Source organism: Staurois parvus, unplaced genomic scaffold, assembly GCF_062004578.1.
Source record: "Staurois parvus isolate SC_StPar_1 unplaced genomic scaffold, SC_StPar_1.0 ptg001349l, whole genome shotgun sequence".
Lineage (NCBI taxonomy): Eukaryota > Metazoa > Chordata > Amphibia > Anura > Ranidae > Staurois > Staurois parvus.
In genome coordinates, this window is record NW_028319145.1 from 3970494 (window position 1) to 4075379 (window position 104886).

Below are 104886 nucleotides of genomic sequence, written 5' to 3' on the forward strand. Positions count from 1 at the left end.
CGACCCCTGCTCTTGAAATACAGATCAAAATATTAGAACATTATTGGCCATCTGACTTATAAAACTCAGACACAGAGAACTGTGGCAGAAGGATCTCTCTGTTAGAACATTGTGGCCCGCATGCTCCACCAATAGCCAAAAGGTCCTATAAATGATGTTACATTTAATTGGAGTGGAAATAATAGGCTACTTCTGTATCATTCTCAGGTTGTTTCATTAAAGATCTGCTTGCTGAATGGAAAGATAATTATGAGATGCTAGAGCACAACCATAACTACATCCAATGGTAAGTGCCCAAACGTTTCTGATCTATCCCTATCTAATCCTCCTGGAGTTCAAACTCTTCTGTTTTTTGGGTCTTAAAGGAGAAGCTTCTCAATGGGAAGATTTCCCACCAGTTCCTGTCCGGATGACACCACAGGAAGTGATGGTAAACTTTCCTAGTGGGGACACAGAAAGCAATCAAAATCTCAGAGTAGCTCTAATCCGTCCTCACTTTACTCGGGAATTTAAAAAAAATTAAATTAAGTTTTTCTAGACATCTGATTTAACCTCTAACACGTCACTCTGTGTTTCAGGCTCTTTCCACTTCGAGAACATGGTTTTAATCGACATGCCACTCCTCTACACAAAAAGGAGATTGAGGTATTAGAAAACCCATGAATTAAAGAGGAACTCTACCTAACTGTCTTTAGCAGAGCAGTGAGATAACTTGAATGTATTCACTTCTTATTTTGCTGGAATATTGGCTATATTTGTATCTGTAATATAATATCCTATGTTGGGGCTTGACAGATTTGCTTTGAATCCAAGAGCCAACTAAAAACGTTAGGGACAGTGTTTTCTTTAGCGTAGTGTGGGTTGTCAGGTCCCGGGGCACGACAACTATTGGGCAACAAGCTTCACACAATGCGATTTGCTGCGTGACAATCATGGCAAAACCACACCATGTTTGAAAATAATGGCACATGAGCCTGTGTTTTGCGATCACAGTGATTCTGCTACAATCCCATAATACCCAGGTGTGAATGGAGCCACCCTGCGAATCTGGCAGCATTTTCAAGCTCACAGATTCGCATGACAGGCTAGATATTATGTGCCCCTATTCAGGTAGTTCACGCAAATGCGATCCACACGCATTGTGTTTTGAGTGCAATTACGAAAAGGGTCCTGTCAGAGATGTGGGTGTGACCAGAAGTGTGTGGACTGACACAGAGAAACGTAGGCTTCAGCTTTAGTAAATAATATAATGTATTGAGACTAACAATACAAATATAAACGCAGTGCACCAAACCCCAAGCTAACACAAATACATACAACAAGGTGAAACAAACCCAAACCTAAACTGTTATAGATATACAGGTACATACACATATAGAGCACAACGTAGTCAGGTAGGCTGGGTCGATAACTATCGGGCAGGTAGGTACAGGAGGAGCAGGCGGAGAGAATGGTCAGGGTCACAAGCCAGGGATCAAACAGGAGAAGTCAGCAGAGGTCAGGATCAGGCAGGGTCGGCAACAAGTCAGGCAGAAACAGGAACAGGAATGCAGGTTACAAGATACAGGGGCCCATGGAAAAACACACACCAAGGCCCTGACTTTGAGTCTGGCCATTACTTAAATACAACCCCTGCAATCAGCTTCAGGTGTTTTGGCTGACTGCAGGGGTGAGTCTCTGATTGCTGAGAGCACCCGCTGGCCAGCCCTGGTACTGCAGCCCACAAGGCAGGTGAGTCCCACCGTTATTGGCAAGTCCATTCCTGACAGGTCCTTTGTGAGTTGTAGCGGTGCATTCCAGACTCACAAGTGATATAGTAAAGTAACATGCGTAGATAAGTGTTCACATAGGATTGCTATTGACAGGAGTTTTTGCATTGAAATCAATGGGAGGCGTTTTTGCATTGAAGTCAATGGGAGGCGTTTTTGCATTGAAGTCAATGGGAGGCGTTTTTGCATTGAAGTCAATAGAATGTGATTTTGCATTGAAGTCAATGGGAGGCAGTGTGTGAATCCAGGCGCCAGGACGCAATTTCTTGCTGCCATTGTGACTTGGCGTCTGGGATTTGTCGAGCCTTGTCCTACGCAGTCATCAACTTCACTGCAACATCTTTTTGATCAGTGAGGCCAAAAATCACATAGAGGGGCCAAAACTAAGGATGTGGACAGATGGGGCTCGAACTCTGATTATAGATTTGCCAGCAGACTTTTATGGGTTTCTGGGTTTCCTGAAAAATTAATAAATGTACTCTCAGGCACCTCTAGGCAAATGTATTTAAGTGGAACTTTACCCAAAAGGGGGAGTTCTGCTTGTTTCATCCTCCCCTCCACTGCCACATTTGGGGTGGAGGGGGGAGCAGGTACTTGGTTTTGATAGGTACCCGCTCCCACTTCTGGTCAGATCCCTGCATTCGGCCCCTCCTCTTCCCCTCCCTTCTAGGACACATCACAGGTCCCAGAAGACTGCAGGACCATTCACAAAGAGCAGCATGGCAGAAAACAAGCTGTGAAGCCAGAAGGCTTCATTGCCAGTTTCCCTTACTAAAGATGCCGGCGCCTGAATCCAAAGCTGATTGAAGAATCAGCTCTGGTGAGGACATTGCTGGATCCCTGGACAGTGTGGAGTCTTTTTATCCCTGGAGTGTCCTTTTATTAAAATTCAGCAAATACAGTATTTGTAGCTGTTGACTTTTAATTTTTTGGGGGGGAGACAGGAACTCCTCTTTAACTTTTAGTTCAACAGGTTTTAGTGTATGTTTGGGCAAAGTAAGAAACAATATTCAGTTCATCCTTGCCATATATGCACATTTACCCATTTTGTTTTATCCCAGTACAAACACAGCAGGTAAGAAAAATGTCTGTTGATCCAGTCAGAAACCCACTGGGCACCTAACTTTATGTTGTGAGCTGACAACGTTGCCTCTGCTTCACTGAAATCCCAAGCAGTGTTGTCAGCCCCCCCATAAGTTCACAAGGTACCCAGAAGGTGGCTGGAGAGGTGATAAATGTGCAGGAGGCCTGAATAGAGGATTTTTTCCCTCAAGGGAGTGTTCCAAGGACTAGATGGCTTCTCTACTTTCTCCCCCCCCCCCCTTTTTTTTTGTATTTTTATATATCCAGTGGCACCGTCCATTATATATAATAATATCAAGAATTTTACAAGCCCAACAAGGATGTCACAGGGAGTGAGAAAAGCTGTTAATCATTACAGGGATTGGGTAAAAGTAAAAAAGAACGCTAGGACATACTCCACGGAGAGTTCTGGGGTAGAACCAAGATTGCTGTAGTTCCTCTTTGTCCTGCTTCTGCTTTTTTTTTAACATGACATTTATACTGTTCATTGTAACAAATGATGGTCCCCTAGGAAATGAAGAAAAAGATAGTCACGAGGAATCTCCTTGAGGCGTACAAGCTCATGCTGGGATTCTACGGCCTGCATCTAAAAAACGAGGATACCGGAGAAGTCTGCAGAGCTGAGAATTGGAAAGAAAGATATGCAAATTTGAACAAGTGAGCACTTTTCATGATGATTTGACGTCACGATGAGCGGTAGTAGATTTCTAGTCCTAGATTGGACCCAAGAAATTCGCACCTCATTGGGTCATAGTGAGAGAAGAATTTTTGGGTTTGACCCTTAACAATTTAGGCAACTTAGGCTACCCATAAGTTAGCTGTTTTACATTAAGCCCTGGTTCACACTGAATGCAACTTTGAAATCGCGCTACTTCACTTGAAGTAGCGCAGTTACAAAGCTGCAGATCAGTGCGATTTCTACCTCTGATTTCACTGTGGCTTGCAACTTCATTTAATCAATGCAAGTTGCAATGAAATCAGAAAAGAGTAGCGCAGGAGCTATTTTTGAAATCGTGCTACTTCAAATCGCACTGATTAAGACAGGGCTATAGAAATACATTAGATGCAACTTCAGTTGTGATTTGTAAATTGCACGTCACACCTGTGTGAACCCGGGCTTAAACTCAGACAGTGGAAAACTGGAAATACATATAACCCTCCATTCACATCAATCCCGACTGTGAAATCGTGAGACTTACAGTGAAGTTGCACGATTTCAAAGTTGGGGGACCCGCTGATTTCAGGTGCAATTTGCAAGACATCTGATACAGATGTCTATGTAAATCGCACCAAAAGTAGCGCATGCAGTGGCATCCCGAGGCAGGTGCAGGGGGTGTGCTCCGCACCGGGTGACACCGAACGCACGGGGTGACACCGGACCCGCTCCACGAAAAGGTAAGTTGTAAAGCAAGCTGACGATCACCGCAGGATGGATCCGATCCATACTGCGGGGATCGTCGGCTTTCTTCACAATTTACCTTTCGTGGCGCGGGTCCAGTGTCACCCCATATAGGTTGCATGCTGACAATTCCCTCATGATGGATCGGATCTGCGGATTGGGGTGCATAATGGATCGGACTCCAATCCATCATGCTCAATCCGCTTATCCGAACCATTCTGAGGGGATCGTCGGAGGGGGTGTCACCAAGTGTTATCGCACCGGGTGACACCATTTCTAGGGCATGTGCTACTTTTGAAATCGGTGCGGCTCCGACCAAGTTTGAACTGTACCAATATGATTGCTCCAATTGTGGACAATAAGTAGCGACTTGGCATGGGATTTGGAAGTCGCAGGGCATGCAAATCTCATGCCAAGTCGATCCAGTGTGAACCAGGGCTTAGTGAGCTGCTTTTCTTGCCATCTATTGAGTTCTGTGGTTTACAAAGCAAATCCAGCTTGATCTCCAATTATCTCATCTCTCCACTTATTCTTCTCTCTCCTTCTTCTCCTCCTATTCCCTATCAATACATGTGCACTGAATCACACCTGATTGGTTTCTAGTGCTGTCTTTTCCTTTCTCAGCCTGTGTTCCACAGTACAGGAGAATTCAGGAGAATAAAATCAAGTCAAACGATCATATAATAAATAGAATATAATAATTTTCCTACATTGAAGCTGATAGTAATGACCACTGGACTGTGAGTAACGGATATGCCTCTATAGTGTGTACTTGTCTCAGTCCAGAGTACTAAGTGTCATTTCTGTCCTCTGCCTTGTTCCTCTGCTATTAACATTTCTGATGCATTTTCCTGACACCAAGAGAAAAAAAGGAGACAGAGGAGAGAGATCCAACACACAGCATGTGATTGAAAGCCTCAGCTCTTTCTGTGTGCTTTATGAAAGGGGGTGTGTTTCTTCCCTCCAATCAGCTCTCAGAGCCCTCCTCACTTGGTGTACCTGCTTTTCACAGCGGAGAGATCCTGTGTGAATTCTGCACTTTGAATGAATGTAGGGGACAGGTGGCTTTAGATAAACGGGTACAACTTATGAGGATGATTTGTTTCAACTCCGTGTATCACCTGAGGCAAGTCACTGTACGGGTATATGTAAGGGTTTTCAACTACTTTAAAGCCAGCCTTCTCTGCTTTGATGATGAGCATTGACTTTATGCTTTTTAATGTACTGCGAAGGTGATCAATAGTGATCGCTGGAACATGCCGTGCATCACTGTACTTGGTGGAACACTGGCTGCAACAGAGGTCTAGACACCCAAGTGCATAGATGTGTGCTTTTCAGCTTGTATTTCATGACATGCATATTTCTTATGGGATTCTTCAAGGGGTAAGCATGTAACATATTTCATATATTTGTTTTCTGCTTTTGTTTTTTTATTCACAGTCACACTCATAATAATCTGCGGATCACCCGAATTTTGAAGTGTTTGGGGGAACTGGGGTTTGAGCGCTTCCAAGCTCCTCTGGTCCAGTTTTTCTTGAAGGAAACCCTGTGTTACGGCCAATTAGAGAGCGTAAAAAGGAGCGTATTAGATTATTTCATGTTCTCCGTAAAGGACAAAAGAAAACGTCAAGCTTTGGTGCGCTTTGCCTGGAAACACTACGACCAGCGCAGCAGGTTTGTCTGGGGGCCGGTAGACTTGCTAAGAAATGATCAAGAATCTCTGAAGAGACACAAAGGAGGAAACTGTGAAAGTATCAGGGAAGAATGTGAAGACAATAAAGAAGAGAAGAGAACCCTAGAAATCAAGAGGAAAAGTGATCAAGATGAAGTGAAGGAATCCAGGAATGAGAAGACAATAAGATGTGTAACGCGTGGAATATTCCGAACATGTTTTGGAAAAAAAAGTCGAAATGTCAAAAAGAAACATAAGGAGATAAAACCCGAGAAAAAAATGCCTGTTAACAGAAAGAAAAAAGCAATGTCGCGGGGTAAAACTAGAAAGTCTACGGGATGTTTCAATTTCCTCTCATTACAAAAAAAATAATGAATACATTGTGGTGTTGTTGCCTCACTTATTGGCTTTTCCAGGCTGTTTTTGTACTTGTAGATGTTTCCTTTGTTGTGTGTGATTTTTTTTTTTTTTTTTCTCACATTGCGGTCCATAAGTGTCCAAATGTACCCTCAATAAAGACAGCTTATCTGCTGCAGTTAAAAGCACAGAAAAAGTAAAACACTTGTGAAGTGGGTTGTAATTATTCTTAACTGTCTAATACTAGAGGCAAAAGCGGCAAACAAAACCTCGTGTAGGAAAGTGGCATCAGCCAGTAACAACACATAGGAGGAGTTAAAATGTTACCAAACCCCGGACCCTGCATTCACTATATCTGGTCTCCCCGGACCCTGCATTCACTATGTCCGCTCTCCCCGGACCCTGCATTCACTATATCTGCTCTCCCCGGACCCTGCATTCACTATATCTGGTCTCCCCGGACCCTGCATTCACTATATCTGCTCTCCCCGGACCCTGCATTCACTATGTCCGCTCTCCCCGGACCCTGCATTCACTATGTCCGCTCTCCCCGGACCCTGCATTCACTATATCTGCTCTCCCCGGACCCTGCATTCACTATATCCGCTCTCCCCGGACCCTGCATTCACTATATCCGGTCTCCCCGGACCCTGCATTCACTATATCCGGTCTCCCCGGACCCTGCATTCACTATATCTGGTCTCCCCGGACCCTGCATTCACTATATCTGGTCTCCCCGGACCCTGCATTCACTATGTCCGCTCTCCCCGGACCCTGCATTCACTATATCTGGTCTCCCCGGACCCTGCATGCACTATATCCGGTCTCCCCCGACCCTGCATTCACTATATCTGGTCTCCCCGGACCCTGCATTCACTATATCTGGTCTCCCCGGACCCTGCATTCACTATGTCCGCTCTCCCCGGACCCTGCATTCACTATGTCCGCTCTCCCCGGACCCTGCATTCACTATGTCCGCTCTCCCCGGACCCTGCATTCACTATATCCGCTCTCCCCGGACCCTGCATTCACTATATCCGCTCTCCCCGGACCCTGCATTCACTATATCCGCTCTCCCCGGACCCTGCATTCACTATATCCGCTCTCCCCGGACCCTGCATTCACTATATCCGCTCTCCCCGGACCCTGCATTCACTATATCCGCTCTCCCCGGACCATGCATTCACCATATCCGCTCTCCCCGGAGCCCGCATTCACTATATCCGGTCTCCCCGGAGCCCGCATTCACTATATCCGGTCTCCCCGGACCCTGCATTCACTATATCTACTCTCCCCTGACCCTGCATTCACTATATCTACTCTCCCCTGACCCTGCATTCACTATATCTACTCTCCCAGGACCCTGCATTCACTATATCTACTCTCCCCTGACCCTGCATTCACTATATCTACTCTCCCCTGACCCTGCATTCACTATATCTGGTCTCCCCAGACCCTGCATTCACTATATCTGGTCTCCCCGGACCCTGCATTCAGTATGTCCGCTCTCCCCGGACCCTGCATTCGTTATATCTGGTCTCCCCGGACCCTGCATTCACTATATCCGGTCTCCCCCGACCCTGCATTCACTATATCCGCTCTCCCCGGACCCTGCATTCACTATATCCGCTCTCCCCGGACCATGCATTCACTATATCCGCTCTCCCCGGAGCCCGCATTCACTATATCCGCTCTCCCCGGAGCCCGCATTCACTATATCTGGTCTCCCCGGACCCTGCATTCACTATATCTGGTCTCCCCCCGGACCCTGCATTCACTATATCCGCTCTCCCCGGACCATGCATTCACTATATCCGCTCTCCCTGGAGCCCGCATTCACTATATCCGCTCTCCCCGGAGCCCGCATTCACTATATCTGGTCTCCCCGGACCCTGCATTCACTATATCTACTCTCCCCTGACCCTGCATTCACTATATCTACTCTCCCCTGACCCTGCATTCACTATATCTACTCTCCCAGGACCCTGCATTCACTATATCTGGTCTCCCTGGACCCTGCATTCACTATATCTGATCTCCCCGGACCCTGCATTCACTATATCTGCTCTCCCCGGACCCTACATTCACTATATCCGGTCTCCCCGGACCCTGCATTCACTATACCTGCTCTCCCCGAACCCCGCATTCACTTTATCTGCTCTCCCCGGACCCTCCATTTACTATATCTGCTCTCCCCGGACCCTCCATTCACTATATCTGGTCTCCCCCCGGACCATGCATTCATGATATCCGCTCTCCCCGGACCATGCATTCACTATATCCGCTCTCCCCGGACCCTGCATTCACTATATTTGGTCTCTTTCTATCAGTGTCCAGCAGAGCACTGGTTAAAGCTTGTAGGAGTCTTCATTATTATGCCCTGATTGTCCTATGAGGCTGCAGGGCCCCTGAGCCTCTGTCTGGACAGTGCTGATTGGCCCTGTGCTGATCACATGCACTCTCCCAAATAAAAAAATAAAACACTCTGACAATACACACCAAACTGAGCATGTGCAGCTTGCTCCCAAGGCTCTGTTATATCAGCAGATGGATTGGGGACAGTAGAAAAAGGGGTATATATATATATAAAGTGCAGCGCTATCTCTAAATAAACTAAATAATTTATAAATATAAAGTGCAACACTAATTATACAAGTGCTCCAAAAAATAATACCACAAGGTACTAAATAAATGTACAAAATAGTGCATACAAAAGTGCAAAACGTGTATTGCAATTCATATAAAGTGCAAATTAGTGCTACTATTAATCACTCCAACCATCTGTTGATACATAAATCCACAGAAAATAAATAAATAAATAAATTGTCCAAATGCAGAAAAAAACTATTTTTCTTTTTAAATCTTCATGCATGTGTCACACGTGAACACACTGTGTAGCTCCAAACTTTACCCGTGATGGCCTCTCACCTCCTTACCCCGACCCCACAGGGTCAGCTTGCTTTAAACAGGGCACTTCTTTTGATAGCTCACCAGGGCCTCGCCTCTAATACTCTATCTGCGGTCAGCTCCTCGGTTCATGAATAAACAAAAGAGAATTTAAATTCGTCTTCTCACAGCCTTCAATACCCCATGCTATAAATCTCCTGCATGGGTATTTTAATACAGGGATTTCAAATATGGCCGCCACGCCGGAAATGACGTCACCGCGCTCCCAGAATCCTCCTTGCGTACCGACGCGTTGCGTCACGGTAGCACGTGACTTCCTCAGGGTTAACCTGAGTAGAAAAAGGGGAGCATCAGAGATGTCAGGATCAAACATCCTTTTTACACAATGCAGAGGATTAACCCCTTAGGTTCCACAGTGCGTATAACAAGCATGCTGTACTGCATATACAGACTGATGTTACTGTTGTGGGTTTAGTCATACTTTAGGTCCCTATACAGCACAGCTCATATCGGGAGGACAAGGAGATGGTGCACTAGCTGCCCATCACTTATGCTGCAGTGCTCATGTGCTGACAAGGAACATGCTGATAGAAGGAGAGGGCTAAGAGATAGATGAGATGAGCTCATAAGGCTGCTGCTTTTCTTTTCACTGTCCAGTCATGGGCTGGGGGAGAGACAAGACCTGTAAGTATTACATGACCGCAGCACAGAGAAATCCGGCTTCCTGCGTAGCCAGGCTTGTCCATTCCACACATTGTGGGTGTGGCCTGCATTGGGTACTGCCCCAGTATGATAGGGAGAGTGGCAGTGCTGTGCCGGTTAACGGAATGCTCCCTGGGTATAGCACCTGGCATTGGTGGAAGACTTTATCCAGCCTCCAATGGCAGAGAGAGGCGGGTGCAGGCCTCACAACTAAATCATCAGAACTGCTGCAGCCTTCCTCTGAGGCTCCATTCACATCTGAGCGTAGCTTTTTTCAGCTCTTTTGGCGTGTTTGATCTTGCCCTTTTCTTGCGGGTTTTTACAAGTATTTTACTTATTATTTTCTCATTATATATTCATTTATTTTTTGTTAGGGTAATAATAATAAAATTAATAAATAAATGTAAAATAAATACACAAATAAATGAAAATAATCATAAATACTTGTAATAGTAAATTAGTATATTAATAATAATTAACCCATAACCTTAACCCCGAAACCTAAAAAAGTAATAAAATAACAATAATGTAAGCACTTACCTTCTAACTATGGGGGCCCTACTGAAAGGGAATGGGCTCTAGGGACCCTGATGTAGGAGGGCTCTGGGGACTGTAATGTAAGATGACTCTGGGAACCCTGATGTAAGAGAGCTCTGGGAACTCTGATGTAAGAGGGCTCTGGGGACCATGATGTAAGGGGGGCTCTGGGGACCTTGATGTAAGGGGGTAACTTTAGGGACCCTAATGAAAGTGGGTGGGCTCTGTGGACACTGATGTAAGGGGGGCTCTGGGAAGCCTGATGTAAAGGGGCTCTTGGAACCATGATTAAGGGGGTCTCTGGGGATCCTGATGTAAGGGGGGGCTCTGGGGACCCTGATGTAAGGAGGTTTAGGGGATCATGATGTATGGGGGGTTCTAGAGACCCTTATGTAAGGAGAAGACTTTGGAGACCCTAATGAAAGTGAGTGGGCTCTTGAGACCATGATGTAAGGGGGGCTCCGGGGACCCTGATGTAAGGGGGGTAACTTTGGGGACCCTAATGAAAGTGGGTAGGCTCTGGGGACACTAATATAAGGGGGGCTCTGGGAACCCTGATGTAAAGGGGGCTCTTGGAACCATGATTAAGGGGGTCTCTAGGAATCCTGATTAGAGATGAGCGAATCGAACCTGGCGAAGTGGAATTCGTTTCGAATATCAGGAAAAATTCGATTCGCATCGAATCCGAATTTTAGCAAACTTCGGGTGCACGAATCGAATTTTTCCCGATCAGCCGGCAAAAGTGTCACTGCAGAGAGCTCCGCTATTTCTGACAGTTCTGACAGTTCATTTACAGCGGTTGAAACATTGTATCTATTTGTTTCCATTTAGGATACAGATGTTTTTATTCGGAAATAAATAGATACAATGTTTCAACCGCTGTAAATGTGAAGGAACTGTCAGAGAACTGTCAGAAATAGCGGAGCTCTCTGCAGATACACTTTTTGCTGTACTGGAATTCTTCTTCTTTTCATTCTTCTTCTTCTTTTCATTCTTCTTCTTTTCATTCTTCTTTTCATTCTTCTTTTCATTCTTCTTCTTCTTCTTTTCATTCTTCTTCTTCTTCTTTTCATTCTTCTTTTCATTCTTCTTCTTCTTTTCATTCTTCTTCTTCTTTTCATTCTTCTTTTCATTCTTCTTCTTCTTCTTTTCATTCTTCTTCGTTTCATTCTTCTTCTTCTTCTTTTCATTCTTCTTTTCATTCTTCTTCTTCTTCTTTTCATTCTTCTTCTTCTTCTTTTCATTCTTCTTTTCATTCTTCTTCTTCTTCTTTTCATTCTTCTTCTTCTTCTTTTCATTCTTCTTCCTCTTTTCATTCTTCTTTTCATTCTTCTTCTTCTTCTTTTCATTCTTCTTCTTCTTCTTTTCATTCTTCTTTTCATTCTTCTTCTTCTTTTCATTCTTCTTCTTCTTCATTTCATTCTTCTTTTCATTCTTCTTCTTCTTCTTTTCATTCTTCTTCTTCTTCTTCTTTTCATTCTTCTTCTTCTTCTTTTCATTCTTCTTTTCATTCTTCTTCTTCTTCTTTTCATTCTTCTTCTTCTTCTTTTCATTCTTCTTTTCATTCTTCTTCCTCTTCTTTTCATTCTTCTTCTTCTTCTTTTCATTCTTCTTTTCATTCTTCTCATTCTTCTTTTCATTCTTCTTCTCATTCTTCTTTTCATTCTTCTTCTTCTTCTTCTTTTCATTCTTCTTTTCATTCTTCTTCTCATTCTTCTTTTCATTCTTCTTCTTCTTCTTTTCATTCTTCTTCTTCTTCTTTTCATTCTTCTTTTCATTCTTCTTCTTCTTCTTCTTTTCATTCTTCTTCTTCTTCTTTTCATTCTTCTTTTCATTCTTCTTCTTTTCATTCTTCTTCTTTTCATTCTTCTTTTCATTCTTCTCATTCTTCTTTTCAGTCTTCTTCATTCTTCTTTTCATTCTTCTTCTTCTTTTCATTCTTCTCATTCTTCTTTTCATTCTTCTTTTCATTCTTCTTCTCATTCTTCTTCTCATTCTTCTTCTTCTTCTTCTTTTCATTCTTCTTCTTCTTCTTTTCATTCTTCTTCTTCTTCTTTTCATTCTTCTTTTCATTCTTCTTCTTCTTTTCATTCTTCTTTTCATTCTTCTTCTTCTTCTTCTTTTCATTCTTCTTCTTCTTTTCATTCTTCTTCTTCTTCTTTTCATTCTTCTTTTCATTCTTCTTCTTCTTCTTTTCATTCTTCTTCTTTTCATTCTTCTTTTCATTCTTCTCATTCTTCTTTTCATTCTTCTCATTCTTCTTTTCATTCTTCTTTTCATTCTTCTTCTCATTCTTCTTTTCATTCTTCTTCTTCTTCTTTTCATGCTTCTTTTCATTCTTCTCATTCTTCTTTTCATTCTTCTTTTCATTCTTCTTTTCATTCTTCTTCTCATTCTTCTTTTCATTCTTCTTCTTCTTCTTTTCATTCTTCTTTTCATTCTTCTTCTTTTCATTCTTCTTTTCATTCTTCTTCTTCTTCTTTTCATTCTTCTTCTTCTTCTTTTCATTCTTCTTTTCATTCTTCTTCTTCTTCTTCTTCTTCTTCTTCTTCTTCTTCGTCGTGCCCCGTGACTGCCCAAATGAGTGAAGTGTGCGGTGATTCTAAGATCGACGGCACTCATCTGCATGTCATACTGACTGACAGTATTATTTCTCTTCCCCAGCAGACTCCAAGGGCATTTAAATTAAAGGTACAGTGTTCTGCACTAATATAAAGACTCTCTGAAGCCTAGAAACCCTTTTAAGAAGTTAAATTTGCGGCGAATAAATTCGCATCGAATCGAATTTCTCCCGCAAATTTGGCGAATCAGCCGAATCGAATTTTTGAATAATTCGCTCATCTCTAATCCTGATGTAAGGGGGGGCTCTGGGGACCCTGATGTAAGAAGGTTCAGGGGATCATGATGTATGGGGGGTTCTAGAGACCCTTATGTAAGGAGAAGACTTTGGAGACCCTAATGAAAGTGAGTGGGCTCTTGGGACCATGATGTAAGGGGGGCTCCGGGGACCCTGATGTAAGGGGGGTAACTTTGGGGACCCTAATGAAAGTGGGTAAGCTCTGGGGACACTGATATAAGGGGGGCTCTGGGAACCCTGACGTAAAGGGGGCTCTTGGAACCATGATTAAGGGGGTCTCTGGGGATCCTGATGTAAGGAGGGGCTCTGGGGACCCTGATGTAAGGAGGTTCAGGGGATCATGATGTATGGGGGGTTCTAGGGACCCTTATGTAAGGAGAAGACTTTGGAGACCCTAATGAAAGGGAGTGGGCTCTTCAGACCATGATGTAAGGGGGGCTTCGGGGACCCTGATGTAAGGGGGGTAACATTAAGGACCCTAATGAAAGTGGGTAGGCTCTGGGGACACTGATGTAAGGGGGGCTCTGGGAACCCTGATGTAAATGGGGCTTTTGGAACCATGATTAAGGTTGTCTCTTGGGATCCTGATGTAAGGGGGGGGCTCTGGGGACCCTGATGTAAGGTGGTTCAGGGGATCATGATGTATGGGGGGTTCTAGGGACCCTTATGTAAGGAGAAGACTTTGGAGATCCTAATGAAAGTGAGTGGGCTCTTGGGACCATGATGTAAGGGGGGGGACTCATAGTGTAGGCAGTCGGCCTGGCTGACAGATCACTCTACCCATGGGGTCGGGGCAGCCCTTAAATGTGAGAGAGCTCTGCCTAGCAGCAGGAGAGTTTGGGTGGAAGATGGAGAGTGAAGCAGCAGCCGCCGCCTGGGAGGGGGGCCGGTTGGGAAGGGGCTCACCTACAGGCAGTGGAACTGGAGAGAAGGAAAGCTTAGGACGTCATCAGCCCCCAGAGAGAGGACTACCTGTGCAGCAGGGAAGGAGTTGCCCAACAGAAGGCCTTAAAGCAGAGACCGAACCATCAGCTCACAGAAGACTGAGTAGACCTGCACCCCCTGGGCCAGTATAGGGAAGGAGCACTCTGATGGGAAACTAGATTAGCTTTCTACCCGGGACTGTCCTCCATTTAAAGTGGTGGGCACTGGATCCCCTGCCCAGTGATTTCTTCAGACAACTGGATGGAGGAGCATCTGCGGTGGTACATTAGGAGAGGTTGGCTAGCTCTCCAAGAAGAGAGTTTTGCTGTTTAAAGAGACTTGTTCATAGTTCCAGGAAGATTGTCCTCGGTTGCCGTTCCCTTGGGCATCCCATACACCCCTTAACCCATCCAAGTTCCAATCCCCCTAATAAAACTTTAAAAAAAAACAAGCACAAGGACTGGTTACTGTCTCCTGGATGCAAGTCTGTGTGGAAAATGTGTGTTGCCTGACTGTGCAGGACTATAGGGGGACTCAAATTTTTAGTGACTCCTAAGAGGGTAGTGCTACACCTGTTGTAACACCTACAAATCTGCACCACCGCACTGCGACTGTGTGGTCAATGGGTCACGTTTGGTGGGCGCTACTGCCTGCTGAGTGTGGGTACCCCCATCTGCTAAAGGGATAACAGGCACATGGTGTGGCAGTCCATGTATGTACGATGAGTTCCAAATGGGAAGGGGTGAAGGTAGTCCAGCAGGCAGTGGTGTATTTAGGTTTTGTGCTGCCCTAGGCAACACAAATATTGGACCCCCCCACACAGAGAGAGCCTGACACCAACCAACACCACCCCCCACCCAAGAGAGCCTTCCTCTACCACCACCCTCCATATATCAGCCAATCCAACCCCCATCCCACCCCCCAGTGAGAGAGAGACAGACACTCGCCTTCACAGCTCTAGACATCCCCTGGAATGAGAGTCAGGCTCTGCATACACTGTCAAGGAGCCCACAGCCTCTCTTGGATCCCACCAGGTCCCCATGCTGCATGTGTCTCTTCTTCTGTCTCTTCTTCCAGGGGACAGTGCTGCCCCCCCTGAAAAGTGCTGCCCTAGGCAAATGCCTTGTTGGCCTTGGTGTAAATACATCCCTGCCAGTAGGCACTAAGGGCAAGCTGCGTAGGAGCGAAGCATAACTCTGCAGAAGGGCACTGTGTTTCTTTGTACCCCCATCTGCTACCTTTGCAGTTTAAGGCGGAGTGATTGGGGGGGGTGATAAAAACACAGCTCACCCTCGAGGTGAACCTAGGGTTGCCACCTCGTCCCTTTAAAACCGAACACATATTAATGACACAGGTTCTGAGGCAGATTTAAGACAGATAAGGAGCTAGGTGAGTTTAATTACCTCCTTATTCAGCCACAGAACCTGGGTAATCAATATGACTTCGATTTTAAAGGGATGAGGTGGCAACCCTAGGTGACCCCCCCACCCAGAAAAAAAAATCACCTACCGCCCATTATAACGTATCTTTAGCTCATCACAAGAGTCATGATAAGTACTCCTAGCCCATGAAGAAATCTCTAACATCTACAGTTCTTACAAAACCAAAAAAAAAAGACGAGAAACGGTCTGGTAGAAAAGAAGACAACCGATTTGTTGATGCCCCCCTACACTCTATGAAGGTTGAACGTCAAACTCCCCAATGAAGCCTTTATACCCCTAGATCTGGGCAACAAATGGACTGCCAAGTCTGCCAGTAGTCAGTACATAACCCCCAGCCTGCTGCCTCAGTGGGAGGGTCCTTTAAGTTACAAATCTAGGAATAGAAAGTGAAACTTGAAGAGGGCCGATACATTGCGGTGGAACTGGTTTCCTGGTTGAAGTTTGTCTCGTTTTCTCCTGAACATCGACGGACGAAACTTAATATCGCCGGAGATTTCCAGTTCAGAAGTCAAATTCTGCGTTGGGTGTCACCAAACCACAGGTGAGTAATAGCAGAGAGTGCTGTGAGCCTAGGCATAGGGGACTACTAATGTCCGACTTCCAGGAGGAGGAAATGTGTCTGACATCAGAACACAGCAAACACAAATATTCAAACAGACATACACTTGAATTGGATCTCAATTGTCCTTGTATTCACGGCAGATAAAATGTATCCCATTGGTGGGCACAGAAAGGTGTATGCAAAGACGGCATGCAAATCTGAAGTGCTGTCTGACCATTTGGAAACTCGGGCACTGCCCGAGGGCCCGGGGTCAGTAGGGGGCCCCATGAGATGCCCCTGGTACCTTTTTCATAGGCTTTTTTGAGTTTGGGCAAGGACACAGGGGCCCCATTATCCCCTATTCCCCGGGGGCCCCATGAGTTGTCAGTCTGCCCCTGGCTGTCTGTGTGTCTTGAGCCTTTGACATGCGTTTTTTTTGTTTTGTTTTTTAGAAAATATTTTTTTTTTCATCTTTTGTTGCATTTCATTGCTGCTGAACTTTACACTTGCATTTTGACATTTTTTTTGTTTTTTGTTTTGTTAGAAAAATATTTTTTTTCATCTTTTGTTGCATTTCAGTGTTGCTGAACTTTACACTTGCATTTTGACATGTTTTTTTGTTTTTGTTTTGTTAGAAAAATTTATTTTTTTTTCATTTTTTGTTGCATTTCAGTGCTGCTGAACTTTACACTTGCATTTTGATGTTTTTTTTTTGTTTTGTGTTTTTTTTTAGAAAATATTTTTTTTTTCATCTTTTGTTGCATTTCAGTGCTGCTGAACTTTACACTTGCATTTTGATGTTTTTTTTTTTGTTTTGTGTTTTTTTTTAGAAAATATTTTTTTTTCATCTTTTGTTGAATTTCAGTGCTGCTGATCTTTTGTAGGCTCTTTGCAGTCACTTCCTGTCTACATGCACTCCATTGATGGCTGCATGGCATTTCTCAGGGCGGATTTCCTGATGGTGACAACAGTGGGCAATGCTAGTGACATTTACATTGGCACAGGTGTTTTTAGTTTTCTGTGGGAGAGCATGTGACAGGGTGACAATGCAGGAGAGCAATTTGGAGACAGAGACAGAGTGGCATCATAGCTCCTGCCTGAGGCCTCTACTGTCAATTTTATAATAGAACTTGTTATTATTATTATACAGGATTTATGGCGCCAACAGTTTGCTCAGCGCTTTACAATATAACAGGAGACAATACAGCAACAATACAGTTCAATACAAGAGGGATAGGAGGGTCCTGATCCTGGGAGCTTACAATCTAGGAATATATATATATAACACCCAGGGGCGGACTGACCATTTGGAAACTCGGGCACTGCCCGAGGGCCCGGGGTCAGTAGGGGGCCCCATGAGATGCCCTTGGTACCTTTTTCATAGGCTTTTTTGAGTTTGGGCAAGGACACAGGGGCCCCATGATCCCCTATTGCCCGGGGGCCCCATGAGTTGTCAGTCCGCCCCTGATAACACCTATAGGATTATAGGAATGATTAGCTGACCCACCATACGTGTTAAAAGCTTAACTGATTTGGACCTATTCATAGTCTGTGTCCAGATTCTATTGTGTCTTTATCTGACAGTCAGTGGACCCTAAGAACTGGATCATGCGCCAAAAGGGGTTTCTAAAAGGGTTTTTTGCCTTCCTCTGGATCAACTGCAGGTTTAGAGCTCAAATTTAATATTTCTGAGCTTTTCAACCTAACTATGTAACTTTAAGAACAACAAAAATATGCAAATTGATACTGATTGGACTCTATTACAGTTCAATATTGAGTTGGCCCCGCCCTTTGCAGCTATAACAGCTTCACCTCTTCTGGGAAGGCCGTCCACAAGGTTTAGGAGGGTGTCTATGGGAAGGTTGGACCATTCTTCCAGAAGCACATTTGTCAGGTCAGGCACTGATGTCGGGGGAGGAGGCCTGGCTCGCAGTCTCCGCTCTAATTCATCCCAAAGGTGTTCTATGGGGTTGAGGTCAGGACTCTGTGCAGGACAGTCAAGTTCCTCCACCCCAAACATGGCTCCTCCATGTCTTTATGGACCTTGCTTTGTGCACTGGTGCGCAGTCATGTTGGAACAGGAAGGGGCTGTCCCCAAACTCTTCCCACAAAGTTGGGAGCATGAAATTGTCCAAAATGTCTTGGTATGCTGACACCTTAAGAGTTCCCTTCACTGGAACTAGAGAGCCAAGCCCAACCCCTGAAAAACAACCCCACACCATAATCCCCCCTCCACCAAACTTTACATTTGGCACAATGCAGTCGGGCAAGTACCTTTCTCCTAGCAACTGCCAAACCCAGACACATCCATCGGATTGCCAGACAGAGAAGCGTGATTGGTCACTCCAGAGAACATGTCTCTACTGCTCTAGAGTTCAGTGGCGGCGTGCTTTACACCACTGCATACAACGCTTTGCATTGCACTTGGTGATGTAAGGCTTGGATGCAGCTGCTCGGCCATGGAAACCCATTCCATGAAGCTCTCTATGCACTGTTGTTGGGCTCATCTGAAGGCCACACCAAGTTTGGAGGTCTTTAGCTATTGACTCTGCAGACAGTTGGTGACTTCTGCGCACTGTGCGCTTCAGCATGCACTGACCCCGCTCTGTCATGTGACGTGGCCTACCACTTGGTGGCTGAGTTGCTGTTGTTCCCAGTTGCTTCCACTTTGTTATAATCCCACTAACAGTTGAGCGTGGAATATTTAGTAGCCAGGAAATGTCACGGATGGACTTATTGCACAGGTGGCCACCTATCACGGGACCACGCTTGGAGTCACTGAGCTCCTGAGATTGACCCATTCTTTCACAAATGTTTGTAGAAGCCGTCTGCATGCCTAGGGGCTTGATTGTATACACCTGTGGCCATGGAGGTGATTGGAACACCTGAATCACATGATATGGAGGGGATTGGGACACCTGAATCCAATGATTTGGAGGGGTGTCCCAATACTTTTGGCAATATAATGCACATCATGGACTTGAAATAACTTCAGCACTGGAAGTACGGAGTCATTAATGGTCATCTCCATTCCATGCTGCCTTTGATGGCCTGAAAATAAAAGTAGGAAATGTGGAATCTTTTGGGTTTCTTCTATTTGGGAGGCTGAGTGTTTCCTGGACGCAGGTTATACAATGAGTGTTTCCTATAAACCACGCCCAGTAGATTGGAACAGAAAGTGAAAGCTGAATTTAGTATGACTGTGCTGAGTCGGGGTCACAGGACAAAAGTTTCTTTTCTCCAACTTACAAGGACGGCAAAGAATCCACATTGTGGGAAAAGCATTGGGCTCTCTCCCGGAGGGGTTTTGGTGTCGCCGGATAACAGGTAGGACTGCTGCTGAGGATAATTAAACAAGAATTTGATCTGTTCACAATTACAAGATGAGGAAACAGTATCTGTTGTCACTTGCACAGTTGTCAGTGTTAGAAAATAATATCCAGGGACACCTATTCTCAGGGGAATTCCCTTTTAGAAAGTTGTCCCCAATAAAAGATGTCCCCATTGGAACATTTCTTTATACTTTTTATTCTAGGGACAGCCCTAAATTTCTGAATTTCCCCATACTCACTTTCTTGGTGAAAGTGGTCACCAATTCAAATAGAGGGGTGAATCTCCCTAATGGGGACACAGGCAGCAATAAAAAATGACAGGGAGTCTAACCTTTCCATACTCTATCCAGAACTAAAAAAAAAAGTTTGTGATTAACCCCTTGGGTTCCACAGTGAGTATAACAAGCATGCTTTACTGCATCTACAGACTGATTGTACTGTTGTGGGTTTAGTAACACTTTCACGTCTACCAAGTAAAAAGTTATATTAATGTTTGTAACAAACCAAAAAACTTCTATCAGTGTCCAGCAGAGCACTGATTAAAGATTGTAAGTGGAGTTTCATTGTGCTCTAGGAGGATGCAGAAGCCCTGACCTCTGCCTGGACAGTGCAGATTGGCCCTGTGCTAATCACATGCACCCTCCCAAAGGAAAAAAAAACCTCTCTAGCAATACACACCAAACTGAGCGTGCAGAGTGACTCCTAGAGCTCTGTTCTATCACAAGATGGATTTAGGACAGTAGAAGAAGGGGAGGCTCAGAGAAGACAGGATCAAACAGCCTTTTTACACAATACAGGGGATTAACCCCTTAGATTCCACAGTGAGTATAACAAGCATGCTTTACTGCATTTACAGACTGATTGTACTGTTGTGGGTTTAGCAACACTTTAAAAAATGTTTTAAAGCACCTGAAATGAGAAGTTAACACTTTAAAGTTGAATTCCAGTTATGGTTTTTTTTTTATTTACATTGGGCCAACGTATATTTAGATATTTCATTCCTAGCCAATCCCTGAGGAAGAGGGGAAATCACTGTAGCAGGTGGTGACATTACAATCTCTACCTCATCCATTATTTAAATCCTGTATTATAATAATAATAAATAAATCTAAATTTTAACCATTTCCTACTTGAATGATCTATTTCTACTGAGAAAAAAAAAAAATAATGAATAGGAAGTCAGGGGGAATGATTCACTTTTTGCATACCTACATCCCCAGTGGGGGGTGATTAGCTCCGGGAGGAAGCTGGGAGGCTGCTGTTGCTGCTAATTGCACTCACTTACATGTAATCGCTCATGCAGCGATCACATGCGAGTGATGGTCCCTGGACGCGGGCAGTCTGAGGAGGAGTGGTGCCTAATTTGTGATTTCCATTTCTATCTCTTACAGTCTCTGATTATTCTGGGACATTGGCATCATGTCTAACTGTGGTTCCTGGGGTTATATTGAACAGTGGGACTCAGAATATGACTCTACCTGGGAGGACGATGAGGACCCTAAGCTCCTAAAGCAGAAAAAACCTAAGCAGAGAAATCGGCAGGTAAGAACGTTTACATACGCACCAAACGGTGGGTCTTGGACATTTTTGATTAACAGCTTTTGTTGTTCAAAGACCAATCAGCTTCTTCCTCTTATAGTACCATACAGAACTGGGACCATAACAGGAAGAAATTGATTGGTTGCTTGATCAAATACTGCTGCTTTTCTTTTTCAGGGCTAGTTCACACTGTAGAAACGCAGTCCAGATCCATGCACGTTATTTATGCGTTTTTGGCAAGTTTTGGTGCGTTTTTGATGCTTTACAGTTCATTTCTTTCCCCACTTTTTCTGCAATTTAAATAGGGACATGTCCGTTCCAGTACTTTTTTGGTGTGTTTTTGATGCTATCCGATTCATTTCTTCCCCCACTTTTTCTTCAATTTTTAAAATATTTTGACAAAAATGACCTTTAACCATCAGTCTGCAGGGATTGGATCCCTGTTTACTGAGAAGTTTTTCACTTATTGTAAGACTGGGACTGATCATGTGACTAAAGCTGGCTGACCCCCCTCCACCGAGTTCCCAGGACACAGCCAATGACAGGTGTGAATGTTTCAATTAGAGAGAGGAAGGATTCTGCAATAAAATCCCTTGCAATCTATACAGCTAACACCCCCCATACAGATTACAATCTGACTATACAACTGTTGTACAATCATTTGCCAAAACTATGTAATAGGAGGACCTACCTAAACTATCCAACCAATTCATATCCAGTCAGACAGGCCCTGCATTCAGTATATCTGGTCTCCCCGGACCCTGCATTCACCATATCTGCTCTCCCCGAACCCCGCATTCACCATATCTGGTCTCCCCGGACCCTGCATTCACTATATCTGCTCTCCCCGAACCCCGCATTCACCATATCTGGTCTCCCCGGACCCTGCATTCACCATATCTGCTCTCCCCGAACCCCGCATTCACCATATCTGGTCTCCCCGGACCCTGCATTCACCATATCCGCTCTCCCCGGACCCCGCATTCACTATATCTGCTCTCCCCGGACCCTGCATTCACTATATCTGCTCTCCCTGGACCCTGCATTCACCATATCCGGTCTCCCCGGACCCCGCATTCACTATATCTGCTCTCCCCCGGACCCTGCATTCACTATATCTGCTCTCCCCCGGACCCTGCATTCACTATATCTGCTCTCCCCCGGACCCTGCATTCACTATATCTGGTCTCAACGGACCCTGCATTCACTATATCTGGTCTCCCCGGACCCTGCATTCACCATATCTGGTCTCCCCGGACCCCGCATTCACCATATCCGCTCTCCCCGGACCCCGCATTCACTATATCCGCTCTCCCCGGACCCCGCATTCACTATATCCGCTCTCCCCGGACCCTGTATTCACTATATCCGTTCTCCCTGGACCCTGCATTCACTATATCCGGTCTCCCCAGACCCCACATTCACTATAGCTGCTCTCCCCGGACCCTGTATTCACTATATCTGGTCTCCCCGGACCCTGCATTCACTATATCTGGTCTCCCTGGATGCTGCATTCACCATATCTCGTTTCACACAGTACACAAAACATGGAAATGCAAATTTTTTTTTTAGTAAATATAAACTGCTAAATATTTTTTCTCATCGGTAGTATATAGCAGTCTTATGACTTCTATCAGTTTCTAGGAGAGCATTAGCTAAAGCTTGTAGGAGGAGTTTTCATTCTCCCCTGACTGTCCTTTGAGGCTGCATGGCCCCTGACCCTCTGTCTGGACAGTGCCGATTGGCCCTGTTCTTATCAGATGCCAAAAAAAAGCAAAAAAACTCTCCAGCAATACACGCAAGCTTGCCCCCAAGGCTTTGTACTATTAGCAGATGGACTGGGGACAGTAGAAGAAGGGGAGGATCAGAGAAGAAAGGATCAAACATCATTTTTACACAATGCAAAGAATTTACTGCATATACAGACTTTACTGTATACAGATTTTACTGTTGTGGGTTTAGTAACACTTTAAAAGCATATGCTGCCCATCTTTCTTGTTACACCCATATTTGGGGTGTAACATGAAACTTGGTCGCATTCCCCCTCAAAATGCCCCCCTCTTATCTGAATGGGATTGTTGTCCCTGCAGCGTCCTGCTTTTTACCTTAGCATGGCTCCACCTGCACAGCCACATTGGTCATTCACAGAGTTCTGTGAATGGGAAGACTACAAATTCCATCTGCCACCATGGCGGAGGAAATCCCGAATCTCAATGGAGCACAAGTGTGTTGACATCAGCCAACTTGTAGTCCATTGTTTACTTCCTCCAGACTCATACCAGAAGGTCCAAACCTCCATACCTGGGGCAGAAGTCTGTGCACTGCCCCTGAGATACACTGACTGGCATCATATTGATGTGTGCCCAGCATAAGGAAAGGATTGGAAGTGATTTGGGGGGGGGGAAATATATTGCAGTTCTGATATTGTGTAGGTTAGAGATTGGTAGATTGCAAGAGTATGTACTAGTATGATACTGAGATAGATAGATAGATAGATAGATAGATAGATAGATATGGGAGGGATAGATAGATAGATAGATAGATAGATAGATATGGGAGGGATAGATAGATAGATAGATAGATAGATAGATATGGGAGGGATAGATAGATAGATAGATAGATAGATAGATATGGGAGGGATAGATAGATAGATAGATAGATAGATAGATATGGGAGGGATAGATAGATAGATAGATAGATAGATAGATATGGGACAGACAGACAGACAGACAGACAGACATGGGAGGGATAGACAGACAGACATGGGAGGGATAGACAGACAGACATGGGAGGGATAGACAGACAGACATGGGAGGGATAGACAGACAGACATGGGAGGGATAGATAGACAGACAGACAGATAGATATGGGAGGGATAGACAGATAGATAGACAGATAGATATGGGAGGGATAGACAGATAGATATGGGAGGGATAGACAGATAGATAGACAGATAGATATGGGAGGGATAGACAGATAGATATGGGAGGGATAGACAGATAGATAGACAGATAGATATGGGAGGGATAGACAGATAGATATGGGAGGGATAGATAGATAGATAGACAGATAGATATGGGAGGGATAGACAGATAGATATGGGAGGGATAGATAGATAGATAGACAGATAGATATGGGAGGGATAGACAGATAGATATGGGAGGGATAGATAGATAGATAGACAGATAGATATGGGAGGGATAGACAGATAGATATGGGAGGGATAGATAGATAGATAGACAGATAGATATGGGAGGGATAGACAGATAGATATGGGAGGGATAGATAGATAGATAGACAGATAGATATGGGAGGGATAGACAGATAGATATGGGAGGGATAGATAGATAGATATGGGAGGGATAGATAGATAGATAGACAGATAGATATGGGAGGGATAGATAGATAGATATGGGAGGGATAGATAGATAGATAGATAGATAGATATGGGAGGGATAGATAGATAGATATGGGAGGGATAGATAGATAGATATGGGAGGGATAGATAGATAGATAGATAGATATGGGAGGGATAGATAGATAGATATGGGAGGGATAGATAGATAGATATGGGAGGGATAGATAGATAGATAGATAGACAGATAGATATGGGAGGGATAGATAGATAGATAGATAGACAGATAGATATGGGAGGGATAGATAGATAGATAGATAGATAGATAGATAGATATGGGAGGGATAGATAGATAGATAGATAGATAGATAGATAGATAATTGGTTGATAGAAGTATGATTTGTTGATCTGGTTTTTCTTGCTGTTTCAGTATTCTCGGGGCAGGGGAGCAGCTAAAGACTTACAGCGATACAGACATGGCTACCCGGTAAGTCCTTCTTCCAAGGTCCACAAACACACGGTATTATGGGCTTGTTCTTCTAGGGCCAATACATCTGACCTCCGCACAGATAAAAAAAAAAGACACAAATTAATGCAATTAATGGACACATGTATGAATACATCTATTAATGTTATGGTTTGTTTTTTTGTTTTTTTTTAATTGAAACTGGTGTATGTACCTAGATTTGGCTTGGTAGCCTCTTGCAATCCACGTACATCAGATGTTTTAGTCCATGTCCACAGAGGCTAAGTGGTTAGCACTTCCACCTGGCAGTACTAGGGTCGTTGGTTCAAATCCCAACCACGGCACCACCTGCCTGGAGTTTGCATGTCCTCCCTGCGCTTGCATGGGTTTCCTTCGGGTACTCCGGTTTCCTCCCACACTCCAAAGTCATGCTGGTAGGTTAGTTTTAGTTAGTTAGTTAGTTAGTTTTTTCTTTACTTTAATCAAAGATTGGGTACATGTGCGTCTGCATGAATATACTGAGATATCTGATTTACAGCTTTCCTGCTTAACCACTATTTGCTTTACACAAGGAAATATACTGCAGAAAATTCTAAACTTTACTCGGTCAAAGTGGATGAAAGTTGATCATGTACACTGCAGGTCTATAAAGATTACACATTTGCAGAAGTTTGCTCTGGTCTCACGGTGGATAATGAAGAAGTTGTATAGTTTTTGAAACGGCACAATGGCTTCATATTCTACCATATATAACTGCTGTGGAATTGAAGTGAAATATATGAATTCTTACAGCCCAACTGCCAGAAACTTTACAAGATCCCTTGCAGTGGGGCTGGATCCACACTTTTTTTTTTCATGCATGCAAAATAGGGAAAAAAATAGGAAAATATGGTGAAAAAGGAAAATATGGTGAAAATCAGACTGTAGATGCAGATTGTTCATGTTTTGGTTTATGCGGCTAAACGCTATGAACCAAAAGAGTCCTGTGAATGGGCCATAGAATACTATACCGCTACAATCAGATCCATATAAATGAAAGATATGATGGCCACATATTGTACACTTGTGTGCACTAACCCTAATTATTGGAAATCTATCAGCCCCATGGGCCGTATGGATTGACATGTAGTTGGGCTCCCATGAGGCAGAGAGAGCTGGGGCTGGGCCACGGCAGTGAGTTGATGATCACCAGTAGTGGTCAGTTCATGGAGTCTGCAGAGCTGCAGGTCTGTAAAGTGTCATCACCCAGCTAGACGTCCTTGGCAGAGACGTTGTACGGGGCTTACTGGTCAATGTGCATTCATTTTAAAAGGTTTTTTGGCAGTAACACTGACAATAACTACTAAAAGGCCAGCTCTGTCCTGGGAATGTTTATTTTGTTATTTTTATCAAAAAACAATGTGTCAAATCTATCAAGCGTTAAGACTTAACTTGTTACGATTGTAAACAGGGGCGGACTGAAAACTCATGGGGCCCCTGTGTCCTTGCCCAAACTCAAAAAAGCCTATGAAAAAGGTACCAGGGGCATCTCATGGGGCCCCCTACAGACCCCGGGCCCTCGGGCAGTGCCCGAGTTTCCAAATGGTCAGTCCACCCCTGATTGTAAATGAAACAGAGAGCTCATTCTTATAGTGTAGGATCCCCAAAAAAATCTCATCACATCCGTCCATTGGTGCTTCATTCAAGGACCAGTCTCTAATATCCTTTCTAACAGATTTCACAGCAGCACCTCTTCACCAGAGCTAACTCACTTGGTGGACGGATGAGATGTTCCTTATGGAAACTATTTGAAAAGTGTGTCTTTATACCACTTTTGTTTATTTTAGCCTATGAAAGATTTTTTTTTTTTTGAGGATCTTACACTCTATGCCAGTGTGCTCCCTGTTTCATTTACAGTTTTTCTGAGGATTTCCAAGTCTGGAGAGAGCTGCAAGGAGGTGGATGTTTTTTCTACTACAGTTTGATGAAGAAAGAGACTCCGTGTCAATATTAGAACTTTGGCAAACATAGGCTTGTAGATTCCGTCCATGTTGAGTGCTGACATTAGTGTATTATTTTTGGTTGCTGGTACATATGATTGTGGGTGAGCTTTTGAAGTGAAACTAGTTAATTAATATCTTTTTTTTTTCCAATAGACACTCAACCTGAAATTCTACCGAAATGAGATCCCCTTTATACCTAATGGTTAGTACTGAAAACACTATCAATTGTCAAGTTTCTTGCACCTGTCTTAAAAATATTTGTCCTCTTGTAGCAATAGAGTCATCAGATACAGACCAGAGGTGACACTTTATTTCCGGACAGTGCTATGTTCTTCATAGCCCTCTACAATGGCCCCACATATGCAAAGCTTGCCTGTCTAAAGCTTGAGTTGTGTTTCCAGGCAGCCATTATTGTTCCCAAGTGGCCATTCTTATTATGCATAAGTCCAACTTATATGTCCAGTATTATTATTACAAAATCCAATCCAGAGTGGGAAACACTGTGCTGGAAGTTCTTTGGTTGGCATCTGAGGTCTACATTGCTACTGGAGAAATGTGTGGGAATTGTTGGAGAGGGAGGTTGGGTAGATTATATATATATGGTATTACAGATGTTCCCATTGCTGTCACAGAGCCCACAGCAAAAACAAAGTTTCATTATTGGGCCTTTTGTACCAGTGCAGCAAAGTCAGAATAATTACATGTTACTTAGTAAACACAAAATGCTTTCAGGACAAGTGAAATGATTGTGATGTCCAATTTCCATTAATGGGAGTGTCGGTTATTACTGGGGCCCATGTGCACGAGTAACCCGTCTACTATAAGAGAAGAACTGTACTCCATGCTGCCCCTCTCTCCCCTATATTTTTCATCTTAGATTGAGAAAACCTGATGGAAGAGGAACATAACAGAATATAGTGTAGTGCCCTCCTAGTTAGGTTGATAGTTACATTTAGTTTGGCTCCACAGTCACGAGTGGAGTGATGGTCAACTGTTTTGGTCTGATCAGGATTCCTGATCTGAGAGTTTGATTGCTTCCCCCTGCCTCTGGAAGAAGCTAGAAAGGGAGAGTCAAATGGTCAGCTGAATATTTATCATACTACAGGCAATCCCTGGAAGAGGGCACCCAGAATGTGTCTGGGGAGGTGATAAATATGCAGGAACCTTAAGAAGACCTTTCTTTCCTCACCGGGGAGGGTTCCAGTACTCCTGGGGCTGCTGCCTATTGGTGAAGGATCACTGAGACAAGAGACTGCTGTTTGGGTTTCAGCGGTTGCTTGTCCGAGAGCCCAATGAGGACTTCTGAAGTATGATGCCTACTGAAAGACATTGTTTCAGAATCCAGGTATTCAGGAGGCTTTTGTCCTTTCCCCTCTTTAAGGATTGCGAAGGTTGTGTAGCAGTGTGAATAGAGATCCCTTTTGGGGACTGATAACTACGCAAAAGAGAGAGGATTCCAATTGTCAGAGATTGTCCTATAGTCTACAGCTGTGGGGTCTTAGATCGACTGACTATTCCTTACTAGCTCCAGAAAAGCTGCTATTGAATGAGACCAGTGAGAATTTTATCCTTTTTGCTGCAGTTGCTGATTGTTTTGAAGTATCCCATGACCCTAAACCCTCTCCTCCTGCTAGTTTATCTGCAATAAATCCTAAAGAGACATCCCCTAGACTAAGTTTTAATTGTTTTTGTGCTTGGTTGACTGGTGGACTTTGTACTACTTAGGGTGCCCCTTTGTTCGGGGGTAAGCGCTCTAATTGTGTGCTTGTGCATGAATACACAGGATGGGCATTTCCTACAAGAATATAACAGGAAAGTTTTATAAACCTAAAGTATGTGAAGTATGCTGTATAAAACATAGGTCACTGTTAGGCTTATTATATGAGGGTTCTTCAAAACGTTTCCGCTTTTTTTTTAACTCTGTTCAATATAAAAATGTGCAGAAACCTTTTGAAGAGTCCTCGTGTATTTGGTCCATCTTGGCATCAACAGTTGAAAGTATGACCTGTTCTCTTTATCCAATACAGGAGTATTTATAGACGACCTCCATCAGAACTGGAAATTTGATTACTATGAACTAGAATTGAATCATAACTTCATTCAATGGTGAGGTGACAAAAAGTGTCAAAAATAGTGTGGGAGCTTTGCTCCACCTTTACTGAAAATTCCTGAACGTAACTCTATGTGAATTTTTTTTTAAATAAGGCCAGTCTGTAAGGACAAGGGTTATTGCCTACCTTTCATGCTGCCAGTGTTGTGGAACGTTATTCACTTTAAGAGCTACGCAGGGCGAAACAGTCTTCTGCGTCTGACACTCCTGGAAGTGTCAAGTTTATGTCTCCCCCTTTACCCCAGAGTACACTGTGGTCCCTTCCACTGGCTGCTATGTCACTAGAAGGCAAAGTTGTATCCAGTGGAAGAAACCACAGTGTTTAGTGGTGGATAAGGCATCAGGCAGACCAGAACAGAGTGATGATCACCAGTGTGGGCAGTGCAACAGGTAATTATTAACCTTAGTCTATCCATGAAGGCTTTTATGAAGAAAAGCAGACTGCCAACTAAGGAGGCCCTCCAGGTGGTAGAATAGGGGCATACTACCCAATGTGAAGTTGTTTAAAGTGCTAGGCAAACTAATCCAAAAAGTGCAAATTGATCCCTCATAGCAGTGGACTCCAAACTGTGGGCCATGGGCCGGATGTAGCCCTTTGCTTGCCTTTTCCAGCCCTTGGTGCATTATTTCTTTCACTGATATGAGGCACTATTCTTCCTACTAATACCAGTGACCAAGGCATTTTCTACTCCCTCTGACCACACTCGGGCCTTGCTAAAGTGTGAAGGACAGTAAACTGGCCCTTTGTTTAGAAAGTTTGGGGGCCTTTGCCTTAAAGAATAATTGTGTATTTAGTTGTGCCTCAATACTAGATTTTGCCCATAGGTTGTGATGCAAGTGAAATCACATTACACAACTTCATCACGTTTCACTGCTAAAACTGCCTAAACAGCCAGAAAACTGAAAAGAACTTGAGCTCTAATAACAGGCATCCCCAGCATTGCCCTACACCTCAAGCGGAACTACACTGTATCTGAGCACCACAAACCAAAAACGCTATTTAATCCATTTTTAATAATAAAAAGAAACTCATCCATGCATGTCTCCATGATTTATTTCACTTTGAAAAACACCCACCTAGCATTTCTAGCTGTGTCCATCTTGAGTAAGGGCAGATGATTGATTTAGCATTTACGTCCTGGAATCCATCTGCCCTTAACTCAGGCATGCAGTAGAAGGGTGTGCTTCGCTAAGCAAACCCCTCCTCCCCTCATGAAAGACTGCTGGGATATATGACATCATTTTGGCCTAGGCCAGAAACCAGGAAGTAACTGAAGAATTTTTTAAAAAAAAATGGTTGAAACAAGTAAATATAATATACCTTCCTATCTATTTGCTAATGCTAGCAGCAGAAGGATTAAATATAGTGCATGTTGATTTAGAAAGTAAAGTTCCACTTTAAACTGGCCATACGCTAATTTTCTTCCAGGCTGAACTAAATAAATCTAACAGATGCCTCCATCCACATTATACAGCATGGATGAATCTCTTGTGCAACCTATTGTATTATTTATAATACTGAACAGCAGTTGCATTATTTAATGCAGCCGCTGTTCAGCCAACAATTTTCCGCCCAGCTTCTTCAATTGAAAATTTGGCCTCAGTGTTGCTGACAAGGTCACCCACTAAACGTATTCTGCCCTGTTCAATAGGAGCCAGCTAAAATTTCCTCAGTGTATGGCCAAGTCAAGTGACAATAAAGGATATTTTTTGTGTTGAAACAAAAAAGATGTTCTACTTGCCTGCTCTGTGCAATGATATTGCACAGAGCATTCCTTTACCTCTTCTTTGGTGGTCCCCTTGATTTACATTTTTTATTTTATTTTTATTTTTACATTTTCCCAGTTGCGTCCTGGTTTCCAGGCATAGGTAAATGATGTCATACATTCCAAAAGTCTTCAGGAGGGGAGCACACCCTGTTTGCCTGAGCTAAGGGCAGATACATTCCTGGAAGTAAATGCTACATGAATCATTTGCTCTTGCTCAAGGTGGCCACAGCCAGAAATGGGGGTGTTTTTCAAAGTGATTTTTTTTTTTCAGCAAGCATGCAGACATAGATCAGGGAGATGGCTTTGAATATTACAAATAAATAGCGTTTTTGGTTTGTGGTGCTCAGGTGCAGTGTAGTTCCGCTCTAAGGTGACCTTTGACCCCCAGACACAAGCTGAAGTGTCAAATCAGACAAAGTGCATAAATCTAAATAAGAGGGATATAAAAATCTTTTATAAGTAAGGATGCCTGGTTAGAATGTTGAAATTCAGGTTTATGCCCAAGCTCGGATATTCCTTAAAAAAGCACAGGCAGCTACTTATATTTATTTTCTATATATTTACCTCTTTTGCTGTAATTGCTGATAAATCTTTGTTTCTTTGGGTTTTTTTTGTAGGCTGTTTCCACTGCGGGAACCTGGAATGAACAGATCTGCTGAGCCACTTACGGAAAAGGAGATTGAGGTACCAGACTGGTGAATAAAGTCATCTTGTGATCCATCCTTATTTATGTTGCTGCATTGGTGAATCAAATGCTAAGAATGGACCTAACATACTAGCTGATAGATATACCCCTTAACACAGGTTGTGAGAGATGGAAATATTAAGACGATAGATGACAAGCTGCACTAAAATGATCGTTCTGGTGCAAAATTATTTACAAATTTAAATATTTATTTTATTTTGCTTTTCAATTTTCTGATTTTTTTTTTTTTTTTTTTTTAGTTATGTTACCCTTTATTAACCCTTCACCCCTAAGTGTAAAAATAATCCTAATGCCTAAGCACAATTTTGCAACGTTGACATGTGTTAGTAAAACCGTACATATCATCACAACTACTTTGTACATCGAGGTGAATTATACCGCGTTTTTTTCAGGACAAATTGGGCTTTCATTTGGTGGTAAATTATAATGGATATCTCCTGATTTTTTTATTATTATTATCAAAATTGCACAAAAAAATCATTTTTGTTTTTAATTTAACTGTGTTTCTTGTGACTACGTACTACCAAAGAATAACCCCAAATAAATTTTCCAGCTCTTGATAATTGCAGAGATACCATATATGTGTATGTTATTTTGTTGTTTGTACCTGTAGTACAGCCCAGAAACAATAATGCACATTTTGTTTTTTGTTTTTTTTTACCTAAAACACACTGACACTGATACCAATTTTGAAAAAAAAAAAAAATCCTGACCTTTGACCCTGATCTTGACCCAAACACTTACCCTGGCACTGATCTAGATCAAACCTTGATCTAGGTATTTTTTTCTTTTTAAATATTTATTTATTTTTAATTTTTTTTTTTTTTTACCAAACAATTTTTTCCCCTCTATGCCAGGACAATGTATCTCTCTCCTTCATTCATAGAGAGACAAAAAAAAACAAAAAACAATCAGAGGCTATCACAGCGATCATGTGACCCGAAATCAGGAGTCCGATCGTTAGAACGTGGACCCGGGGCTCTCAGTGACACCCCGGTCTTTGTGCTGGGAGCGCACTGTGCGGCACGCTCCCAGTACAGAGACAGGTACACAAGTATGCGGTCCCACAGAAAAAAGCCCAATTCTGTCAGGCCGCATATTTGTGCGACGTCGGCGCGAAGGGGTTAAGGATCTGGCTCACTTCACTTTCTGTTGTATCTGTTTCAGGAAATGAAGAGAGATGACGGGGTAATGAAGAGGCTCATGGAGTCCTATAAGCTCATGCTGGGATTTTATGGCATCCAACTAGTGGACTCAGAGACTGGAGAAGTGGCCCGGGCATGGAACTGGAGGGAAAGATTTTCAAACCTTAATAGGTGAGTTGTACATTTTCATACATAAAGGACATCAGGCTCTTGATGACTGACCAGGAATCCATTAACTACCTCCCGCCCGCCATATAGTAATATGACGGATGCAAGGTGGTTCTCTCGTTCTGGGAGGACGTCATATGACGTCCTCCCATTCTCACCGCGCATGCGTGGCTCAGGGAGCGCGCAGCGCGGCGATCGGTGGTGTGCTGTGTCCCTCGGACACTGATCACGGAAAGAGCCGAAGATGTCGGCTCGGTCATGTGATCAGCTGTGTCCAATCACAGCTGATCACATGTAAACAGGGAAATGCCTGCTATCAGCATTCCTCTCCTCTTGAGCTGTCACGCTGACAGAGGATAGGAGAGCCAGTAATCAGCTTTCCGCGGAGGGGACATGTACACTGATCATCAGGGCACTGATGATCAGTATGCCCTGATGATCAGTGTAGCCCCAGCAGTGCCACCTGTCAGTGCTCATCAGTGCCTCGTGTCAGTGCTCATCAGTGCCTCGTGCCAGTGCCCATCAGTGCCACATCAATGCCACATATCAGTGCCTACCAGTGGGCATCAATGCCACATATCAGTGCCATCTGAGCTGCCTTTCAGTGTCACCCATCAGTGCCAGTCAGTGCTGTCTAACAGTGCCAGTCAGTGCCGCCTATCCGTGCCATGTATCAGTGCTGCCTTTCAGTGCCCATCAGTGATGCCTGTCAATGCCCATCAGTGCCACCTACCAGTGCCTCCTCATCAGTGCCCATCAGTGCCACCTATCAGTGCCCATCACTGCAGCCTCATTAGCGCACATCAGTGAAGGAGAAAAATGACTTACCGTATATACTCGAGTATAAGCCGACCCGAATATAAGCCGAGGTACCTAATTTTACCACAAAAAACTGGGAAAAACTATTGACTCGAATATAAGCCGAGGGTGGGAACACCAGTGGGAAGAATCGTGCCTCATCATTGGTGTCAGTGGGAGGAATAGTGCCCCATCATTGGTGTCAGTGGGAGGAATAGTGCCCCATCGTTGGTATCAGTGGGAGGAATAGTGCCCCATCGTTGGTGTCAGTGGGAGGAATAGTGCCCCATCATTGGTATCAGTGGGAGGAATAGTGCCCCATCATTGGTATCAGTGGGAGGAATAGTGCCCCATCATTGGTATCAGTGGGAGGAATAGTGCCCCATCATTGGTATCAGTGGGAGGAATAGTGCCCCATCATTGGTGTCAGTGGGAGGAATAGTGCCCCATCATTGGTGTCAGTGGGAGGAATAGTGCCCCATCATTGGTATCAGTGGGGGGAATAGCACCCCATTATTGGTGTCAGTGGAATAGTGCCCCATCTTTGGTGTCAGTGGGAGGAATAGTGTCCCAACATTGGTGTCAGTGGGAGGAATAGTATCCCATCATTGGTGTCAGTGGGGGGGTAGAGGAATAGTGCCCCATCGTTGGTGTCAGTGGGGGGGGAAGAAAAGTGCCCCATCGTTGGTGTCAGTGGGGGGGAGGAATAGTATCCCATGATTGGTGTCAGTGGGGGGTGGAATAGTGCCCCATCATTGGTGTCAGTGGGGGGGGGGGAGGAATAGTGCCCAATCGTTGGTGTCGGTGGGGGGGAGGAAAAGTGCCCCATCGTTGGTGTCAGTGGAAGGAATAATGCCCCATCATTGGTATCAGTGACACCAATGATGGGGCACTATTCCTCCCACTGAGACTTGCTGACCCCTGTTCCAGTACGGTGCTGCTGCAGCCAGCATATGTGGTTGCAGCAGCACCTAAGCACGGCACACTTACCTGCATCTCCTTCACTCGATTTTCGCGGGGCTGCTCAGCTCCGCCTCCTCGACGGTGATTGGCCACCTGTGTGCCTTTCCTGAGCTACAGTTCTGGCGGCCAATCACCGGTGAGAAGGCGGAGCCGAGCAGCCGCGCGAACATCCAGTGGACGAACCGAATGAAGGAGCAGCCGCGCTTCCTGGACCGGATCGTCGTGGGACCGGAGCCAGGTAAGAGACAGCAGCCCCCTGCCCACCCCTGTACTTACCGTAGTTTCCCTTCTGTTGGAAGGGGGGGGGAGCCATCTGCAGACGTTGACTCGAGTATAAGCCGAGGGGGCCGTTTTTCAGCACAAAAAATGTGCTGAAAAATTCGGCTTATACTCGAGTATATACGGTATTTACAAAATTTTATAACAAAAACTAAGAAAAAACTTTTTTTTTTTCAAAATTTTCAGTGGTTTTTGGTTTGTTTAAGAAAAAATAAAAAACCCAGAGGTGATTAAATACCACCAAAATAAAGCTCTATCTATCACAAAAAAATGATAGAAATTTCATATGGGTACAGTGTTGCATGACCGTGCAATTGTCACTCAAAGTGTGACAGTGCTGAAAGCTGGAAATTGGCCTGGACAGGAAGGGGGTATAAGTGCCCTGTAGGCTTCTGGTTAAAGATATTTCATTCACTTTACATGCAATAACTCCCTTTGCAAACCCAGATATTCCCTTGTAGAAGCAGTGCTGATATAACCACTGTGCTACACATAGCCTGGGCAAGAGCAGAACTGTGAATGGGACCCATTAGGGTCCCCCCTCTACAGCAGCCTTTCTCAACCTTTTCAACATGGAGGAACCCTTGAAATAACTTTCTGGTCTCACGGACCCCTATTAATAATTACTATGGCTATAACTCATGATACATTAGTTTGATGGTCAGTGGGAAGAATACTCCTTACACTTGTGGTCATTGAGAAGAATGACCCCCTTACTGATAGCTAAAAAGATCAATGGTGTCAGTGGGAGCTCTTCTGAGAGGTGGAAATTGGTCATTGCTGAAAGAACCTCTGGCTGACTGCAGAAAACTACAGGAGGGGGTGGGGACAAGACCAGTCACCCTGCACAAGGAGAGAGAGCAGCAGTGGCTGGTCTTTATTACAGGAAACGGGAAGGTACAGAAGTTGCTTCATGTTGGATTACTGCTCAGATCTGAAAGAAATACTTAAAAGCCACCAAAAGTTAAATACAAATACACATGGCTCTTGTAAGCAGACAATATTTGTTCAGCTTTAAGCTACAGAGTAAATGGGAATAGGATAGCGGTGTGTCTGTAATTGTTCCTGTACTGTAAAGGGTAGATGAAGACTGATACATAAAGGAAACTTTTCCTAACAAATTACGGGGGATGCCATGGCTGATTCACTTCTTTAATATGCAATACTTTGATAACCCATAACAAGTATGGGGATTGAATTTATGACTACACTTATATAGAAAGGATGGAAGCTAGCAGATCATATCTTTGGAATGGTTTACTTTAACCACTTTATGTCCGGACACTTCCCCCCCCCTTCCTGTCCAGGCCAATTTTCAGCTTTCAGCACTATCACACTTTGAATGACAATTGCACGGTCATGCAACACTGTACCCTTATGATTTTTTTTTGCATTTTTTTGAGACAGATACAACTTTATTTTGGTGGTATTTATTCACCACTGGGATTTTTTTATTTTTTATTTTGCTATATAAATGAAAATGTCCAAAAATTATGAAGTGTTTTTTTTTCTAAAATTTTGCAAATAAATCATCTTTCTTCATAAATCTTGGCCAAAATGTATTCCGTTATCTTTTTAGTAAAAAAACAAATAATCCAAATTAGTTTATAACCAAAAATTATAATTTTTCAAAGACTTTTTTTTTTTTAATTTTAATTTTATTTTTTTAAATTATTATTTGTTTTTTGTTTTTTTAACATACTGTCACCCTAGCAGTACAGTGTCACCATGGTACTACTTGTGGGGGGTGATGAAGATTTTTATTTTTTTTTTACACTGATTGCTTTTACACCCATAAAGGCTGTAAAAGCAATCTTTTCTCCTTCTCTCTTGAGAAATACTGTGTTAGCTGTGATTGGTCACAGCTTGTCACATGGTACAGGGCTGTTGTGAATACCCTTGTACCATGTGATCTCTGTGATCATTCACAGATTTCACACGTAGTAAGCAATGATGTACTACTTGTGGGGGGTGATGAAGATTTTTTTTTTTTTTACACTGATTGCTTTTACACCCATAAAGGCTGTAAAAGCAATCTTTTCTCCTTCTCTCTTGAGAAATACTGTGTTAGCTTTGATTGGTCACAGCTTGTCACATGGTACAGGGCTGTTGTAGTGACATCTTGCTTACTCCTATTCATGTGACCACTGATTGGCCAATCAGTGATCACATGATCGAGACTTCACACAGAGGTCCCGTACAGCGATCGGTGTTCAGCTGTTTCCACCGGATCGCCATGCAGCGAGCTCCCAGGGAGTGCGCACAGTCCAAAATGGCGGGCGCCATTTATGAATGGCAACCCACCCCTGCACTGCCACCATCCGGCCGTTTTTATATACATGGGCCGGATGGGAAGTGGTTAAAACAATATTCCAGGAAAACACCCGAATACTTACATGAAATACATACCCAATTACTGTTTTAGCTGTCTTTGTTATTCTTTACAGCCAGTCCTGGTTTACACATTTTCCATATTGCACAGGCATAGTTTTACAATTATGGGCAAAATAAAAAAAATGACACACATAGCACTACCCACTTGGGGATTGCTGATGAATTTGGGTCCCCCTCTAGTCCTGCACAGCCAGTCACTCAACTTTTTCCACACAAGCACTCATCCGTAGGCAGAAATCAGTCCTTGAGCATTGGTTATGTTATTTTATTGAGGGGATTAGAACTTGGATAGGGTAAAGGGTGCATAGGATGCCCAAGGGAACTGACAACTGAGGACAACCTCTTGAACTATTCACAAGCTTCTCTTCTTGTACAGTCTATGTTTGAGTGTTAGCCAGAAGTTCCAGGTTGTACCACCCCAGACCCGAGATAAACTCCTCTTCACCCAGCAATCTGGAGACTTTCTTTCTGAGCAGGATCTGGCTCCTGTTCAAAGGAACAGGACTGGGACTCCTTTAAAAGTGGAAGAGCCTGCTCAGTAGCAGCAGGGTGGAACAGGTACACAGGCACTAGCAGAGGGCTAATCTGGTTTCCCACCAGAGTGCTCCTTCCCCTATCCTCCTAGGGGATGCAGGAGTACTCACTTAGATCCTCTCCTGAACCCCTCTATCAGGGGGCCAGAGAGTCCTGATTTTTCTTCCTTTCCACCTCCAGGTTCGCAGGCAGGCCTCATCCCACTAGGCTTCCTGGCAGCCTTCCTCCTCCAGCCTTACATCTTCCTACTCCACCCTCCTGCTACTGAGCAGGCTCTTCCACTTTTAAGGGAGTCCCAGCCCCCTGCCAAGCCTTCTGTTGAGGAATGGCTGAGGTCCCTTAAGAGTGCAACCAACCACTCCTCAGATCCACTCACTGCCTCCACGGCTCTCCTCTGAAAGCCTCAGAGCAGGGGAAAATTCCATAGGGCTGGCCTGCAGAGTCTCTCAGGCCTTACCAGAATTTAACCCCTCTGGCTATCTCACCTGAGCTGCTAATCAGCTCCTAACTAACCATTAGGGTCTAGCTCCCCCAAGCTAAACTAGGAGGGTGCTACACACATATAATGCGGACTACCAGAACGATTAACACAGTAGTTACTTCCCCCTGTAAAGTAGTTGTATTACTTGTTGGTCCCACTAGTAGATCTGTCATTATAACTTCCCTCAACAAAGTTACAATGCTCACCGTCTTATGTTCCTCATTGCTGACCCTGCCATGTGGTGATGTCCTTTAATTGTATGCCAGTCCTGACTAATGCTTGTTCCTGACTCCACTGCACAACCCCTGGCTTTCCTCTGTCCTTCACTCTCCCTGTGCTTTGTTGGACACTTCTGCTGCTCACCTGTTATGCTGGTGGCTACATGATGCTTTCAACCTCACCTTGCCCTGAGACTGGTCTATAGTTCTGGCATGCTGGTAGTCTGGTGCTATGTCCAAGGGTGCAACTGAGCAATGAGAGGGCAGGCTATAAGTGGAGTGCATATTATGTGGCTCAGACGGGGTCTTTTTAGATTTTATAGCCATGTGCTTAATTGTACTCCAGTTTCATTTATAACTACTAAAGGTGCTTGTGACATTATGCTGACACCTATCCAGGAGCAAGATTTTTGGCTTTTAACACTTTCACTGTGAAAATGGTTATTAATAACAGTTTCTAAAGAACAATGTGTCTCAATTGATTTTTTTTTGTCCACAGTCACCCACACAACAACCTCCGAATCACACGCATCCTTAAGTGTTTGGGGGAATTTGGCTACGAACATTACCAGGTCCCGCTGGTCAGGTTCTTTCTGGAGGAGACCTTGTGTCATGGTAATTTACAGAAAGTAAAAGAAAGTGCTCTGAGCTATTTCATGTTTACTGTAAAGAACAAAAGTGAGCGCAAGGAACTGGTGCTGTTTGCCTGGGAGAACTATGAACCAAAAGACCAGTTTATCTGGGGACCTGTGAAGACACTCCGAAAACTCCGACCTCCAGCACCTTCTCCTGTGGAAAAGTCTGATGATGGGTCAAAAGATGTGCAAGCACAGGATGAAATTCTAAGCGTCCAGAATAATGGTAGCTCAAAAGATGACAGTGGATTTCCAAATGAAGCCAGAGAATGTGAGCAAGAAAGTAAGGATGACAAGAAATCCCATTGGCTAATAAGATTATTATATTCATTAAATGTTTTACGTCTAGTAAATATCATATATCTGATTTTAGATTTTTACTGCTTCACAGACCATAGCCGCATTACCAGCAGTCCTGCAAATCGAAAAAAAAATAAAGAGCATAAAAGGACAGAAAAAACAGAGTCTGATAGCCAGCTGCCAGCGCATGACTCAGTAGAAAAAGAAAGTACATCACAAAGGACTGAAAACAAAAATGAGTATAAGGAGAACGAAGAGTCACCAGGAGTGCTTGTGTTAGAAGATGACAAGAAGAAAGGCGAGTCTAGCTCAGAAGAAAAGGATAAGAGGGAGCTACCAACAAAGGCTGGGCCAGAAGAAGGCAAGGATAATGGAAAGCAGTCAGCGCAGTGTGGAGCAGCAAATGAAGAGCCTATTAAAAAGCCACCACCAGATTGTGATTCAGGAGATAACGCTAAGAAAGAAGTGCCGCAAATGGAACTTCAGTCAGAAGATAAGAAGAATGAAGGGCCACGTACAGGTTCTAGGTCAAAAGATAAGGGGAATGGAAAACAACCAATGCAGCCTGGGGTAGCAGATGAAAATCATAAAAGAGGCCAACAAAGAAATTGTGAAAAAAAGGAGAAAGCAGGGTCACCAAAAAAGTCTGGCTCAGATGAAGACATGTTAAATGTCGAGCATCTAAAGCAACCTGGGTCAGCAAATGATATGGATAATAAAGGTCCAACAGCAGAATGTAACTTAGAAAATAGTGGAGAGAAAGAAGGGCCACAAATAAATGATAAGTCAGAAGAAGATAAGGATAAGAGGGAGCTACCAACAAAGGCTGGGCCAGAAGAAGGCAAGGATAATGGAGAGCAGTCAGCGCAATCTGGAGCAGCAAATGAACAGCCTAATAAAAAGCCACCACCAAAATATGATTCAAGCAATAACGCTAAGAAAGAAGTGCCGCCAATGAAACTTCAGTCAGAAGATAAGAAGAATGGAGGACCACTTACAGGTTCTGGGTCAAAAGACGACAAGGGGAATGGAAAACAACCAATGCAGCCTGGGGACATTGAGAAGGAGCTAACTGAGTCAGAGTCAAGAAAAGTCAGTGAAAATAGACAGTTAGAAGATGTCAAGAAGAAAGGCGAGTCTAGCTCAGAAGAAGATAAGGATAAGAGGGAGCTACCAACAAAGGCTGGGCCAGAAGAAGGCAAGGATAATGGAGAGCAGTCAGCGCAATCTGGAGCAGCAAATGAAGAGCCTAATAAAAAGCCATCACCAGAATGTGATTCAGGGGATAACACTAACAAAGAAGTGCCATCAATGGAATTTAATTCAGAAGATAAGAAGAATGGAGAGCCACTTACAGGTTCTGGGTCAAAAGACGACAAGGGGAATGGAAAACAACCAATGCAGCCTGGGGTAGCAGATGAAAATGATAAGAGAGGCCAACAAACAGATTGTGAAATGGGAGAAAACAAGGAGAAAGGAGGGCCATCAAAAAAGTCTGGCTCAGATGAAGACATATTAAAGTTTGAGCATCTAAAGCAACCTGGGTCAGCAGATGATATGGATAATAAAGATCCAACAGCAGAATATGACTTAGAAAAAAGCAGTGAGAAAGAAGGGCCACAAACAGAGTATAAGTCAGAAGATGGCAGGGAGAAAAGAGATCCAGAAATAGAGTCTAGGCCAGAAACTGACAGGGAGAATGGAGACCCACCGATGCAGCCTAGGCAAGAAGATGACGGGGAGAATGGAGACCCACTGATGCAGTCTAGGCCAGAAGATGACACGGAAAATAAAGAGCTACAAGGAGAATGTGAACTGGGAAATAACAAGAAGGGAGGGCCATCAGCAGAGTTTGGCTTAGGAGAAGACAAACAAAAAGAAGAGCATCTAATGCAATCTGGGTTGTCAAATGACAAGAATAATAAAGGTTCAACAGCAGAACGTGACTTAGAAAGTGTCAAGGAGAAAAGAGAACCAGAAATAGAGTCTAGGACAGAAACTGACAGGGAGAATGGAGACCCACCGATGCAGCCTAGGCAAGAAGATGACGGGGTGACTGGAGAGCAACCAATGCAGTCTAGGCCAGAAGATGACAAGGAAAATAAAGAGCAACAAGGAGAATGTGAATTGGGAAATAACAAGGAGAAGGCAGGGCCATCAACAGAGTCTGGCTCAGAAGAAGACAAACAAAAGAAGAGCATCTAATGCAATCTGGGTTGTCAAATGACAAGAATAATAAAGGTCCAACAGCAGAATGTGACTTAGAAACTGACAGGGAGCAAAGAGCCAGAAATACACAAATAGGCCCTGATTTAGTAAAGTGCATAAATGGCGTCTAGGCGCACTTCCGTAGGCTAAAGTCTACTTTTCATTGGAATCCGTCTACTTTAAGACAGCAAAGACATTTACTAAAGAAGAGTCTAACAAATAGATGTGAAAGTGAATTTACTAATGGACATAATAAGGGGGGGAGTGCCCTTCGGGCTAAGTCACACAATGGGCACAATTCACTACGCGGTATCTTACTGCATCTAAGTATGCGGTAGGATCCCGCACAGCATTTTTTCTAAGTTATTTTATCAAGTCATGTGGCCTTTTAGTAGTGAAAACCATGCAGCGTTCATGTTGCGGCCATCAGCGGAGTTCCCCACTGACAGCTGAATATAAAAGAAAGAATTGGTGGCAATTAAAAGAAAAAAAAACGTTCTGGGGTCCCCCCTCCCATCCATACCAAGCCCTTCGGGTCTGGTATGGATTTAGTGGGGAAGCCCCACACCAAATTTAAAAAAAAAAAGGCATGGGGCCCCCCCAAAAATCCATACCAGACCCATACTCATTCAACTACGGGGGGCTTACTAAAGGGGGCTTCCAGATTCCTATAAGCCCCCCGCCCGCTGACCCCCACAGGCCAGGATTGTGGGGAAGAGGCCCTTGACCCCATCAACATGAGGACAAGGTGCTTTGGGGAGGGGAGCCCCCCCTGCTGCAAAGCACCCCCTCATGTTGATGGCATGTGGCTTGGTATGGTTCAAGAGGGGGGGGGACGCTCGCTTGTCCCCCCCCCCCCCCTTTCCTGACCTGCCGGGCTGCATGCTTGGATAAGGGTCTGGTATGGATTTTGGGGGGGGACCCCACGCCATTTTTAAAAAAAAATGTTGGCATGGGGCTTCCCCTCAAAATCCAAACCAGACCTGAAGGGCTTGCTATGGATGGGAGGGGGGACCCCACGCATTTTTTTTTTTTTGTTGACCTTTTTGTTTCTTTTTAGATTCAGCTGTCAGTGGGGAACCCCCGCTGACAGCTAATGTCTCATAGTTTTTGGGGGACTCCGCGGCCCCCATTCCTTAACTATGACAGTACTGACAGATCCCAGTACATACTGCATGCCTGGACCACTACATACAGTAAATACCGCATGCCTTTAAAGATTTATTTCCTTTGTTGAATTGACTTTAGCCCCCGGTCACATCGGATGCGATTTGCATGCCAGGCAACTTGCAATTCGTTGGCCAAGTCGCACCCTATTGTCCACTATTAGGCTCCATTCACATCAAATCCGATTTTGAAATCGTGCAACTTACAGTGAAGTTGATTAGGTGAGATGCCAATTTCCTTGCGATTTGCAAGACATCTGACACAGACATGTACCACTTTTGAAATCGGTGTGGCTCCGACCAAGTCAGAACCGCACTGATATGACCGCTCTGATAGCGGACAATAGGTTGCGACTTGGCATGCGATTTGCAGGTCGCAGGACATGCAAATTGCATGCCAAGTTGCATCCAGTGTGAACCAGCCCTAATACCCCGGTCACATCAAATCCGATTTTGAAATCGTGCGACTTACACCCCGGTCACATCAAGCCTGACTGTGAAATCGTGCGACTTACAGTGAAGTCACATGATTTCAAGGTCAGGGGACATGCCGATTTCAAGTGCGATTTGCAAGACATCTGACACAGATGTCTATGCAAATCACACGAAAAGTAGTGCACGTACAACTTTAGAAATCGGTGCAGCTCCAACTTGATTTGACCGCTGTAATTGTGGACAATAGGGTGTGACTTGCCACGCGATTTGTAAGTCGCCTGTCATGCAAATCGCATGCCAAATCACACCCGATGTGCATGCACTACTTTTGTTGCGATTTGCATAGACATCTGTGTCAGATGTCTTGCAAATCGCAATGAAATCGACAAGTCACCCAATTTGAAATTGTGCGACTTTACTATAAGTCGCACAATTCTAAAATCAGCTTTGATGTGACCGGGGTGTAAGGTCTTTTTTATATTTGATTTCCCAAGTGTTTTTCTGATTTTCGGGAAATACCGCATACTAGCAATAGTGAATTGACATTTTCAGTGTCGCATGCGAGATGTGGTCATGTGACTGACTTAACTGATGCGATAAGCTTTAGTGAATTGTGCCCATAGTGCCAATAAATGTTGCCATGGGGTTCCCCTTCACATCCCTGTTCAATCTTCTGTTGTATGCCGCACAGGTACACTTGCTTTATTTCTGGCCATGCTAATGGACTCTGATTTGTGGGGCCTGTAGACCAGAACTGATACACATAGACGCACAACCAAGGGGGAACGCAGGTGGAAAGAGGATTGATGTCGGCTAATCAGGTGCAATCACTTTCTCAGATTAAATGAATGACAGTGGTGGGTGTGGACATTATTGGGCGTGGGGCCTTGTTTGGGCCGAGCCAAATCCAACCTATGTTATATAAAGGGCTGCGGTAGCCAGGGTGGCTTCTGCTATTAGGCCAGGTTATTTTCAGCAAGTCCTTGCCTGTGGTGGGGTTTTTTTTGGGGGGGGAAGAGATATTGTGCCGAATTGCCCCAGACCCCACTCATTCTGTGTTTTGATGTGAGCTGTAAATGTTTTGCATTTTGTCCTTCTATAGTGTGTTTTGGTGTGTATTATCCTGCAATGATCGTGCTTATGATTTGTGAGCATCAGCTGATACCAGGGGCGGACTGACAACTCATGGGGCCCCACGGGCAATAGAGGATCATGGGGCCCCTGTGTCCTTCCCCAAACTCAAAAAAGCTTATGAAAAAGGTACCAGGGGCATCTTATGGGGCCCCCTAATGACCCCGGGCCCTCAGGCAGTGCCCGAGTTTGCAAATGGTCAGTCCGCCCCTGGCTGATACTTGCCTTGTTCGTAATCCTAACAAATGTCAATTGCTCTGCTCTTACAGCTCCTAACGTGGATAGAATTTGCTTGCTTCTTTAGACCGAAATGCAGCTTTTTGCCAAACCTAATCAGAAATGTATGTGTGGGGGACTTGGGGAGGTGGGAGGTGTTGGTTGTGATATTTGCGCTTTATTATGCTGTTTTATTTAGATTTTTTTGATCTTGGGACTTTTTAGTGGATAGATAATCTTGAATCTACCCAACTGATGGTGTGTGCTAAGTTTATTGCCCTGAAAATGTCATATCAACAGTTTGCTGCTGTACCCTGTTAAAGCACTGTTTATTAGAAGGTGTGATCTTTTCGACTGTAAGCTCTTGTGAGCAAGGCCATTCTATTTTAGCAACATCAATCCTACTGGTTTCTTTTCCCCAAAAAATTGAATGTACTTACTGGTTGCTGCTGTCAAAATAAAGGTTGACTATGTACTGCATCAATTAAATCTTTGCTCTATGTATTGCTTGAATTTTTTGTTGATTGCATATTCTAGTTGAATGTATTCAAACCCACACCACTTTTTTGACCTATATAATAGTATGCACAAATATTTAGATTGCAGATATGCAAGTATTTGCAGCATGCCCAACCAAAAGCACCCTATTGCACCACCAGACTGAATGTTATGTACCAATGAATGCAGCCAATGGATAAGTAGTGTTCCTGTCAGGATCCTGTCCATGGCAGAAGTTCTGGAAGATCTGGCTTTTCTGCCAGTACTCTGCATGGCTGCAGAAGCACACATCAGCCTCAGTTTGGTGCCAGACGGCCTTTATAAGGAGGTACATCACTTTCTCAAATTGCTGGATGATCTCTAGCTCCCTGTGCCCTGTTCCTGTTTCCTGTGATTCTGACCCGTGATTTCCTGTTACCGAGACGGCTTGCTCCTGGACCTGTCGACTCTGCTTTACCCCTGATCTGACCTCGGCTTGGCTTACGGATATTCTCTCTCTCTCTCCCGCTCCTCTGTGTATGACCTCGGCTATCCCATCTGACTACGTCCGCTCTGATTCTCACCTGGTACCTGACCTTGGCTTGAACCGACTACCTAGTAAACATCTGAATCCCGGAAGGGCTTGCATACCATGCAAAGGCGCCTCCTGTCTGCAGACCTATCTCCGTGAACCAGCTGCACTTCTGAGTGGACCACCAACCAGCACTCCTACATGTGACCTGTGCAACTTTGGTCCTGACTCCCGCTGTCCCACTCTAAGGGGAGTCCGGAACATAGCCGCAAGGGCAGCCCTCTCTCCATTAGCCTCCATCACCAGGTACGTAATAGTTCCATGTGTAGCTAGCCATCATTTTGAAACAATCTTCCTAACAGTAATAATTTGGGACTTCAATGTGTTTTGCCTTTGGCCCTGTACCGCAAAAGAACATATATTCGCCAATGTCACATCGGCAATCAGGCATACAGGGAAAACCGCTATGCTGATATGAAAAAGGAGGTTAAGGAAATGCTGCAGCTGGGGGTGATTCAGAAGTCCCACAGTGCCTGGGCATCCCTCGTAGTCCTGGTCCCCAAAAAGGATCAGACGACCAGGTTCTGTGTGGACTATCAGAAGTTGAATGCCATCACCACTGCAGATGTCTACCCCATGCCCCGGATCGATGAACTGTTGGATAGGCTGGCGGCTGCCTGCTATATCACAATCATGGATCTGAGCAGGGGGTACTGGCAAATTCCTCTGGCACCTGAGGCTCTGGAAAAGTCTACCTTCATCACCCCATTCAGCTTGTTCAAATTTACTGTTATGCCATTTGGGATGAAGAGTGCCCCAGCTACCTTCCAGAGAGTCATAAATGATTTACTGGAGAGGCTGGAACCCTTTGTAGTAGCCTACCCGGACGACATCGTCGTGTTCAGCCCTACCTGGAAGAACATCTGGTGCATCTGTCACAGGTTCTGGAAAAAGTGACAGCCGCCAATCTGACTGTGAAACCCAGTAAGTGTCAGATAGGCATGACAGATGTCCAGTATTTGGGACACCAGGTAGGAAGAGGACCCCTGAGACCTGAGAGAGGGAAGGTTGAGGCCAGCCTGGCCTGGCCTGTCCTACCCCTAAAACCAAAAAGCAGGTTATGTCATTCCTGGGGATGGCTGGTTACTATAAGAAGTTTGTATGTAACTATAGTAGCCTGGCAAAACCTTTGACTGACTTGGCCAAAAAGAAACTACCCAAGGTAGACACCAGATTGTGAGAAGGCATTTCAGACCTTGAAGGAGGTGCTGGCTAGCGCCCTTGTGCTACAGGCTCCAGACTTCACCCGCCATTTCCTAGTGGAGACGGATGCCTCTGCATATGGATTGGGTGCAGTCCTGAGCCAGGTGGGTGGTGCAGGAGAGGAACACCCCATCTTCTACCTGAGCCGGAAGCTGCTTCCCCGGGAGTGTCTTGCGATCATGTGGTTTCTCCAGAAGTTTGAAATGTACCTTTTATGGGCAGCACTTCATGGTGATCACAATCCTCTGAGCTGGTTAAATCGTGTTGCTGGGAAGAATGGCAAATTACTTCTGTGGAGCCTAATTCTTCAGCAATACAATTTCACCATACAGCATAAGAAGGGCAGCAACCATGGCAACGCTGATCGGTTATCAAGACAAGTCGAGCCAACAGGAGTCAGTTGCGTCAAGAGGGAAATTGCAGTTCCCTCCCATGCAACCACCTGAGGGGGGAGGTGTAAAGATTATGCACAGTAGAGACATGGAAGCTGTACGCGACAGCCATCTTGTTAAGGTCTCAGCCATTTTGTTTTTCATGAACAATCACCTTTCTCCCCTCCTCTTGCAAATGTTATTTGTAGCTGTAAGTTGTAACAAAACTTCAAAAGAGCCTCTTATCTTAAATAAAACACAAATAGAGGCAGTTCCAGAGCTGTAAACCGCTAATTAGGCTTGGCAGGATGTCTATATTGCAAAGATACTTTCCTCTGCCCTATCGTAAAACAATAACTCAGTCAGTTGTCACACATGACCCGTTAGGCCATTAGAGCTCTAGGAATGCAGAATGTGCCATAAAACGTCTATTCCACATGTAACAATTCATAAAATTCAACAGGAACTAGGGCACATTAATATTAGGTATATATTTGGAGAGATCATTTATTTCTGAGCCAAACAAGGTCATACGTGACTATGTTAGTACATAGAAGAGAGGAGAACAGTCTCTTCCCTCCTGAGTGACAAAGGTGCTCTGTGTTTGGTATCCCTGGGTTTGAAATATAATTCTGAATATTAATCTGCCAGTTGCTAGAATGCCACCTGAACATATTGGAGGTTATTAATATTAGTGTGAAATTGTAGTTACGACTTGGTCATAAACTTGGTGACCTCCTAGAACCCATCCCCAAATTGGATGATTGGTCAGTTGTCAGGCGACACCCCTTTAATATCATAGAAAAGGACTGACAGACCTGGAGAAGGGAGCTTTCGTTTAACATCAATCAAGAAACATCTAACGGACTTGAGAGCCAAGGCAACATTTTTTTCTTGGACAATTGGACTCGGCTAAACGAGGACTTTGCAAGTATTCTGCCTTCTTAACTCCTTTCTTTTATTTCTCTGTTGCATTATTGTTCTCTTTATGTCTTTGTAACCTCTTTTTCTGTAAATATTTTAATCACACCATTTTGACCTTTTTAGTAATAAACCCACTTTTATGAAAAGTGTTGAAACTGTCTCTAAAGCTTTTAATGCAAACTAAAGAATCCCTGTCTCTTGAAGAGCGCTACTGTGTGTGATAATCCTCTGAACATACCTGTCTGTGGTAACAGTGTGTGTTACAGACGCTTATCCTAATATCATAGTGTTATTGCTAGGATTTGTGAGTTCTTCTTTCTCTGTAAAAAGGTGGTGGTGGCAGTGTGAAGGGTTAATTGCGCAATTAACCTAACCCAGTGACAATCGCTCTCAGGCTGCTGGCACACAGGTTGTGGTCTTGCGAGCTGGAAAATCTTTGTGCAGGGTGCAGCTGAGAGTGGCATTGTTACGCAAGTGACAGCTCGGTGTGAGATTGGCTGCTCCTTTGTCACGAGTTGGTGAGAAGAGCAGGGGTTGGGCGTCGCGTTCCATCACAGTATGCTAACACCTTAAAAGTTCCCTTCACTGGAACTAAGGGGCTAAGCCCAACCCCTGAAAAATAACCCCACACCATAATCCCCCCTCCACCAACCTTTACAATTGGTACAATGCAGTCAGGCAAATACCATTCTCCTGGCAACCGCCAAACCCAGACACGTCCATGGGATTGCCAGACAGAGAAGCATGATTCGTCACTCCAGAGAATACGTCTCCACTGCTCTAGAGTCCAGTGGCGGCGTGCTTTGCACCACGGAATCCGCCGCTTTGCATTGCACTTGGTGATGTAAGGCTTGGATGCAGCTGAAGCTCTCTCTTTGCACTGTTGTTGTGCTAAGCTGAAGGCCACACCAAGTTTGGAGGTCTTTAGCTACTGACTCTGCAGACAGTTGACCGTGGAATATTTAGTAGCCAGGAAATGTCATGGATGGACTTATTGCACAGGTGACAACCTATCACGGGACCACGCTTGGAGTCACTGAGTTCCTGAGAGCGACCCGTTGTAAATGTTTGTAGAAGCCGTCTGCGTGCCAAGGGACTTGATTTAATACACCTGTGGCCATGGAGGTGATTGGAACACCTGAATCCAATGATTCTTCTATTTGGGAGGCTGAGTGTTTCCTGGACCCTGGTTATACAATGAGTGTTTCGTATAAACCACGCCCAGTAGATTGGAACAGAAAGTGAAAGCTGAATTTAGTATGACTGTGCTGAGTCGGGGTCACGGACAAAAGTTTCTTTTCTCCAACGTACAAGGACAGCAAAGAATCCACATTGTTGGAAACGCATTGGGCTCTCTCCCGGAGGGGTTTTGGTGTCGCCGGATAACAGGTAGGACTGCTGCTGAGGATAATTAAACAAGAATTTGATCTGTTCACAATTACAAGATGAGGAAACAGTATCTGTTGTCACTTGCACAGTTGTCAGTGTTAGAAAATAATATCCAGGGAAATCTATTCTCAGGGGAATTCCCTTTTAGAAAGATGTCCCCAATAAAAGATGTCCCCATTGGAACATTTCTTTATACTTTTTATTCTAGGGACAGCTCTAAAATTCTGAATTTCCCCATACTCACTTTCTTGGTGAAAGTGGTCACCAGTTCAAATAGCGGGGCGAATCTCCCTAATGGGGACACAGGCAGCAATAAAAAATGACAGGGAGTCTAACCTTTCCTTACTCTATCCAGAACTAAAAAAAGGTTTTATCTAGAGATACACTTTAACTTTCTTATACTTTCACTGCATTGATATACCACCACAGTCTGAGTGTACATCCCATGTGACAAGAACCAAGCATGCTGATTGGCTGTTCGGGGACTGCACTGTGAGAAAGCTGGGGTGGGGTTCTTTTACATGTTCCATCATGTCCAGAAATAATGTATATTTGATCATTAAAGTGTATGGAAACCCAATCACTAAAATCTCTTATAAGCATCACAGTTTTACTAAATCTTGGACCCTGCATTCACTATATCTGGTTTCCCCGGACCCCGCATTCACCATATCTGGTCTCCCTGGACCCTGCATTCACTATATCTGGTTTCCCCGGACCCCGCATTCACCATATCTGGTCTCCCTGGACCCTGCATTCACTATATCTGGTCTCCTCGGACCCTGCATTCACTATATCTGGTCTCCCTGGACCCTGCATTCACTATATCTGGTCTCCTCGGACTCTGCATTCACTATATCCGGTCTCCCTGGACCCTGCATTCACTATATCCGGTCTCCCCGGACCCTGCATTCACTATATCCGCTCTCCCCGGACCCTGCATTCACTATATCCGGTCTCCCCGGACCCTGCATTCACTATATCCGGTCTCCCCGGACCCTGCATTCACTATATCTGGTCTCCCCGGACCCTGCATTCACTATATCCGCTCTCCCCAGACCCTGCATTCACTATATCCGCTCTCCCTGGACCCTGCATTCACTATATCCGGTCTCCCCGGACCCTGCATTCACTATATCCGGTCTCCCCGGACCCTGCATTCACTATATCTGGTCTCCCCGGACCCTGCATTCACTATATCTGGTCTCCCCAGACCCTGCATTCACTATATCCGGTCTCCCCGGACCCTGCATTCACTATATCCGCTCTCCCCAGACCCTGCATTTACTATATCCGGTCTCCCCGGACCCTGCATTCACTATATCCGGTCTCCCCGGACCCTGCATTCACTATATCCGGTCTCCCCGGACCCTGCATTCACAATATCCGCTCTCCCTGGACCCCGCATTCACTATATCCGCTCTCCCCGGACCCTGCATTCACTATATCTGGTCTCCCCGGACCCTGCATTCACTATATCCGCTCTCCCTGGACCCTGCATTCACTATATCCGCTCTCCCTGGACCCTGCATTCACTATATCCGATCTGCCACACTACATAGAACATGGAAATGCAATTATTTTAGTAAATATAAACTGCTAAATACCTTTTCTCATCAGCAGTATATAGCAGTCTTGTCACTTCCATCAGTGTCCAGCAGAGTATTGGTTAATCTTGTAAGAGGAGTTTTCATTCTCCCCTGACTGTCCTATGAGGCTGCATAAACCCTGACCCTCTGTCTGGACAGTGCCAGCTGGCCCTGTGCTGATCACATGCACTCTCCCAAGAATAGAAATACACACCAAACTGAACATGTGCAGCTTGCCTCCAAGGCTCTGTTCTATCAGAAGATGGATTAGGGACAGTAGAAGAAGGCGAAGCTCAGAGAAGACAGGATCAAACAGTCCTTTTACACAACGCGGAGGATTAACCCCTTAGGTTTCACAGTGAGTATAACAAGCATGCTTTACTGCATATACAGACTGATTGTACTGTTGTGGGTTTAGTAACACTTTCACTTTCATGGCTGCCAAGCAAACGTGTATTTTAATGTTTGTAACACACCAAAACACTTCTATCAGTGTTTAAAGATTGTAAGAGGAGTTTCATTCTGCTCTAGGAGGATGCAGAACCCCTGACCTTTGTCTGGACAGTGCTGATTGGCCCTGTGCTAATCACATGCATCCTCCCAAAGGGAAAAATAACTCTCTAGCAATACACACCAAACTGAGCGTGTGCAGAGTGACTCCTAGAGCTCTGTTCTATCACAAGATGGATTGGGAACAGTAGAAGAAGGGGAGACTCAGAGAAGACAGGATCAAACAGCCTTTTTACACAATACAGGGGATTAACCCGTTAGGTTCCTCAGTGAGTGTAACAAGCATGCTTTACTACATATACAGACTGATTGTACTGTTGTGGATTTAGTAACACTTTTAACATTTTTTTTTAAAGCACCTGGAATGAGAAGTTAACACTTTAAAGTTGAATTCCAGTTATGTTTTTTTTTCTGATTTGCATTGGACCAACATATGTTTAGATATTTCATTCCTAGCCAATCCCTGAGGAAGAGGGGAAATCACTGTAGCAGGTGGTGACATCACAATTTCTACCTCATCCATTATATAAATCCTGTATTACAAAAATAATTATTATTAATAATAAATACTACAATCACATTTTAACCATTTCCTACTTGAATTACCTATTTCTACTGAGAAAAAAAATGAATAATAATGAAAAGGAAGTCAGGGGAAATGATTCACTTTTTGCATACCTACATCCCCTGCCTCGGATTAGATGGCAGTACCCCAGCGGGGGGGTGATTAGTTCCGGGAGGAAGCTGGGAGGCTGCTGGCCGTCAGAGCTAATTGCGCCAACTCAGGGCTGCTGTTTGAAATCATGGGGCCCCATACAGTCAACCTGATGGGGTCCCCCCCATTTTCAAAAAAGCACAGTTTGCTATGCTTCAGTTATGAATGAAAACGGTGAGCTATCAGTTCCGGTCACTCATTGTTTTCATTCAGGAAAGGAATGGGCTGGTAAATGTGACATATTTACTGGACCCTTCCACCATTCTCCATCCTGAAGGATCCTATTGTGTGTTTGCAGCTGCCGGAGGGAAGCCGGCAGGGATAGTCATGTGCACAGCAGGGGGGCAATTAATGGAACTGATCCCCTGTATGGAGAGGAGAAGCAGCCAGCTTTCAGCTGCTGTGTAGAGAGCCATACAGGGGATCGGTTCCAGTAATTGGCCCCCACACTGTGCTGAGCACCCTCCCTGTCCACATCCGATGCACCTAGTTGCCTGGGCCCCCCTGCTGGCCTGAGCCCCGTACAGCAGGGCTGGTGGTACCCCCTTATCCACAGCCCTGCGCCCACTTACATGTAATCGCTCATGCAGCGATCACATGCGAGTGATGGGCCCTGGACGCGAGCAGTCTGAAGAGGAGTGGTGCCTAATTTGTGATTTTTGTTTCCATCTCTTACAGTGTCTGATTATTCTGGGACATTGGCATCATGTTTAGGTGGATGTCTAAGGTTTCCTGGGGTAATGATGAAGAGTGGGACTCAGAATTTGATTCTACCTGGGAGGACGATGAGGACCATAAGCTTCTAAGGCAGGCAAAACCTAAGCAGATTAATCAGCAGGTAAGAACGTTTACATACGCACCAAACAGTGGGTTTTGGACATTTTTGATTAACAGCTTTTGTTGTTCAAAGACCAATCATCTTCTTCCTCTTATAGTAACATACAGAACTGGGACCATAAAAGGAAGAAATCGATTGGTTGCTTGATGAAATACTTCTGCTTTTCTTTTTCAGGGCCAGTTCACACTATAGAAATGCAGTCCAGACGCGTGCGCGTTTTTATGCATTTTTGGCACCTTTTTGGTGCATTTTTGATGCTTTCTGATTCATTTCTTCCCCCAATTTTTCTTCAATTTAAATAGGAACAGTGCGTTCCAGTGCGTTTGTGGTGCGTTTTGCCGCGTTCCAGTACAGTTCTGTGCAGGAAAGATGCAGCCTGCTCTAATTTTTTTTTCTTTCTGTAACTGGAGCGCACTGGAACTGCAAGTACTGATGTAAACGATGACATTGACAACCATATCACATACTTTTGGATGCAAAATAAAAAGCAACTGAAAAGCATGTAGTGTGAACTGGCCCTTAAAGCATACAATGAAGGAAATGCGTATTTGCTCCCCTGCTGATGTTGAATGTTCGCCCCTCACAAAGAAATGATTGGTCTAAAAATCAAATGTTCGGTGTATTGTAACACTGAGAGACAGAATAGCAACAAAGAATTCAGCAGAAATGCATGTCTAACAAATGATGACTGATTTTCATGTTCAGTAGGGAAATAAGTATTTGATCCCCTATCATTCACCAGGTGTCTTTCATACAGGTAACAAGCTGAGATTAGAAGCCGTCTCTTAAAGGGAGTGCTGCTAATCTCATTGTGTTACCTGTATAAAAGACACCTGTCCACAGGAACAATCAAACAATCAGATTCCAAACTCTCCACCATGGCAAAGACCAAAGAGCTGTCCAAGGATGTCAGGGACAAGATTGTAGACCTACACAAGGCTGGACTGGGCTACCAAACTATCGCCAAGCAGCTTGGTGAGAAGGTGACAACAGTTGGTGCAATCATTCACAAATGGAAGAAACACAAAACAAGTGTCAGTCTCCCTAGGTCTGGTGCACCATGCAAGATCTCACCTCGTGGAGTGTCAATGATCATGAGAACAGTGAGGAATCATCCCAGAACTACACGTCAGGATGTTGTCAATTATCTCCAGGCAGCTGGGACCACAGTCACCAAGAAAACAATTGGTAACACACTGCGCCGACAAGGATTGAAATCCTGCAGTGCCCGCAAGGTCCCTCTGCTCAAGAAAGCACATGTCCAGGCCCATCTGAAGTCTGCCACTGAACATCTGAATGATGCAGAGGAGGACTGGTTGAAAGTGTTGTGGTCAGATGAGACTAAAATCGAGCTCTTTGGCATCACCTCAACTCGCCGTGTTTGGAGGAGGAGGAATGCTGCCTATGACCCCAAGAACACCATCCCAACTGTGAAACATGGTGGTGGAAACATTCTGCTTTGGGGGTGTTTTTCTGCTAAGGGGATAGGACAACTGCACCACATCAAAGGGACAATGGATGGGGCAATGTACCATCAAATCTTGGGTGAGAACCTTCTTCCCTCAGCCAGGGCATTGAAAATGGGTCGTGGATAGGTGTTCCAGCATGACAATGACCCAAAACACACGGCCAAGGCAACAAAGGAGTGGCTCAAGAAGAAGCACATTTAGGTCCTGATCTCCAGACCTTAATCCGATTGCAAATCTGTGGAGGGAGCTAAACGTTCGAGTTCCTAAACGTCAGCCACCAAACCTTGATGACTTGGAGAGGATCTGCCAAGAGGAGTGGGCCAAATTCCATCCTGAGATGTGTGCAAACCTGGGGGCCAACTACAGGAAACGTCTGACCTCTGTGATTGCCAACAAGGGATTTGCCACCAAGTACTAAGTCATGTTTTGTGAAGGGGATCAAATACTTAATTCCCTCATAAACATGCAAATCAGTCATCATTTGTTAGACATGCATTTCTTTTGAATTTTTTGTTGCTATTTTATCTCTCAGTGTTACAATACACCGAACATTCGATTTTTAGACCGATCATTTCTTTGTGAGTGGGCAAACATTCAAAATCAGCAGGGGATCAAATACTTATTTCCTTCACTGTAGCTCTTGCTAAAAAAAAAAAATTGATGTAATGTCCATCATGGCTGCATGAGCCTTTTAGTAATTTAACTTTTTTACAAAAACTACCTTTAACCGTCAGTCTACAGGGATTGGATCCCTGCTTTACTGAGAGGTTTTTCACTTATTGTAAGGCTGGGGCTGATCATGTGATTAAAGCATTCTGACATTCTCTCCCCTCACCAAGTTCACAGTCTAGGAGAGCATTGGGTAAAGCTTGTAGGAGGTGTTTTCATTCTCCCCTGATTGTCTTTTGAGGCTAAATGACCCCTGACCTTCCGTCCGGACAATGCTGATTGGCCCTTTGCTGATCACATTCCAAAAAAAAACTCTCAAGCAATACACACCAGCTTTCCCCAAGGCTTTGTACTATTAGCAGATGGACTGGGAACAGTAGAATAAGGGGAAGATCAGAGAAGAAAGGATCAAACATCCTTTTTACACAATGTGGAGAATTTACTGCATATACAGACTTTACTGTATACAGATTTTACTGTTTGGGGTTTAGTAACACTTTAAAAGCATATGCTGCCCATCTTTCTTGTTACACCCATATTTGGGATATAACATGAAACATGGTCGAATTCCCCCTTAAAATGCCCCCCTCTTACCTGAATGGGATTGTTGTCCCTGCAGCGTTCTGCTTTCTACCTTAGCATGGCTCCACCTGCACAGCCACATTGGTCATTCACAGAGTTCTGTGAATGGGAAGACTACAAATTCCATCTGCCACCATGGCGGAGGAAATCCCGAATCTCAATGGAGCACAAGTGTGTTGACATCAGCCAACTTGTAGTCCATTGTTTACTTCCTCCAGACCCATACAGAAGGTCCAAACCTCCATACTTGGGGCTGGGGGTGAGAAAAAAGCAGAAGTCTGTTCACTGCACCTGAGATACGCTGACTGCCTTCATATTGATGTGTGCCCAGCATAAGGAAAGTATTGGAAGTGATTTGGGGGGAAATATATTGCAGTTCTGATATTGTGTAGGTTAGAGATTGGTAGTTTGCAGGAGTATGTACTAGTATGATACTGAGATAGATAGATAGATAGATAGATAGATAGATAGATAGATATGGGAGGGATAGATATGGGAGGGATAGATATGGGAGGGATAGATATGGGAGGGATAGATATGGGAGGGATAGATAGATAGATAGATAGATAGATAGATAAATTGGTTGATAGAAGTATGATTTGTTGATTTGGTTTTTCTCGCTGTTTCAGAATTCTCGAGGCAGGGGAGCAGCTAAGGACTTACATCGATACAGACATAGCTACCCGATAAGTCCTTCTTCCAAGGTCCACAAACGCACGGTATTATGGGCTTGTTCTTGTAGGGCCAATACATCTGACCTCCGGGCAGATTGAAAAAAAGACACAAATTAATGCGATTAATGAACGCATGTATGAATACATCTATTAATATTATGGTTTTGTTTTGTTTTTTTATTGAAACTGGCATATGTACCTAGATTTAGCTTGATAGCCTCTTGCAATCCACGTACATCAGATGTTCTAGTGCATGTCCACAGAGGCTAAGTGGTTAGCACTTCCGCCTGGCAGTACTCGGGTCGTTGGTTCAAATCCCAACCACAACACCACCTGCCTGGAGTTTGCATGTTCTCCCTGTGCCTGCTTGGGTTTCCTCTGGGTACTCTGGTTTCCTCCCACAGGCCAAAGTCGTGCTGGTAGGTTAATTGGCTCCTGTCCAGGGGCGGACTGACAACTCATGGGGCCCCTGGGCAATAGGGGATCATGGGGTCCCTATGTCCTTGCCCAAACTCAAAAAACACTATAAAAAAGGTACCAGGAGCATCTCATGGGGCCCCCTACTGACCCAGGGCCCTCAGGCAGTGCCCGCGTTTCCAAATGGTCAGTCTGTCCCTGCTCCTGTCTAATTGTCCCTAGTATGTGTATGTATGAATGTGAGTTAGGGACCTTAGATATATATTATATATTATATATTATTATATATATATTAGGTACAATATATATGTAAAGCGCTGCCTAAATTGACGGCACTATATAAGTACCTGAAATAAATAAGAGCAGACTATACAATTACAATACAATTTAATACAGGAGGGATCAGAGGGCCCTGCTCGTTAGAGCTTACCATTCATGGTACTTTAATCAAAGATTGGGTCCATGTGCGTCTGCATGAATCTACTGAGATATCTGATTTACAGCTTTCCTGCTTAACCACTATTTGCTTTACACAAGGAAATATCTTGCGGAAAATTCAAAACTTTACTCGGTCAAAGTGGATGAAAGTTGATCATGTATACTTCAGGTCTATAAAGATAACACATTTGCAGAAGTTTGCTCTAGACCAGGGGTGGGCAAACTTTTTGACTTGAGGGCCGCAATGGGTTCATATATTGGACCCGGGGGCCGGACCAAGAGTAGATGAATGATGTGTATGTGTCATCCATAGTAAGTATAGCAATATTCCCCCATAGTAAGCATAGTAATTAATCCCCCATATAGTAATTCATCCCCCATAGTAATTCATCCCCCATAGTAATTCATCCCCCATATAGTAATTCATCCCCCATAGTAATTCATCCCCCATATAGTAATTCATCCCCCATATAGTAATTCATCCCCCATAGTAATTCATCCCCCATATAGTAATTCATCCCCCATATAGTAATTCATCCCCCATAGTAATTCATCCCCCATAGTAATTCATCCCCCATATAGTAATTCATCCCCCCTATAGTAAGTCCCCCCGTGTCAATTTACTTACCTTTGCTCCGCGCGTTCCTCTCGCCGTGTTCCCGCTCCGTTCCGGTCTTCAGGGCGGACTGTGAGAGGAGCGTAGCTCCCCTCACGTTCGTCACGCTGCCCCGCCTACACACATCCTGACAGCCTCACATCACTCTCTGCGGGCCGGATTAAAAGGTCCGCCGGGCCGTATACGGCCCGCGGGCCGTAGTTTGCCCATTGCTGCTCTAGACTCACGGTGGATAATGAAGAAGTTGGGTAGTTTTTGAAACGGCACAACGGCTTCATATTCTACCATATATTCTACCATATATTCTACCATATATAACTGCTGTGGAATTGAAATGAAATATATGAATTCTTACAGCCCAACTGCCAGAAATGTAAAAAAAAAATGATCCCTTGCAGTGGGGCTGGGTCCCTTTTTTTCATGTATACAAAGGGAAATATGGTGAAAATCAGACTGTAGATGCAGATTGTTCTTGTTTTGGTTTATGCGGCTAAACGCTATGAACCAAAAGAGTCCTGTGAATGGGCCATAGAATACTATACCGCTACAATCAGATCCATATAAATGAAAGATATGATCGCCACATATTGTACACTTGTGTGCACGAACCCTAATTATTGGAAATCTATCAGCCCCATGGGCCGTATGGATTGGCATGTATTTAGGCTCCCAAGAGGCAGAGAGAGCTGAGGCTGGGCCTCGGCAATGAGTTGATGATCACCAGTAGTGGTCAGTTCATGGAGTCTGCAGAGCTGCAGGTCTGAAAAGTGTCATCACCCAGCTAGACGTCCTTGGCACAGAAGTTGTATGAGGCTTACTGGTCAATGTGCATTCATTTTACATTTTTTTTGCCAGTAACACTGACAATAACTACTAAAAGGCCAGCTCTGTCCTGGGAATTTTTATTTTGTTATGTTTATCGAAAGACAATGTGTCAAATCTATCAAGCATTTTGTTAAATTGTTAAGATTGTAAATGAAACAGAGAGCTCATTCTTATAGTGTAGGAGCCCCAAACAAATCTCATCACATCCGTCCATTGGTGCTTCATTCGAAGACTGGTCTCTAATATCCTTTCTAACAGATTTTGCAGCAGCACCTCTTCACCAGAGCCAACTCACCTGGTGGACGAATAAGGTGTTCCTTATGGAAACTATGTGAAAAGTGTGTCTTTATACCACTTTTGTTTATTTTAGCCTATGAAAGATTTTTTTTTTGAGGATCTTACACTCTATGCCAGTGTGCTCCCTGTTTCATTTACAGTTTTTCTGAGGATTTCCAAGTCTGGAGAGAGCTGCAAAGAGGTGGATGTTTTTTCTACTACAGTTTGATGAAGAAAGAGACTCCGTGTCAATAAGTAGAACTTTGGCAGACACAGGCTTGTAGATTCCGTCGATGTTGAGTGCTGACATTAGTGTATTATTTTTGGTTGCTTGTACATATGATGGGTGAGTTTTTGAAGTGAAAATAGTTACTTAATATCTTTTTTTTATTCCAATAGTTGCCAATGCTCAACCTGCAGTTCTACCGAAATGAGATCGCCTTTATACCTAATGGTTAGTACTGAAAACACTATCAATTGTCAAGTTTCTGTCTTAAAATATTTGTCCTCTTGTAGCAATAGAGTCATCAGATACAGACCAGAGGTAACTCCTTACTGCTGGACAGTGCTGTGTTCTTCATAGCCCTCTACAATGGCCCCACATATGCAAAGCTTCACCAGACAGAATAATGACTATCCCTATCTAAAGCTTGAGTTGTGTTTCCAGGAAGCCATTATTGTTCCCAAGTGGCCATTCTTATTATAAATAAGTCCAACTTATATGTCCAGTATTATTATGACAAAATCCAGAGCTGGAAACACTGTGCTGGAAGTTCTTTGGTTGGCATCTGAGGTCTACATTGCTACTGGAGAAATGTGTGGGAATTGTTGGGGAGGGAGGTTGGGTAGATTATATATATGGTATTACAGATGTTCCCATTGCTGTCACAGAGCCCATAGCAAAAATAAAGTTTCATTATTGGGCCTTTGTACCAGTGCAGTAAAGTCAGAATAATTATACAAGTGAAACTCGAAAAATTAGAATATCGTGCAAAAGTTCATTTATTTCAGTAATGCAACTTAACTGGTGAAACTAATATAAGAGACTCATAACATGCAAAGCAAGATAGTTCAAGCCGTGATTTGTCATAATTGTGATGATTATGGCTTACAGCTCATGAAAACCCCAAATCCACAATCTCATAAAATGAGAATATTGTGAAAAGGTGCAATATTCTCGGCTCAAAGTGTCCCACTCTAATCAGCTAATAAGCCATAATACCTGTAATGGGTTCCTGAGCCTTTAAATGGTCTCTCAGTCTGGTTCAGTAGGAATCACTATCATGGGAAAGACTGCTGACCTGACACCATCACTGACACCCTCCATAAGGAAGGAAAGCCTTAAAAGGTAATTGCAAAAGAAGTTGGATGTTCCCAAAGTGCTGTATCAAAGCACATTAATAGAAAGTTATGTGAAAGGGAAAAGTGTGGAAGAAAAAGGTGCACAAGCAGCAGGGATGACCGCAGCCTGGGGAGGATTGTCAGGAAAAGGCCATTCAAAAGAGTTGTGGACTTTCACAAGGAGTGGACTGAGGCTGGAGTCAGTGCATCAAGAGCCACCACACACAGACGGATCCTGGACATGGGCTTCAAATGTTGTATTCCTCTTGTCAAGCTGCTCCTGAACAACAAACAACGTCAGAAGCGTCTTACCTGGGCTAAAGAAAAACAGACCTGGTCTGGTGCTCAGTGGTCCAAAGTCCTCTTTTCTGATGAGAGCAACTTTTGCATGTCATTTGGAAACCAAGGACCCCGAGTATGGAGGAAGAATGGAGAGGCACTCACGCAAGATGCTTGTAGTCCAGTGTGAAGTTTCCACAGTCTCTGTTGATTTGGGGAGCCATGTCATCTGCTGGTGTTGGTCCACTGTGCTTCATTAAGTCCAGGGTCAACGCAGCCGTCTACCAGGAGATTTTGGAGCACTTCATGCTTCCTTCCACAGACAAGCTTTATGGGGATGCTGACTTCATTTTCCAGTAGGACTTGGCACCTGTCCACACTGCCAAAAGTACCAGAACCTGGTTCAATGACCGTGGGATTATTGTGCTTGATAGGCCAGCAAACTCTCCTGACCTGAACCCCATAGAAAATCTATGGGGCACTGCCAAGAGAAAGATGAGAGACATGAGACCGAACAATGCAGAAGAGCTGAAGGCCACTATTGAAGCATCCTGGTCTTCCATAACACCTCAGCAGTGCCACAGGCTGATATCTTCCATGCCACGCCGCATTGAGGCAGTAATTGCTGCAAAAGGGGCCCAAGCCAAGTTCTGAGTACATATGCATGCTTATACTTTTCAGAGGTCCGATATTGTTCTATGTACAATGCTTGTTTTATTGATTGCATGTAATATTCTCATTTTCTGAGATTGTGGATTTGGGGTTTTCATGAGGTGTAAGCCATAATCATCACAATGATGACAAATCACGGCTTGAACTATCTTGCTTTGCATGTAATGAGTCTATCTCATATATTAGTTTCACCTTTTAAGTTGGATTACTGAAATAAATGAACTTTTGCACCATATTCTAATTTTTTGAGTTTTACCTGTATGTTACTTAGTAAACACAACATGCATTCAGGACAAGTGAAATGATTGCGATGTCCAATTCCCATTAATAGGACTGCCTCTGGAAGAAGCTAGGAAGGGAGAGTCAAATGATCAGCTGAATATTTATCATGCTACAGGCAATCCCTGGAAGGGGGCACCCAGATGGTGTCTGGGGAGGTGATAAATATGCAGGAACCTTAAGAAGACCTTTCTTTCCTCACCAGGGAGGGTTCCAGTACTCCTGGGGCTGCTGCCTATTGGTGAAGGATCACTGAGACAAGAGACTGCTGCTTGGGTTTCAGCGGTTGCTTGTCTGAGAGCCCAATGAGGACTTCTGAAGTATGATGCCTACTAAAAGACACTGTTTCAGAGTCCAGGTCTGCAGGAGGATTTTGTCCTTTCCCCTCATTTAGGATTGTGAAGGTTGTGTAGCAGTGTGAATAGAGATCCCTTTTGGGGACTGATAACTACGCAAAAGAGAGAGGATTCCAAATGCCAGAGATTGCCCTATAGTCTACAGCTGTGGGGTCGACTGACTATTTCTTGCTACCTCCAGAAAAGCTGCTATTGAGAGAGACCAGTGAGAATTTTATCCTTTTTGCTGCAGTTGCTGATAATTTTGGAGTATCCCATGACCATAAACCCTCTCCTCCTTCTAGTTTATCTGCAATAAATCCTAAAGAGACATCCCATAGACTAAGTTTTAATTGTTGGTGTGCTTGGTTGACTGGTGGACTTTGTACTACTTAGGGAGAACCTGTCTGCTACTAGGTGCCCCTTTGTTCGGGGGTGAGCGGTCTAATTGTGTGCTTGTGCATGAGTACACAGGATGGGAATTTCCTACAAGAATATAAAAGGAAAGTTTTATAAACCTAATGTATGTGAAGTATGCTGTATACAACACAGGTCACTGTTAGGCTTGTTGTACGAGGGTTCTTCAAAAAGTTTCCGCCTTTTTTTCAATATAAAAATGTGCAGAAACTTTTTGAAGAGCCCTCGTATATTTGGTCCATCTTGGCATCAACAGTTGAAAGTATGACCTGTTCTCTTTATCCAATACAGGAGTATTTATAGACGACCTCCATCAGAACTGGAAATTTAATTACTATGAACTAGAATCGAATCCTAACTTCATTCAATGGTGAGGTGACAAAAAGTGTCAAAAATAGTGTGGAAGCTTTGCTCCACCTTTACTGAAAGTTCCTAAACGTAACTCTATGTGAATTTTTGTTTAAATAAGGTCGGTCTGTAAGGACAAGGGTTATTGCCTACCTTTCATGCTGCCAGTGTTGTGGAACGTTATTCACTTTAAGAGCTACGCAGGCCGAAACAGTCTTCTGCATCTGACACTCCTGGAAGTGTCAAGTTTATGTCTATGTCTATTCCCTCCAGCCTGTGCCCCCTCCCCTGACTTCTCCATCAAGATCAATAAAACAACCATCAGTCCCTCCCCTCATGCCAGGGTACTAGGTGTAATCCTGGACTCCCATCTGTCCTTTCAGCCCAAAATCCAATCACTGTCCAAATCTTGCAGACTTCACCTCCACTACATCTCCAAGATATGCCCATTCTTAACCTCTGAAACCACTAAGCAACTTTATTCACTCCCTTGTTATATCTCGCCTTGACTATTGTAACTCCCTTCTCATTGGCCGACCTCATCGCAGGCTATCCCCTCTTCAGTCTATCATGAATGCTGCTGCCAGACTCATCCACCTTACTAACCGTTCTGTATCTGCCATCCCTCTCTGCCAATCCCTCCACTGGCCTCCACTCAGTGTCCTCCATCCCTCTCTGCCAATCCCTCCACTGGCCTCCACTCAGTGTCCTCCATCCGTCTCTGCCAATTCCTCCACTGGCCTCCACTCAGTGTTCTCCATCCCTCTCTGCCAATCCCTCCACTGGCCTCCCCTCAGTGTCCTCCATCACTCTCTGCCAATCCCTACACTGTCCTCCATCCCTCTCTGCCAATTGCCCAACGGATAAAATTCAAAACATTAACAATAACAGATAAAACCATTTATAACTCCGCCCCCAATTACATCACCAATCTTGTCTCCAAATATCACCCAAACCGTCCTCTTTGCTCCTCCCACGATCTCCTGCTCTCTAGCTCCCTTGTCTCCTCCTCCTATGCTCGTCTCCAAGACTTCTCCAGAGCCTCCCACATCCTCTGGAACTCTCTACCCCCATCTATCAGACTATCGCCAACTCTGCCCACTTTTAGGCGATCTCTGAAAACCTATCTCTTCAGGGAAGCCTATCCTGCCTTCAGCTAATAATGGAATCTTCTATTCCTCCTACCAGTCCATCCCCCACAGTTATTACCTTTTGTACCACTAGCCCCTCCCTTTTAGATTGTAAGCTCCCAGGATCAGGGCCTTCCTATCCCTCTTGTATTGAACTGTATTGTTGCTGTATTGTCTGCCTTATATTGTAAAATGCTGAGCAAACCGTTGGCGCGATATAAATCCTGTATAATAATAATAATAATTGCTGAGCAATCTTTGTTTTTTTTTTGTTTTGTTTTGTTTTTTTTGTAGGCTGTTTCCACTGCAGGAACCTGGTGTGAACAAATCTGCTGAGCCACTTACGATACAGGAGATTGAGGTACCAGACTGGTGAATAAAGTCATCTTGTGATCCATCCTTCTTTATGTTGCTGCATTGGTGAATCAAGGGCTAAGAATGGACCTAACATACTAGCTGATAAATATACCCCTTAACACAGGTTGTGAGAGATGGAAATATTAAGACGATAGATGACAAGCTGCACTAAAATGATATAAAAATAATATGTTGCGCTCCTTCTTTGAATATTAAATCAATACATATTTCCAATAAATATATAAAAAATCATTATTAATAAACTTGTGAAAAACAGAAAATCATGTGAAATCAAAATGCCATCCCGTGCTCATCATACAAAAAAAATATAAAAATAAATCGGTCTTAAATGAAAAATATATGTGACTTTTCCCAGTGATTCAAATCAAATCAATAATTCCAGGTGACTTCCTTAATGAGTATAAGATGTTCTTGGGGTCATAGGCAGCATTCCTCCTCCTCCAAACACGGCGAGTTGAGATAATGCCAAAGAGCTTGATTTTGGTCTCATCTGACCACAACACTTTCAACCAGTCCTCCTCTGCATCATTCAGATGTTCAGTGGCAAACTTCAGATGGGCCTGGACATGGGCTTTCTTGAGCAGAGGGACCTTGCGGGCATTGCAGGATTTCAGTCCTTGTCAGCGTAGTGACTGTGTTGAGATCTTGCATGGTGCACCAGACCTAGGAAGACTGACAGTTGTATTGTGTTTCTTCCATTTGCAAATGATTGCACTAACTGTTGTCACCTTCTCACCAAGCTGCTTAGCGAAAGTTTGGTAGCCCAGTCCAGCCTTGTGTAGGCCTACAATCTTGTCCCTGACATCCTTGGACAGCTCTTTGGTCTTCTCCATGGTGGAAAGTTTGGAATCTGATTGTTTGATTGCTCCTGTGGACAGGTGTCTTTTATACAGGTAACAAAATGTGATTATCAGCACTCCCTTTAAGAGACTGCTTCTAATCTCAACTTGTTACCTGTATGAAAGACACCTGGTAGCCAGAAATCCTGCTGAATGATAGGGGATCAAACCCTTATTTCCCTCATGAACATGCAAATCAGTGCATAATTTGTTAGACATGCATTTCTTTTGAATTTTTTGTTGCTATTCTGTCTCTCAGTGTTACATTTCTTTGTGATTGGGCAAACATTCAAAATCATCAGGGGATCAAATACTTATTTCCTTCACTGTAGCTGGCATTGCACCCAAGAACTAGACAACACTAGCTTGGGTGCAAACTGGAACTGACTTTATTGCACAGAAATACAGGTTTTTATACACTTCAAAAATAAGGGGAGTCCCCACATGAACAATAAAAACGATTATTACACATTTGGATAAACATCCCACACTGATTAGGTAACAACGCGAAGTTGACTAAACTAATCACATCATTTAGGAACCTCCAGGAGGACTAGCCAACAGACAGAAACAATAGGTGACTCAATTACTGAATTACAAGCGGGACAAAGACACAGCTGATTTATATTAACATCTGCTTTGAGTCTAGGAGAAAGGTTGAAGCAATCAATTATGGTTTGGGCACAGAGATCCCAGATCTGTATCCTGGTCCTCCAGTTTTCAGAATCTGTGTGTTTTGAGAAGACATGGACTTCATTGGAAGAAATACTACTGCAAAGGTACCCCCCAGGAACACACCTCCCAAAGAATAGAGCTCACTCAGATGCTAGGGCCCATGGTCAGTAATAGGCAAGAGACTAGCCTGCAGTCCTCTCCAAAAGTCCTGTCCCGGTTGGGTCTGTTACAGGGACCATGTGACTTACTTCCCTTTTGTCGCACAATGAAGAGCTTCAGTGTCCAATTGCCAGTATGGAGTAATTTCACAGGAGGGCAGGAAATTAGTCCTTAGACCTATGTAGGATCCAACAAGAAGGACTTACACAGGTCTTCTCTTTGCTGAAAGGAGCAAAAGGAGCAGCTTGAGAGTGAAGGTAGGGTAAGTATGTCCAGTTGGGTGGAAGAATTTACGTTTTCATATCTCCTCACCAAACACAGTGCGGCATATATTGTTTTTACTTCTTTGCATACAGAAGTAAACCATATGAATTGCAACATTTTTTGACCGCCATCCGTCCATCCACCTATTTAAGGTAGAACTTGGGGCAAAACTTTTTTTTGTCATGATAGAGCAAAGGAGGCGTACGACATATAACCCCTTGTCAGGTCTCTTTGCCATCTTTGTCTGATTGGGAACTTTAGTTGCACTTTCTCTCCCATAGCCAAAAGAGGAAGTGAGATGAAATCCCTCGAAAGTGAAAAAATCTGTGGTTGCCACCAGAACTAATGTCCCCATTGAAAAATTTCCCCTCTATTACTTTTCTGGAGACAACCCAAAATTTGGGATTGTCTTTCACTTTCAATAAGAACGGTAAACGTGACAAATAGAGAGGATGAATCTCCCTAATGGGGACACAGACAGCAATAAGAACTGACAGGGGTTCTAAACCATCTCTGTTCTATCCAAAACAACAAAAAAATTTTTTGCCTTTTGGTTATACTTTAACTTAACCAATTCTTGTGTACTATGTGCCCTTAACTAACCTGCCATCTAGAACTGCTCTCTCTTGCTCTGCTCCTGTCATATTAGCCTTCATCAAGGATCTGGCTCACTTCACTTTCTGTTGTATCTGTTTCAGAAAATGAAGAGAGATGACGGGGTAATGAAGAGGCTCATGGAGTCCTATAGGCTCATGCTGGGATTTTATGGCATCCAACTAGTGGACTCAGAGACTGGAGAAGTGGCCCGGGCAGGGAACTGGAGGGAAAGATTTTCAAACCTTAATAGGTGAGTTGTACATTTTCATACATAATGGACATCAGGCTCTTGATGACTGACCAGGAATCCTTTAAAGATATTTCATTCACTTTGCATGCAATAACTACCTTTGCAAACCCAGATATTCCCTTGTAGAAGCAGTGCTGATATAACCACTGTGCTACACATAGCCTGGGCAAGAGCAGAACTGCGAATGGGACCCATTAGGGTCCCCCCTCTACAGCAGCCTTTCTGAATCTTTTGAACATGGAGGAACCCTTGAGAAGAATGAGCCCCTTACAGATAGCTAAAAAGATCAATGGTGTCAGTGGGAGCTCTTCTGAGAGGTGGAAATTGCTTATTGCTAAAATAACCTCTGGAGGAACCCTGGTTGAGAAACCTTGCTCTACAGGCTGACTGCAAAAAACTACAGGAGTGGGTGGGGACAAGACCAGTCACCCTGCACAAGGAGAGAGAGCAGCAGTGGCCGGTCTTTATTACAGGAAATAGGAAGGTACAGAAGTTGCTTCATGTTGGATTACTGCTCAGATCTGAAAGAAATACTTAAAAGCCACCAAAATTCAAATACAAATACACATGGCTCTTGTAATCAGACAATATTTGTTCAGCCTGGATTTTAGCTTTGAGCTACAGAGTACATGGGAATAGGATAGCGGTGTGTCTGTAATTGTTCCTGTGCTGTAAAGGGTAGATGAAGACTGATACATAAAGGAAACTTTTTCTAACAAATTACAGGGAATGCCATGGCTGATTGTACCATCCCAGACCCTTGATGAACTCCTCTTCACCCAGAAATCTGGAGACTTTCTTGCTGAGCAGGATCTGGCTCCTGTTCCTTTAGATAAGGTACACAGGCACTGGCAGAGGGCTAATCTGGTTTCCCACCAGAGTGCTCCTTTCCTATCCTCCCAGGGGGTGCAGGTGTACTCACTCAGATCCTCTCCTATACCCCTCTCTCAGATCCTCTCCTATACCCCTCTCCTTTCCAGCTCCAGGCTCACAGGCAGACCCCATCCCACTAGGCTTCCTGGCAGCCTTCCTCCTCCCCCTTACATCTTCCTGCTCCACCCTCCTGCTACTGAGCAGGCTCTTCCACTTTTAAGGGAGTCCCAGCCCCCTGCCAAGCCTTCTGTTGAGGACTGGCTGAGGTTCCTTAAGTGTGCAACCAACCACTCCTCAGATCTACCCACTGCCTCCAAGGCTCTCCTCCGAAATCCTCAGAGCAGGGGGAAATCCAATAGGGGCTGGCCTGCAGAGTCTCTCAGTCCTGACCAGAATTTGACCTCTATGGTTATCTCACCTGAGCTGATAATCAGCTCCAAACGAACCATTAGTGTCTAGCTCCCCCGAGCTAAACTAGGAAGGTGCTACACACATATAATGCGGACTGCCAAAAGGATTAACACAGTAGTTACTTCCCCCTGTAAAATAGTTGTATTACTTGTTGATCCCACTCATAACTTCCCTCAACAAAGTTACTTTGCTCACCCTCTTATTCCTGATTGCTGACCCTGCCATGTGGTGATGTCCTTTAATTTTATGCCAGTCCTGACTAATGCTTGTTCCTGACTCCACTGCACAACCCCTGGCTTTCCTCTGTCCTTCACTCTCCCTGTGCTTTGTTGGGCACTTCTGCTGCTCACCTGTTATGCTGGTGGCTACATGATGCTTTCAACCTCACCTTGCCCTGAGAATCTGGTCTATAGTTCTGGCATGCTGGTATTCTGGTGCTATGTCCAGGGGTGCAGCTGAGCAATGACGGGGCAGGCTATAAGTGGTGTGCATATGTGGCTCAGACGGGGTCTTTTAAGATTTTATAGCCATGTGCTTAATTGTACTCCAGTTCCATTTATAACTACTAAAGGTGCTTGTGACATGATGCTGACACTTATCCAGGAGCAAGAATTTTGTCTTTTAGCAATTTCACCATGAAAATGGCTGTTAATAACAGTTTGTAAAGAACAATGTGTCTCAATTGATTTTTTTTTCCACAGTCACACAAACAACAACCTCCGAATCACACGCATCCTTAAGTGTTTGGGGGAATTTGGCTACGAACATTACCAGGTCCCGCTGGTCAGGTTCTTTCTGGAGGAGACCTTGTGTCATGGTAATTTACAGAAAGTAAAAGAAAGTGCTCTGAACTATTTCATGTTTACTGTAAAGAACAAAAGTGAGCGCAAGGAACTGGTGCTGTTTGCCTGGGAGAACTATGAACCAAAAGACCAGTTTATCTGGGGACCTGTGAGGACACTCCGAAAACTCCGACCTCCAGCACCTTCTCCTGTGGAAAAGTCTGATGATGGGTCAAAAGATGTGCAAGCACAGGATGAAATTCTAAGCGTCCAAAATAATCGCAGCTCAAAAGATGACAGAGAATGCGTGCTAGAAAGTAAGGATAACAAGAAATCCCATTGGCTAATAAGATTATTATATTCATTAAATGTTTTAAGTCCAGTGAATATCATATTTCTAATTGTAGATTTTTACTGCTTCACAGACCATGGCCGCATTACCAGCAGTCCTGCAAATGGAAAAAAAAATAAAGAGCGTAAAAGGACAGAAAAAACAGAGTCTGATAGCCACCTGCCAGCGCATGACTCAGTAGAAAAAGAAAGTACATCACAAAGGACTGAAAACACAAACGAGTATAAGGAGAACGAAGAGTCACCAATAGTGCTTGTGTTAAGAAATGGCAGAGACAATGAAGATTCTCCAGTGGTGTCTGTGTCCAGAGGTAACAAGGACATTGAAAAGGAGCTAACTGAGTCAGAGTCAAGAAAAGTCAGTGAAAATGGAGAGTTAGAAGATGACAAGAAGAAAGGCGAGTCTAGCTCAGAAGAAGATAAGGATAAGAGGGAGCTACCAACAAAGTTTCGGCCAGAAGAAGGCAAGGATAATAGAGAGCAGTCAGCGCAAACTGGAGCAGCAAATGAACAGCCTAATAAAAAGCCATCACCAGAATGTGATTCAGGAGATAACACTAAGAAAGAAGTGCCGCCAATGGAACTTCAGTCAGAAGATGAGAATAATGGATGGCCAATTACATGTTTTGAGTTAAAAGACGACAAGGGGAATGGAAAACAACCAATGCAGCCTGGGGTAGCAGATGAAAATGATAAGAGAGGCCAACAAAGAGATTGTGAATTGGTAAAACATAAGGAGAAAGGAGGGCCGCCAAAAAAGTCTGGATCAGAAGAAGACATGTTAAAGGTTGAGCATCTAAAAAATGGCAGGGAGAAAAGAGAGCCACAAATAGAGTCTAGGTCAGAAATTGACAGGGAGAATGGAGACCCACCAACACAGCCTTGGCAAGAAGATGACTTGGAGAATGGAGACAAACCAGTGCAGCCTAGGCCAGAAGATGATTGGGAGAATGAAAACCAGCCAACGCAGCCTTGGCCAGAAGATGACAGTGAGGATGGAGACCAACCAACGCAGCCTTGGCCAGAAGATGATGGGGAGAATGGAGACCAACCAATGTATTCTAAGCCAGAAGTTGGCAAGGATGAGAGCGGGCAACAAGCAGAATGTGAATCAGAAAACAGAACTGTGGAACAGTAAAAAACAAAATGTAAAGATCCGTTATTAGAAATGATTGAAGAACTCCAGAAATGAAGCAAAGCGGCATGGAAGAGACAGAAAATACTAAATGCAATAAAAGTATGTGCACAATAAAGAACAGAAAACAGTTGTCTTTTACCCTGAAGAAAGAGCAGATCCCTTTCCACCAGCAACCTATGTGTGATACATGCATTTATTAATAGAGATGACAATTAATGAAATGACTGTACAAAAAGAAAAAAAAATAGTACAGAAACCTACATTCTTCTTCTTGTGTTTACTTATTATCTGTTCCATGAATTCATTTGTAATGTTGCTGTCCCTATATGAAGGGTCTTGTGATTCCCCCAGATAGGAACAATCAGGTCTACTGAACATTTTTTCACCAACGTCGTAGTTTGGGGTGGTTGCCATATTTTGTGTAGTTGGCTAATTTGGATGCAAGGATGCACTGGATGCCTTTGCTGTCATGTTGGTGTAGCTGGGGCGTCACATGCGTCGCTGTACCTTTTTAAGGAGGGATGAGCTCGTCCAGGCATACCTGCCCTTAACCAATCCATTTATACATGTGCTCCTACTATGGAGACTTTGGAAATTTTAGTTAGGTCCACAGTATACAGAGGACCATGACGCGGGACTGTGGCTTACGCATGTATCTGCAAATGTGTGCAAACAAAACCCTCTGTTTTTAACGCAAACTGTTACAGGGCCAAATTGATGGCTGGTAAGTGTTGCTGGGAAATCTTTTGATTGTTTTCGATGTGCATTGCCTTTTTATATGCACCTTACTACTAAGGCTGGTTATAGGTTGGGACAGTTGCCATTTTTTTGTGTAACATGTATAATATATGCATTTTTGGCAGAAACTCTCTCGTTCATGTGGCTCCGCCCTACATGTTTTGTCACGACATCATCAGGGGCATTGAATCGTAATGACACAATCTGAGATAACCATCTGTAAAATGTAACTGCACATCCTGAGACAACTTAAAAACTTCTACTATTACTCCAGTACTGGGGTATTAATGTGAGGTGCGCTTACCCCCTTGTGGGGCATCTGGTGAAGGTGTCACATGTACATTTTGTATCACTTCATGGTGAAAGTGGGCAGTTTTCTGGATTTATTTTGGTTTCTTGATTTTTTGTTTTTAGCTATTCACATATATTTCTATTCATGTTAAATACGTGCAGTTTTATACATTTTTTTCACGTTCGTTTAGTGCAGCACATATTTATTTATTGTATCACATACACTGAGTGTGCTTGCAGCTGATAGCGTACACCATACCTGGAGTTCAGCTTTACCCCCCCTGGTCACATCAAGCCGACTTTGAAATCGTGCGACTTACAGTGAAGTCGCACAATTTCAAAGTCGGGTGACTTGCCGACTTCAGGTGCGATTTGCGAGACATCAGACACAGATTTCTATGCAAATCGCACCAAAAGTAGTGCATGTGCTACTTTAGAAATCGGTGCGGCTCTGAGCAAGTCGGAACCGAACCGATATGACCGCTGTAATTGCAGACAATAGGGTGCCACTTGGCTTGCAAGTCGCAGGGCATGCGAATTACATGCCACGTTGCCCCCAGTGCGACCGAGGGTGGTTAAGGCCATGCCACAGTGGTCATTTTGTAGCAGCTTTACAATAGCTCTTCTCGGTATTTGCGTTGCTGAGAAAGTTGATATCGGGTGGACTGATCATTTGGAAACTCGGGCACTGCCCGAGGGCCCGGGGTCAGTAGGGGGCCCCATGAGATGCCCCTGGTACCTTTTTCATAGGCTTTTTTGAGTTTGGGCAAGGACACAGGGGCCCCATGATCCCCTATTGCCCGGGGGCCCCATGAGTTGTCAGTCCGCCCCTGGTTGATATTAAAGTTTTTCAAGAATTCCATGTGATCTGTCGCTCCATCCATGAGCGGCTGACACTTTGCAGCGTTCGGAGCCAGCTGTAGAATCACCAAGTTCAGCAGCTACGCATGTCATCCAATGCAGCTTCTGATGACAACGGCACAGATCTGTAGCTGCACACATCAGCATTGTAGTCAGGTACAGCAAGAACTCTGCATCCAGCTACAGCTCACCAGAGAAAACGAGAACACAGAGCTGTAGCTGCTTTATGTCTCTGCTGCAAAGTCGCTAGCGCACCATGGCCCTTAGTTAGTCAGTTGTAATTACAGTTTACATTTATTTATATCAATATACAGTAATGTTTTCTCGCTGCATACTATATCACCCAAATCAGTTACAAAGTAAACTTTAAGAACTTAAAGCGGTATTAAACTCAAAACCAACAATGTGATATATTGCAACTTACAATCATTAGACGTGGTGGCTGCATTTGTTTTATTTTTTGAAGGCTTTCTTCTGTCTGTTTTCACCTGGCCAGTAACACCTCCTGTATTAGAGTGCCCCCTATCTGGATGAAGGAGCAACAGAGACACCTCTGCACAGCAGGATTGTCTGCCTGGGGAGAAGGGAAGTGATGTACTAACAGATTTAAATACACTAACAAATTAAAGCCAAACTCCAGCACATACTTAATAGGCGGTTACAGCAAACAATGAAAACTGATCATTGTAAAGCACCCCTGTCAGTGGTGAATGGTTTGTCTCATACCCCTAATGCAGGCCATAGATGGGTCGTTTATCAGCCGAATTTTAGTCCGCACGAAAAATCGGCTGATATTCACGCCGTTAGTGGGGCCAGCCTGTCGGCCGTTTTTCGCGGATCTTCTCGTTTAGTTTTATCAGTCATGCTAGAAAATCTGCGAAAAATGGTCGTTTTTCGTGGACATGGATGGCAGCATCGGCAACGGGGCCGAAAATTTGGCTGATAAATGGCCCGTCTGTGGCCTGCCTTACTGTTACATCTGCAGGAGAACTTGTTCGACTGAAAATCAACAGACTTACAGGCTGGATCCCCAGATACCAATAAAGGAAAGAAAGCCTAAAAAAAGAAAAACTAATGCAACCGCCACATCTAAGAATTGGTATGCTGTGATAGAATACAATTTTGCTTTGGGATTTAATACTGCTTTAAAGCTTGAAACAGCAGCAGATTCCTCCTTCTGTCAATCACACTGGGACTAATCATCTGTGTGAAGTCTTATGGGGTGGAGCCTTATGGGGCCGTACTCGGATAAACATACGCATGGTGCATTATGGGGCTGTACTCGGATAAACATACGCATGGTGCATTATGGGGCCGTACTCGGATAAACATACGCATGGTGCATTATGGGGCCGTACTCGGATAAACATACGCATGGTGCATTATGGGTCCATAAATATTGGGACATGGACACAATTCTAACATTTTTGGCTCTATACACCACCACAATGGATTTGAAATGAAACGAACAAGATGTGCTTTAACTGAAGACTGTCAGCTTTAATTTGAGGGTATTTACATCCAAATCAGGTGAACGGTGTAGGAATTACAACAGTTTGCATATGTGCCTCCCACTTGTTAAGGGACCAAAAGTAATGGGATAATTGGCTTCTCAGCTGTTCCATGGCCAGGTGTGTGTTATTCCCTCATTATCCCAATTACAATGAGCAGATAAAAGGTCCAGAGTTCATTTCAAGTGTGCTATTTGCATTTGGAATCTGTTGCTGTCAACTCACACCGGTGAGCTCAGCAACACCAAAAGACCCGGAAGACCACGGAAAACAACTGTGGTGGATGACCAAAGAATTCTTTCCCTGGTGAAGAAAACACCCTTCACAACAGTTGGCCAGATCAAGAACACTCTCCAGGTGGTAGGTGTATGTGTGTCAAAGTCACCAATCAAGAGAAGACTTGATTAGATGCCAAACGACATCTAACAAAAGCCTTCACAGTTCTGGAACAACATCCTATGGACAGATGAGACCGACATCAACTTGTACCAGAGGGATGGGAAGAGAAGAGTATGGAGAAGGAACTGCTCATGATCCTAAGCATACCACCTCATCAGTGAAGCATGGTGGTGGTAGTGTCATGGCGTGGGCATGTATGGCTGCCAATGGAACTGCTTCTCTTGTATTTATTGATGATGTGACTGCTGACAAAAGCAGCCGGATGAATTCTGAAGTGTTTCGGGAATATTATCTGCTCATATTCAGCCAAATGCTTCACAACTCATTGGACGCTTCACAGTGCAGATGGACAATGACCCAAAGCAGACTGCAAAAGCAACCAAAGAGTTTTTTAAGGGAAAGAAGTGGAATGTTCTGCAATGGCCAAGTCAATCACCTGACCTGAATCCGATTGAGCATTTCACTTGCTGAAGACAAAACTGAAGGGAAAATGCCCCAAGAACAAGCAGGAACTGAAGACGGTTGCAGTAGAGGCCTGGCAGAGCATCACCAGGGATGAAACCCAGCGTCTGGTGATGTCTATGCGTTACAGACTTCAGGCTGTAATTAACTGCAAAGGATTTGCAACCAAGTATTAAAAAGTGAAGGTTTGATTTATGATTATTATTCTGTCCCATTACTTTTGGTCCCTTAAGAAGTGGGAGGCACATATGCAAACTGTTGTAATTCCTACACCGTTCACCTGATTTGGATGTAAATACCCTCAAATTAAAGCCGACAGTCTGCAGTTAAAGCACATCTTGTTCATTTCATTTCAAATCCATTGTGGTGGTGTATAGAGCCAAAAATGTTAGAATTGTGTCCATGTCCCAATATTTATGGACCTGACTGTACATACGCATGGCGCATTATGAGCTGTACTCGGATATACATACGCATGGCGCATTACGGGGCCGTACTCGGATACGCACACGCATGGCGCGTTACGGGGCCGTACTCGGATACACACACGCATGGCGCGTTACGGGGCCGTACTCGGATACACACACGCATGGCGCGTTACGGGGCCGTACTCGGATACACACACGCATGGCGCGTTACGGGGCCGTACTCGGATAAACACACGCATGGCGCGTTACGGGGCCGTACTCGGATACACACACGCATGGCGTGTTACGGGGCCGCACTCGGATAGACACACGCATGGCGCGTTACGGGGCCGTACTGGATAAACATATGCATGGCGCGTTACGGGGCCGTACTGGATAAACACATGCATGGCGCGTTACGGGGCCGTACTGGATAAACACACGCATGGCGCGTTACGGGGCCGCACTCGGATAAACACACGCATGACGCGTTACGGGGCCGCACTCGGATAAACACACGCATGGCGCGTTACGGGGCCGTACTCGGATAAACACACGCATGGCGCATCCTCCCTTTTAGTATACAGCAGAGAAAGGTTTTTATGTTTTGTCGGTTTAACATCTGTCAGGTCAAGAAATGATGGAATTGTCTTCAATGGGGACACATTTTGTACCAGGGTGAGAAAAGGTGAGTCTGTGACTTCCTGTGACAGTGGCAACCACAAGGATGTCACCTGAACAGAATGTGAAGATAAATCTCCCCAAGGGTGTCACAGGCAGAAATAAGAACGTGACACGATGATAAGCCTTTGTATCCACAGCTAAATAATGGCTGCAGTTGGATTATTGTTTGAAGACAGCAGCTATCATTCCATGCACAGGGTGACGGCCATTTTTTTGAAGCCCCGACCGACCCCTCCAATGGCGGAGATAGACCGGTTTCACATTCGGTGACGTACTTCCTGCGCGCCCTGAGCTCTCCGTCACCGACGAGCGCCGGGTTTCAGTTTCGGTGCTTTAGCTGTCATAGAGCGGAGGCTCCATCTCCGGCCTCCAGACCGACCAACCCGGCACCGTGCTCCCCTGCCTGGTGCTGCCCGGGCCCTGGCTCCGCGGCCCTGCTTCCAGCATGTCCCGGGACCCCGAGGAGGCGTGGAGTCCCGAGTATGACTCCACCTGGGACGATGAGGAGGAGGAGAAGACTCGGGGCCACAAAGAGCCAGGGAGCCGGGGACAGGTGCGGGAGATGGGGGGCAGGGACACCGAGCATCAGAAGAGATGTAAGGTGTTAAATGGGGGGGGACAGGAATTGGGGGGGATGAGGAGGATGAGGGGGAGGCAGGAATTGGGGGATGAGGGGGAGGAGGGAGGGCAGGAATTGGGGGGATGAGGAGGAGGGGAGGCAGGAATTGGTGGGATGGGGAGGATGGGAGGCAGGAATTGGAAGGAGGAGGCAGGAATTGGGGGGAGGGGGTGCAGGAATTGGAAGGAGGAGGCAGGAATTGGGGGGATGGGGAGAAGGGGGGGACAGGAATTGGAAGGAGGAGGCAGGAATTGGGGGGATGGGGAGGAGGGGGGGGGGCAGGAATTGGAGGGATGGAGAGGAGTTTGCAGGGATAGGGAGGAGGGAGCAGGAATTAAGGGGATGGGGAGGAGGGGGGCAGGAATCGGGGGGGGGGCTGGGTGGAGTGGAGGGGGGGCAGGAATTGGGGGGTGGGGAGGAGGGGGCAGGCTTTGGAATTGAGAGGTGGGAAGAGAAGTAAGAATGGGGGAATACAGAAATTGAGGAGAAGAATAGAGGGTTTGCAGGAGATGGGCACAGGAGGGATAAAGGAACCCAGAAGAGACAGAGGAACCCGGGGAGAGGAGGAGGGATGGATGAATGAATATGGAGAGATGACACAGAAGAGGACTCGAGCAACTGGTGATGGATGGATGAATTGGTGAGAGGAGGAGAAGGACAGGAATTGAGAAGATATGGAGAGGAGGAGGGATTGAGATGAAGAGGGAAGGAGAAATTGGTGAGAGATGGAGTGGAATGATGGAGCAGTTGGGGAGCAATGAGTGGATTAGAGAGGGATGGAAAGGAAGAGGAATTGAGAAATTGGGGGAAAAATGCATGAGTTGGGGAGAGATGGAGGAAAGGTATGGAGCTACTGGGGAGAGATGAAGAGGAGCAGAGATGGAGGAATGTGGAGAGATGGAGGAACTGGGAGGAGATGGAAAGGACGAGGGATGGATACATTTGGGAGAGGACGAGAAGGAGCGGGATGGATGATAGAGAGGAGGAGGGATAGAGGAATTGGGGAGGGAATATGATGAATAGGGATGGACGAATTGGGGAGAGGAGGAGGGATGAGAAAGTTTAGGAGGGATGGAGGTATGGAGTTGACAAGGGATGGAGGTGTTGGGGAGATTTGGAGAGGAGGAAGAATGGAGAAATTGGGAAGGAATGGATGAATTGTTAAGAGATGGAGGAATTAGAAAAAGATAGAGAAGGAGAGGGGTGAAGAAATTTGAGAGAAAGGTGGAGGGGGGAATGGAGGAATTGAGGCGAGGTGGAGATGGGATGGAAGAATTTGAAAGAGATGGAGAGGATGAGGGATGGAGGAATTGGGGAGGGATGTAGATAAAGAAGTTGATGAGAGATGGAGAGGAGAAGTGATGGAGGAATTGGAGAGTGGAGCAGGAATGGAGGAATTGGAGAGTGGAGCAGGGATGGACGTTTTGGGGAGAGGAGCAGGGATGGAGGAATTTGGAGAGATGGCAAGGAAAAGGAAATGAGCAATTGGTGTGGGATGGAGGCATTGGGGAGAGCAGAAGTGATGGAGGAGTTTAGGAGAGATGGCAATGAAGAGGGATGGAGGATTTGCTGAGAGATGGCATAATTGAGCATTTGGTGAGGGATGGAGGAATTGGAGAGATATGAAGTGTGGGAGGGATGAAGGAATGGGGGAATGATGGAGCAGTTGAGGTGCAATGAGCGGATTGGAGAGAGATGGAAAGGAAGAAGCATTGAGAAATTTTGGGAAGGATGGATGAGTTGGGCAGAGATGGAGGAAAGGTATGGAGCTATTGGAGAGAGATTAAGAGGAGGAGGAGGGATGGAGTAAATGTAGAGAGATGGAGGAGATGGAAAGGAGGAAGGATGGATGGATGAGTTTGGGAGAGGACGAGGAGGAGAGGGATGGATGATGAAGGAATTGACACAAGAAGGAGGAATTAGGGAGGGATTGAGATGAAGTGGGATAGAGAAGTGGGGGAGAGGAGGAGGGATGGAGGAATTGGTGAGGGATGGAGGGAGAGGCGGAGAGATGGAAGACTTGGGGGGGAGGCAGAATGGAGGAATTGAGAGGAGGTGGAGAAGGTGAGGAATGGAGGAAATTGGGAGAGATTGACAGGAGGTGAGATGGAGGAAAAGGGGGTGGGGGATGAAGGAATTGGGGGGGGATGGATGAATGTGGAGAGATGGCAATGATAAGGGATGAAGGAATTGTGGAGAGGGAAAGGAGGAGGGATGACAGAGTTGAGAGATGGAGAAATTGGGGAATGATGGGGAGATTGGCGAGGGATGGAAAGGAGGAGGGATGGATTATCTGGGAGATGGGAGAGATGGAGTAATTGGGAGATGGGTGGAACAGTTGGGGAGGGATGGTACAATCGGGGAAGGATGAAGCAATCTGGCATAGATAGGAGGAGTGATGGATAAATTAGGAAGAGACGGGGAGGAGGGATGCAGGTGGGGAAATGGGGAAGGAAGGATGCAGGAATGCGGTAGAGATTGAAAGCTGGGTTGCAGAATAGGGGAGAGATGGAAAAGAGAGACGAAGAGGGAATGATGCATGAGAGGGAGGAGGTGGTTCTGGGAAAGTGAAGAGATAAAGAGGAGGGGTGCAGGAGAGGGAAGCTATGAAGAGGAGGGGTGCAGGAGAGGGAAGAGATGAAGAGGAAGGGTGCAGGATAGGGAAGCTACGAAGAGGAGGGGTGCAGGAGAGGGAAGCTATGAAGAGGAGGGGTGCAGGAGAGGGAAGCTACGAAGAGGAGGGGTGCAGGAGAGGGAAGCTACGAAGAGGAGGGGTGCAGGAGAGGGAAGCTACGAAGAGGAGGGGTGCAGGAGAGGGAAGCTACGAAGAGGAGGGGTGCAGGAGAGGGAGGAGGTTGTGGGAAAGTGAAGCGATAAAGAGGAGGGGTGCAGGAGAGGGAAGAGATGAAGAGGAAGGATGCAGGATAGGGAAGCTACGAAGAGGAGGGGTGCAGGAGAGGGAAGCTACGAAGAGGAGGGGTGCAGGAGAGGGAAGCTACGAAGAGGAGGGATGCAGGAGAGGGAAGCTACGAAGAGGAGGGATGCAGGAGAGGGAAGCTACGAAGAGGAGGGATGCAGGAGAGGAAAGCTATAAAGAGGAGGGGTGCAGGAGAGAGGAGCTATGAAGAGGAGGGGCGCAGGAGAGGGAAGCTACGAAGAGGAGTGCAGGAGAGGGAAGCTACGAAGAGGAGGGGTGCAGGAGAGGGAAGCTACGAAGAGGAGGGGTGCAGGAGAGGGAAGCTACGAAGAGGAGGGGTGCAGGAGAGGGAAGCTACGAAGAGGAGGGGTGCAGGAGAGGGAAGCTACGAAGAGGAGGGGTGCAGGAGAGGGAAGCTACGAAGAGGAGGGATGCAGGAGAGGGAAGCTACGAAGAGGAGGACTGCAGGAGAGGGAAGCTACGAAGAGGAGGAGTGCAGGAGAGGGAAGCTAGGAAGAGTAAGGGTGCAGGAGAGGGAAGCTATGAAGAGGAGGGGTGCGGGAGAGGGAAGCTGTGAAGAGGAGGGGTGCAGGAGAGGGAAGCTAGGAAGAGGAAGGGTGCGGGAGAGGGAAGCTATGAAGAGGAAGGGTGCGGGAGAGGGAAGCTTTGAAGAGGAGGGGTGCGGGAGAGGGAAGCTTTGAAGAGGAGGGGTGCGGGAGAGGGAAGCTAGGAAGAGTAAGGGTGCAGGAGAGGGAAGCTACGAAGAGGAGGGATGAGGGAGAGGGAAGCTACGAAGAGGAGGGATGAGGGAGAGGGAAGCTACGAAGAGGAGGGATGAGGGAGAGGGAAGCTACGAAGAGGAGGGGTGCGGGAGAGGGAAGCTACGAAGAGGAGGACTGCAGGAGAGGGAAGCTACGAAGAGGAGGACTGCAGGAGAGGGAAGCTACGAAGAGGAGGAGTGCAGGAGAGGGAAGCTAGGAAGAGTAAGGGTGCAGGAGATGGAAGCTAGGAAGAGTAAGGGTGCAGGAGAGGGAAGCTACGAAGAGGAGGGATGAGGGAGAGGGAAGCTACGAAGAGGAGGGATGAGGGAGAGGGAAGCTACGAAGAGGAGGGATGAGGGAGAGGGAAGCTACGAAGAGGAGGGGTGCGGGAGAGGGAAGCTGTGAAGAGGAGGGGTGCAGGAGAGGGAAGCTACGAAGAGTAGGGGTGCAGGAGAGGGAAGCTACGAAGAGTAGGGGTGCAGGAGAGGGAAGCTACGAAGAGTAGGGGTGCAGGAGAGGGAAGCTACGAAGAGGAGGGATGAGGGAGAGGGAAGCTACGAAGAGGAGGGGTGCGGGAGAGGGAAGCTGTGAAGAGGAGGGGTGCGGGAGAGGGAAGCTGTGAAGAGGAGGGGTGCGGGAGAGGGAAGCTGTGAAGAGGAGGGGTGCGGGAGAGGGAAGCTGTGAAGAGGAGGGGTGCGGGAGAGGGAAGCTACGAAGAGGAGGGGTGCGGGAGAGGGAAGCTATGAAGAGGAGGGATGAGTGAAATGGAAAGACACGAAGAGGAGGGAGACAGAGAGAAGGGGATATAGGGAATGGAGAGGAGGGTTGCAGAAGGTGGAAATAAGAAATCAGGAAGGGGGAGGGGGGGGGTATAGTAATTGGGAAGAGATGGGTGCAGGAGATGGGCATGATGAGAGCGAGGGATGCAGGAAATGGAGAGGAGGGTGGCAAGAGGTGGAAATAAGAATTAAAGAGGGGGGGTGCAGTAATTGGGGTGCGATGAAGAGGAAGGATGCAGGCTTGGGGATATATTTGATGGGGGTGTGCAAAAGAGGGATAAGAGGAGCACAGGATGGATGGATGGATTGATGGGGAAAGGATCAACAGGTGTCCTAGAGAGGATAACATGCAGATCAGGGATACAGTAAAAGGGAGAGGATTTGAATGAAGGGATGAAAGGGAAGAGATTAAGAGAAGATGGAGAAGTTTGCACGAGAGGGAGAAATGGAGAGAGAGAAAGCAGGATGGGGATGATGCTGACGGGGATGATGCTGACCCTTCCTGTAAATGCTGATTGCCAGGCTGACCCCCTTTCCTCAATACGTTGAATCCTGGACTGAACGAATGTATGCAGATAAAAGAACCTCTGATCATATCTGCATACGTGTTCCAGGGGCAGTTATTGAAACCAGAGGATCTGCATGATGACAAGGCAACTAACATTTTTAGAGCTCAGCAGCGGCATGTTATTTATAACAGGTGTACTTTGAGAACCTCGTTGTGTACACTCACAAGCTTTGCGACAGGTCTTACACAGTGATTGCGCTGTCCTGCTCTTCTTTATCTCACTGACTGAGGACAATGCACTCTCCATGAGTTCTGACAGGGAAGCTAATGACGTAAAGTTCACATGGCCTCTATGAAGGGCTTCTCCATAGACAGTACAGTCCTGACAATATGGTCCTGCGTACAGAATAATTTTTTTTTTTTATAAACTTTAAAATATTGCAAGATATGCGATCACTAATATGATTGTTCTTTATTTCCATTACAGCCTAATAATTGTCGAAATAGGGCGACCAGAGCCGCCAGGGACCTGCAGAACTACAGACACGGCTATGTAACTGACAAGCGCTATCACTGCTACTTGGTGAGTCTCTGGCTGCAGTCTATTTGCTGATCTTTGTTCTAATGGCAGACAGTTGTTTGGTCACCGTCAGGCTTTAGTGGATGTCATTCGCCAGCTGGGTGAAGTAATTTGAGTGTGTTGGGATTTCCTTTGCGATGGGCCATTGCTCCCTTGGAGCTACTTCGGGCGCAGAATCATTCAGTCCACTTCCTGTGAGCCCAGGTTGGTCTGAGCAAACCTCTATTAAATCACAGTGCTCTTTAACTGAATTGTCAATACATAAGCGCTGCTTTGTCCAGAATGAAGGACTGCTCACTGCCTTCGCTGAAGGAGGGAGGACCTGCGACATCATAAAAAAACTGAGGGAACCTAAGGGCTTGTTCATACATGTCCAAATATCCAATATCCAAATTATATCACCAGCCTTGTCTCCAATATCACCCAAATTGTCCTCTCTGCTCCTCCCTGACATCCTGCTCTCTAGCTCCCTTGTCTCCTCCTCCCATGCTCATCTCCAGGACTTCTCCAGAGCCTCCCTCATCCTCTGGAACTCTCTACCCAATCTATCCAACTATTGCCCACTCTGTCCACTTTTATGCGATCTCTTAAAACCTATCTCTTCAAGGAAGCCTATCCTGCCTTCAGATAAAAACTAAATCTATTTCTATCTCTTAGATTGTAAGCTCCAAGGATCAGGGCCCTCCTACCCCTCTTGTATTGAACTGTATTGTTGCTGTATTGTTTCCCTTTATACTGTAAAGCGCTGAGCAAACTGTTGGCGCTATATAAATCCTGAAGAATAATAATGCTCCCCCCCCCCCCCCCAAAGTGATGCTTAAGGTTCCTTTTTTTAAAATTTTTTTTGTAAAATAACAAACATGTCTATACTTACCTCCTGTGTGCAATGGTTTTGCTCAGAGCAGCCTGGATCCTCCTCCTCTCAGGACCCCCGCCAGCTCTCCTGGCTCCTCCTTTCTGTCAGCTGCCCCCATAGCAAGCGGCTATGGGGGCACGCACTGAGCGTCCATTCACACACGAAGCCGCGGCTTGCCCCCCCTCTCCTCATTGGCTGACTGGCTGTGATTGACAGTAGCAGGAGCCAATGGCTCCCCCTTGCTGTCTCAGCCAATGAGGAGGCAGAGACCCGGGACAGCCAAGCCTATCGTGCACATCGCTGGATCTCGATGGGGCTCAGATAAGTATCGAGGGGGCACTGCTGCACACAGTTTTTGTTTTTTTTTTCTTCATGCATAGAATGCATGAAGGTAAAAAACCTTGAGCCTTTACAACCACTCTAAAATACAATCTGTGGTGGATCTCTTTTCAGAATATGAAGATTCACCTGAAAATGCCAATTCACCTGAATGGGTCATATTCGGTCGGTGGTACAGCCTGCCCAATGTGACATGCTGTTTCATTTTTGCTGCAAAGCATCGCAGTCACAGCATGGGTACAGTCCTGACCGTTTGCATGATCTAGTTCAGGTGGGTGTGGACTGACCATTTGGAAACTCGGGCACTGCCCGAGGGCCCGGGGTCAGTAGGGGGCCCCATGAGATGCCCCTGGTACCTTTTTCATAGGCTTTTTTTGAGTTTGGGCAAGGACACAGGGGCCCCTTGATCCCCTATTGCCCGGGGGCCCCATGAGTTGTCAGTCCGCCTCTGGGTGGGTGGTTGGGGAGCAGTCAAACCACGGCTCGCCTGCCGCCTAGCCACCTGTGTGAACAAGTTCTAACATAGGGATGGGGGATGGAAAAAGATAAACTAGAGCTCCTCTTTAATCTCAGTTTTTAGCTTTGTTTGGCAGAATTTTCTTTTTTAAAGTTTTTTTTTAATCTTTTTTTTTTTTTTTTTTTTTTTAATTTTCCTTCCCAGAGTTCGCATCCGGAAACCCCTAATCCCAACGTGGACTTCTATAAGGGCAATATACGTTTTGAGCCTGATGGTAAGTATGTGCTGGCTGTATGTTGGTCTCTTGTGTGAAAAGCTACAAAATAAAAAAAAAACTGTAGTAGTTTGTTACTTGAAGATGACGCATCTGTCTGTCATTGGTTCTGGATAGAGCAGGGAATGGTGAAAGTGGTATTAAGCCCCAAACCAAAAATGTAAGATATTGCAGCTTACCAATCTTCCGATGTGGCGGCTGCTTTAGTTTTTTTGTTTTTTTTTTTAAGGCTTTTTTCCCCTTATTTTCACCTGGTGATCTGGCCAGTAACACGCTTCCTGTATTAGAGCGCCCCCACTCTGGATGAAGGAGCAGCAGAGACACCTTTGGATAGCAGCTTTGTCAGTTTGTGGGGAGGGGAGTGTTTGACATGCTAGCAGATTTACGCTAACAAATTGAAACCAAACTCCAGCTATTACTTTACCAACAGCTATAGCAAACATTTTTTTTTTTGGGATACAGATTTTACATAAATAAACAAAAGGCTGATCATTGCAAGCACCCCTGCTAGTGTTAAAATGGCTTGTCTCATCTCTGATACATTCTGCTGGAGAGCTTATTCTTTTGAAAAACAGACTTACTGGCTGGATCACCTGATGAAAATAGAAGAAAGCAAGCTTTAAGCAAAGTACCAGTGAAACTGTAAAAAAAATAAGTCAGCAGTTATAAAAACTGTAGATGCTGACTTTTAAAAAACAGCCGCTTACCTGTCCCTCGTTCCCGCAGTGTCCTCCCCACAGCCCATTTCACTGGCCACCCTGTGTTCCAGGTATCTTCAGTGTGGGCACCCGGCTGTGACAGCTTCCAGCTTCACAGCCATGTGCCCACTGCACATGCGCGAGTAGCGCTGCTCTTTCTGAATGGTCCCGTAATCTTCTGGGACCTGTCACGTGTCCCAGAAGACTATGGAGAGGGAGGGGGGACAACTTCCTCGCAGTGGGAGCAGGGAGCCTGTCAATTTCGGGCGCTTACTTCAAACCCCCCTGCTCCCAAAAGGTGCTAGTCTTTAACGGGGAGCGGGGGACCAGTCCTTAAAGAGTAACTTGGGTGGAGCTTTGCTTTAAGAATTAAAACGGATGCAGCCATCTCTTCAAATGGTAAGCTGCAATGTAATAAACGTTGGCTTTTGGGTTTAATACCACTTTAAAACACATTCCACTCCTCTTCTTTTTTTTTTTTCTTGACAGTACTGCTACCTTCTTATCCTTGTAGTACCATCTTCCACTCTCAAGCTTACATTACCAGCACTCTCCCAAAGATCGGGTGCAGCTTCACAGCCTGTTGCCCACTGCGCATGCGCAAGTCACGCTGCGCCTCCTAATTGGTCCGGCAGTACCCTGAGACCTGTAAAAGTTCCCAGGAGACTGCGGGAGGGAGGAGGGGGCTGAAATTCCATCTCGCTTCGCCGCGGCGAACTGAGCTGTAAGTGGGAGCGGGTACCTGTCAAAACCAAGTACCCTCTTCCCCATCCCCCCCCCCCAAAATACGGCAGTGGAGGGGGGAAGGAGGCATACAAGCGCAGCTTTCGCTTTAACTCTGCTTTAAATGATCATCGTGGGACCACATGCTTTGGCATTGGTCACATGATCTCAGCTAAAGAAAGTAACTGTATGAGAGTTTCATCTTTGGTGTAGCTTTGTGGGAGAGGATAGAGATTTGATCTACTAAGGAGATCTCTAATAATTTGTGTTTCTGGGAATTGTATGAAGCCTGACATCTGGGATGGAGTTGATTCTTCATTTTGTTTGGCCGATTTAATCTGTTCTCTGTGTCCTGTGCAGGGCTGCTCATAAAGGACTTGTTAAAGGAATGGAATAAAAAGTATGACATCCTGGAGAGGAACCATTGCTATATCCAATGGTATGTACACCAAACGTGGAGAGATCCTTTAAAGCGGTGGTAAACCGCAGACAAGTCCCCGCCAGGTGATGTCAGAATGTGCACATTATGTAAAACTTGCCATAAAAGGAAGCCCTCCTGTCACCGCTGTAGAGGTTTCCATCTTCACCCGTCTTCCTTCCGGGTTCATGAGCTCCAGCATTCTGACAGGCCGGGCTGCAGTGACGTCACTCCCGTGCATGAGCCGGGAGTCCCGGCCACGGCACACAGCTCTGAAGGAACAGCACGGGTATGCCGTTCCTTCAGAGCGCAGGCACTGGATTAAATCCACAGATAGAGTACAGTGAGTCTTGTCACCGTAGATGAGAAAGGGGGTTACTGGCGGGGTCAGTAAGTGAGAATAAAGAAAAAAATAATCCTGGAAAAAGAAAAGTAATGCAGCCACCTCAACAAATCACAGGTAATCTGCAATATATTTTATTTTGGGATTTAGATGCGCATTGACCGCTTGAAGACAAGACTGTTACTCCCCTGTCCAGACCATTTTTCAGTGCTTTCACGCTTTGGGTTCAGTTTTGCATGACTGAGTAATTATCATTCAAATACATTTTATATCATTTTTTGAGACCGCTTTCTTTTGGAGGTGTTTTCTCACTACTCTGGATTTTTAACTTTTTACCATAAAAAGGAAAAAAGACTGAAAATATGGGGGGGGAAGCCCTTCTTAGTTTCTGTTATAAAACTTTGTAAATAAATAATCTTTCTTCGTACATTTAGGCCAAATGTATTCTGTTGCATTTCCTTGCTAAAAAGATTATATAACTAAAAAAGTGTATATTATTTAGTCTGTAGGAAAGTTAGTCTACAAACTCTGGTGTGTGTGTGCGTGTGTGTGTGTCAGCCGATCTCATTTCTTGAGGCCCCAAAATGTCAAATTACCCCTTTTTGGAAAGTAAACAGACCGAGGTATTTAGAGGCAGTTTTTTGAAGGTATAATTTTTTGTCACAATTTTTGGAAAGTGAAAACATTTTAATTTTTTTTTCACAAAGTTGTCATTTTAACAAGTTATTTCTCATACACAACATAGGCATACTTACAGTTACTGTACACCCCAAAACACATTCTGCTACTACTCCTGAGTATGCGGATACCACATGTACGAGACCTCTTTCACAGCCTAGATGCATAGGGGGGCCCAAAATCTGAGGAGCACCTTCAGTCCTTCTAGGGCATAAATCACGAAATCACTATTCAGAGAGCACCACACACGTGAACAAGGCTTTATGGTGGTCTGGTGACATTGTACTGCTGTGATCAGAGACAATGGCTGGTTGCACTGACATACAGTGATGTCTGAGCAGCCAGCAGTTGTATGTGATCACTGCCACAGCATTACAATGTCACCATAGTGACACTGTACTGCTCGGGTGGTTGTGTTTTTTGTTTTGTTTATACTCTGAGGGCTTACTACAGTCCCAATGGCTGTAGTAAGAACTCGGCATTATGCAGCCCTTGTTTCAAAGTGGGACCGCTACGATTGGTCATAGCATTTGCATGATACAGGGTCAATTTTACTGGGGGGACAAAGTGATCACAGGGCATGCCAAGGCCGATGCAGGAGACCGTTTATATACGCCCTCCTGCATTGCCAAAGCTCTTATCTGGCCATTTATGTACACCTGTCAGGTTTTTTTCCTCTGGAGGAGAAATACCTTTACTTCCTGTCCCAATCACAACAGGAAATCTCTTCCAAATAAGGTACATTCCTTTATAAGTCAGTTCTCTCCAGACCAAATGTCCACATTGAATGATTTGTCCTAGTGTCATTTTTCATATTACTATGTATGTGTTTTATTTGCAGGCTATTTCCTCTGCGGGAATATGGTATGAACTCTTGTGCCAAACCACTGACAAAGACTGAAATGGAGGTAGAGAACTTCCTTTAGTGTTAAACTCTGCATGATTGTTGGAGTAAATATCTTCAGTGTCTAGTGGCAGGGCAGAAGAAAAGTACTGCACAAAATTTTGTGTTTAAATAACTTGTGTGGTATTTATCAGAGAAATGATCAATTCACTAAAAACAGCATTATTTTTATTATAATATTTCAGTATTTAATGCATTTTATAACTTATGTTATTGCAGACGGGACTGCAGGGAAAGACAGTGCAGCATTTATACTGTCACTGCTAAATGTGACAGCCCCTGCTCAGGGCTATTGGTTGTCAGGGAGCCAGCTGCCGCCAGCATCCTAACAACCAGTGACTTATCATACCTTTAAATGTTGCACTCCTTAACACAATATCAAAATATTATATCCTTCCTATAATGTGACACCCCTTAAATTTGTAATACGGGATCAATATTCATAAGTGACCAGGTTATATAAAAAATATATTATAACATCAAACCAATTTTATATATATATAATAATAGTCCTATCAATCAAATATAGTCCAATATTTGTGACAAAGTGATTATCAATCTTTGGCACAAATATTGGACTATATTTGATTGATGGGACTATTATTATATAAAAAATATATTATAACATCAAACCAATTTTATATATATAATAATAGTCCCATCAGTCAAATATAGTCCAATATTTGTGACAAAGATTGATAATCACTTTGTCACAAATATTGGACTATATTTGATTGATGGGATTATTATTATATATATATATATATATATATATATATATATATATATATATATATATATATATATATATATATATATATATATATATATATATATATATATATATATATAAAATTGGTTTGATGTTATAATATATTTTTTACATAACCTGGTCACTTATGAATATTGATCCCGTATTACAAATTTAAGGGGTGTCACATTATAGGAAGGATATAATATTTTGATATTGTGTTATTAAGGAGCGCAACATTTAAAGGTATATTATTTTATATGCACAGTTGAAGCTATGTGTTTAATGTTGCTGATCTATTTGAAATAATTAAGTTTGGCTCGCAAGTCACACAAACATATATTTTAACCAGTGACTTATCCCCATCTGGCTCATTCATCTGTCAACCATGGATTCCTGGCTGACAGGTGAATGTGAACAAAGTGGGAGGACATTGTGGGGGGGAAAAAAAAAAAAGAGCCACAAATTCATACTGAACCCTTGAGGTCTAATGTGAATTTTAATGGGGACCCCAAACAGCATGTGGTTCCCCCAAATTCTATACCAGACTCTGGTGTGGATTTTAAAGGGATTCTCCATGAAAAAAATCAGGAGGAAAAAAAGTAAGCATGTTAGGGAAGGGATTGGGGGTAGACAGGCAGGCCAGGAAAGGGAGATGAGCTGACTGTGCATTCTTCCCCTCTGAACCATACTAGGCTACATGCTGTTAACATGGGGAGGGAGTTGGGCCCTTGCCAGGGGTCATGTTGATGAGAACAAGGGCCTCTTGCCCACAACCCTGGCTGGTGGTTGTGGGGGGTCTGCAGGCGGTATGCTTATCGGAATCTGGAGGCCCTCTGTGACAATAAGGCACCCCAGATAGTGTCCTTTCTTGTGAATGAGTAAAGGGTACATACTACCCATACTTCTTCACAAGAAAAAATGTACATGGTAAAAAAAAAAACACAACAGTTTTTGACATGTCTCAACGAAAGAAAATAAAACCTGTTGACCTTTGGCGTGTCCACTCCTGTCACTTCCCTTGCACCGAATGACATCTCTGGGTCCCTGCCACTAATGAACACAAAGGAGGGAGGTCTCCTGGGTAACATCATTGCCCAAATATGAATAGTGGTCCATGATGGCCAGGGCTCACAGAAAGTGGGTTGCATGACTGCACATCGTTCAAACCAGATGAGAGCTGGTGCTGGCTTGGAGACCTGTGAGTCTTCATGGGACAACACTGAAGTGGAGGTGAGAAAAGCTGCTTTAAGATGCCAGAGTCTTGAGAAACTACCGGTGATTCAAGCACACTGCGGACAATTCAGTTTCTTTTGGTACTATTTTTAATTCTGTTCTGTCATATATACAGCTCAGAGAATTCTCTCTGCTTTTCTAGGAGATGAAGAAAGACGAGTCTATCCAGATGATGTTCCTTGACGCCTACAAACTCATGTTGGATTTTTATGGCATCAAACTGGAAAACAAGAAGACCGGAAAAGTGACCCTAGCAGATAACTGGGAAAACAGATTTAAGAATCTGAACGAGTAAGTGGCAAGGCAGTGGAGCCATCTTTGTGATGTATGTAAAGGTAACATAGAGTGTATTCCTAACCTGCATCCTCTTGATCCTTGTTCACAGCCACAGTCACAACAATCTGCGGATCACACGCATACTGAAGTGTCTGGGGGAGCTGGGGTTTGAACACTATCAGGCTCCCCTGGTGAGGTTCTTCCTGGAGGAAACATTGTGCAATAGCAGACTACAGAATGTAAAAAGAAGTGCTCTGGACTACTTCATGTTCACCGTCAAGAACAAGGTTGAGCGGCAAAAATTAGTGCACTTTGCCTGGGAACATTACCCCCAACAAGAAAAGTTCATCTGGGGTCCTGTGGAGAAGCTCCGAGCCTACCAACCACCCGCAGAAAATGAGTACGGAAGTAAAAACTGTCAGAAAGAAAAGAATGATGAAAGCGATGAAGAAGGCCAAAAAAATGGACAGTTGGACAGCTGCAAGAAAAACTCTGAAGAAGAAGGGTTAAAGTATTCTGACTCTGGTAGTGAAAATGTTGAATGCAAGCGAGACTCTATTAAGCCTGATAAAAAACTCAGTGAGGAGTGCATACCTCTTAAAGAGTCCCATAGGAAATGTCCAGAAGAGGGTTCCAGTAGGTCTTCGGAGGCAGTGTGTAACAACAAAGGTCTGTTCTCCAGTTCAGGTCCTAATATGAACGGAGTGCAGATTCTTACAGAAGATGTGGACAAAAAGTCCAATGAAGAGGAAAGAAATGAGTTTTCTTATGAAGTGTCGCCAAAGCATGACCATAAAGTGCCTTCAGCAGTAGGAAAAGAAAATGAAGGCAAAGTAGAGAGGCAAGTGTCTGGGAATCAACATGAGAATTTCCAGCAAGACAACACACATAAAGAAATTGTTAATACGCCAGTAGGTACCCCGAGGAAACGAAAGAGACAAAACGGGAAAGGAACATCTGATGGAGGTCCACCACAGTCTGATGTCAACTCTGGGCTGCCAAAGGAAGAAGGAGAAGAAGATCGAGTGGATGGAGTTAACGATGAAGTGAAAAAACTTAAATTGAGTGAGCAGCCAGATTCTGAAAGAAATCAAAAAATGGCAGACAACTTACCAGGCAACACTGCTGGCAGAGATCCCCAACGGCCTGATGATGGTTGTGGTGTAAACCAAGAAGGAGGGGAATGTAGCCAAACAGAGAATGAGGAAGCCAAAGAGGAACCACCAAAACCTCATGAGCAGTCAAGTTCGGAGGACAATGAAAAAGATAAGCCATCAGCGATGAGCCCTAGTGAAGATCCTAAATAGTTTAAATCTGGTCTCCACTAGGATGGAGCTGACGTGGATTTGGTAGATTGAAAGCCAATGTGAAAACATCTTAAACTGCAGGGGCAGCCAAGTCCCGAGAATAGTTTCAAGGTGGCAAACAGCAAGCAGATTTTGCCAAGAGGCAGGTTAGTCAAAGCTTCTCAAATGTTGACTCCGAACCTTATCGAAGGTCATTCTTTGGCAGAGCAGGGAGAATGTAAACCCCCATCTCCACTAAAGTTCTAAGTCAAAATGGGCTTCTTTAATGGCGGCACTGGAAAAAGGCAGCCTGTAAAGATCTTTCGTAGAGGATCCCAAGCTGTGGAAGATACCAAAGCTTAGGGTCTTTCATTTATTCACGATCCAAGCATCAAGCCTGACATGCGTTCCTGCGGCCTTAACTCCACCACAAGCCGGAAAACCCCAGATGCATTTTTGAATGTAACCGAGAGAAGAGGGAATGACTTCTTTAGAGCTCATCTGTCACTGGCATTAAGTGACTTTTTTCCTCTACACTGGTGCTAGTGGACCTTTTCAGAACCTCTCGTCTTTTTTCCCCCCCGTGCCATAAATGTTTCTCTTTCGCAAAATTGTTTCTCAATTATTTCAAGAAGCTCTTTCTAATTGGATAGTTTTGTGACGTGTTACATCGTCCTTGGCTAAGAATATGGTTTTGTGACGGTCCCTTTTTATCTTTTCTTCTTTTTTTTTTTTCTGAAAAAACTTTACAGCTTGTTTGTGAAATAGATGCCTCAAAACAACCAAGCTTTGGTGTAAAATAGACGGGCTTCTCAGATCTCCTGCTGGTGGGTTAACCACATATCTCTTAGGACTTCAGAGGCAGGTTCTCTTCATTGGAGTTCCCAGGTCTTCCTCTATTCCATGGAGTCTCGCTGACCTTGCTGCATTTCGCAAAAAATAAAAAGGGGGAGAGTGGTGGGACCCCCGCTGTCTGTGGTGTTGACGATACAGATGTGGGTACTTGGGTGCAGAGATGTCTGCTCTGGGCATCCAGGAGAAGTAAATGGGTGATTTGTCCTGCTAGTATTTGTGGAAAAGTGAAGTATTATTTTTGGACAGACTGAACCTTTTAAAGGCTACATCCTCTCAAATCTGGCCTTGTAAGGGTGGACTACAGCAACCAGAGCTACCGTCCTAAAAAGTGTAGAATTTCATAGGTCCTACCCAAATCGGGGAAATGTTTTCATTGCTCGGTTTCAAAACAGCAAGTTAGCAGGCAGGCCCTCCCAGAGTGCCAATGAGAACTCCTTGGGGTAGAAGCCTCATTATATCACCTCCCTTAACAAACAACGAAAAAAAAAAAAAAAAAAAAAGGAAATCCTAAAAATTAAGAATCCTGGTCATAGCAAATCGAGCCATGTTTCTAGCTCTTAGTCTCCACCCAAATGCAAGTGTTTTGTTCTGGGTGGATGTAGCCTTTACATTTTTTTAATTGTTTTTTATGTTTATTGTTTACACTTGAGTTGGACCTCACCAGTTGACCCTACTATGTTCTTTTCACGCTGTGTCCGGAAAACATGAGGGTTTATTACTGATATATTGTATATTGGACGATTGGTACATACATGAATTTTTCAGGGGGGAGGAAGCGGAGGGGGAAACTTTTTTTTTTTTTAATTTAAATAAGAAAAGAAAAAAAAATGCAGATATTTGTAAAATAAGTTTAAATATGACTTGTTGAAAGTATGTTTTTGTTTATTTGTTTGTAAACTAAAAAAAACAGCTAAATGACCCCCTGTAGTCTTTTCTTTTATTCATTGACATAGGAGAAACATTGTGCATGCTGTTTTTAGGAAATGTGGAAGACCTGGATCACACCAATGCGTGTTGCGATCAGGGGTGGACTGACCATTCGAGAACTTGAGCACTGCCCGAGGACCCGGGGTCAGTAGGGGGCCCTATGAGATGCCCCTGGTACCTTTTTCATAGGCTTTTTTGGGTATGGTTTGAGTGTGGGCGAGGACACGGGGGCCCAATGATCCCCTATTGCCCGGGGGCCCCATGAGTTGTCTGTCCACCCCTGGTTGCGATTGATGTGTTTTTCCATTGCGTTTTGCTGCGCATTTTGTATTTTTGATACTTTTTTTGTATTGAGTGCGACTTTGATGTGACTTTACACTCTCCGGCACTCAAGTTGCATCAAAGTAGTGCAGGAACCGTTTCAAAGTTGCTGTGACTTTGAAAATGTTCCTGCACTACTTCGATGCGACTTGAGTGCCAGAGAGTGTAAAGTCGTATCGGAGTCGCACTCAACCATTTCCTATTGGCCAAAAACATAATGCACATCAAAAACGCAACAATTTGTCTATTGCACCAAAAATGCAAAAAAAAAGTCCTTTTCTAAAAATGCAGCCATTGAAAAACGTATAGATGTGAACGTGTCCCATAGGAAACCAAGTTAACCCCCCTGGTGGTATTCCCGTGTGTAGCTCGGGGTAAAGTTTCAGCACCACAAGCGGTAACCCCGAGCTACACTCGGGAATACTCTGCAGCACTGCTCCGGGATCTCTTCTTCACTTACCTTGTCCTGCGCTCCCGCAATGTCCCTCCTGCAGTGTCCCCGGCAATGTCCTCCAGCCGATGCCGGCATCTGTCTTCTGGGTTCCGTCCCCTGCGAGCGTCGGGACGTACGGGGGACGGAAATGGCGGGAAATTTGAAAATGACATATTGTGACATTCACTAAATACACTAACATCACATAGTATAACATTCCTGTATCAAACCATTTCACATACATTTTGTCCCGAGTGCTTTGTCCGGCGCCCTGCCTGCATTTTTACTGTTCTTTCTGCCTGGAAACTGAGAAACGTCCATGGCGTCCAAAAAGCGTCCCTTTAGGTCAAAAGCGGTTTTAGACCGGCTAGAGAACAGCGATAGTAAATCAGAACCACTTGCAAAATTGAGTGATAATGATTCGTGGGGGAAATTCCTCATCAGACACTGAAAACGATTCTGCGACTTTGCTCAGTGATGTGCGAACTTGGCGCTATATTTCACATTTCAGTGTTTTTGGTTTGATTATATTATTGAATTAAATTTATTATTATTATATTATTATTTTTTATGATTATTTATTAAATTATAATTTATGATTTCGTGTTTCAAATTTTATCATCCCCGGGATGTTTACTAGACTCTTGTTCAGACAGATTTCAGTGAGTTATTCCTAAAAATTACAGACCTACAATAAAAAAAATACATATTTCCATGCGAAAAAATGTACTGCTTTGAGCACAGAAATATGGACATAATCAGACCGCTAGGACTGAATGGACTGAAGTGCGTTTCTGCAAAAGGCACTAAAAAGCGCATAAGTGTGAGCCAGCACATATAGTATACAGTATTTTCTATCAATACTGAGTCTTCAGGTAAACCCAATCATTAAAATGTCAGATTCTTTACTGTGTTCATTTCAAAAGTCATTTCTAATCTTTCTGAATCTGCAGCTTTGATAAAAAAAATTCCTGGCGATCCTGCCATGAAGGTCCCTGTTCAGGTTCTTCCTTTTATAGGGTGACAACGCTCTGTCCTTGTCTCCTAGTTGTTGTGCTGCGTTGTCACCCTGTTACATGGGTTTCAGATGACGACTATTTCAACGCACATACAGGCATGATGAATCAGGAAACTCACCCTCAGAAATGCCATGTAGCCATCCTGGCATGCATGTAGGTATGAAGTAGCTGCGGATTAGAGGCGAAGGATGAAAAGAAGGCCAAAAAAAAGCATTTTATAAAAAAAATACGTTTATGAAATGCAAAGCTTCAGCAAACTCAATGGAGTTTTCTGCTGGTGACAATAATGGACCATGCCCACGTAATGTGTGTTGGAATAACCTCTACAAAATAGGGCACTAGTTTTTTTTTTTTAATTGAAATGTCAAAATGACATTTCAATCTCATCGATCTATCACACTGTGGTTCAGTGACCAGTGCTGACATCAGGTAGGTTCTGGTGCATCATGTAAACAGTGATTGGGTTTGCATCTGCTTTTGTCCTAGACTCGCGGTTTCCAAACTGTCCCGGGGGCCAGATGCGGCCCTACGCTTTATTCAGCCCTTGGGGCAATATTCCTCCAACCGACCCAAATAATTGGGCATAATTCCTGCCACTGACACCAACCATAGGGCGTGATTTCTCTCACTGACACCAATGACGGGGCACTATTCCTCCAACTGACACCAATTGGACATAATTCCTGCCACTGACACCAACGATGAGACATGATTTCTCCCACTGACACCAACAATGGGGAACTATTCCTCCCACTGACCACAACAATTGGGCACTATTCCTCTCACTGACACCAACAATGGGGCACAATTCCTCCCACTGACACCAACAATTGGGTATAATTACTGACACTAGCAATGGGGCACTATTCCTCCCACTGACCACAACAATTGGGTATAATTACTGACACTAGCAATGGGGCACTATTCCTCCCACTGACACCAATGATGGGGCACTATTCCTCCCACTGACACCAACGACGGGGCACTATTCCTCCCACTGACACCAACGACAGGGCACTATTTCTACCACTGACACCAACAATAGAGCACTGTTCCTCTGACACCAACAATGGGGTAATGTTCCTCCCATTGACCCAAATGATGGGGCATTGTTTACTCCCACTGTCACACAGATTTTTTTTTTTTCTACGCTCACTGGTCACAGTCTAGCCCCACCTAAAGTTCAAAAATCAATAAACTGGCCTTTTGATTAAAAAGCTTGGAGACCCTCGTCCTATACCACCCTCAGGTATCTATGACACGGGCGGCCAGGGGACAGTAAAAACAGGCGGTTGAGCCTCAGTTTTACCGCCCTTTCCTGACAGCACACCTACAGTTCACAATACAACTGGAAGGCTCCATTCACATGCTGCAAGTGCAGCAAATCTTTAGCAGCATGTTGATTGGACAGATGACATTGTCAACCTCAGCCATGTGACAACTGCCAGCCAAAGGCTTGGCTCGTGGTTGCAGTGCCTTCATTTAATTGGTGTTCTTCCAACGAGAAGAAAAACAGGCATTCAGGAAGCGGCAGGATCACCTCCTGAACACGCGACTGCTTCGCCGCACTTTGGAAAGCCTTCCACATTGAAGAGCGGACTAGTATGAATGTAGCCCAAGGTGGTCTTCTATATGTTCCCATGCAACATTAAATGCATCCAGAGAGTCCTCAGACCCTGGAAGATGATCCCCCCTCCACGATGTACAATCTCTTCACCTCTGGTCATCTCTCTGCACTCCTGATTGCACTCCCCTGAGCCAGCCAATAGACTGAATGATCGGCTTAGATTTCAGCTGAGTGCAATCAGAAAGGTGGAGAGAAGAATCCAGAAGACGAGTGTGAGGTGAGTCCCAATGGAGGTGCTGTTCATTGGCCGAGTGCACGCCTGTGCATTTTATTACCGGGTGCATGTGACTGTGCAGCTTACCTGCGTTGCATTAAGAAGCCCATTCATTTTGAACGAGCCGCAGCACACCAAAGAAGCTGCGTGTGGTGGCACGACACAGCGCATGTGCCTCTTTTAGTACACAAGGGGAGATTTCCTCTCGTTACTTGTCCTGGTGATGATTTCAGGGGAAATTTGTAGCAGTAGACAAAGTACCCCTTTTCTAATAGAGTGGGGGGAGGGTTAGAACCTCTGTCAGCTTTTTTTATTGCTGCCTGTGTCCCTACTTGATGCTTTACAGTTTGTGCACAGACCAACAGGATGAGATGGTAAACCTCCCCAATGGGGCCACAAATGGCAGAGGAGCTAACTCAGGGGTAGGCAACCCTGGTGCTCATGCTGTGCTAAAATTTCAAATCCCATCATGCCTTTGGGAGTCAGGGCTCTGGGGAGTCAGGCCTCTGGGGAGTCAGGCCTCTGGGGAGTCAGGCCTCTGGGGAGTCAGGCCTCTGGGGAGTCAGGGCTCTGGGGAGTCAGGGCTCTGGGGAGTCAGGCTTGCAGTGCATTATGGGATTTGTAGTTGCATGACGGCTGGTGTGCCCAGGTTACCTAAACCTGGACCCCACCCTATCCCCCCCACCAACATAGAAAGTTGTGTAGAGTCACACTTTAGTTTTCTTTGAGTTGGCCTTCATGCACAAGGGCGCATTCACCTGTGTAGTATAAATATGCTGCGTATTTCCACCCCTGGGTAATCCCGGAGCTGCGTTTTCGGGCACCATAAATACACTCTGCATGGGCTAATGCATCCATGGGCATGATGAAGCCTTAAGCTGGCCACATGTTAGCCTGGTTGGCCAATAAATGCAGGATTTAAAGAGACATGTCACTGCTTCTCCAGGACAGAGCGCCAGTGCCTGCTGATCGCCCGTCATCCCAGCAAGTTTGGTTCACCCATCCTGCGATCTCTTGCGGTCTCCCCGCTGCACAGGTACACCCTGGTTAACCTCCAGTATCAGAGTCTTGCCAAGGTGAATGATGTCACTACTGTTTCACAAGGCAGTGATTGGATGCTCCTCGTTTTCTTTTGTGTCTACTTACTGTCCATGCTGGCCCAGCACCTGCCCCTCTCCTCCCTTTTATGTAGCTGCCAGGGAAGGATCTAGAGAGTGTGGCATGAGTGACAGCTCTGGGGCTGCTGATGTCAGATCCAAGATGGCGGCATCCCAGTGGCAGTCTGATGGCTTTTAGATGTCTACACAAGGGAGGATTCTACAGGTAAAAAACATGGATGGAGCACATTTAATATACATGTAATCTTAGAGGAAGATTTTTGTTGAACTGAATGATCAGATCAGAGTAATCGGGGTCTTTTTAGCAACTCCATAATTTGGGGGTTCAGGTAGATCCAAGTACTGCATAGTTGTAGGCAGGAGCAGACTGACCATTTGGAAACTCAGGCACTGCCCAAGGGCCCGGGGTCAGTAGGGGGCCCTATGAGATGCCCCTGGTACCATTTTCATAGGCTTTTTTGAGTTTGGGCAAGGACACAGGGGCCCCATGATCCCCTATTGCCCGGGGGCCCCATGAGTTGTCAGTCCACCCCTGGTTGTAGGTATAAACAAAAGTTCTACAAGCAGATTGTAACGTGTGGCCATCTTAAAGCATACGTGTTTAGTTCCCATTGCTCGTAAGGGTGCATACTCCATCTGTGCAAGTAAAGATTTCATTTAAAGGTGGGTGGTGGGAAGCATACGTGACCCCGAGGCTGTTGGTCACTTGGTCCAGTAACGGAGAGTTGTCACATTCCTCAAATCCTCCTTGACAAACATCTTAAACCCAAAGACCAGGAATGTTCAATAAAGGACCTCAAACACCCTTCCCAGGGAGGTAGCGCCCATAGTAAACAGTCCGATGGAAGGTGAGAACTACATTTTATTCCTTCTGGAAAAAAGAAGTCCAGCTCCAGCCAATACCTTCAAAAATTGTTGCCTGGAGTTGGCCTTCAGCTGGTTGATGGCCATCACTTCAGTAGCAGGACATCGAAGGCTCACGCATTGTGTTAGCGCGCATTAGGTGATCGCAATCCATTATTTTTGAATGGGCAGTTAGAGAGACGCACTTGTGCTGTTTTTATTTTCCCATGCACAGCTGCAAATGGGCCCTAAGACTAGGTTCAGACCTTTGCGTGCCGGAAATGTGCACAAAATCATGATTTTTTTGGCACTGCCATTTAACAGACACGTGGAGGTGTCGTTAACTGTTACTGTCGCTCCCACATAGGACTTTTTTTCACCTGGAACTTGGTTCCACCAACTCTAGCTCAGGCCCTCTCTCCCCTTGTGTCCCCCCGGGCCCCTGCTCAGCACCATCACTTGTAAACACAGAAGTCCAACGGCTCCCACAGATCTAATCTCCTGCGTGGCTCCAGTCTTGCAAGCATAGTGTGAGGAAGGATGCCACTCTAATCACTCATGGAATCCTTTATGTAGATGGCCTCAGTTGTCACTCCGGCTATGCCCACTGATGCGTTTTACCCCACCCAAGGGGGGCTTGGTCACATGCTCCTCCATACCGTACCGGTAAGGCGGGTGAAACGCGTCAGTTGGGGTGGCCAGAGTGACGGTGGAGGCCATCTTCATACAGGATTCCATGAGTGATTAGTGTGGCATCCTTGTTCACCATGCTTGCAAGACTGGAGACATTTATGGACACTGCTCCCCCTCCATACTGGTGAGGTGATTAGCTCCAGCTTGGAGCGGCACCATCACATTACACAGAGCGGCCTACTACTCCTGAGTGGTCCCACTGAGTGCAAGATGGGAGATGCAGGTATCCGGGGTGCAGTGTGGAAGCCCCCAGACCCCCAATGGATGTTCGACCTGCAAGTGAGAGGCGGACCCACCTACAGTGTGCGGTGAAGTATTGGAGCCGACTGAGTGCTACAGCTTAATACAGTAACAAAAGAAAGACATGGAAGCTGGTGGAGCTTTTAAGGGGGGAGATGGGGACAGTGGAGGGGGGTTGCATGCAGAGGTCAGAGCTGAAGTGGGGTGAGAGTGAGATGTGGATGGGGGATGCAGAGGTAAGCAGCAGTGAAAGAAGACTGAACTCTGCACTCTGTATGCAGCGCACCCCCAAACTCTGCCCTCTGTATGTAGTACACCCCTGAACTCTGCACACTGTATGTAGTACACCCCTGAACTCTGCACTCTGTATGTAGTACACCCCTTAACTCTGCACTCTGTATGTAGTACACCCCTGAACTCTGCACTCTGTATGTAGTACACCCCCAAACTCTGCACTCTGTATGTAGTACACCCCTGAACTCTGCACTCTGTATGTAGTACACCCCTTAACGCTGCACTCTGTATGTAGTACACCCCTTAACGCTGCCCTCTGTATGTAGTACACCCCTGAACTCTGCACACTGTATGTAGTACACCCCTTAACTCTGCACACTGTATGTAGTACACCCCTGAACTCTGCACACTGTATGTAGTACACCCCTTAACGCTGCACTCTGTATGTAGTACACCCCTGAACTCTGCACTCTGTATGTAGTACACCCCTTAACTCTGCACTCTGTATGTAGTACACTCCTGAACTCTGCACTCTGTATGTAGTACACCCCTTAACTCTGCACTCTGTATGTAGTACACCCCTTAACTCTGCACTCTGTATGTAGTACACTCCTGAACTCTGCAGTCTGTATGTAGTACACCCCTTAACTCTGCCAACTGTATGTAGTACACCCCTTAACTCTGCACTCTGTATGTAGTTCACCTCTACACTCTGTATGTAGTACACCCCTTAACTCTGCAATCTGTATGTACTACACCCCTGAACTCTGCACTCTGTATGTAGTACACCTCTGCACTCTGTATGTAGTACACCCGTGAACTCTGCACTCTGTATGTAGTACACCCGTGAACTCTGCACTCTGTATGTAGTACACCCCTGAACTCTGCACTCTGTATGTAGTACACCCCGGCACTCTGTATGTAGTACACCCCTGAACTCTGCACTCTGTATGTAGTACACCTCTTAGCTCTGCACTCTGTAGTACACCCCAAAACTCTGCACTCTGCACACTGTATTTAGTACACCCCTGAACTCTGCACTCTGTATGTAGTACACCTCTTAGCTCTGCACTCTGTATGTAGTACACTCCTGAACTCTGCACTCTGTATGTAGTACACTCCTGAACTCTGCACTCTGTATGTAGTACACCCCTGAATTCTGCACTCTGTAGTACACCCCAAAACTCTGCACTCTGTATTTAGTACACCCCCGAACTCTGCACTCTGTATGTAGTACACCCGTGAACTCTGCACTCTGTATGTAGTACACCCCTTAACTCTGCACTCTGTATGTAGTACACCCCTTAACTCTGCACTCTGTATGTAGTACACTCCTGAACTCTGCAGTCTGTATGTAGTACACCCCTTAACTCTGCCAACTGTATGTAGTACACCCCTTAACTCTGCACTCTGTATGTAGTTCACCTCTACACTCTGTATGTAGTACACCCCTTAACTCTGCAATCTGTATGTACTACACCCCTGAACTCTGCACTCTGTATGTAGTACACCTCTGCACTCTGTATGTAGTACACCCGTGAACTCTGCACTCTGTATGTAGTACACCCGTGAACTCTGCACTCTGTATGTAGTACACCCCTGAACTCTGCACTCTGTATGTAGTACACCCCGGCACTCTGTATGTAGTACACCCCTGAACTCTGCACTCTGTATGTAGTACACCTCTTAGCTCTGCACTCTGTAGTACACCCCAAAACTCTGCACTCTGCACACTGTATTTAGTACACCCCTGAACTCTGCACTCTGTATGTAGTACACCTCTTAGCTCTGCACTCTGTATGTAGTACACTCCTGAACTCTGCACTCTGTAGTACACCCCCGAACTCTGCACTCTGTATTTAGTACACCCCCAAACTCTGCACTCTGTATGTAGTACACCTCTTAGCTCTGCACTCTGTATGTAGTACACTCCTGAACTCTGCACTCTGTATGTAGTACACTCCTGAACTCTGCACTCTGTATGTAGTACACCCCTGAATTCTGCACTCTGTAGTACACCCCAAAACTCTGCACTCTGTATTTAGTACACCCCCGAACTCTGCACTCTGTATGTAGTACACCCGTGAACTCTGCACTCTGTATGTAGTACACCCGTGAACTCTGCACTCTGTATGTAGTACACCCCTGAACTCTGCACTCTGTATGTAGTACACCCCTGAACTCTGCACTCTGTATGTAGTACACCCCTGCACTCTGTATGTAGTACACCCCTGAACTCTGCACTCTGTATGTAGTACACCCCTGAACTCTGCACTCTGTAGTACACCCCAAAACTCTGCACTCTGTATTTAGTACACCCCTGAACTCTGCACTCTGTATGTAGTACACCTCTTAGCTCTGCACTCTGTATGTAGTACACTCCTGAACTCTGCACTCTGTAGTACACCCCCAAACTCTGCACTCTGTATGTAGTACACTCCTGAACTCTGCACTCTGTATGTAGTACACCCCTGAATTCTGCACTCTGTAGTACACCCCCAAACTCTGCACTCTGTATTTAGTACACCCCCGAACTCTGCACTCTGTATGTAGTACACCTCTTAACTCTGCACTCTGTATGTAGAACACCCCTGACCTCTGCACTCTGTAGTACACCCCCGAACTCTGCACTTTGTATTTAGTACACCCCTGAACTCTGCACTCAGTATGCAGCGCACCCCCAAACTCTGCACTCTGTACGTAATGTATTCCTGGTATTTAATGCCCCTTTAAGACCCTCCCACTGTTCATTAAATTTGACCACACCCACTATTTGATGTGGTTTGGAGGGTGTTTGTGTCGGGGGAGGGGGTATTGGGGGGGGTCATGGATGAGTTCCTTGAAATGAATTAGCTGCCCTATATGCAACATTGCCACACTTGGTTGCACCTGTAGGTGTGAACCGAGCCTAAAGGAAACATGCAAGAGAGATGTTGGCTACCATTGTGGACCTCCTTCTAAAAACACTAGTTGGCTGGAACTATGGACCAGGAACTCAGACCTCACTCAGCCAGGCACCTAGCATCCTCAATTGTTAAATATATAACTCAAGAGCCACAAAGGTGAGAAATCCAAACCAAAACTTTTTATAACCTCTGTCCTGTTTTTTTTTTTTTGTTGCCATCTGTGTTCTATTGGGGTGGCTTCACTTCCTATCCTGTAGCCATAACAGGAAGAGGAAATCCCGAAGGAATTCCTTGGTTGTCACCAGAAGTGGTGTCCCCATTGGAAGATTTCCCCTCTATTCCTGTTCTGGGGTCTACCCAAAAATTGGGATTTTATTGCACCAAATGGTTTTGTAAACCCAGATATTACCTTGTAAAAGTAACATCATCACTATGCTGTGCGGAGAGCAGAGCTGTGGGAGGGACCTAGCAAGCTACACCCACAACAGGCTGCCTGCAGAAAACTACAGAAGGGGGCGGAGACAAGACCAGTCACCCTGCAGAAGGAGACGAGCAGCAGGGACTGGTCTTTAATGTTCAGAGGGAAAATTTCACTGGATTACTTCAGAGATCTGGAAGAAATAGACACAGCACATTGAGATTCAAGGAAGAATACAGAAGGTGAACGGACAATATCTGCATATCCCTGAGTTCAATTTTAAATCTAAGGAACAAGAAAATAAAATTGCTAATCTGAACCTGGTTTTCCTCTCTCCCTGGTCAATCTGGCTATACACGTGGCAATTAAAAAGTGCGACTGAACTTTCCACTCCAGTTTTGGTTGAGATTGCAATGCGATCTAAAGCTCACCACACACGTGACAATCTGATTGTAAATCTCCTGTAGGTCTACCAACAACTATGTAGTGCAAGGATTCCTACATCTTTTCTGCAACTGCCTGCTGAGCGGTGGAGTCACTGACCCCCCCCCCCCCCCCCTTTGCTGGAGTATTTCTAGAAATAACACTTGACATGGACGGTGACATTCTATCCATTGTGTGACAATACGCCCAAGCTGACATCTGCGGAAATTATTTATCCCATAGAGTTCTTGAATTTAAGTGTCAGTGGCAGGAGTACTGCTTCAAGGGCCAGATAAAAGCAAGCAAAGGGCCACATCTGGCCCCCAGGCCACAGTTCGGAGTCCACTGCTCTATGACACTGCTGCCTCTGAGTGCAAGTCTCAGGAGATCCTGATACTGTATCACTGCTGTGCAGCTCACTGTTCTCCTTGCTGGAGGCACTGGAATGAGGAAGCAAAGCCATGCCCTTACCAAGATGGCCGCCTCCTTACACAGTGTATGGTAAGCCAGGTATGGGGGTGACCACCTGCAGAGACACCACAGGCAATACTGGTGATTGCTCTTTGCCTTCCTGTATTGGACACAGCTTCAAGAGTTCCTCTTTGTCAACTCTTTGCATGGCTGTGTCCTCTTAACCCAGGGGTGGGCAGACTCTAGCCCTTCAGCTGGTGTAGAACTATAAGTCCCATCATGCCTCAGGGAGTCATGTTTGTAATTGTCAGAATCTTGCAATGCCTCATGGGACTTGTAGTTGTACAAAAGTTGGAGGGATCATGTTTATCCACCCCGTCCTAACCAGGGGCGGACTAACCATTCGAACACTAAGACACTGCCCGAGGGCCCGGGGTCAGTAGGGGGCCTCATGAGATACCCCTGGTACCTTTCATAGGCTTTTTTGGGTGTGGGCGAGAACACAGGGGCCCCATGACCCCCTATTGCCCGGGGGCCCCATGAGTTGTCAGTCCGTCCCTGGTCCTAACCCATCCTTGCTTCCAATTTTTTTTTTGCTGATTGATGCAGAATGTTTTAATACATCTGAAGCCTTCAGCTGCTGGAGTCACCCAGCTGGCTGTCGTGCACAGTGCAGCTTATGGCATCCTCGGAGGACAATCACTGTTGCACGCTGCTGGAGTGGCGATAACAACGTTGCAAATATTAGTACAATGACAGAAGAGAAGCAATGTATAAACTGATGGCTCAATGTAAATCCTGAATAATAACAGAATGTCTATTTCCTTACATTTGAT

The 104886-nt window shown here is 44.9% G+C and overlaps 3 protein-coding genes across 6 annotated transcripts in view; all 3 read left to right on the forward strand.

Annotated features, from left to right (window-relative positions):
* Nucleotides 1-6482, forward strand: part of LOC149436739 (opioid growth factor receptor-like) — a 13396-nt gene extending 6914 nt beyond the window's left edge. Inside the window, exons 6-9 of the mRNA XM_089661550.1 lie at nt 208-286; nt 579-645; nt 3364-3509; nt 5692-6482. Of these exons, the coding sequence (XP_089517676.1) occupies nt 208-286; nt 579-645; nt 3364-3509; nt 5692-6295 (896 nt within the window). The 3' untranslated portion in view covers nt 6296-6482. The remainder of the gene's footprint in view (nt 1-207; nt 287-578; nt 646-3363; nt 3510-5691) is intronic.
* A 9586-nt stretch (nt 6483-16068) lies between these two features.
* On the forward strand, nt 16069-45009 carry LOC149436740 (uncharacterized). Of its 4 annotated transcripts, none has more exons than XM_089661546.1 (9): nt 16069-16190; nt 20914-21064; nt 24847-24903; nt 27018-27066; nt 28892-28970; nt 31361-31427; nt 32617-32765; nt 38929-39347; nt 39438-45009. In XM_089661546.1, exons 2-9 carry the CDS (start codon nt 20942-20944, stop codon nt 41567-41569), a joined length of 3075 nt encoding a protein of 1024 aa, XP_089517672.1. In that variant the 5' UTR covers nt 16069-16190; nt 20914-20941; the 3' UTR covers nt 41570-45009. The 4 variants fall into 4 exon arrangements, with proteins under 4 accessions (XP_089517672.1, XP_089517675.1, XP_089517670.1 ...); XM_089661549.1 differs by having other exon boundaries at nt 39456-45009; XM_089661544.1 differs by having other exon boundaries at nt 38929-45009.
* A 4336-nt stretch (nt 45010-49345) lies between these two features.
* Nucleotides 49346-93142, forward strand: LOC149436741 (uncharacterized). Its single transcript, XM_089661561.1, has 16 exons — nt 49346-49476; nt 52969-53128; nt 56478-56567; nt 59494-59548; nt 62709-62787; nt 64190-64256; nt 66909-67057; nt 69043-69440; nt 69549-70608; nt 76314-76518; nt 82037-82132; nt 83986-84055; nt 85837-85915; nt 87757-87823; nt 89949-90097; nt 90192-93142. Exons 2-16 carry the CDS (start codon nt 52997-52999, stop codon nt 91387-91389), a joined length of 3894 nt encoding a protein of 1297 aa, XP_089517687.1. The 5' UTR covers nt 49346-49476; nt 52969-52996; the 3' UTR covers nt 91390-93142.
* The last annotated feature ends 11744 nt before the right edge of the window (nt 93143-104886 follow it).

What these genes read in the sequence shown, in the direction of transcription:
- LOC149436740 (XM_089661544.1), top strand. Translation starts at nt 20,942, where the DNA reads ATGTCTAACTGTGGTTCCTGGGGTTATATTGAACAGTGGGACTCAGAA. An exon ending in CTAAGCAGAGAAATCGGCAG is followed by an intron (nt 21,065 to 24,846) that starts GTAAGAACGTTT and finishes TTGCTGTTTCAG; the next exon opens with TATTCTCGGGGCAGGGGAGC. An exon ending in TTACGGAAAAGGAGATTGAG is followed by an intron (nt 31,428 to 32,616) that starts GTACCAGACTGG and finishes TATCTGTTTCAG; the next exon opens with GAAATGAAGAGAGATGACGG.
- LOC149436741 (XM_089661561.1), top strand. Translation starts at nt 52,997, where the DNA reads ATGTTTAGGTGGATGTCTAAGGTTTCCTGGGGTAATGATGAAGAGTGG. An exon ending in CTAAGCAGATTAATCAGCAG is followed by an intron (nt 53,129 to 56,477) that starts GTAAGAACGTTT and finishes TCGCTGTTTCAG; the next exon opens with AATTCTCGAGGCAGGGGAGC. An exon ending in TATACGTTTTGAGCCTGATG is followed by an intron (nt 84,056 to 85,836) that starts GTAAGTATGTGC and finishes TGTCCTGTGCAG; the next exon opens with GGCTGCTCATAAAGGACTTG.